The sequence below is a fragment of the Myiozetetes cayanensis genome, unplaced genomic scaffold (assembly GCF_022539395.1).
Source record: "Myiozetetes cayanensis isolate MyiCay16 unplaced genomic scaffold, myiCay2020 scf2-11, whole genome shotgun sequence".
NCBI classification, from domain to species: Eukaryota; Metazoa; Chordata; class Aves; order Passeriformes; family Tyrannidae; genus Myiozetetes; species Myiozetetes cayanensis.
Window position 1 is genome coordinate 85,563,423 of NW_026087411.1, and position 136,022 is coordinate 85,699,444.

General features: G+C 39.4%; 2 protein-coding genes and 1 long non-coding RNA gene across 7 annotated transcripts; 1 reads left to right on the top strand and 2 right to left on the bottom strand.

Moving 5' to 3' along the window:
• Positions 1 to 4,383: 4,383 nt before the first annotated feature.
• On the bottom strand, positions 4,384 to 11,604 carry LOC126640779 (uncharacterized). Of its 3 annotated transcripts, none has more exons than XR_007629137.1 (4): positions 11,395 to 11,604; positions 7,097 to 9,176; positions 6,046 to 6,249; positions 4,384 to 5,445 (listed from the first exon to the last, which is right to left on the bottom strand). It is a non-coding gene; the product is annotated as an uncharacterized LOC126640779 (long non-coding RNA). The 3 variants fall into 3 exon arrangements; XR_007629136.1 differs by having other exon boundaries at positions 7,097 to 9,866; XR_007629135.1 differs by having other exon boundaries at positions 7,097 to 11,604.
• Positions 11,605 to 12,383: 779 nt separating this feature from the next.
• B3GAT2 (beta-1,3-glucuronyltransferase 2) lies at positions 12,384 to 32,130 on the top strand. 2 transcript variants are annotated; one of them, XM_050316912.1, is made up of 4 exons: positions 12,384 to 12,957; positions 24,201 to 24,345; positions 31,077 to 31,225; positions 31,305 to 32,130. In XM_050316912.1, exons 1-4 carry the CDS (start codon positions 12,418 to 12,420, stop codon positions 31,389 to 31,391), a joined length of 921 nt encoding a protein of 306 aa, XP_050172869.1. In that variant the 5' UTR covers positions 12,384 to 12,417; the 3' UTR covers positions 31,392 to 32,130. The 2 variants fall into 2 exon arrangements, with proteins under 2 accessions (XP_050172869.1, XP_050172870.1); XM_050316913.1 differs by lacking the exon at positions 12,384 to 12,957 and adding an exon at positions 19,588 to 19,606.
• On the bottom strand, positions 31,853 to 120,444 carry SMAP1 (small ArfGAP 1). 2 transcript variants are annotated; one of them, XM_050316910.1, is made up of 11 exons: positions 120,237 to 120,444; positions 94,176 to 94,309; positions 93,401 to 93,486; positions 89,284 to 89,359; positions 80,171 to 80,248; positions 76,034 to 76,114; positions 54,001 to 54,085; positions 45,430 to 45,557; positions 34,813 to 34,981; positions 33,841 to 34,172; positions 31,853 to 32,837 (listed from the first exon to the last, which is right to left on the bottom strand). In XM_050316910.1, the coding sequence occupies exons 1-11, from the start codon at positions 120,352 to 120,354 to the stop codon at positions 32,703 to 32,705; spliced, it is 1,422 nt and encodes a 473-aa protein (XP_050172867.1). In that variant the 5' UTR covers positions 120,355 to 120,444; the 3' UTR covers positions 31,853 to 32,702. The 2 variants fall into 2 exon arrangements, with proteins under 2 accessions (XP_050172867.1, XP_050172868.1); XM_050316911.1 differs by lacking the exon at positions 80,171 to 80,248.
• Positions 120,445 to 136,022: the final 15,578 nt, after the last annotated feature.

Sequence of the window (136,022 nt, forward strand, 5' to 3'; positions counted from 1 at the left end):
TCTCATAGAATGATTTTGTGACTGTGACTCCATCTCTACTTCATAATCTAGCCAGAAACTGATGTAGTATTGAAGTTAACTTATTGATCGTACAATTCCATGCCACTTGGGGTGGAACTGGAAATCACTGAGGTGAGGTTTTCTGAAAAATCTACCCAAAGAGATATGAATGATGGACATTCCATTAAGTTCTTTTTTTTACATTATTAATGACCAAAAAAAGTTAATTTTGACCAGATAGATATTGCAATTAATTTCAAGAACAGCAAAGGACAGATTATCTAGATAGTCTAGCTCTATTCATATGGCCTGGTTCTAAGAAAATTCCTCCAAGAATATTTCAGAATTTATCCTGAGCAACCTCTGAATTGTTAATGATCATTTCTAAAAATTGTAGGTGGACAGGGAGTCCCAGAGAACTGAATAAAGGAAAACAAAATCTATCTTTAGAGCAAGGCTAGAAAGAAATGTATGGGATACACAGTGAAGGATTAGTTTAACTTCATCACCTGGAAATGCTCTCACTGAACAGTCACTTAACAACCAATAAAACAGACAATACATAGTTTTGGTAAGAGCAAATCACATGATACCATTCTAAAAAAAAAAAAAATCCAAAGCTTGGATAAAAACCTAGCAAGAACATGAGGGATCACAGATAGAATTTATATTGACTGAACCACAGCTTTTGACAATTCCACACAATGTTCCCAGAAGCCAGCTGAATAAAAACGATCTAGATAAAATTATGAGGTGGATGTACAACTGATTGAAAATTACTATTTGAATTTATCATTCAATGCAGTCCTTAAATGTGACAAAACAAGAAGTAGGGCCCTGTAGAAGTTTATCCTGATCTGTTCAGTTTTTTTCCTCTGCAGAAAAGGATTCAGAAGATGACAATGGATTGTAATTGGAAGTGAAAAATACTGCTACAAGACATTCAAATGACCTTCTGGGATGCATTAACAGGTATAAAATACAGGAAACAATTCTTTTACTCAGCTTGGCATTAGACCTCAGCTGGAAAACTGTGTCCATTTTTGGGCTAGGTATTTTTAGAAGAATGTAGCTCTATGAATCACACAGCTCAGAGGTGAGCAACAGGGATGGTAAGACGTGACTTCTTCAGAATGGCTGAAAGAATTGAAGCTGTCTTCTAGGAAGAAGACAAGGATGAAGTGAATCTTCACATGCACAAAGTATATCTTTCTTCAAAATCAGCAGGAAAACAAGTAATTTCATTTGCTGAGAGAAAAGGTAATTTAGATTAGGCACTATCCTTTTAATTGAAAGGGCAATTGAGCATTGGTTACCGCAGAGGCTGCTGGCATTTTTAAGAGCAGCTGAGGATGGTGTGAATCTGCTCAGTTTTATCTCAAGGATGGGGATAGACTAAATCAAGGCTATTGTTCTGACGGCCATCCATAGATTGCTTGGATAATTTGCCCACTCTGTTGCCAGCCAGCAGCCAACGAGACTTGGCTGAGCTGTTTGGGAGTGGCAGCCTCTGACCAGCTCACGGTTTCATAGAAAGATCTCTCCTATAGTGGGTGATTGTTATCTTCCCTGACCAGAGAAGGACTAGGGATGTCTGGGGAGGGTGGTGGTTGAGAGCAGGCTGTTGCCAGTGCAGTTTGTCTGTTTGGAGTTCATTCTGTCCTCAAGCCTGCGGATTATCTTGAAAATGAGAGAACCAAGTACAGGTTATATGAAATACAAGGGTGGCAGCAGTATACTCCCAAATCTGCAACAGGAGATGACTAAGCAGCTGTTCCTGGTCTCAAAATATCTATATTGAGGTCCTGGGATACCTGGTGGTCCATGAGTCTGGAGCTCAGTGGTCCATAACTGGCTACAGAATCGTGATGAAGTTATCTGCCACTGCTTGAAAACATGTAGAAATCATTAGATGAAATGACATCTTGAAGTCATTTTCAACCTTACACTGCAGAAATTTCTGTGAATTAGTGGAATAGTTTCACTCCTCTTTTTAATAACAGCAGGACTAAAAATGGAAGAACAAATAATAGATTAAAAAATGGTACAGTTTCAGTATCCACTACTGATAGTGCAAGTTTATGAGACTTTTCTCTTTATATGATACATATAGAATAGAACATCTGTGCAGATTTGGAAGAGCTGGTATGTCAAACTGTGACATATGAGAATTGAAATGTATCTCATCTTTAGTGAAAACTTTGGGCAAATAGCTGAACTATATTAAATTAGATTACTTGAGAATTACAAAAAGTGTAATTTGAGAGGAAGGTCGTGACAGATAGAACTTTGCCTTGTATTTACATAATGGATTAAATGCTTTTTTCTTTTCAAATGCCAAAATTGGTCAAGGATTTCTGAAAGAATAATACTCCTTAAAACAATATAATTATCCCAGATCCTTAAAGTTCCACCAGGAAGAAAAAGTTCTTGCCAGAGAAGAAAAAAAATAAATTTCTACATATGGTATCTGACTGATATGTACTGAATTTTAAGCTTCAGGGCAAGAAATGTGTGTGGAAATACCTAATTTTCATGCTTTGGGACTTCACATCTGTGAAAGCCTTGGTATCATTACACTGGCACATCAGGTTGGATGAGGGTATATTTTTACTTGGAACCTGTTTCTTGTGCTTATCAGAGAAGTCGCTTAGCATACTAACATCTGGCACAGACCTGCTCTCTGAAGGAGAGGGCTGATCTGCCTGACAATAAGCCCCAAGTGCCATCTGAAGGCACAGCCCTATGTGCAAGCCCCAGCAGAGCACGGCAGAGGTGGCCCATCCCTACTGCAGGATGGTGCTTTCATCCAGCCCTAAAAAACTGTGGTAAGTGCTTCCACACTTCTGTACACAGTCCTCACCCTTAAAAAGATAAGAAATCAAAGTGTTTGAACATGGTGAAGAGCAGTGTAAGCTGCTTACATAATCACTGTTTACATTCTGTATAGAGGTGACAAAATCATCTCGAAAAAAATTGTCAGTGTTGATAAAGACCATATCAGTAAACAGCAGATTAAGCGGGACACAGAGAGCCTTGCAGCCCAATTATACATAATTTGCCACGGACATGGTTTGAGAAAGAAATGCACACAATGACTTAGAGAAAATTGCTTAGCTTGGCCACATCCTTATTAACAAAACAAAAGTGCCTGAGGGCAAATTGTCCTTGAAAAATAACTCCTGGAAATAACAGCGTGTCCTCATCCTTTACCTTATGATGAAGAAGAGCCTTTTTCTCCCACTCCCCATCCCCTGAAGCTATCCTGAGCCTCTTCAACATCTACCTGACTTGCATGTTTCCTCACAGCTGCTTAGACCTGGCCCCTCACCCTTGAAGAGCCAGGATCTGCATCACTAATCTGTTACACGCCTTCAGCAGCTCTTTTTTTGGGATCTATGTGGTGATTTCATCCTACCTTAAATCCAAGATACCACAGATCTTGGAGGTTGCTCTGCCATGCCTAGTCTGCTGTTTTATCCGATGAGCATTCCTGCATCCTTCCCAAAGTCTTGTTCCCAACTTTTCCTGCACTCATGCATCAACTGCAAGCACAAAGACAAATCAAATCACCAGGGAAGTGAGTGTATGAGCCTACCAGCAGCCTAAGGAAAGTGTCTCTGCCACTGTGTTTTAACTCAGCTGTTCATGAAAAATGTTCCACCACACCTTCAGCAATGAACCTGTGGGGATTTGTTGATCATATTTCAGAGTGACAGTCTGTTTATAACAAGTTTTCAAAATCAGAACTTTTAAGGAAAAGAAAGGTGGTGACTTGTTGTTCATTGTTTTCAGGTACTGAAAAGGAAAATTTAGAAAACTTTTATAATTCCACTGAACTAATACAAACATTAAGGACAGACTGTCAAAAATAACAGCTTTAAAAGGACTGAATTAATCTTTCCTAAAGAGTTGAACAATGATCTACTGGCTAACAATCTTTAAAACTAATAACAAGAGAACAGGCTAGAATAGAAAAAGAATCTTTCAAGGAATATTTGGATGAGTTGAAATTTCTCAAATTACTTTTACTGTGCTGAAATTCCAGAAATCACTGAAGACTTTGTGAGGTTGTGGGGAAAGGGGAAAATCATGAGGAAAAAGACCATGAACAAGAACAATGCTGAGAAGGATAGCCATATTATCACCTTAAAAAGAGGGAGTAGGATTATGTACAGAATACCTAGCTAGGGAACGGCACCATAGAAACGGACCTATAACACATGACAAAAGGAATCTAATTGTTCCAAGTATCATATGGAAGGCATGGATGGTAAACAATATCCTTCACATAGCACTGATGAGATCTTGATCAGAGCAATATTTCTTGTATTGGAGTTCATACTTTAAGAAATACACAGAAGTAGTGAAAAGACCTTTATTTATTGTGCATTAAAAAATTTCTAGGAAAAAAATTGCTCTTTGTAGGAAAGCAGATACGCAGGGGAGGTATTAGTCATAGTTGTCTATGCTGCTATGAATGTGAAAGTGGTCAGTTATTTTCCATTTACAAGGAGACAGTAACCTGTGAATATATAGTAACATTAACACTTGTGTTAAATATCAGGTGAACTTTCTTGCCATCAGCACAGTCAGGCACTACATCAGGAGATGGCTGTATTATTGTCATAGGAAGTTTAAACAATTGTTCCTGGCTTGAGGCCAGTAGTTGGTCTACGCCACCTTTTGTGTCCATCATTTCTACGATTTTTTCTTCTAAGCAAATACCTTGATTTTTTAAGCAATTCAAAGCCACATTCAAATTCCAGCTGCAAACTCTTGTTTTGTTGCCCATATGCTCTCCAGCACAGAGCAGTGTGCTGTGTTTGACAAGCTAGCAGGCTCTAGGGACATCCTGTTGGGACAATGCAGAGAAGAAATACTGGGAAGGTAAGTGAAGAGGGAAGGAGGAATATATTAGCTCTGTGGCTCAGTGGCAAGTATCACCAGTGTTACAAATACCATCAAAGGAGAGCCAGTTCCTCAGTGCCATTGAACCCAGGTAATCTGGAGCTGGGTTTTGCAAGCTCAGCACAAGGATACTGTGTAACTTGTCTATTTACAGTATCATGGCCATTCCAAGGTTCAATGAGAATTTCAGTGTGGGAGAAGATGCCATGAACAGATGGAAAGGCAGCAGTAATCTGCAGACATATTGACAAAGCGTGCAGGCCAACTGGGTGCTGACCAAGACCAGCTGTCCCTTCTTTTTCGTCTAGAGTATTTGAGAGAAAAAAAGAGGCAGAGTTTCAAGTAACACTCCCGCCCATGAGTTACTGCTTGGTGTTGATACGGTGTGACCCTTTTTCCACGGCTGTTTTATCCACTACAAGGATGCCATCTTCGCTGCCTTAGAAGCACCCCCATTCACATCCTGCACCAGAAGGCAGCAAACTCCTCTTTCTTTTTGGTAGTACAGGCAAAATTGGACCTGTACAGGCAAGCCTATCAAAAGAAGAAAAATGTGAGCTTAGGGGGGAAGTGGTTTGACAAGGTGCCTGCTCTCACCTAGCCATAATAAATCCTTAGCTGTTCTTGGACTGTAAGGACAGAGATCACACCTTCATATGTGCCTTCTTATGTTGCCTGCCTAATGTCTCCTAGGATCCAGTACAATACTTACACAAAACATATAAGAGGATACAGCAAGGAAATATCCCCAGTTTTGCCAGCTATCTCCCCAAACTCCCAAGAGGTTTGGAAAGGCAGATGTATGCTCTAGGTCTTTGAAATGATCTGGCATCTCCAACAGCTCAAACACTACAGTGCCATAAAACACTCATTCTGTCAGAAATGCCATAAACGACTTACCGCCTGAAAGATGCATCCTAAAAACCCATTTTCAAAGTACATCTTTATAAAAAACAGAGCAGTTCAAACAATTATTTCCATATGAAAAGGGCCAACCAGAATTAAATATTATGTTATGAAACAAAGTCCCTGGCCAAGACAAAGGCAATTTTCTATCTGCAGGTTAACAATATGAGGTGTCACCCAGCTGCCTTCAAGAGAGTTTGCAAGCCTTGTCATATAATACCCGCTTACCATGGTGATTGCAAGCTGTCTCAGTGTTACTGCAATCAGCCCAGATCCAGTTTTGAGAAGTAAGATAGAAGATAACAGATTCACACAGCACTGATTTAGTCTTCAGGCTTGCCGAGAAGTTTGCTTGCACCTGGCAGTGCTGATTGAAGTCCACACCTGATTACGCCAAAACTATTTATTCTGTCAACAAGGCATTTTGCAGTTCTGAAACATAAAGGTGCAGGAGGTTCCTTTATAATTTCAAGAGAAACTGGAGCAGAATCTTTGACTTCTCAAGGACAAAACACAGTGCAAAACAAAACAAAGCACAAATCATCGACTTGATATTCTTACCAAAAAAAATCACAACACAGTGAAAGAAAACAGTTTCTTCCTAAGAAGTAATTCCTAGAGTAACCTGAAATTGTTCCTCCTTTGAGGGCATTTTAGTAAGTTACTGTTTGAGACCCAAAGAAGAGCTTGTATGCCTGAACACTCATCTGCTTGGGTTCTTTTTTACTGCATCATGTAGTCTACTAGAAGATATGTCTCCCTATGAGCTTGCCTGACATTTACTAGGACACTGGTGCTAGAACAACATTACCTCACTAATATAACATTACATTCCAAACAAAACATGGAATAAAGCATTCAACCCTCCTCATATCAGGACCAAGGGTCAAGTAGTCCTTTTCAACCTTCAAGGCTTTTAGCTTTCATCTTTTCCTACCCAGGGTCTGCTCAAAATATAAGCAAACTGACCAGGTACCAGGACACACGGAGAGCTCAGGGGCTTCTGATGTGAGTTATAGGAATGCAGGGGAGCGGTAGGCAAACAGCATAAGGATGATCCTCTTCATATTACCCAAAAAAGTAGATTTAAAAGAAGAATAAGAGTTTGCATTTCTGTTAATATTCTTGTAAGATGGGAGGGTGTGTGTGAGGGGTGGGGGTGTGTGTGTGCTTTCAGCTTTCTAGGTTGAAAAGCAAATAAACACTTTCATTTATGTGTAACTATGTTGCCTGTGAAGGTTATCTCTGGAGATCCCAATTTTTATTCTCTCTCACCAACCTTTGCCACTTGAACAAATGCTGTGGTTGTGAGATGTCACCTGGAACATGGCTCAGCACCAGTGGGAGGCTCAGAGGTGTTTGCTGGCAGCAGATGTTTGGTGAGAGCATTGATACCCATCTATACCGCACCTGGAGGATCTCCACTGAGCAGGGTATTTGCACATCCATTTCCCACCTCTTCCAGTCTTCATCACCAAAGCCTGTGGCACAGAAGGATAATTGAATCCCCCTCAAACTATGTCACACCAGGTCACACCTGCCTCACCCTGCTCTGTCCCTGTGTGGCATTTCGGAGCTCCGGGAGGCAGGTGTGACACCTTGCTCTTACCAGAAGCCCATGACCACAGAGGTCCAAATGAGCATTTGCAGCTCTTCTTTCCAGGAATCTGTCACTGGTTGCTATAGTGATAAACAAGTTGGCTTATTAGGAAAAGGAACAAAACACTAGAGAAAATTATTTCAAAATGGCCTATGTGCATACATAAGCATGCAGTCTCTCTCCTCATTGTCAGCTTGGGCAGCTAGTTTCTTTTTTCTGGAACAGCATGGACACCATATACATTATTTTAGAAAGTCCAGTCCCATCTCCACTGTGTTTTCTGACACACAGTATCCTTTGTGAGGGAGTGGAGCTTTCACATCTGAGCTGGATGATTAAATTTCTTGGAGGTTTCCAAAACTGGATGGTGTAAGAAAATGTGCTCTCTTAGAAAAACTGCTAGGTGATCTAATGAGGCTGAAATAAGTCTAAAGGAGCAGGAGAGGACAGAAGAAATTATGCTTTTGCTTTTGCTGCATCCTCTACTGGGGTTTCATTTTTTTTAACCTTTCTTTGCCCCTTGCTGATGCCAAGGTACCTCTGTGCAGACACTTAGGGTGGCGATCTGTGCCTGTCAGATGGCAGAACATTACTTTCTCTGTAGGATGCCTGGCTTACACTTTAGTCTTCTGGGCCTTCGCTAACATGTAATAAGCCTGTTTTCATTTGAATCTCTAGATACACAGTGACTCACTGAGATCAGGCTTGTGCCCTTGAGTGTGTAGTAGACAGTGGATGTTCTTTGACACTCCTGTGAGATGCAGCCACAATGCTCCTTTTTTTTGGCTAATTACACATTCTGATTGACTGAGTGATGCCAGAAGGTGTAAATTCAAACACTAGAAACTACAATGCCTATATTTCATTCAGACAAGCAGGGCTAGTCTTTTGTCTGCTATGATTTGAGTCACCTGGCATCTGGATTTACCATCACAGAAACCAGGCTGATAAGCTCCCTTTGCCAGAGCTAATTACTCACCTCCAGTTACCACCAGTAACTGATGTTGAAAGGAAAATATGAAACAGCACAAAGAAATAAACCATCCTTGAGTTTAAGCTATTCATTTACAGTCATGTGAAACAAAAACTATTTCTCTGCAGCGTTTTATCCACTAGTTAAAAATAATTGCACATTTTTATATGTTTATCCAACTGATTTTGCTTCTGCTTCCCATGGGACTGTAATAGTTCTATCAACTGCAGAACCTACAAAACAATATATTTTAATAGCTTTATTTCAAATGCTATCTTATAACTCAGACCATCTTTCCAATAACTGAAAAAAACCCCTGCAAAACCCCAGTTTGTAATGTTGTGCCTAGCTTGAGGAAATCCTGGTGTTCAGAAACTGAGGGGAAATTCAAAAGGAGCAAGAAAAGGCTTGGCCAGCTTGTTCCCCAACCAGGCATGTCTAGCTGAGAGGCTGGGTGGGAATGCTGGGTCACAGGGGAAGCCTCTAGACGGAGCTGCCTGATGGGCGAGTGACCCTGAGTCGGGAAGGGGTGAAAGGCAGAAAGAACCGAATTGTTTTAAGAATGTGGAGAAGTACATCCATGGCAAGCTATAGCAACTCTCCTGCCATGTCTGTCTACCCTTTTCTACAGATACTGGAATGACTGAAAGCAGCGAAGAAGAAAGGAACTTCTGACTTATGACTACATCCAGCAGTGTGTTCCAGTTTGAAAAAAACTTCTGTGGGCCTGTAGAGGATGCTTTCTAGCACTGTGTCAAGCGCTCTCCCGCTGGAGCCAGGCATCATCTGATGGTAAGAAGCACAAGAAACTGAAGCAGAGATAGTTTTTTTAAAAACAAATGAAAAATTGGGTGGCAAGTCCTGACATATCTCTGAAAAAAATCTTTGGAGGCCGGGGGCAGCAATCACAACACCATAATAGATGAGCCAAGCCATAAACTACTGCAAACAAACAATTCTGGACCAGATCCTGAAGAGAAATGCCTGCCCACACACTCTGATACAACCCAGAATATGCACTGTGCTGCATACTGTGTGTGAAACCATAGGAACAGCCTGAGTCACACAGTGATTGGTACCATCCATCACAAGTTAGAAACTCGTCCTTTGTTTTGAAGTTGCACCTGAGGCCTCAAATCAAATGTGACAATTTTTATAATAACCTGTGCTAAGGTGTTTGGCAGAAAAAACTATCTCTGTAGACAGTTTGTCTCTGCAAATGGAGTGGTTATTTGACTGGGTTCCTCCAATTTCCAGAGGATGAACATTCTGCTTTGCTTATCAAGAAACAACAGTTTAATAAATAGCAGCTGCCTTGTATGTAGCGCCTTCATTATGTTTTACCTTTCCATCTAAAATAATCTACACCTAAAGCTAAGAGACGGTGCTGCTGCGTTATTTGATATCCCATCTGATGTATCCGGCTCATGACCTCCCAGTCGGTTCCATGGCACGTGAAGACACGTTACAACGGTTCTGAGGGAAAAATATATTTGTTGAGATTTGTCATCAAGTGACCACGTGCCTCATATTGTTATGTTACAGCAAATGCTAGATGAGCAAATGCAGTAAATATTTGTTAGCAAGTGTAGAGAAACACATAGTTACCAGCTTTCAGGAACACAATTAAAGAGGCGGAAGGTCACCACACAGTTCATCGGGACACCTCCCTGGTGCTGAGTTACTGTTTGTGCTCCTTCCTAAACTGCTGCAATTACATTCAGCTATTCTTACTGCTGCTTTTACTAAGGCATAAACCATTAAGTATCCTCTATAGGCTGAGCTCTGAATACAAAACACAAGTTCACTAAAGATAATATTTTGGAGGAAAAAGTAATACAGTACTTTTAAAATATTATATATTTGACTATAAAGAATGCCAATTAAACACTTCCATTTGTAACCCTTAGTTTCTATGTTCCGTCCCAATAGCTTTTTAAGAATCCTGACATGGTATCATATAGTATCTAGGAGTGATTAGCTTTGAATTAACTTCTCCAAATGACCGCTGGTTTTCAAATGAGAACAAGCAGTAGCTTCTTGGTATGTTGCTTTGGTACACATGTTTGCATTATTCGAACAAATTATCTCTGTAAATAGGATTGTACTGGAAATGAGAAAACAATGGTATGCTCAGTCACTGGAGAGAGGTGGAGTTCAGGTGATTGTCCTTTGGATAAAATGCATCAGCATAAAACCACCAACTGTAATTTCACGTCCAAGGCATTTTTCATTTGGATATATAGAACTATTTATGCTCACTGCATTCCTCCATATTATTTCATTAATCACATAACAACCCTTCCACTTCACCACTAACTCTAATTAGCTCTTTGCCACACAGATGTTTCCTCATTTAGATGTCCAGTGCCTGGTCATGTGTCACCCTCACTTTCAGATGAATTTCAGCTTACATTACATCGCTTCAGTGTCCTATCTGTGTGTGAGCCTGCTGGGTTAATATGTCCTTTTAAATAACAGATTGATTGCAGATAGATATGAATGATAGATAGACATGGTGTCCACATTATCTGCATTTGTTATACACATGCAAATGTGAAGGATGCATGTGAAACTGGAACCAAAGCAGTAGTTTAAGCCCAGGAGGCTGGCGTGAAGGCATGACTGATTTCTCTAAGCCACGCTATTCCTACTAATAAGTCAATGTATCAGTGACAAATCACTCGATTTCTGATCTCAAATAGTTCATGAGCCAGTGAGACCATCATTCGATCTATATGTTTTAATCAGAGAATCATGGAGAATTCTGTAATTTGCAAACTCTACTGCTGTGCTTCTGTGCTCTTATCCAGCTTGAAGTTTTAAAAGCATAATTCAAGCTGTAAGGAAGTGTTTAGTTATGACAGCAGGGAGTGTTGAAAAATGCATCGGAAACTTCCCTGGGAGGAAATGATTCGTGAAAGGTTTTAGATTGTGCATGTCATGTGTGTTGCAGCACCTAATGAATGTCTTTTTCTCAAAATAAAGAGAGACGGATTATTACGAAATTCTGATATACGTATCCTTTTCAAAAAGGAGCTACGATCTCTGGGGACGCAGCTAGGCAGAACAACGGGGAGATGCGTTCCGGGCTCGCACGGGCTCGCAGGGCGGTGCGGGCGATGTGAGGAAGGCAACACCGACTGACGGGCACCGACGGGAGCTGCGGAAAACCTCCGCCTTATTTACAACTTCTTACTTCGGCCGGGCTCGAAAATATTCCTCCCTTAAAAAAAAAAAAAAAAAAATCCAACCAAGCCAGAAATAAGCGAGCGAGTGCCCTTCGCTCCGAGGGGTAAGTACTCGGGCACGGACCCTCTCCCTACCCCAGCCCAGCCCAGCCCAGCCCAGCCCAGCCCAGCCCTGCCCTGCCTGCCCAGCCCGTCGGGCGGCTGCCGCTGTGCCGGGAAAGGCGTCCCGCTCGCGGAGAGGAGGAGCCCCCCGAGCTCCCCGTCCCCTCCAGCCGGTCCCCGGCGCCGCCCCCGGAGGGCAGCGAGTGCGGAGCTCCCCGGGCCGCCGCCGCCCCCTCCCCGCGGCTCCCGGGGCGGCAGCCGGAGCGGGGCGGGGCAGGAGCCCCCGGCCCCCGCCCGCGGGGACCCTCGCTCCCGCCTCTCCGCCCGCCCTCCCCTCCCCGCCCCCGCGCACCGCCAGAGCCGCCCGGGGAAGCGCAGGAGAAGGAGCGTCTCCCCAGAGTCCCCGCCGAGCCCCGGTCCGGCGATGCTGAGGGCGAAGCGGGAGGAGGACGAAGGGCGGCCGCGGGCGGAATAAGAGGCGCTGCAGGAGCGGGACCGGGCACTGCCCCGCCGGGCTGCGGGAGGGCACCGCGGGGAGCCCCGACCCGCCCCGCCGGCGGCCCCGCGCCCGCGGGAGGGAGAGAGAGAGGGAGGGAGGGAGCGCCCGGTGCCCGCCCCGGCCGCCGCCGCCGCCGCCCGGGCGCCCCGCGGAGCAGCGCGGAGGGGCCGCCCCGCCGCGCCCGTCCATGGGGCGGCGCTGAGCGGAGGCGCGGCCGGAGGGCGCCGGGGGCAGCATGAAGTCCCTGCTCTTCAGCCGCTTCCTCCTGCTGCTGCCCTGGGTGCTCATCGTCATCATCGTGCTGGACATCGATAGTAGCCGGGCGCCGCTGCCCGCGCTGTACCCCCGCGGCGGGGGCGAGGGCGGTAGCGGCGGGGCGCGGCCTCCCGCCCCGCGGCGGCGGCCCGAGGCGGCGCTGCCCACCATCTATGCCATCACGCCCACCTACAGCCGCCCGGTGCAGAAGGCCGAGCTCACCCGCCTGGCCAACACCTTCCGGCAGGTGTCGCGGCTCCACTGGATCCTGGTGGAGGACGCGGCGGCGCGCAGCGAGCTGGTGACCCGGTTCGTGGCGGGCGCGGGGCTGCCCTGCACGCACCTGCACGTCCCCACCCCGCGCCGCTACAAGCGCCCCGGGCTGCCCCGCGCCACCGAGCAGCGCAACGCCGGCCTGGCCTGGCTGCGGCAGCGCCACCAGCACCTGCCGCCCCCGCAGCCCGGCGTGCTCTTCTTCGCCGACGACGACAACACCTACAGCCTGGAGCTGTTCCAGGAGGTGCGTGCGGGATAGGGAGGGGGGAAGGGAACGCGCGCGGCCGCGACGCTCCACCGCTTCCCGCCTCTTCGCGGGCTCCCACCGCATCCAGCATCCCTGCTTCCCGCCGCGCTCGCCCCTCTCCAGGCTCCCGCGCGGGGCTCTGCTCCAGCCCGCTCTCCGGCGGCTCGGTGCCCCTTACTCAGAAATTCCGGGCATGGGGAAGTCAAGCCGGGTCCCCGGCGCGGACACCTCGCCGCGCCTTTCCCTCAGCCCGGCTCCCCAGCGCTGCCTTCGTGCGACACTCCTCTCTTGATTTTTAAGTTTCTTGTCCCTGTGCTCCACGCTCCCCCCAACTTTTTACTGTTGTTTCTCTCTTTCCTGCCGAGTGAGGCAAGTTTAAGGTTTATATAAGGGCTCTTGTATTTTTGTTAAAACTGGCATGAAAAGCGCTCTTCGATAGTTTGTTATGGGGTGGGTTTTTTTGTTTCTTTTTCTTTCCGAGCTGCATCCCTCTCCTAGGGCAAACTTGCATCAGGAGTCGCCATCCTTCACAGTTTTTTCTTGGCAAATGAATTTACCCGGAGCCAGCTCCTTCAAGTGGACTTGCCTTTTTGAAGCCTTTTCGCTCTTGAAAGCAGCAAATCGTTTGTGTAACGACTAAACACCCTTTCAGGAGCCTCTTTTGTGAGGGGACCTGGTTTTGTCTTTATTGCCTTCCCTTGGTGAAGGGCTTTGTTTCGTTTCGGTGGGAATTGGCAAGCACTTGGGGCAGAGGGTATCCAGCTTTCTTTCTGGGTTCTCTCTGGCAGGAAGGAGGGACTTTAATAAGTGGACATAAAACAGCAGAAGACAGATCATGTACATCTATCTGCGACAACTAGGAGAGTACCCTTGGCAGGGAAATAAGGGAGGGAAAGGGAAAAGTAGGTTGGCAGCGGATAGGGAACGCACACGGCTTCAGACAGACTGTGGTCCGTATCTTCCTGCTGGTGAACAGAACTGTATTTAGAGGTGTACACCCATATTCTACAGCTTGCTTCCAAGCAATGTGCCTCCTTGTGTGCTTTACAGTCAGTAGGCTAAAATGAACACAATACACAGAAATGTGAAGCACATACAATTCCCTAGAGCAAGCTGGTTTAGAAATGTTTAGGTTTGTAATGCATCCCTTTCAATTTCCAGTGAGTGGGCAGGTGCATGGTCCCCATTCAGCAGAGATGTCCTACTTCTTTTGCCCATTTGGCATTCAGCATTAAAGCTGCTAGTTTAAGGATCTTTGCCTGGAGGCTAAACCTTTGTTGTAATTGATTTTTTTCTTTTAAATTCTCGTGGCTGTTCTTAGCACATTATAATGCAGAGTAATTCCACCGTACCCATCTTTGATGTGATGGGAGTGCCCATATGTATATTCACAGATATAAGGCTAATCTGATTGAATTTTAGGAAGTCTGTTAATTGAAACAGAAAGTACACTTCAACACAATTACTAGTGTGGGACAACAGATATTTGGAGACAAATATTTACTGGTTTTTTTGATAGCTTTTTGGTTTTGGGTTTTTTCTTTTAGTACCAACATTACACACAAGCTAAAGAGAACAGTATTGACAGGCATTTCACTTCAGCGACCCAGAGCTACTGAAAAGGGGTTCGGTCACATTTATTATTTTATAATTTCTATCATTATTCTTCTAATCACTGTGAAGGATGCAACAGAAAGGTACAAATTACCTCTTTGATCAGCTAGGAAATGCAGGAAAGCAAGGGGATAAAGCTGTCTGAAGGGTTAACCTTGAAAATTACAGACACAACAGGCAACCTGTGTTTTCTCTTGCTAACAAGAATTGCAACCTCCAGCATGAACCTCTGCAGTCCTAAGACTTCCTTTTCACCGAGGTTCAGCTGCTGGGGAAGAGGTGTTTATTCTGAGCCGTGTGTTCACAGACAGACACATATGAATGAGTTTTCCCTGTGAAATGTGGTGGTTGGAAAACTTAGTTATGGGAGTGGAGAAGGAGCTTTTACTTCAGTTACCTCTGCAAGTTCCCATGACTGTTTTCTGGGGTCACTAACGAGCTGTATGCAAGGTCTCAGGGACACCACTGGTAGTAACACAGGGACTGCCTTGTGGACCTGGCAAAGTTAATGGAAGTCCCTTGGCAAGCTTTGCCAACAAGATGTGCCTTTATGTGTGGGAGGTTACATTTGGAGAGAGCCAGGAGTCTGATTTTCAGTTGAGGCACTGCTTGAGGGCTGGTTGCCTTTTTTTTTTTCTTTCTTGATAAAAGAAATTCTATGTCTTCATGGATTCTGGCTTGACAGCTCTGGAGTAAATCCTGATCTCTCCTTCAGGAATTGATAGACATATGAGTGTAAGCTATACTTGCCTTTTCCAAGCATGAAGAGAACAGCTTCAGAACACACTGTGTGCAGATGAAATCTGGTAGTAATTCCTGTCATGAAAGTGGTGGTGACTCTGCTTGAGAGGGAGTTTTTTCACTTCGTTGCCCTGCCGGGAACAATTCTCTAGACCTGCAGTTGCTTAATCCTAAAAGAGGTCTGATAAACTGAAGTTTGCTCACTGGGAGGGGGCAGTTTAAATGTAAGAGGACAAGACAGGAGCTCCAAATTCTCATCCTACCATACCCACCATCCTGTGCTGGCGGTGTGACTTCCAGCATGTCACTGACACAGGCACAGAGATGTGTAGGTCCCAAATTGCCAGCAGCAATGTGAGATACAGTCTGCCCACAAGCAGTTATGTACATTTGCTGTCTTATGAAATAGTAGGTCTGTCTTCTTTGTAATAGCTTGTTTCTGAGTCAAAGCTAGTTTCAGTAACAGCAGTGATGGGTTGGGGAGATGGGAACCAAGGCTGGTTAGCATTGTAAAGCCAGCATGAGAGAAACATTGGTGTTAGGGATGTGTTTTGCTCAGAGGTTAAAAAAGCACAACTGTGGAGCAAAAGGTGAGCCACGGACCTGCATGTCAGTGAGGGATTATGTTTAAGGCAGCTCTTTTGCTGTGGCTTTCCCTAGTGCCCTGCAGAAGACAGAGCCTTTTTAACAAAGCAAAATCAGCAAAAGCTTTACTGGGAGTTGTAGTGTAGTTGTGAGGGTCATGATCAAAAAGGAGCATGCTTTGACATGAAATGCCATGGGATACTTCTGAGAGCTTTTGATGAGGAAATTCTAATCTCTGTCCAAAGTCCTTCTGCCTGGTATGTATAGGAATGAATACTTCATATTTGATATGGAGTGAGCTGGGCCCAGTAGAACTAGGCCTAGTGTGTTTCATGGAAATCAGGAAAAAAAACCCAAGAACCCAGTTTACAGTAGAATTTTTCTGGAAAATGTCACCGTCTGTAGTAAATCTGGAAGCCTTTAGTGCTGTTTATAATTATCTTTATTCCTATGAGCTATGATGGAATGTGGATGTATAGGTTAGTTTTCTGATTGGCAAAACTACGTCCTCAAAGTCCAAACTGGGCAGGGTATGAGCAGGTTTAATCGTCCTTTCTAGAATAAGGTGGAGATCCTGGTTTGTCTTTCTGCTGCTACGCTATGTTCAGCATTGGCTCTCTTGAGGATTTCATTAGGAAAGGCTTACTCTCCCTGGAAAGGCTGCAGGAAAAGAACCAGTTTGTTCAGCAATTGTGAAATTCTTGAGAGTACTAAGCAGGGCTGCAGCAGTGATGAAGAAAATATCTCCAGGAGTGGAGAAATGACCTTTAAGTTATTCCCAAATCTTTCTGCTTGAGCATACAGTGGTGGTCAGGTAAAAAATCATGCTTTTATTTTAATGCCTGTGGTTCTGGCATGTTATATTTTGTTATAAATATTTTGGGATCCAGACCTCAAAAGTAATTATGTATTTTCTGCTCCAATATGAGTTGTTCACCTGAAGGTGTACATCTGCATCTTGCCATCAAAAACAACAGTCTGCTTTCTCAAAATATCTGTTTTCTGTTGAAAGTCAGCCTACATTCATAAAAAAAAACAATGAAAAGCCTGAAATCCCAACTACTACATTTAAGATGTTTTACAGATGTTTCTACATGAATCATCATAACTTCCATTTTTTTACTATAGGCTGTTCTTTTTGTAATGGCTATCTTATAGTTTCTGGTGCATTTGTGTTTCATCTTATTCCTGAGTGCAAGTTATTGGAATATTGTGACTGATGCCTAGCAACTGCCGATTGCACATTTTTAAACTTCCAGAAAGAAAACCTTAGATAAAGCTGCCATTCCACCTTCATAGAGAGTTTTTAAAAACAGGATTTACCTAAGCACTAGAAACTGAAGATAGAGAGCCAAGTTCCACTTCCCTTAACTCTTCACATAATTCATGTGTTTCTACGTCTCAGGCATTTTCTCTGCTCTTTCTGTGTTTTGTGTAGTTGGCCAAAAGCCACCACTTCCTTAATCCATGCCTGGATATGTGTGCAACTTGGAAAAATAAGTGTTAGAGATCCACTCTGCTCTTGATTCTACAGACTGCCCTGAAACCTTGAGGGTGAGGGGTGAGCAGCTTAAGAAGTATGAAGAAGAGGAGTAAAGGTCTTCAACATCTGTGAGAAAGTGAGCTTGCTGCATTCAGAAATGCATTGAGTTTTAGAGATTCCTTTTGCTTGTATTTTGTATAGACACCTAAACCGAGATATGTGTGAAATTAAAATGCCCATATCTAAAACTATGCTCTCCCTCCCTACCACCCGTAGGCCTCTGGTCACTGATGTCCAAAATTTCATAGCGAGGTTTGCTAGGTATCCAGAGTATGCACGTGTGTCATGCTCCACTGTCTGTCTGAGTGCTAGGAGAGGATTTGCAGACTGGGCCTCCTTAGAGAAATCCATGCTCTAAGGTGTGATCTGAATACAGCCTTGCAGCATGGAGTTTAAAGTAAATCACAGCCCTAATTGTCATTTCTGAAGGGTAGAAAAAAAACAATCCAAACTTTAGTAGCTTAGCAGTTAGCCCTGTTCCACTGAGTTGTGGACCAGAATTCAACTTGCTGTAGCTGTTGTCTGCACAAGAATACCCTGAATGTGATGGTAGAGTTGAAGCTGCAAAGGAGGTAGGAGGAGAGAGAGCTCAACCTGTTCTCCTGAAGTTGAGGCAGTCTTTACAGGTAGCCCAAGATTCAGACTGAAAGCATTTTCTTGCATCCCTGCTCCCCCCTTTCCCAAAAGGTATGTTTGAAGGTGGCAGATATTCTAATGACTTTTAACAGCCATTTCAGTAGCCTAAAAAATATAATTCCTTGTTATTAAAAATGGAACAGAAATACTTGCAGGCATTGCATGTCACACAGGCTTCAGTTTTCCTGTGATCACCTTTGTAAAATATTTTGAGCAACTCAAAAGCACATCACAAAAGAGGTGAATATTTGCTATTTTTTCCAGCTTTGACTAGGGAGGGTTAGTGTTCCTTCAATAACGTTTACATAACTGTCCTAATCTTTGGACACTGTACTGGTGTAAAGCTAACTTCTGTGTATTTTTGAATGGATATATTTATGCAAAAAGATTTAAAACTAGTATAAGTGAATATCTTTACCTTTGAAAACATGAAAATATTTTGTTGTATCTCTTGCAGCTGGTTGGAGAAATCAATTATATACTCTTAAAAATAACATTCAGTAGTCTAGACAGAATTAAATATTAGCTGGCAGTCATTAGTTATATTCTTCAGAATAAAAAGATGATCCAAATATGAGTTAGCAGTGCATTAAATACCTTTCTAGGGTATAAATGATTTAGGAGTACATGACAGATTTTAAATGCACACTGACATTCTTCTTCCACACAGACATGTAATGCCTGTGCTAAAGAGACTGGACTAGAAAAGCCTGGCAGAGAATGAAATATCTTAAAAATGAGAGGAAACAGTGACCAAAAAAAAAAAAAAAAACAAAACACAAGCTATTTGAAACATGTTATCCAAGTGAGGGACTCTGGGTTGCTAAGTACTGTCTGTTTCTGCCCTGACAGCAGTGGTCTTATATGTGAAACTGATACTGTTACTCTGAAACTAATTAAACAGGGTCAGCAGCTCTGCCGAGGTGCAGTCAACACAGCCTTGTAGGATGACAGAGAGTAGGATGAGAAAAAGAACCAGTAAGTAGAAGGGCCCAGAAGTACCACGAGTAGCAAATGTTTTGGAAGTCATCCCAGTCCAGAGAAATTGGCTCCTAACTGCTTTAGTTAAATTTGGTACAGTTTTCTTCTGTAGGGAAGCAATATTGACATTTGTGCCCAAGGATGCTGGTATAATTTAAAAGCATTAATCATTGTACCCTATATATAAAATGTTGCTGGAAAGAAGGGGGGAATTAATGTGTCCTCCCTTTGCAGTGTAAATGGTGTACAAATCAGAAGAGGAGGTTTAAAATAAAGGCTTGGAGAAGCTTTCTAATAGTGAGGATGGTGAAGCACTAAATCAGGTCACCTGTGAGGGTTGTGGAGCAGGCTAGTTCAATGACTGAAAATTTTTTTGACTTGTAGACCCTTCCTACAAGTTTTCCCATGGAGAATACCTTTTACAGTCAAGTTTGCCAACAGCAACCTTGCTTTTTGAAGTTCCTATCCCTGAAGTGTCGCTGTCCCTGAACCACAAAACTCACTGAAACAGCTTTTCTGTGCCTCAGTACCTCCTTTGAAGTGATGGTAAGTAGGGGCAGAAGCTCCATCCAGTGCCTCAGTAAAGTGGCACAGCATCAGTGCTGCTGAGCTCTCCGTCTGACTCACAGTACTCTCACGTGAGAGCACTATGGCTTTAGATGGCCTGTGAGTAATGCAGAGAACTGTGTGAGAACTGACAGGGAAACCCGCCTGTGCTTATGTTCTTTTAACCCATACAATTTTCTGCTGTGGAAGGGTGTAGTGAAGGAGCTCTAGGTCCTCTCTTTCGTAATAATAAATAGGAATTTTTTATAGAAATCTGCCCAAGTGTCGCTGGAATGGCCAGTAGGGTGGAGTGGGATGGAATGGTGCTAACCTGTAGCCTGACCAGTATAGATCACAAATCACAGAGAGGCTAAAATGATAGGGGGAGGAAAAAAGCTTACTATGTGTAGCAGCAGGTTTGCATTTGCAAAGAGCTTTAAATCCTAAGTAAAAAACATCAACATCATGCTGCAAAAACACTAGGATGGTTGTGCCAGTCTGGAAGCCTTTTCACTATGTGAAGTACCTCCATGTTTTCTTCTCCCTGTCTGTCATTTGCCTTCATTCCCCCTGGGCATTTATATTTTGTTACTGGTTTGGTATCTTCCCTATCCATCAGTCCAGCACATCCCATTAAGCAGCTTTTCTTGATTGACTAATGAGATGCTATATTTGGCAATGCTTTTATCACTGCCTTTTATTACTCAGTCACATTTTCTGCATTTTCACTTGCTATTCTTTAGTGGTTACTCTGTTGTAACTGTACTTACTGTTGTATGCCCATCACCTCACTGGGATTTCTTAGGTCAATTGTTACTCACCTATCCTGTCATTTCCTTGCCCAATCCTTCCCATTTGTGTCCCTCCTACTACTTCATTCAGGTTTTTTCTACCATCTTCCCCATCCAATACATCACTCTCCTCCTATGTCCAAGACCCCCTTTCAAATAATCAAAAAGTAAATAGAGGATAAAAGCATTTTCAGAGGGATATTCATCCTACCTTAAGATAGCTGTCTAAGCCAGGCAGGATGAATCATGTCAGTGGGATCCTATCTCTGTGCATTAACTACAGAAGTCTAACTAGGACAGACCAGATCCTTAACTTACAGAGACTTAAGTGTAAGTAAGATGAATACTATTCATGTAGGACTTAAAATACTGAGTATTAAGACAGCATGTGTTACTGCTGTCATTACAGATGACAGAAGGGTAATTTAGGAAGCTGTTTGTAAATCATAAGATTTTGGTAGTTGTTTAGCCCACAGCACTAAGACTATTTGGAATCAACACATTTTTGAATCACCTTTTTGTGTCTCGGTGATTAGCAGCATAAAATTCCAGGTGCAAGCTGGCCTTTTAATCCAAATAATAGCTTTTTCCCCATCATATATAAATACAGCCTTCACATAGCAGTATGTTAACTGCAGTAATGCTATTCTCAGAAGATTAAAAGAAATATTCCTGCTTTCATCTGCCTAGCATATTCTGAGGCTGTGAGGTATTTCAGAATTAGCATAAATACTGGTCTAGATGTGCTCTTTCAGCTTTTACTTAAAGAGATTGCTGTATTCTTGACACCTGCTTATTTCATTCTCCAAAAATGTAACCTGTGAGAATAAAGAAAATAACTCAAGAACAAAATGTAGAGCTCCTTCCTTCTGTTGTGTGGTGGCTTTACTGACATAACTCTTAGACATCAAGACAGAACCAAGGCTGTACCAATTCAAAACTTCTTGGGTTTTATCAGGACAATGATATACTTTTCACTGACGAGATTTTTGCACACACTGTGTATGGTAGAGTATTAATGTAAATCCGTCTGGTTCTGCCAGCATAGATGCTGAGGCTGCCGTTTACCCAGTTCAGAAGTCCTGTGTAAGCTGGCCCATTGTGCAGTACAGCTGCCCAAACTTCTGCTGTGTGCTTAGGCAGGGCATGGGTGCACCATGCATCAGCTACCATCTCGTAGTTAAGAGTGTGTCTGCCCTTGTTTCGTGGCATTTCACTGCATTCACTGTGGGTGCAATTGGCACAGGGTGGCTAAAGTGCTGCGATTCTGTACATTAATAACTTGTGGCTTGTTGGTGCCCTTGGAAACCTATTGGGAACTTACCTGTGTAGACATGCCCAACAGGATGATGCCCTGTGTCCATGTCTGATATGTTTGGATGTTGCTTTAAATATGCTGTTAGCAAAATATGCAAAAGGGATGTATCATTAAAACCAGAGTTAAAAGATCTTCAAGAGAAGGTTTGGCTGATGTCCACACCCAAATAGGTAACTGCTAACTCTGGTTTTCCTGCATGGACAAGTGTGAGAGATTGGAAAATTAAACATAAGCAGGGAGAGCAGTTACAGATAAACATGATCAGCAATAACCTGTAGAGAGATTCATGGTAGTGTCTCACTGGCAATAGTCAGTGGCTTGGAGAGAATCCTTATCACAAGAAATCCCTTTATTGCCAACTATACACATGCCCTGCTCTTACACACTGTGGGCTGCTGCTGCTGAGAGATGGTCTGGCTCTGACTTGCTGCAACAGCTGTTAGGGTGGAGGTGAGGAAATTCTGCTAAACAAATTTGAAGATACATGAGTAACTGGAGGGAGAGAAGGTACATATCTCTCTTCTGTGTGTCCATATTTGTGGATTTTCAAATATATATATTTTATGCCTTCCCTGTGTGGAAGTTTTAAGAATCTGCTAATGTATCTAGCTTGGAAATGTGAACCACACTGACGTGATGTCTTTGTTTTTTCTGGTGCAACTCCTATGAGCCTAGATGATATGCATGATAAATCTTTCACCTTGGCAGAGAGAGAGAGAATTGTTTAATATTTAACCAAGGTTGTCTTTTACTTCAGCATCCATCAATAGGGGACTGCAGTAACAAATATGTAAAACTGTATTTGTTTTGCTAAGAGGAGTGCTTGGAAGGAGAAAGGGATAACCTTTCCCTAAGGAATAGGCTTCAATTAGAACAAAAGACAAGACTGTTTTTAGAATAGATCAAATTAAGCCCACATGACACTGAAATAGTTTAATACTTGTTTAAATAGCACCATATTCAAAACACAGTAGTTGAAACAGTGGCTTTTGAATCAATGTGGTTAAATTGTGCAAGTTGCCTTGTCTGTTGCACTCGTCTACTCAAGTTCTCACACCAGACTATCTGATTTTCCCATGGGGAGCAGTGAGTCAAAGTTCATGTCATATTATCTCCTGTTTACTGAAGAAAACGGTCCAGTGAACCAGTTATCTGAACTCACTGAATCACGGATTCTTTAAGGTTGGAAAAGACTTCCAAGATTGAGTCCAACCTTTGACCGAACAGCACTGTATCAATTAAATCATAGCACTAAGTGGCATATCCAGTTGTTTCTTGAGCACCTCCAGGGATGGTGACTCCACCACTTCCCTAGGCAGCCTGTTCCAATGTCTGACCACCTCTTCAGTGAAGAAATTCTTCCTGATGTCCAAACTGAACCTCCCCAGGCACAGCTTGAGGCCATTTCCTCTTATCCTGTCACTAGCTGCATGGGAGAAATGGCCAAGCCCTACCTGGCTACAACCTCCTTTCAGGTAGTTGTAGAGAGTGATAAGGTCTCTCCTGAGTCTCCTCCAGGCTAAGCACTCCCAGCTCCCTCAGCTGCTCCTCATAAGACTTACTCTCCAGATCCTTCCCCAGCTTCATTGCCCTTCTCTGCACATGCTCCAGCACCTCAGTGTCTTTCTTGAAGTGACTCCCAGTTGTTCACCCTTCTTGCTAAAGAAAGAATTATTTTTTAGTATCTGTAGATTCTTCAAGGTTAGATAAGGAGCTGCATTCTAGAGCTGCATTTAGTTACATTTACACCACTGGGAAAAATTCTTGTTACTGATTGTAAGCATCCTGCCTGGCCTGCTTTTTCATCCTTTTTGGAAATTTAGCAGAGCTTTTAAAGGGAAAGTGTAGAATTAAGAAAGGTTTAACCCAAGTAATTTTTTTTTTTCGTGACCGTTTAATAGATCCGAGCTGCATCTCAGCTCTGTACAAATCTGGTATGTTGCAGGTAGGAAAGAGCTGTGTGTCACAATTTCCTGTACTCAATGCATTTTTTACCAGTCTCAAACGAATTGTTTTTGTCCTAGTGGCGTGTGTCTTTGTTAATCATTATATTTTCTCTCACTGAGTTTGTAAAATATCTCAGCAACCTATAGAAATAACCTATAGAAATAAACCTACTGACAGAATGCTGTAGTCTTGCAGATAAAAAAGCTCTACTACACCTTTGAAAGCCCAAACAAGAAAAAAAAAACCCAAACCTGTTTTCTCACAGCTTTTAAAAATTTTGCTATGAAGGATGTTATGAATAGGGTGTTTAAAGTAGAACTGAGGTGCCTATGGGCTAAAGAGCTGGAGATTTCACAGAAAATGAGTGGGCACGTGCAGCTTTCCAATACTTACTCTGTTGGGCTGAAACCTGTCAGCTAGAATTGCCTTTGAATACCCAGTCTTGCTGATTAATGTGAAGGCTTTCTACCAACACATACAAAAGAATCCTGCCAGGAACAGGGGCAGGCAGTGAGTGATGCTGTGCTGCCTCTTGCAGATGCGCACAACGCGCAAGGTGTCCGTGTGGCCCGTGGGGCTGGTCGGGGGACGGCGGTACGAGCGCCCGGTCGTGGAGAACGGCAAAGTTGTTGGCTGGTACACGGGCTGGAGAGCTGACAGGCCCTTTGCTATTGACATGGCAGGTAAGGATCCATTTACATGATATATGAATGTTTCTCATAGTAACTGATTTTCTCAACGTAAGCAGCTTTTAAAACTTCCCAAGTGTCAGCACTGCGTGCAGCCCTTTGGCACTAAATATCCTGGAAGTCTTAGCTTGCACATCTTGTCTAATTAAGTTGCTGCTTGGTGATATCTGAACTTACTTTCATTTATTTTTAATTTTATGTGGCAACGTGGCTTTTATGTTGTATAAATTGTTCATCTGAAACAAGTTAATTGTAAGTTAATTCACCCAAGTAATTTTTGCAAGGAGCACCTGCCTGTCATTGTGTCAGCAATCTAAACCAGGCAGTATAAATGCAGACCTTTCTTAGACCTCATGTTGTAAAATGCTACTGTATCGTGAAATTATTCATTTTGTATCGGTTATTTGGGATGACAGTGATAACTACAGATGGATATAGTTTGAAACACTGGGCTTAGGTGAAAAATCACTGACAGCTATCGCCTAGTAGATGAAGGTAGAAAAGCTTCAAAATGGATGTAATCAATCTTCTGCAGTGAAGTTTGCACACTACACAGCTCTGTCTTGCTGTCAGTCCATGCTTAGACAATCTTTTGAATATGTTCACAACTGCCACATGAATCACCACTGTGCAGAAGTCCAATTTCTGATGTAGCAGCAGCTGATTTCCTAGCAAGTGATGTGATATTTGCACTTAGGCATCTTCTGCATTAAGGAGCGAAGGGGAAAAGTAGGAATACAAGGGCAAGAACAGGAGAGAAATAGCCACATTTTTTTCTTTTTTTTTTTTTTTATTCTGGTACACTTGTGTTTTGGGAGAGAGAAAAGAACAGTGCTTTCTCACTTTGGCAGAATGTATTAATTGAAATGTCAGATGATAAATATGTACAGTATATACAGTCGTATTGTTTAAAAAGAATAAAGTGCTAATCATTTTCAACACCACAAAGATAGAAACATCAGCCAGTGATTTTTTCTGCACTGTAGGGGCATTTCAAGACAATAATACCACGTGGCATAAAAATTAATATTTGTGTGTTCAGGCAGAGGTGTTCCTCAGGGGAGATGTAGGTATGTCAATGCCCAAACCCATGCAGCATGTCGAGGACTGCAGCTGGGCATTTTAACAGCCTCTGCCTGTGGATTCATAGATACTTACCGATACTGTGCTGTAGAAGGGATTACTGATGGGCATTATTTAGGTGAGAGCATGGTTCATAATTCATTAGCAGCAGGCAAAAAGCCATTACACTACAATGGCCAAGAGACTCTAACCCAGACATGAAGAGATACATGGAAAGTTCTTAAGTTGTGGTTTACTTTGCAGTTGCTGGCTGAATCACTGGCATGAGGGAAAAGCAGCTCCATTAGGAGCATTACCTGCTTGTACTTTTTCATAAAAGTCACAAAAGGCAGGGTTATAGAGACAAAGAAACATTGATAGTACAGGAAGTTACTGCAGATCCACAAACAAGGAGTTACTACTTTGTAAGACAACTCTTTATTAGTCTTCAAAAATAGTGAAGAAATTACATTTTTAATTTCAGCAAGGAGAGAAATGGATGCTGTGTAAAGTGCTAAAAAAATTATGTGAAAGTTGCATCTTCAATCCCCTCAGGAATACAGTGGAAGGGCACTAACGAACAGAACTGCAAATCCAGAACTGCATAGGTGCCTGAGCAGGTGCAGTCTACAGGACACATGTCAACACTCAGTTTCCTACCCGTGCCCTTTGCTCCCGACTTCCCAACACACCCCTGCAGACTTGGGAGACTTGCTGAAAAACCCAAGTCCATGCTGTGGTCCATCAGTGGCATTTCTCCATCGGCTGCACCAAACACACAAGCAATTTAGGTTATACTGCACATAAGGAAGTTCAAGGACCTCTTTTGAAAATATTGCCATGAAAAAAGTACAGGTGCATGTATTAAACTGCTCAGCTGTCTACAGTTAACGTTCTGATACACAGTGCACTGGTAAGGAGGCTCCCTTTGGTTTACTGAACTGTCTTTTCATAGTGATTTTCATAAGAATTTGATCATGAGTCAGGGTGTGAACACAGGACTGCTTAAAAGGTTTGGGATCACTGATTTATCGTGTGGATGTTCAGATGAAGCACATCCTTGCTTTTAAGTACATAAAGCTTCTTATTCTAGGCTTCAAAATACAAGGTCAAATTCAAATTACTGCAAGTGGAGAAAGGTCCTGATGATTTCACTGGGCTCAGCTCAAAGACCCCAGGTGGCCAACCTCCCCAGATTCTTTGAAACACACTCACACATTGCAGTCACATTAGATCAGTTCATTAAGCACTGGTTATTTATTTTGAGAAATTTGTGGCTGACACTCCTATTCTCCAATGATAAATTGCATTCAGAAAGCAGAGTAGCTGTTTCCTGTGCTGCTTCTTGACTTGCAACCAGCACATCATATGAATTAGTTCAGGTGTTTTCTAAGTTCTGCTTCAGTTTTAACTGCAGGTGAGTTCTAGAGTTTGACACAAACTTCCTTACCCTCAGGAAGAAAAGTGAGAATGCTGAAAGCAAAAAGGTGACACTGATTCTGAATTAGGCAGTGTGTTATTTAGTATGGACCTGATTTAAAGTCTTCTATATTAAATACTGCTGTTTTAAATTTGGCTTGTTCCCAGTGCCAGAGTTTTGGATGACCCATGAAAACATGTTACATCATGATTCTCCCAGTGTCAGGATTGTTCAAGAAGGCAGACACATACTTTACATTAGCATTCCAGGAGTTACTTCAGTCACATTTACATGCCTGTAAACGACTAGGCAAGCAAATTTTGGATGTGTGGCCCATAGCTCATCCACTGTGCCCAAAGAGCCTCTGCTAGGGCCTGAGGAAAACCTTTTTTTTTTTTTCATTTTCATTTTGCTATAGTTATGAGTTCTTCAGTACATCTCATCTTTCTTAGGGTTCCCTGAGCAAAAAGCTAGTCTAATCATGACAACACAAAACATGGCATATTTTGAGTGAATCTGAAAGAGCCACTGCTGGAAGACAGAAGTACAAACCAAAAAGTTTTGAGTGGTTATGGCAGACAGCATGCTTAAAAAACCAAACCCCTCTCCACGAAAAGGGTAAATACTATTTTAAACATTGAGTTTACAATCAAGAGCCTTTCATGGTGAATTAATTGTGAGCAGATGCCTTTGTTCTGAACTACAGAAACCCCTGGTTAGGCATCTCTGCCTTACTGCAACCCAAACAGTGTGTCACAGGGAAAATAGAACTTGAGAGCAGCAGAGCCCAAGCCATGGCACGTCCAACAAGCCAAAGGCGGTACCTCAAACCATGTGGACAGCAGTTGGTCTGTTTCTGCATTAGCACTGAGCATTAACATTTATACTCTCCAGAAATGATAAACACTCTGTTTCCAGGTTGCCTTCAGCCACTACCCTATCTAGAACATTTAGGAAGCAATGGCATTAATCACGGCAACAAAATCTTTAAACACTGGTTCAAGTTTAACTGAATGAAGAAAAATAGTTCTGCCTCTTAACAGAAGCCACTGATCTAACACAAGGCAAGGTGTGAATTAACAGAAACAGCTTACATTGAAAGAAGCACAGATATAAACTTTGCCGCATCTCCCAGGTACCTTGTCCTCCAGCAAATTAATTCTTGTCTGGGTGGTTCTTCAGCCAATTAGATTTAATTTACAACCTTGCATTAAACACCATAAAACCCCCAAAACACCTCTTCACACTCCAGCTATGAAATTGTCTTGTGGCATTTCGTGTGAGCTTAAGCCCAATATGACCTTGTAGGAATAATGATTAAGTAAAATAACTGTATGAACATTAGCACTGTTCAGTTATGCTACACTGGAGACAGTAATCCCAAATTAATCCCTGTTTGGTGATAGAATTCAAAATAACAGCACCTTTTCATCTATTAGCACAGGATCATTATCTACTGAGAGAAATTAGTAGAGAAATTAGTGCCAGTTTGGTCAAAACCTGAGCCTCATTCTGACATCAAAATGATACATCTGTGATAAAAAGTCAATAGAAAGGTGTCACTAGAAAGTGCTTTTCTTTCAAGTCCATCTTACAAATTGTCATACATGTGAAATTAAAGCAGTTATAAAGCAAAGCTGAAGAACTAAAAGAGCCAAGGGATAAATCTGCTTGCATTATTTTATCTCCTCAAGTTGTTGCTTTATTGGATTTTTTTAAGAAACAAAGACTGCATGACCACTGACCAAGGAAACAAACCTCAGGCCAGTCTGTGCACAGTAGTCTGTGTCCTTGCCACGCACAACACTGAGTTTATAATTTAAGTTTTATTTGATGCCTGATTTTTGATAGCACCCTATCATGGTAGTTTGCAATAGCATGGTAGCAAGGGCATGTGTTACATGCAGGGGGCACGGCCCATCTGTGCGTAGCAGACATCCACCCTCAGAACTCCATGCAATTTTCTCAACAGAGGAGCAAGCGTAAGAAATTAATCAATGCATGGATAAGTATGGGCTGTGAGAGCCAGGGAGCCACACTGATACACACTAAGATAAGCAGTGGAAAATCTGTGCCTCTTCTGCTTAGAATGGGATTCCTTCCCCACTCTAAAAACTAGGCCACTACATTAATTATTTTGGTGTTTACTTCATTTTTTCGTTTATGCATGGCCAGCTTGAATCTTAAATATTTTTGAAAAGAAACAGCAGCTCACACAGCTGATCAGGATTCCAACAATGCCTTCCCATGCAAAGCAACAATTTTTTTTATGTGCCCAAAACTATCAAAGCGCAGTTGCATCCAAAATTTACTGCTTGCTCTAATAGAGGAAGAAAACCCAACAAAACCTAACCAAAACCACTGAACTGAAGCAGGTCAATTTGTTCATCAGTATTAAGTCTAAGGTCCCTTTCAAGGTGCTGCAAGCTGGCTGTATGCACTGCTGCTGTCTCTTGCTGAGGGAGTTTAAACGCTCAACCTCAGCTCTTCCCAAATGATTACGCTTGTCTACCAACAAAACTGGGATGGGGCCCATCTTGTGCTCCCTCATGACCAGGCTACAAGTTGTAGGAAGCAGGAACGGCCTGCAGCCTGCTGCAGACAAGCCCCTGCTGGGGAAGAGAAGTCCAGAGCCATTATTCTGCCTGGGAGCACTGAGCTAAGCCCAGCAGCTGCAGCAGAGAACAGCTGGATCCCAGCAGTGCTGCTGCAGAGGTTAACTGAGTGAGGACAGGCTACAGCCAAGGTCTCACACCTCCTGGAAGTCTTTTGTTCACTAGACTGTTCTGTAAGGTGTGGGCAATGTGCCCTCTCCATCTAGACACCTATTTTTCTTTATCTCAGACAAGATATAATGTATAAAGTTACAAAAGAGGTATAACATGTCTTCTGCAACCTGTGTCCATCAGTGAACTGGACCTTAATTTATGTCCCAACCCATAGTCTTTATCAGGGTCCAAATCTTTATTTAAAACAAACTTTTTGGTGCCTTCCTGTGCTTTCCTGCAAGCAAGAGCATAATAAAGTGGTTGGTTTCAATAGGCCTTTCTTTACACGTGATGTAATAATTACTTCCTTATATTTTCCTCTTCAAAAGGCCCCCATAAAAGTCACAGATACTTTAAAGGAAAATACGGTAGCAAGACAATTGTAATAAAAAAGGGGTCAGTATTATATTGAGTTAGAGAAAGTTATGCTCAATTTTAAATCCATAACATTTTAATACTGGCTTTAGAATTAAATGTTCTTGCCATTTTCCAGAACTGATGTCAAGACTGTTACTACTTGTGTCATAAAGGGACAGCTGGAACCACTCTGAACTGACAAAGAAAGGATTTCTTTATTAGGCTTGGCAATCAGACATAATGAGTTAGTTCCAATTTTATTTTTTCTTTACAAGTCTATCAGTCGAGTTTTGAGTTCTACTGAAAGAACCATACATGTGACTGAGCACTGCTGAAGGAAAACTGGAGAGTTCTATAAATTATGGCAAATTGGAGATTCATGGGAGCTTCTTCAGAGAGGGCAAGTTTGTTCAAACCAGTGACTTCTCAGTGTGCAACCTCCCTTCAAGGGACCTAATGCACGTTGCAGGAGGAATGCATCACAGAGGGACGTGTGCACTGAAAAAGTCCTTTCAGCCATGCTGTGCCATGCACAGATCACCTACAGACTGCCTCGCAGACCACCAGTGATGAAAGTCATTCACAAGTCCACAATAACTACACAGTGTGCAAGGCAGAGCATTAATGTGGCTTGTCTTTCACCATCAGTAATGTTAAAAACTCTATACAGGCTGAAACTCTCTAAAGATCACAGTTGTAATGTATTTTAACCTTTTTTCTTTCATCTTTAAATGTAGAAGTATTTGTACAGTATAAATTTTATACATTTTATTTTACTTAAAATTGAGTTTTATTTCTTAATTAGAAGTAGAAATGATGAATAGTCCAGGATCTTAGCAATATCTGACTTTTCAGGACAAAAAGGTATATATTCCTTACATGATAGGAAATAGATTAAACATGTTGAAAATATGGTGCAAATAAACCATCTGATTGTATCTTGAGGGCAAACCACAGAAATGTAAGATGTACAAACCTACCGAATACTATCTATTCATATAATCAAATTTCCACAATTTTAAAAAGACATGGGAGATTTCTAGGTTTCAGTGTAACTGCACAAAAATGTAAAGCCTAAAGGTTTTTCTTAACATTTTCCCTGTCCCCCTCTATCCAAGGATTTGCTGTGAGTCTTCAAGTGATCCTGTCGCATCCCAAAGCCGTATTCAAGCGTCGTGGTTCTCAACCAGGAATGCAAGAATCTGATTTTCTGAAACAGATAACAACAGTGGAGGAACTGGAGCCAAAAGCAAACAACTGCACAAAGGTAGCAAGTTCCACACTTTCTAAAAAGCTTTTATGTCATCTCTGTAGATGACTGTACTGACACAAATGTTATTTTATAGGTTCTGGTATGGCACACGCGAACAGAGAAGGTGAATCTAGCTAACGAGCCAAAGTACCACCTGGATACAGTCAATATTGAGGTATGATGTGGGGAGACAGTCACACAGCAAGTGCAGGACAACGGACACGTCAGCACGTGTTTGAATTCAGCCAGTTAAAATCATCTGGTTCTGTGTGAGACCTGATGGACTTCTGTGGAAAAAAAAGGAAGCTGTCAGAGACTCTAGTAAGCAAATCATGTGGGTGTGCTTGTTCTAACTTGTCTGCATGCATTTCTGAACTCTCAGCTTAATAAACTGACACTTACCTTTGTTTTAACGCTGTTTCCACATAGAGAAACGTGGTGTAATGGAATTTTTTCAAAATCATTATTTATGTATATACTTTTTGTATTTATCCAGCTTAATGGTGTAATTATAAACTGATTTTAACTCACAAACTGTTGATCTAAATATCTGCATAAATGGATCCTCTAAACCGAACATGTTTTACTTCATTAGAAGTAGCGGTCAAATAGGTCATACAATAACAAAATAAAAACCCAAAATCATTTACGGATTTATCCTTTTAATATAGGGAAATAACATTTTATCATTACGAGGCACCATAAAATGTAAACACAATCACTGTCATAAACCTGGATCTCTGCAAGGAAAAATATATCCATTCATTTGGAGTTACCCTGTATGCATATTGTGCCGCCAGTTCTCAGCATTAATACTGTGCGTGTGCCTCGTGAGCCAGATCAGAGACTTTATCACAGGAAACTCAAATGCATCAAATGCTCGTTTTTAAAAGAATAAACTATTGATTTGTAGAACTACAGTAACATCCAGGTTTATCTTTCTTTCAATAACCACATTCCCTGTTATGCACACCATAATAACATCACAGTGAAATGTATGATGAAACAAAATTTGTCTGATACACTAGAAAACATTGCTCAGTGATACATTTACATTCTATTTATATATGATTAAACATTTGTTCATACAGTACCTTCTACAGGATTACTGGGTAATTTGGGGGGATTGGGGTTCATATTTTTGGATATTACTAACATGATAGCTACGTCCCTTATATGCAAACATTTGATCTAGAATTTTGAGGGAAAAAAATCAGTATGTGGTTAAGCAGCTTCTTAATATGGTCTATGAAATCATATGCATTGTATGAAAATGCTTCCAATGATGTATAAATATATTCTTGATCTGCTTTTCACTACATCAAATTTAAATCAATATAGACCACAACACGGTCAGTCAGTTATATTCTTAATCTGAACAGCTGGGGAAAAAAAAAAGAATATATATGTACATGGAAGGAACAGCAAAAGTAAATGCATTTGAACAAGGAATGTTAGGTGGCTGTTCTGGGTGAGACTTCTATTGCAACTTTCATTTCCACAGTTGTGTGCTGAGAGTCTGGCCAGAGGAGCTTCCAGTCCATCCTGCCGCTGTGCTGGGGGGCTGGCCAAAGCCCATCACGTTGCTGGAACTGCCGAGGTTCATTCCAGCCATTTGCTGATTCATCTGCAAAGCACAAACACACACATGAGCCTGGTTAGCGCTGGCACTGAACCACAGCATGCTGCTGGCCAAAAGCAGTCCTGCCTCCCATCAGCCACTCAGTGAATAGTACATTTCCCTAAAAATGTTTTTCATTAAATAAAAATACTGACTCAGTCTAAGTTTCTAAGCCTTTTTCCACGCTACCAGTTTTTCTGGAGCCCTTCAATCACCTTCAAATACACCAGCTGACAGGCTGCAGCACTTGGTGTATGTGTCACATCTGTATGAATGTTCCACTAAGGAACCAACACAGCACGTGAGGGAGATGGCCAATGTGGCTGGTTGGTAAGAGTTTGCTTTCACAGTGTCAAAGCTAACCAAGAGAACTGTGGTTAGAGAGATAAAGAGACACCAGAGCCAGTAATATAGCCTTGTCTGCACTTGCAACTCCAGGTATTTTTTTTTTTTTGTTTTGGAGACCTCATTTTTATTTGGAGACCTCATAATCTTAAATATACAAGTTTTTATACAAATTGTCTATTTAGGTGGCAATCAGCAAAGAAGGAGGTGGATTTATAAACTTGAGTATTATCTAAATCTAACCAGTCTTGCTAAAGAATCTACTCAAGATGCTGTAATTCCTTAAATGAATGAAATAATTCACATGAAATTAAATTCACATGAATTTAGCATCTGGTTAAAGGTGGGAAAGAGTTCAAAATTCAGCACATTCACTTCAGGTATGGTGCAAAACTATTCATACTCCCTAGAAATATTATCCAGTCACTGTAATTTTCAGTGCTCAATGTAAAAACAAGTTTGAGAGCAAAAATTATTCTCTGCTTATGTTACCTTTAATTGAATTATTCACTGATTTGTTAACACATGCCTATGCCTCTGAGCAGTTCATAGTCCAGCAGTCTGTAAGATGGCTACACTGTACCTTCCTCCTACAGCCACACATCTTGTATCTGAAAAGCAGCATTTTTTCTAAAGCACTCTTGTCTGGGAAGCCAGCCTTTACCTGAGAGAGGTTCCATTGAGCTTGTTGGTTTTGTTGCAATCCATACTTATTTTGTGGTGGTGTGACCATCTGTCCCACCATTCCACCTTGAGGTCCAACGACATTTTGAGGAAGTCCCATCACACCAGTTTGTGCAGTGCCAGTAAATCCATTAGGCATTCCCATTCCTAGCATCACGCCTGTGCTCTGTCCCATGACTGGCACCGATTGTCCCATCACGTTTCCCATCATCCCAGTTGCTGCTGGCACAGGAACTCCCATGGCTGGAAAGCCTTGAAAGTGAGTTGATGGTTGTGTGGTAAATGGCATAGAAGATGACCCCATGAACATACCTGTACCAGAGAAGGGAAGATTTCAGCAACAGCATTTTGTGATTTTCCTCCCCCATCCCAATAGGTCGGAAGTGCACCAAAATAATTTCAAAGGATAACTGTATCCAGTTGTATGTCAGAGCTGTCAATTTAGCTTCTGTTAAAACTGAAAAATTGCTTAAAACCCTGAAAGGAAAGGGTCTCGCCATGAAATTAACTGCCAAGAAGAGTCTGGAAAATCCCTGTGGTCAACCAGAATCTTTTAATTGCTGTATTGGAGGTCTTTGTTTTCACACAAACATAACTTAAACCTAAGTTCTGACAGCTCCATACAGATCTTGGCAGCTGCTGGTTGCACAGTGGAGACTCAGATCTTCAGCAATGAATTAGATCACAGAAGATGAGTTCACAAATCTTTCAGTAAACTGTACACTTGATAATTTGAACAGCTATAAATAAATTAAAATCACATACCGTGTTTTTCTTTACCTTCCGTATTACATTTCAGTAATTTTTCTCAGTTTTATAAAAGGTAAAATTAAAAATCTTCATTTGAATATAGTTAGCAGGTAGCCAACCTTAGCTTTATACTTGTAGGAGATAACTGTTCTAAGTAAAGCTTAAACTAGGACTGCACAAAAACCTTCACAAAATTATTTACCTGGAGCATTTTGCTGCTGCATGGTTCCTGTGCCATACAGTGATAAAATGGAGTCTTTGGAGAGTTGTTTCTTTGCTGACTCTTCGGATTTTGTTGTTTGCTCAGTAAATAGATCAAGATCCCCGGATGCCGCAGATAAGGTGGCAGCTGCGGGTTTAGTGGAAGTGCTCTGGGAAATAAAAGTCAAGACAGACTACTGAATGAAACTGGAAAAAGATGCTCTGTTAAATATTTACTGCACAGCCTTGCTCCTCAATCAAATAAAATCCTGCTCATTTACAGAAACTAAATTAAAGTAAATGAGGATTTAAAAAGATGTGGTATGACTAAAGACAAAAAAGCAGTGCATATGATAAGGAACCACCACCAGACCAGATGGAGGTTACAAAACAAAGAAAACTAAATCCTTGACCAGCTCCAGGGTGTACACATACAGATTATTCATTCCTTTTGCTTCTACATTTTTCATCAGTGAGAAGCATAAATCAAGAGCTGGAGTTAGATTACGAAAAATAATTAGGAAATCAATAAGGAGATTATGATTCACATCTCATTAATCCTCTCATAGGCAGAATAGATTAGAGAAGAGCTAAAACAAAAGATTAAGTGCTTTGAAATGTATCTTTGGAGAAAACGCAGAAGTAAAATTTTGGTTATCTACTTAAAGTAATAAAATTTCTAAAATACAATGTTTATAATTGGCTTAGACTTCTTTAAGCACGTTTCACTTATTGAGAAAACATAATTATCAAAAACTTACTGTAGTAAGACTGAAAAACTAAAATACAGGCAGGCTGGCAGGCTTTTTATTGCTCTTACACTAAAATATTTTGTAAACAAATTATATCCAGGTGTCTCTCAGTGCTGTTAATCTGTCGCTTGTACACGTTAAGTTCCATATGGGGGCTTGCTTAGGGAATGAGGCAATACATGGGTTCTTGTTATATTCCTTAAAATACACACAACTCATCGTGTTTCCTTAAAGCAAGTCAAGTGTATGCACATTGAAAAAGAGCCAGGATTGCAAAGCATCCTTGCATTATGGCCTTGTTTTAGTCCAGCTAAATGATTCCCAACTGCTTAGCACACACCTGCTGCATTCCACAGCATGTGAGTTTCAACTCTTTCCCATACGAAAGGAAAATCTTCCTTGGACTACCACTGTGAAAGAACTGGACACGTAACCAGGTCCATCTGTTTTCTGTCAACACATACCCAAGTTTATCAGACAGGCATGAGGACGCGACAAAATATTCAGATCTGGAACACTCACAAATCTTCCTTAAAGTAACAAGCCTCTACCTTCTGGTTTTGCTGACTATGCCCTAAAAGTACATTATGCTCACACCAACACCACAATACAAACATTCAATTTGCAGCTTCAGAAAACACATCTGACTCCTGAAGTGCCTACAACCTCTAGATTAAGGCAGTGCCATAGATCAGGGAAGAAATAACCACAGAACAATTCTGTTACCAGTTAAATTTGTCAAACCAAGAGAAAGGAGTGTAGATTCGCATAGCTGATGGTGAAAAACCTCCAAAACTGCTGCAGAAAGGGAAGAGAAAAAAAACCAAGAAATGAGAACTTCCTGGCAACTGAAAATCTTCATTTATACTACAGCCAATTTGGGCCAAAGTCACTAGGACTTAGTGAGCAACAAAGAGTGGGCTGATGGCACTACAAAGGGAAAACAGACAGAAAAAGATGAGTGAAACCTTCTCTCTGGCCAATGTACACTTAAACTATCAATTTTTTCCTACTAAAAAAAAGCTTCTGCCTCTTACTACTCACAAGAATTTCTGATTGCAAAGCAAAATCAACTTTTTTTGAATGGGTAGCAGGAAGCCCCCTCTATTTGAGCCAATTCTTTATCAGGGTGGCATAACCAATCTTTAAAAATACCAGAGTCAGATTTAACGATACATACAGGTAAAAGCCCGTCCTGAAGAGCAGTATTTGTTTTACTGTGCATACATCCAGGAAGTCCCATTATTGAATTGTTCCATACTGACACGGATCTCCTCCCATGGCATCTGCCTAAGACAGTGCCCTGTGTGACAGCTGTGCTCAGCAGACTGAAGGAAGGAGGACACATAAGCAGTGGGAGTGGGTGAACAGAGGTGGCTTCCCCTCCATTGCCTGCACTGCAGCAAGGAAGGGGTTTGCTTTTCTCTAGAAGGGAGAGCTGGAGACCTGGAGGACTGATCACGTTATGTTTACATCCTAAATGTTCATTTAATGTCTCTTCATTCAGTTTGGTTATAGAAGATCCGCACTGAACAATCACTCCCTGAAGTGTTCATCAGCTGAATAAACGGAAGGTAATGCAAAATACATGCAAGAAAACAACAGGTGGCATTCAAGTCAAAAACAACAACCAACAACACTGACATGATTTTTAGGTATCTAACATTGTCATGCTACCCAAGGCCTCTGTAAAAACACACCTGGCATACATATAATCATTTTCCTACACATAGTGCTCTCAGACAGTCATTATGCCATAAGTAAATGCTCATCAGGTGCTTAAGGAACATGCTGCTCAGTGGTTTCACGGTATTGGTGCAACAGAATTGTTCAGAACTACTGGAAGTCATCTCCAATATGCTTCAAGTTTAAACTTAAATAATTGTTCTAATTCATAGCTTATGTATTACCAGTAAAAGGCAATACCTATCCAAATGAAGTTTTCACTGTGAAATATTGATCACATGTGTCAGGACCACAAAATGTGGTAGCTGAATCTGACACTTCACACTTGCCATCTGACTGCACAAACAGCATGTGGCTGACAAGAAGTTTAGATTAATGCATGAGACTAAAAATAAGTATTTTCACTTTGTCTTTTAATTACCAAAAGACTGCAAAACAGAAGATAAGATCATTAGATCCTCAATATTTTATGTTGGTCTGACAGCAGTAACAGTCCACATGGCTTTTATCCATTGCTGGTGGTCCTGTCACTGGGCACCACTGGAAAGAGCCTGGCTCCATCCTCTGCATCATCCCATCAGGTATTTGTATATGTTGATGAGGTCCCCATGAGCCTCCAGGCTGACCAATCCCAGCTCTCTCGGCCTCTCCTCACAAGACAGATGCTCCAGTCCCTTTATTATCCTATAGGTCCTTTGTTGAACTCTATCCAGTATGTCCATGTCTTTCTCGTACTGTGGGAACCCAGAACTGGACACAGCACTTCAGGAATCAAGGTGAGACTGACTGGCCTATAGTTCCCTGTATCCTCCTTCTGGTCCTCCCTGAAGACAGGAAAGACATTTGCTTTCCTCCAATCCTCGGGTACTCTCCCAGTCACCACAATCATTCAAAGATTATCAAGAATGGCCTCACAAAGGCATTAGCCATCTGACCTACCTTTGTAATCATGGGTGTATCCCATCAGGACCACGAGGTATTCCCTGACCTGATCCTCTTCCACCAAGGGTGCATCTTCCTTGCCTCACTCTTTCCTTGCCTCACTCTTTCCCCCTAGTCTCTGGGGCCTGGGATTCCTGTATGCTGATCTTGCTAGTAAAGACTGAGGCGAAGGTGGAATTCGGTAACTCAGCCTTTACATTACCCTGTCCTGTACAACCAGGAAAACTGTCCCTTTCATCAACAGGCCTACATTTTCCCTACTTGTCCTTTTGTCACCTATGTACTTCTAAGTCCTTCTGCTGTCTTTGACAATCCCTCGTCAGTCCACTCTGACTGGGCTTTGGCTTTCCTAACCCCATCCCTGAATGCTTAGATAGTACCTCTGTATTCCTTCCAGGTTACTCTCTCCCTCTTTCCACCTTCTACAGGCTTCCTTTTTGTGTTTGAGTTTGGCAGGAGCTCCTTGTTCACCCATGCAGGCCTCCTGGCATCTTGAGCCTGACTTGCTGCTCATTGAGATGGACCGCTCTTGAGCTTAAAGGAGGTGACCCTTGAATATCAACCACCTTTCCTGTGTCCCTCTTCCCTCCAGGGCCTCAACCCATCAGACTCTGCAGTCAGGCTCTGCAGTCAACTCTTCACTCCCAATTATCTCTGGCAGTGCCCACATGGAAGAAGAGCAAGGAGTGACAGAGGGCTGAACAAACTTAAGCACTCCCGTCACAACATCCCAGATCCAAGACCGTGACAAGCAGGAAAACTGTTTAGACAACAGGTCAGGTCTGCAGATAGGGTGCCCCCCCGTTCCCCGCAGCAGGGAGCTGCCCACTACTATCACTCGCCTCTTCATCCTGGTGGCCTTGCGTAGCTCAGCATCAGTCACCTCAGGTGCTTCATTCGAAAGAAGCTCTTCAGCTTTGAGGGCTGTGAACCACTTCTGTGGTAGGAAATCTTTAGGTGGAGCTGGAGTCCACTTTCTCAGTATCAGAAGTCACCAGTTTCCATTCTTCATCTACCCCAGAGCTCACACTTACTGCCCTGCCAGGAGCAGACTGCCTGTCTCCAGTGCAGTCAAGCTCTGGGGCTCTTGAAGATGCTGAGTCACTGAGAGGATCCTGTCTGTCCCTCATCATTACTGATGCCTGCTCACTTCCTGCCATGAATCCTCCCCTGGTGGCACAGTTCTTGAAGAACAGCACACCTCCTGTGGGAAAGACCATCTCTCGTGGCCTCAGGGAGAGGCACCAGGCACCTCCCACAGCCTGCAACCTGCAGGGCTGCATCAATCATCCAAAACTCTGTCTGGGTCAACCTCTGCCCTGACAGGGACTGCGCTGCTCCAACACCTACAGATTGAAAGAGAGGTGGCAACAGAAATAAAAGAGGAAAGGGGACAGTAGGACATGTGGAGTTGAGCGAAGAACTGCAGGAGAGAAAAAAGAACATGTGCACTTTCCTGCTACCTGCAGGTCTCTGGCTGGAATGTACAAAACCAGGGATGGCCTGTAGAAAAGCCAGGCCTCCACTGCTTTTCATTTATATGGTGATAAATAATGGTCCCACACAACATTCTCAATTTCTCCCTGCTGACTGGAAGAGCTACCTGCATAGGGAAAATATAGCCTAGCACACCATTATTCTTATGTAAGCGAGTTAGGCACTAAGTACATTATTAAGCTCTTAAATTCTGTCTACAATTCTTATCCTTTTTATCTTTGCACTGTCAATGCACTTGCTGCTTATTTCAGCTCTTCCTGTTTTTGATTTTGCATATTTTGGTTTTAGACATCTAGACAGTTCCATTAAAAATAATCAACTGTTATTTCCTGGTAATAACTGATGAGGAAATGAGCACTCAACTATTTTCAGTTGACACAAAAAAAAATAAGAAAATCTCATCTCTTCTCCTTATTTTAGGAATTATTAGCAACACCTGAAAAAGTCAGATTAAGATTTCTATCACTGTCTAAGATCATATCCAAAACCATAATTAACCTTAAAATAAGATAAAAATTCAACTTCATTTCTTGTTGCATGTCCAGTACTCAGGAAAAACAATGCAGCATTTTCTTTGCAATAAACCTTTTCTAGGTTTGAAGACAGTTATGTCCCCTGCAGTTTCATTTCTAACTCTTTCTTCAGATTTTCCTTCTCTAGAACTTCAAATAATTTTCCTTTCCTCTAGACTGTCCAGCTGACCCCTTCTGGTTCTGGAGCATGATGGGTGCTCTTCCACTGTGTTCCACCTAAGGTTTTTCCAGAACCAAAGAGAGTATAATCATAGAATCATAAATGGTTTGAGTTGGAAAGGACCTTAAAAATCATCAAGTTCCAACCCTCCTGTCATGGGCAGGGACACCTTCCACTAGACCAGGTTGCTCAAAGTCCCATCCAACCTGCCCTTGAACACCTCCAAGCATCAGGTGGGACATCCTCACCTTCTCTGGGCAACCTGTTCCTGTGCCTCACCACCCTCACAGGAAAGAATTTCTTCCTAATATCTAATCTAAATCCACCCTCAATCAGTTGGAAGCCATTCTACCTTGTCCTGTCACTAGACTCTCTGATTAGGAGTCCCTCCCCATCCTTCCTGCAGCCCCCCTATAAGTATTGAAAGGTCACTATAAGGTGTCCCTGGAGCCTTCTCTCTTCTCCAGGCTGAACAACCCCAACTCTCTCAGCCTGTCCTCACAGGAGTGGTGCTCCATCCCTCTGATCATCTTCATGGCCCTCCTTTGGACCTGCTCCAAGGGATCCATGTCCTTCCTTTGCTGAGGACCCCAGAGCTGGACTCAGTACTGCAGGTGAGATCTCACAAGAGTGAAGTAGAGAGGCAGAATCACCTCCCTCAACCTGCTGGCCACTCTGCTTTTGAAGAAACCAAGGATACAGTTGGGTTTCTGGGCTACAAATGCACATTGCTGGCTCAGGTTCAGATTTTCATCCACCAGAACCCCCAAGTCCTTCCCTGCAGGGCTGTTCTCAAACCAACTCATTGCCCTACCTATACCCATATTTGGGATTGTCGTAACCCAATTTGAAGGAATGAAACTTTTGCTTTCGGATACCTGAAAATGAGCAGAAGCTACAAGCGTTTCAACTGATCATATTTGAATAGGACTAAACAGCTCTCAAGTAAGATCCTGCTTAAATAACACTCACAATAAAGCAAATTTCATTTTTACATAAGAACTGAGAGCTTTGACACATTATTAACAACACAATTTGTTAACAAGTTTAAGCTTGTCGGCTGATCAGTGGCTATCATGCCAGGTACATACACCTGACCTCAGCAGAAAATGAGTGTCTAAGAACATCTAGTTACCTAAAATATACCAGCACTTTACATGAAAATTTGTCAGGTACAAATCATGAAGAACATACACTATTTCTCTAAAAATATACTTTTGTAGCCACTGAACCAATTATGAGCTTCCAATGCAATACACTTCAAATCAGGCACACACAGAGAAATTAAAAAAAAGTTTGACTGAATTTTATCACCCTGCTTGGAGAAAGACTTACATTAAATGTTTCAGTGAATACTTCCAAACCTAATACCTCCCAGTCCTCCCTTCTTCCTCCTCCCTACAAGTTTCACTGATGAATGAAGATCACACTTTTGCTGGAAGACATACCCATTACAAAGTCTGAATTAAACTCTGGCTAAAACCATTTAGGAAATTAAGTATGGGTAAGAACAACAGACCTTTGCTTAGTTCCTATAGAATGTTATGCAACAAACCCTATTCTAATAGCCGTAATTTAGTTATGCTCACTTCACATGAAAAAGTATCACTTAACACACAAAATGTTCTTTTTTCCTTTTTCCTGCCTACAAGCACTGCACAATAGGTAAATTTGTAGCACATGCCTTTTATCTAGCTCCACTGTAGGAGCTGGTTAAGGTAACTCTTCTTAAACCCCCTTGAGCTTGCTTCTAGACAAGATTCTAGTGAAAAAGTTACTCGGTCACATGTTGTTCTTTACCAGTCCTTTACAAAACCTATAGTTTGCATCCAGCTATGCTGAACAGTAGGAAAATACTTTTTGTGTTTTTGAAAACTGTGATAAAGGTTAAACACTTATCTGAAAGCAGAATGAAAATGCATACGATCTTGAACACTGAAGTCACATTTAAAAAAGGAGAAACAAATGCTTTAGTTTTCACTTCAAAATCATGTCTTGGCTATGACAATAGACATAAATCCTAAGGTTTGCAGAGATCATAATAAAACATTCAAACAGACACTTCTGTGTCCCACAGTGCCATAAAACCAAGTGCATTTAGCACTAAATGCTGCCTTTCAGGTTAAGTTGGAAAACAAAAACAATCCTGTGAAAAGTCAAGTGTCATCCATTGCTTCTACAAATCAGTCTGAGGAGCACCATTACATTCCCTTCTTCTTCGATGCTTTCAGATCCTACTGTGGAATCTCATCATGGTAAATATCTCAGTGAGAAAGCAAGCCATGCTATTCCATACTTGATCCCTTCTTCTGCTTCATGGGTTTTTTTATTTCAATACATTCTGTTAATAGATATTCAGACAAGTTCAAATTAAGGACTGGCCATGGATTTCTACTTTAAATTTTCCAATTCCAAGCAGAGGAACTGAATGTTAGGGTTACTCAACTGCTAGTCTGAGTTCATGCCCACTTTCCCAACTGCAGCCTTGCACAAAATAATCACACATCATAATCACACCACTTTTTTTACTTCAGAAATTTAAACAGACCAAGTCTTTAAAACCTCTCATTATAAGGCAACCTTTCCAGTCTCCCGTATTCTCCTGACTCTTCTCTGAATCCCATACAACTTTTAGCCATGTTACAAGGAGAAAGATCTTACAAAATACTCATACTGCTGCCAAATGAGAGGTTCCTGCCCAGTCCCAGTTTAGACACCACCATTCCAAGATGCAACACATGCGAGGTCTTATTAATCATAAAGCAAAACAGAATATTTTCTTTGCCTTAGTTTACCAAGCAACCCATGTAATTACCTGTCTTCTGCTACCTACCCATGTCCCTGTCTCTTATGTGGGGAGATTATCTGATTATATTACATTTTCTTTGAGATTACTGATTAAAAATGAAAGATAACCAAGCTTTAAATCTTGCAATATGCCACACGGATCATGTGCTTGATAAAAAAATGCTTGATGAAAGTTCCATTTGTTGCTCCTGATTATAGAACTAAGAAAAAAGAAAAATGTCACTAAAAATCTGGACAGGTTTGTTTACGGCAAGTGCATATATTCAGATTTTCTAGTACACAAACAAGATGATACGTACCAGATACTGAGAATATTATCATCCTTTCTAGCATTTTTTAATCAATTTAGTAAATACAATCTTTAGCCTAGAAACTAGCACAAAGATAAACTACATTTCAAAATATTTCTCTCACAGAAGATCTAGTGACCAAATCTTTATCATAGAAATGCATTTTAAATTATCTATATACATGTAATTTATTATGCTTTAGCAGCCGCTCCATTACTTAACCCATCACTAGTTATCATTGTCATCCAGGTATCCCCCTTCACTTTTCCTCTTCTCAATCTTAAATATTTAGCCTTCCTTTGTATTTCCTGCATTCTACAGCTAAATCATTTGTTTAACCAGAAGGTCACTTCACATGTTCATGGAAGGGAAACAAAAAAAGGGTTTGCTCTTCTCTCCTGAGCAGACAGTAACTACATACAGAAGTCATCACTTCCAGCATCAGAAAGAGTGAAAGGGGGAAAACCAGAATTCAGTCCTGTCCATTCTGTGCACTACTACCATGGCCCACTGATTTCAGGGCCAAGCAGAAACTTCATAGATTTAAATGTACTCAATCTATGTACAAACTTGAAACATTACAAAACTCAGGGAAGCTGGAAATGGGCTACTGCTTTTCACATCTAGCTCTACAGGTAGGTTCCTCTAGATCCATTTTGACATAATGTGTTAGGATAGCAGACAACAAGCACCCAAATACTGTTCTTCCTGGTACTTTGAACACAGACTTCCAAAAGAGACAAGAAAATTAGACCAACAATTTCCTTCACAATTTTAGCAAACACATCCATAGCTAAATGCATGTATACAGCTCATTTCCCTCACTGTTTATGGGTGGCTTAAGGCACAGTGGGAAGTTTGCCCCATCTGTAGTATTACGTTTAAAAAGAAACGTGGTTTCAGTCTCTAAAACCCTATCTAGCATGTTGCACAGAGTCAGCCCTCAGAAACAAGCAGGGCAAGAGAAAGAAAAGGATAAAGAATGAACTCTGCTGAACAACATGCATATGTTTTGAGGTACTCCTTTTGAGAACTCCTTTTCATCATCATCCCTTCCATTTTACATATATTATGAAAACTATCTGGTAAAGAGAAATAAGTACAGATCACATGTCCCCAACTGTAAATTCAACAATATAAACAATTCTTTCTGGTTCAGCTGAGTGGGACAAAGCCCTACACAAAAATAAACTTCTAAATTACCTTAAGAGGACTCCCCAAATGGGGAGGTTAGCCCACTACTCCTCCAAAACCGCCCTCTCAGCAGCCAGTCTGGGGTAAGGAAGTCTGCACACGTGCATTCTGCACCAGCCATGTCCAACACCAATACCTGCAGGTTTAAGCAGGTTCTTTGTGTGGGATTATGCTACTCTTCCTCGAGGAAAGCAAGACATACAAGTTCCAAGATGAGGCAAAAGACAGATCAGCCCAGGTAGCAATATTAGATTTTCTTGATATCCATTCTGGATTTTGAGTATGAAGCTTCAGACCCAAAAACTTTAGGAGTTCTAAGAGAGAAGCATCTGCTGCAGCCTTTCCTAAATATTAGCATCACAAAGCAATAAGAGGTCTTAAAAAGGATGACTTAAAGCCCAACAACCTGAAAATGTTAACCAAAATTATATTCAGCAACTAAAAAAAGAACAAGACAAAAGACTATAATAAAAGGAAACATGACTACCATCATCAGGATAAGACAGAATCCAGTTTAGCTGGATAACCAAAAGGGAAGACCACACCATTTCCTAATTCTATATCTACATCCAAGCAGTGCAGAAGCTTGAAGAGGTGAGAAAAATATCACCATTACAGCTAAAGCATCTTCAGCCATGAGTGTAGAGAAGTGATCATTTCTTCTGTGTGAATGAACAATTCCCTGAAGGAAAATATACATGTGCATGCACACATTTACACACACACATAACTAAGAAACTAGTAAATAAATTTTACCTGAGCAGGAGGTACAGCAGCTGCGGGTAAAGGATTAGAGATCATTGGGCCAAAGATATCCAGGTCATCATTCAGTGCTGTGACAGCAGCAGTGCCTCCATTTGTAACAGATGCTTCAGCTGGACCATCTTAAAAAGACAACAGAATCATATGTAAAGGGAAAATTATTAATACCTTAACAGCATGAGAATAATGAAAGCTTCCTATTCCCTCCTATCCTGCCCCCATCAAAGATGTACTCAATTTCTGAGATATTTTTCAGACTGTAATATTGTTCAGATTTTGTAAAGACTTCTTTCCCTAAAAACATGGCATACTAATGTGCTTCATTAAAAAACAACCAACGACAAAACAAAACACTTAAGATTTCCCTAAGGACAGCCACACAAACTTATCAGTACACATTACTCATTTTTCAGGAGTCTTTTTCAAGCACACCAACATTTTTAGTAAGAATTTTAACAAATGTCTTACTGAGAAGGCCCAAATTTGGTAGCCGTGTATCAGACAAAATACATTCATCTGTGCTCTCGAGTTACAATTTGCATTTAGAATCTATAAAGTTATTCTTGACACGCTAATTTACTCAAGGGTACGTAAATGAACCTTTCATTAGGAAAAAAGTCCATTCTCCCCCCTTTCTCAAAAGTACTTTGCATGAACTTTATTCTTTAGCTCTACATGAATACCCCTGCCAGGCACACTGGGATAATTATCCATAAGAACCCATGGCTCTCATTCTGTACTGAGCTAACCTTCCACAGCCTTGGTGGAAGTGAATTAACACGTGAATACATTTACTGATCCAGGTGAAAGTGGATACTTGCAAGACAGTGAGAGGGATGGAGCATTACACTTTAAGGAAAATTTCAAGAAAATACTTGAAAATATATAGGGACAAAAATATCACAAGAGGTTTTTTTAGGGAACAGAAGAATCTTTTCTCATTTGATTTTAAGCTGTTCAAAATCAAGTGGTAAGAACTGGCTCATAAATTTACGCCTAAGCATATCACAAGCAGTTTGTCATTACACAGAGCTTGACAAATACAAAGATGACTGTAAATTCTACTGAAGACTATGGTGACTGCATAGTCTTAACAGCAAATTTGAGAAAGCTTTTTCAGGCAAAAGAATTTAAGTCTCAAAGTATCAAATCTCACTGCAGAACTTCTCTGGCAGAACAAACTAGTTGAATTAAGTCAAAACATTCTCTGCAACTGAAACCCTGCTGTGACTGGCATGGGTGATTATACGTCACAGAAGGATCACTATTCTAAAATCCCTAGATTACAGTACACTGAAAAAATTGCTACTAACATCATAGGATTGGCATGTTTTTTCACTGCTAACTCGTATGAGAAGGCACTGCATTCTGAAACAATCCACTCAGAAGATCATCACACCAGTTTTGGCTGGGGTAGAGTTAATGTTCTACTGCTCTGATTTGACTTTGCTGGGGGATTGCCATTCCAATGATTCTGAAAAGCAAAGTTACATACTCTTCTATGATCATGATAAAGTTACTTATATCTTAATGCAATGAATGGAAGTCAGTGGACAGCAAAATGACAATATGTATAATCTGCTCCACTGTTCCATCCACACTAGTGCTTTGAGATGTGTGTAAATAAACGTACTGACAAATTTAAGCAACAAGATTCATTTGAGGTCACTCTGCAGACTGGCAGTTCTAAAAACATCTCAAAGTTCACTGTTTCAGATAAATTTAGAACTGTGCATAATTTTCAAGCAAAAGGATTGTCAGGAGTTAATAATTTAATGTTCTCATTTTCTCAGCCAGGAACCTGTATTAAAAACATATCTCTCTTGTCATATTCGAAAGTGATTCAGTTTCCCTGAATGTAAGAGTTCAATGCAGAAGATGGAAAATTTAAATGCAATCATTTACTTAAACAAGCATTTCACATATTTAGAACATTCATGACACAATATATTTGCAAAAACACAGTATTTTTCAAGAACTTAACATGTTGCTTATAAATTAACACTACGAAAACCCAGATTTTTGCTAGATTGCTTCTGTAAGAGTGTTATTTGGTAATGTACCTTTCCTCTCTTACTGAATAAATAAAATATCTCGCTATCTCTATTGGTGTAGAAACCAGGCATTTTGAATTAGTGTTTATAACACAGTTTTAAGCCTGTAGGAATAGTATTGATAGATGATCTTGTCTTACTGATTTCAAAAAATAATTGGAATATTTCTATCTATTAAAAAGCAACTCCAAAAATATTCCCCTTTCCCTGCACAAAAACTAAAAGAACTAGGTTTCAGAATATAGAAGAAACCTACCAAAATTTTCACTCCAGTTTATTAATTGTAGCAATATTACTGTCTTCATTTAAATATATATGCATGCAGGCATACAGAGACTTGTATTTCAATACAATAATTCACAGTTCTTATACAGAGGTCACAGATTAAGAAGCATTTTCTCCTTTCCCTCCATATTTTAAAATAGTTCTCTAGTATAAGAAAGATAATCCAGCACAGTTTTGAGTTCTAACTATTCTAAGTATATCACTATTCATTCAACTTGTGCCCCCTACCATTTAAACCTGATTAGAAGAGGTGCAGTGTATATGACAGAATGAAACATGGCTGTAGCCTGTCCTGGGAACAGGTAAAAATCAGATTGAGTTAAATGGGCCTGTCTGAATATTTTGAGAGATTTATAGCTTCAACCATCACAGAATTACTTTGAAGCAATTAACTTTTAATAAACTGTACCTCCACCACTGTTCTGGAGAACGCATCTGTAGCTTGGGATGAAGTATTAGATGTGGCAGAAGCCATTGCACTAAGAGCACATGCAAGGCAGAGCTTTCATGCTCAGCTGTAGGAGGTAACATGAAGAGTCAATAGACACTGTTCTTCATCGTTGCTCCTAGCGGTGGTTCTAAAACCTGTCTTCTTACAATTTATGACAGTATGACAGATTGTATCTGTGCAACAGCAGATGCTGCTTTCAATTTCAGATAAGGAAATCTTGTTCAAGTTTGATAGCAGAAACAAAATCTATTTACAATACATTTAATAATACAGTGAAGGGTTCCAGTGAAGTTTACGTTCTTTTTCTCTATGTATTTTATTAATGCCTGACATGACAATTTCCAATTCACTGCTGCCTTTTGTTATTCATATACATCATAGTTTTTATATACATCATTAATCTCCTTGGTATATTTATCTGTATCAACAGTGAGAATGACCAGCAGAAAAGCTTCAAAGGGACAGCAAGAGACGAAACAGCAAGAAAGCAGATTTGATGCTAAACTTTGCATTATGTTTCTGAAACTCATTTTCTATGGGTCAAACTATTCATAAGAACTTTATTACTCAGCAGCCATGTATTTTTTTATATACAATAATTTATGACAACCATACCAAGCCTTGTAATAGAGGGAACATATGCATATGATTATTTTTTACACCAAATTACTAGACAGCCAGAACTGAGAGAAAGAGGTTAATACTTTAAACAAAAATCTGAGGCAAAAAAAGCAAACAAGGTCTGGACAAAATTACTGCAGAATTATTTAATGGATTAGTAAAATTTTATTTACTGCTAAAACCTTTGCAGAAGTGAAAAAGCACTCACAGGGAGGTAATTTCCATATAATACTTCTGAAACTGAAATGTGCAAAAAAACCTCAAGTGGTTGTAAATATTTTCATTTCGGGTAGATATATTGCTTATCTAAGCATAATCTTAACATTGCAGCAATACTACAAATGTTAACATGTTTACAAGCTCAAGAACTGAGGCCAAGCAAACCTCATGAGGTTCAACAAGGCCAAGTACAAGGTGCTGCACCGAATCAGGGCAATCCTTGCTATGAACACAGGCTGGGGGATGAAGAGACTGAGAACAGCCCTGCAGAGAAGAACCTGGGGATACTGGAGGATGAAAACCTGGACATGAGCTGGCAGTGTGCATTTGCAGCCCAGAAACCCAACTGTATCATGGGCTGCATCAAAATCAGTGTGCCCAGCAGGACGAGGGAGGGGATTCTATTCCACTCTTGTGAGACCCCCACCTGGACTACTGCATCCAGTTCTGAGGCCCCCAACACAAAATAGACATGGACCTGTTGTAGTGGGTCCAGAGGAGGGCCATGAAGGTGATCAGAGCACCTCTGCTATAAGGAAAGACTGAGAGAGCTGGGGTTGTTCAGCCTGGAGAAGAGAAAGCTCCAGAGAGACCTTACTGTGGCCTTCCAATACCTAAAGGAGACCTCTAAGAAAGATGGAGATAGACTTTTTATCAGGGCCTGTAGCAATACGACATGGGGCAATGGTTTTAGACTTAAACAGGATAGATTCAGACTAGATATAAGAAAGACATTTTTTCACAATGAGGGTTGCCCAGACAGGTGGTAGATGCCTCATCCCTGCAAACATTCAAGGCCAGGTTGGACAGGGCTCTGAGCAACCTCATCTAGTTCGTTGCAGGGAGGTAGGACTAGATGACCTTTAAAGGGCCCTTTCAATCTGAACTACTCTATGATTCTAGGAATCTGTGATCTATATATGCATACTTACGTACTTATGTATCTTTACTACTTCTTAAATGCAATTTTCCAACTTAGGACCAATCATGCTCTTTGGTACTTACAAAAGTATCAACAAAAGTACACTTCTCAGTTATGCAACATTAAGCTACATTTCATACCATGATTAAGCTCTCTGAGCTTCACAGAATTCTTTCAGAGAATATTTCCCATGCAGAAGGAGATACTTTACCTCCAACCATGCCGGATGAATGCCCCACACATCAAATCCAGTAAATAATAACAATAAAATTAATCTCTTTTCTTTTAGTCATTCATTGTAACTTAATACAATGACTTTTCCAGAAAGTGCAATTGTCCATTTTATGAAGGGCACATCTAAACATGGTAAATGATGCAGAACCTGGAAAATGCACTTCTCTCCGATAATTCTGTATTTAAAAAAATCCTAATTTTTCCCTTTTTCTGTATGTTGAAATAATTTCTAAGTGACATTCCTTGACAAACACAATGATCCAAAACTACCTGTGTAACATTCCAATATTCCACATTTGTACATAGCTACTACACAGTTTTTTACAAGATTAAAAAAATTTGTTTACATCAACCTGGCAGACGTGGAGACACCTACCTTGTAAGACAAAAACCCCAAAAGGAGCACAGAGCACAAGGTTAACGCTGGAGAGATGAAAATACAGCACCACCGATCACTTAAGTGCTGAAAAACTGTGGTTTACACACCGTGACTTTCAAACTGAAAAATGTTTCCTATAATTATGATATTAAAAATTCATGTTATAAAATCCCCTATTATTGATTTTAGTACCAATTTTAAGCCTCCACATTTTCAGCAGGGCACCCTCCCAGCATGGATAAGATCCAAATAATTGCAGAGATGACTACAAAAGCAGTTTCAGGTTTAGCCTACAGAAACTGGCTGTGACTTCTCACTGCCTGGTAACAGAGGGAAGGAATTTGGAGTTGCACAGCAAGAACACAGCAAGCACACTACTGCTTGTGGAGAATATAACAATATTTAGCTTTTACATGTCCATTTCCCCACCTTTCTGTGTGTGGAGTACTAAACTAAAATCTCTTCTGAAACAAAAGGCCAAAAGCCACAAATGTTGTTGGATCAAACGGTAAATATCCAAACAGGATCTCAGTAATAAACCCCCGATCAGGAACTCGGTGGAGCCATAAGAATCTATTTAAAAAAGGTTCAGAAGAAACACAAACGTGATAGTATGATCACTGAGGATATTACAAAGATATTATCTCCTCGTATTATAAGATTTAAAGATACAATTTGCCTAGACATATTATCTTGAAAATTTTGCAATTTGTGAAGAAAAATGAAAGCATTTATTTTTAAGGCATTGTGTAGCTTCAATTTTCACAGGGTAAGTCGAGTCTCAGGAAGTTTACCTTCTTATGAGGTCATTATTACAAAACCAACTGAGACAATAAAAGAGCAACGACCTGAAGGTTAACCCCATACCCAAAGCCAGCACTGAGGGTTACTCAAGAAAATACCTGGCAAAGAAGCTGGGCTGTTCTGAAAGCCACAATTATTCTAGCATGAATTCTATTAAAATTACTTAGCCTGCTATCATAAGCAATTTTGATCTGCCCTACTAAAAGCTACTACTGTTCTTCATTTGAAATGAAGTCCTAAGAGAATGAATCCTCATTAGAAACATGTCTGCTCACTAAGAAGAATGAGCTAAGCAATCATGTACATTTTAATATCATTTGATAAGACATATCAAACATTTTAATCAGCAGTCCATCACTGCAGCACCAAAGGCAGGTGGGATTCTGGCCTGCATCCTCAGGGGTGTTACCAGCTGAGACAGAGATGCAATCACCCCACTCGACTCAGCACTTCCCAGGCTCCACCTGGAGTCTGTGCCCAGCTCTGCCCACTCCCCAGTTCAAGACAGACACAGACAGTCTGGAGAGGGTCCAAAGGAGGGTCATGAAGACGACCAAAGAGCTGCAGAACCTGCCCTGTAAGGGAAGACTGACAGAGTTCAGCCTTTTCTCCCTAGAGAAGGCTCAGGAGGAATCTCATCCCAGCATGCCAGTACTTAAAGAGCAGCTACAAAGAGGACAGAGGCTCTCTCCTCACAAGGAGCCACACAGAGAAGACAAGGGCAACAGGTACAAGTTGTACCCAGAGAGGTTTCACCTCAACATAAGACATAAATTTTTTACAGTGAGAACAGTTACTGGAACAACTTCTCACAGATATGGTAGAGTCCCCATCACTGGAGGTTCTCAGGATGTGATCAGACAGGATAATTTCCTCTAGGCTCTTCCTTCCCACAGGTTGGACCAGAGGGTTTTTGAGGTCCTTTCCAACCTGTGCTATTCTTGTATGATATACTGGGTTGATGTGATCTCTCTTTTAATACCATCTGAAGTAGTGTACTGCAAGTGTTAATTAAAACACAATTCTCCAAATGGAATATGCAGGTCTGCTCTCATTAACACATATCTCATTTGCAGCTCAGTGGATTCTAAGTGTTACTGGCTTATTACACTGCCTTTCAACTTGTTATTTAAAAGATCTTTAAGCATTCCCTCCTTTAAAATTAGGGGGTTTTAACATATATATTATAAACTTTGCCCTTTGTACATCTCACTGAAGAAGCACAGATGTTTTAACACCAATTATAATACTCTCTCCATTGCATACATTTCCAGTCAGCCTATGCAATCCAAGTTTATTATTATATCATGACACAGTGTTACCAAGATTCTTTCCAAAACATTACCAAAAGAATACAGAAGCCTAGTAATCTTAAAACCACATATTGACCGAATTTTATTTCTTAATTAGGTTACTGTTCTGCTAAAGGAAAATAAAGGAAAATCAGCTTTGTATCAAGTCTAAATTACTTTTTTTTTAATAGGTTCATCCTACATTCATTCCACTGCATAATTAAGATTTGCTTGCCTATAGTAGCAGATTACTTGGAATGAGATATGGACCACAACATAGACATAACCCATAAAAAAACGGTACTTGACAGTTAAGTCTACATCCAGAGGGAAAATAACATGCATTTTGGATAAGAGTGTGAATTCTAAACCAGAGAAGACATTTATTGGTTTTTTGTCACATCATTCATACCTTGACACAAAAAATTACAAAAACTCAAACCATTTTTCTACAAAGTCAAGTTTTTAGTCTAATGACATTTAAATGACTTCTCAGCCTCCTCCAATATCCTGTAGAAATTATGTAGAAAATTAAGAATAACCATTATATTGATATAAAGGCAATACTTTTAATATCCACTCACAACTTTTAGAAAATAACAAAAGGAAATAAAAATAGTTACTGCAATATTATATATTTCCATTTCCATGTTAAGATTCTATCAAATGGAAGAAGCACGGTTAGAGTAACCACAGATAAATGAAAGACATATTTTACCAATATGGACTATACATAATAGGGCAAATTAAATTACTGTACTTCAAACTAGTTTATTTACAAGACAAACAGAGTTACCTGCCAGTCAGAAAACAAAGAGGCATTTTAGATAAAAATGAATGATGGTCGCAGTCAGTACACAACACTGAAATGCCCAAGGTGTTAAGGTTTACAAGATACTAGTCAGCTACAGTCCAACAGTTTACTGTTCTTTTACCTGATACAGGAATTTTACGATACAAGGTATTTTACAGATACACAATACAGATAACCTCAGCATTTTCACTGAAAAGCACACTTGTACCATAAACATCGAAATACAACAGTTCACAAGCCCTTTGAAGATCACTTTGATAACTTCCCCTTCCCAGAGGAGCTCATTACTGTCCTTAGCAAAACATAAGTATTGATATACCCATATCCCTATGGCATTCTCCTTCATATTTTCAAATTCATAGACTCAGTCTTATGGTTTTCAAATTTATATAGCTATGAGTAAACAGAGCAAAAATAAAAGTATGTCTATTAAAATAAAAAATTATGTATCTGTGTTTGATTTAAAACCAGGTAATTAGGTACTGCTTACCAAGTCCTAAAAGGTCAATAGTGGGTTCTGATGACTTTTTTGGACTTGCTTTAGCTTCTGATTGCTGATCCTCTTTCTTCTGTGGCTTTTAAGGGAAAAAAAATAAACACAAGTAACCTTTCTGAAAAGATTCCATGCTTAAAAAATTCTCTTTAAAGATGCTGCTTCAGTATCGGAAGTAAAAGCCCTTTGCTATATTTGTTTATCATAATGAACTTGATTTGCAACGACCTATGTGGCAGTTATGGTCAAAGGAACATGTCATGTGATTGTCAAAATTATCCTTATATCTTCACTGGTATGTAATCACTTTTTAAATAAATCTATGTTCAAGGATAGCTTAAAAACAAGTCCTAAAGTCTTATACTCTTAAACTGAACCACTGCATATCATGCACTAGGCAAAGAGCTGTCTATAATTTATTAAGTCATTTCAGCAACCAAACTATACAGTTCTTCAACACTAAAGAGAAAAAAAAAGCAAGTTTTTAGAAGCTTAGATTTAAAAACTAGAAGCAGACTAGTGACATTATTTAGCCTTCTTGCAAAGAATATCTGCAAAACATGCAGCATTTAGAGATGCTAAGCACTGGTGCACACAGCCTGTGCTTATGTCTTTTCCTTTATAAACCTTAAGGCTAATAACAGCATTCTTCTTCTTTGGAAAAGGAAACTCTTGCCTAGAGACTTCAAAACACAAGATACTGCTGAAGTGAAATTTGATTATGAAAATTACTTCATAAGTCTGTTTATAATTCTTCTCATACCAATATCAGGCTGTTTACCTGAATCCATTGAAACATCAAGTTTTGAAATTAATACAAACTAGTTTTTAGTAGTGACATAGGAAGTGCATTTCCTCACATGGGTTTAATACACCTTTACTCATCACAAAAACACAAAGTAAAGTGGTTGATCAATGAGCACAGCCTTTAACTGGAACTGATTACCTAATAAGGGGTGGGAGAGCACCACCAGGCTGGCCCCTGGGCGGGCACCAACAGAACCTGCTTCACTCACACCTTTATCATACCCATAATGTGGTTTTGACAGTCACTAAGACTCCTGAGGTTGCTGAGGTCATTAAATCTTAGTATTTAGATTAGGAGAACTTTAAAGTTATACTAATGGACACAAAAGATCTCATTTTTAGGTAATCCTTTACTTTCCTCTCCTGCCAACTGGACCTCACGAGCTTGGTGTTTGTAAAAAGCAGTGAGGAAGCTTCAGAGTATTCAAACAGTGAATAGAAGCCTGTCACACTACTGACCTCCTCTTATGTGAGCAAGCCCCCACTGAAAACCTCCATCAAAGAGCTCCAATGAACTGAACTTCACTTCTGCAGCTACAGGGCACAGGTACCATCATACTCAAACTGACCCTAATCTCTCAGAGAAATACTTGGTTCCTTTTGCCAAAAATTCTTAGGTTGACTTCACATACTTTGCTCAAGATCAAACTGTTTGGGAAATCACCTACTGGAAAAATATTCCATGGATTCCCTGATTTTATACTGTATTATAACTTTCATGTCTGAGTTTATGATCTGAAGCACAGCACACTGGTTCCCAATGCTCCAAAAAAGTTTAGTTTTTGAAAGTAAACTTTTGCACATCAAGAATTTTGCAAAAGTGAGAATTCAAAATAAAGTTTTTTACAACTGACCAAACCTCACCATATATGCCATAAAACTTTACATTGTTATCCTAAACACCAATCAGAACTAACAGTGAATATTTCAGAACAGAATTTGTCACAGAACTTTGCACACTTGAGTCTTCTCCAACTCTGTAAGGAACACTATGGGTCACAGAAGCTGTAAAAAGGAGCATATCTGACATGTTGCTTAACTTCACAAAACTGGCTTTTTTTTCTTTTGTTTAAACATCTTTAAAATTCTGAATATAGAACTTCTTTCAACTGAAGAGAATAACTGTTAGAATTATATCATATGTGCAAATTTTCATTATTCCAGATTAGATTTCTGATAACAACTAAAAGCACAAGTTCGAAATAAATTAAAGCTTGACAGGGTTAGTTTTGAATGCAAACTTTTCACAGAAAGCAAGCACTTTTGCATATATTAGTAAGAATTAAACAGAGTTCAAATGGCACTCTTTTTTCTTTGGTAATTATTACTGTAGCAAATTAATCTCATTACCTAAACTAAAAATTTAAAAACATAGTAGGAATAATCCATTTAGGTCCTCTGCTTTGTCAAATGAACATTTTCAAGAATTATTAAATGCATATTTTTGTTTCATCACTCAGTAAACAAGAAAGGTAGTGAAGACACAAGGTGTAAAATTATTTTCTATAAAAATACAATCCTTTAAGACACCCATTTCCAATATTGTTACGATATTTCTTGATCAGCAGTTTCTGTGCCATTTTGCTTCCTTGCCAGTACCTAAAGTAATAAGTTTTAAGGTTACTTCATTGTTAGTTACTTTAAGGAAAACTGCAAAACCACTTTCAAGCTTGTTAGCACAGCAAATATTTCTAGACATAAATACTGCATTTGTTTCACTGATGGACTTTTTCTCCTCAAAGCACTGTCCAACACCTTTACAGCTACACAGTTTGCACCAACAAACTAACCTTCATTCTGAAAACTGAAAAAAGGTATCAGCCAACTAACATTTATCAATGCTATATCTGTACAATAGTGGTCATGCAAAGCAATATTCAGCAGTTATCTGAAAAAAACCCCAAAAACCCACAAAAACAAGCAAATAAACAAAAAACCAAAAAAAAACCCCAAACCAAAACCAAACAAAAAACCAACCAAACAAAAAAACACCCAACAACAACAAAAACCTTCGTCTTACCTTTAATTTTACCTGCAATATTATGTTGTCCCCCCATTCTCTCACCATAACAAAGACCATTTCCTATCCTCCTGAGATTTCTATTCTATAATTGGGTATGCCTGTATTTCTGCTTAAGATGCTTCAAGGCACATAGGAGGGCTTTTGTTCAAATTCAGAAGACATTTGTTCAGTGCTTAAGGTCTGCCATGATTCACAGATAGACAGGGACTTCTCTAAAGTCACCTACACTTAGGTATAAATTAAGTAAGGTTGGCACTAGTAGGATGAGTTGAAACAACAACCTTGCATGCACACAGTTATTCTTAGGAATACCCAAATACCCCCTATTGCCATACTGTTTCTTAGGACAGTCTTATTCTCCCTTTGATCTCATGGATCTTGGGCTACCTGACTGCACTGTGGTCCACTTGAAGAAGGTACAGTGAAAAGCAATGCCCTACTGAAGTGTTCTGTAGCAGGGATCATGCCCTACTTCTGGGTTTGGAGCATAGGACCTAAAGAGGTCCCTTCCAGCCCATATAATGCTGGCATAAACAAGGTGTCAAAATTTTTGGAAAAGAACAAACAGGGAAGTCACACTGGTGTCAGCGGAAAATTTTATTCCAAATCATAAAGATAAATGTGATTTTTAGTAGTTTTCCTCCAACAGGACTCATACATGACTAAGCTTTATGGAGAGAGTGGCCTTTTGAGATATTAATGCTAAGTACTGCACACAGTGAGCACAGAAGTGTGCAACAGGCAAAACACTGCATAACAAGGCAGTGACATTTCTTAAACTTACTGTTTAATTTAGTGTTGTGCTTTATCTAAAAATTACCACTTTTTGTAGAGGTGCAATACAGCATGACAAATGCTTGGAATCTCGCTGCACTAAGATTCATCTCATTTTCTCTTACTAGTCTGCTTGACTCCCACAGCAATTATTTTTAAGTATTGACACCAGTACCAGACAATCTATTCCTTGTTGTATGCTTTGGAATAAGACCTCATGAAAAATAGGAGACTAAGCAGCACTAAATAAACTAAAAATAGCATTAAAAATCTGACATGAAAAAGGCAAGTAGAAGGGAACAGGTACACAATTTTGCTCATTTATTTTCAGGTGGAGCCTTCAGGGTTACTGAGGCTACTATTTTTTTTACAACATTCAAGACTGTCTTATGTGGTTTTATTGAACAAAGTAGACAGTTATAGCAATTCCTAGATATATTTACTTCAGGTTCTGTATTAACAATTTCTCATTCAAAATAATTTTCATACTACATTTTTCTGAAACACTGTCCTTGCAAACAGCAGAGCATCAAGAATCTTTGATATGCAGGCCTTACACTGCAGTTTTTCACAGTTGTGACTAATGGCCACTACGTTACTCTTCAAGGTGGTTCTCATGTTGGAGTACCTATTGAAAGCAAGCAATGCCCGCTGCCTTAAATTATTTTGAAAATAGTTTATTTGCAAATATCATCTGAAAAAAACTGAAGCCAGAACAAGCTTTATGCATCCTCCACACGATCAGCTTAGTATCTAGCATGACTCACAAGTTTCTGCCTTAAGGAAAACTGAGCCATTGTTTTGAAAAGAGCCACAGTAATCAATTTAAGTTATCCCCTATTCAGCAGGTATTAGATACTTCTGCCAAATTATGGAAGCAAATAAACCTTGCAATCTTTTACGTGTATTTTCATCTATAAAGCACATATTTTCAGTAGAGGACAAGGGACACACTCATTACTCAGATCCAGTATAGGCACTATACATTTTTGCAATCATGTAGATGACAAGTAACTGGTATACAGTAATCCTTTATTGGTTTATTTTCCAATGCTGTCCTTTTAACCTTTTACTTAAATACACTCTTCTGTCATTCCTATCTTCGGGGCAAAAAGGAAGACCAAGGAAACAACTGGTTGCTCAACTTCACCTCAGTACCTAGGAAGGTGATGGACCAACTAACCTGGAAACCATTTCCAGGCACATAAAAGACAAGAACATGACTGGGGGAATCAGCATGGCTTCACCAAGAGGAAGTCATGCTTGACCAACCCAACAACTTTCTACAATGTCATGACTGTCTTGGCAAACAAGGGGAGAGCACTGTGTAGCATCTTCCTTTACTTCAATAAGGCTTTTGATGCTGTTGATAACTGCTGGAAGTGTTATTATGGAAACAATTCCTTTCTAAACTTCCTGCTCTCATTCAATTCTCTGTGTAGTATCCAGTGATGACTGACTCCCAATTTTATACCCAAATCAAGCTACATCTAAATCTTTCCTGCTGTACATCTACAGTACAATAATGTGACAGTATGGTACTAATAACTACATCTGTGAGTAGTCCTTAGGTAACAAGATAAATCACCTTTCAGTATCTAAAGAGCAAATATTGTAAAATATTTAGGAAGTTTAGGTAGTTTATCTCTACCAAAATGAACAATTGAGAATTATGTTTACAGATAAGAAGCAGCATCTCTTTCCTATTAAAAGAAAACAAAAGAAGAAAATACAGAGATGAATATTTGGACCTTCACTTAATTTCCCACACATTGTCACTGGTTTGAAATTACAGGAGAGAAATACATATGCTGGCAATCTCCGTATACCTCCACATTACACCTTGGTCAACTTCAATGTTTTATGCTAAGAAACCATCACAAATAAAATCCAAAAGCAGACAACAGTATAGAAGATCAGGTCACCTGTAATTTATTTTGATTTTAAAGCAACTAAGTGCACAAGACTACTTTAATCTCACATTGAGATGATGCCTTCATTAGAGGGAGCTGTACCAGTCTTCTTGCAATTCACAGAGATACCAGCAAGGATTTAATTCAGCTCATTTTCCTGCCATTAGAAAGTGTTAGGGTTAATCACTTACCAATCTTGTTCATTTACATCCAATTTCAGCTCCAAGATTTTAAAGTAATTTCCATCAGGATTTGGTGGCAAAAGTTACAAAAATCTGTACCAAAGTTTTGAGGTTTATTTTGCTCCAATTCTGACTATATCCTCAAAGATGAAAAGAACTCTTAATAACTTGCCAATTTACACAGAATGAGAAAGTTTCCATTCCATCATGAAAGGGTATCTTTTAATTCAGCAAACTGCATTTAATGTTGCAATGTTGTTGTTCTTTCTTTACAAATTTTGTGCAACAATAGAGGTTATCTGAAGTTTAATTTTTAAAAATTGGTAAGAAAATAGGTCTCAAAAAACAAAGCTGTGTTTTATAGAAACCAATATTTACCTTTATTGAACACTCACAATGCATTGCCCTCAATATACCACTACTTACACCATTCTAGTTCAATCTAATTTATGTGAAATACTTTGCTTGAGTTAAATAAAACCAAATAAATCAGCAAGTAACACTGTAATTATTCTATTCACACATTAAGTTCTGGAGCTGACTTACAGACTTGTTTCTCTCTCTTATATGTTACTCTAAAGCAAATTATCCAGTAAATGAGGATGGTTCTTTGACAAGGACAAGAGAACTGACAGCTACTTTATACCATGTATTTTGCAAACTAATTGCCTCTATGGGTCTGGTGGGACAGAGTTCACATTCCTCATAGCAGCTGATATGGTGCTATGCTTTGGGTGTGTGGCTACAACACTATTGGTAACACACCATTGTTTTGGCTATTGCTGAGCGGTGCTCTCACAGCACTCAAGGATTTTTCTTTTTGCCCAGGTTACCCCCAGCAATAGGCTGAGGTTGAGCAAAAAAGTTGGAAGGAGACATAGCTGGGACAGCTGACCTCAGCTGAGCGAAGGGATGCTCCTACATATGGAACTCCTCCTACAAACCACAGTGAATTCCCAAATTCAGTCTTCCTATTGAAGCTTAGCATACACAAGCCTTGAACTTCTGAATCGGAGCGTTACAGTTTTGCAACAGACTCATCCAAAGGCAAACTCCCAATCCCTGGTATGGGCAGCAATGCTTTCTCACAGAAACTGAGGCAGCAAGTCTGCAGGAGATGAGATCATGAAGAACACTAAGTAACACCTAAGTCATATACTGTAGGAAGTCCAGGGTGTCTGTGGGGTATTCCACCCAATTTTCCTCAGCCAGCTATTTTTGGAGATAACCATTATATAACTGATTCATTCTGCCTCAGAAAAAAAAGATTAAAAAATGAAAGCATTACCAAGTCAGTCTTCCTCCTTCCGCCTGTACAAAGATTATAGTACAGCACATATGATGCTGCCTATAGGGGACCCGGTCATCTCACAGGCAAGACTGACTGTCACACATCTATTAAGTTCAGGATGCTGTGAGGTCTGCAGCTGGTGTTACCAAATGCTCCCTTTCTGAGAAACAACAAGCTTGTCCTTTCCCAACTCTCAGCACCATGTATAGCTCTAGGTGCACAAGATGGGCAGGGGAAGACAAGTGCGAAGTGGAAAGCTTTATAGCAGCACGCTTGGTTGACAGAACAGACAACATACATGAGGTCTTCTGGTGTTAGACTTTCAATGAGAAAATGGTAAGAGTATTCAGATCTAGCAGCAACTATGTTGCTCTGCAGCCTACCCCACTGACCTTTTTTAATTACTATCATAGTAAAACAGAAAAATAATTCAAGTTTGTGAAATGATTAAGGACACTGCTATCCTTTCAGAATATGTTTTTTAATATGATCATACATTCCAGAGCCTATGGTCAGTCTAAATTTCTGGACTACTCTTCTGCATGTTCCTGTTCATCAGAACACTCTCCTCTGACAGAGCAACTGACATTTTGCATTGGAATTGACAGGGCTGAAACAAACTTCTTTGGTAAGGCCTGGTTCAAATGTGCCAGCACAGAGTGAAAATACTCTGGTTATTTTTCATTATAAATGGGTGATTCAGGTTTCCATTTTCTGCTTTTGTGACCTTATGTGAATTATCTTCATAGGTACAGATTGTAAGGGTTTAACAGTTCTAGAAGACATGACACCCAGTAGAAATGTAACCCCCCAACAAATATTTCAAAAACCAGCGGAACTTTTGCTAAATTCACTACTAAAAGATACTAATGTAAATAATTTAGCAGGTTTCAACACCAGCTTTTAGGATTATCATTGAACTTATTTACATTGTGTGAGAGAATTAATAGGGGTAGTATACATGGTGCAAGACATAAGCCACATGACTAACAGCCTTGATGTAGAAAAACTCTGCAGTCAGAGCAATAGTAAGTTACTAATGTAAAAAGTCTATCCTACTCTGAAGCAAGGTATCAGTCACTGTCAAAAATCTGGTTCATCAGCTGTCCAGTCCACTTACCTGCTCCTATTTTCTTTCATATTTTAATATTAAACACAAAAAATACTTCTCTGCACATTTTCCTCAATTTTCTACTTCAATGAAAAATTCATATGAATCCAGAACTCAGCCTGTTTAAAACAGATCTGACTACCAATGCATTTCTAACTTACATACCCTTCCTTAACTATAAGCAGCTTTATGAAAGCTGAAGATCCATCAAATAATTTTGTGAAAAGCACTTAAAAGCAATTTCCAGTTTACTCACTAGAGCTCATATACGCCTCTATGGTTACTGAACAAAAGTGTTCCTTTCCTCTTATTAGGTGGGAATAGCTTGCCATGTGCATAAAGCAACTGGATTCCTTCCCTTTTCATTACCTGCTTGCAATAAAACTTGCAAGAGAGCATAAACATTTGAGAATTGCCATATGAGAAAATAATGTTAGTAATTGACTAGAAGCTTGCAATAGGTTTGTAGATATGTTTTTCTGACAGCTCATATATTTAAGCTATCCAAAGTTTAGTCCATATCTATTTACAGCATTACTTACATAGGCATCCTAGCATTTTTAAAGAATGTTTTTACAGCTTTTGTACCTGACATGCATACAAGTAAAAATTAATCTTTTCATTATATTTAAATTATATTAAAGATGAAATGTGTTATTCTGTTTACCATCCCATAAGATACCATATCATATCATAAGATTTTTTTCTTCAGACTTGAAATGGATGAAGAAGAAACTTAGAAATCAGACTAACTCTTCAAAACTCAGGATACTTTTAGCAAGTGATGAACTCCTATTTTGCTGAACTAGCAAAAAAGCCAGAAAACAGGCATACTATATTGAAATACGAGTTATGTTACAGTGTTATCATTATGCACAGACTGCAGTGACCCTGCAAACAAACTCTGTTCGTTTCCAACCAACAGAAAAACCTGCAGGTCAACAACAGCAACAAAAACTGCCATTCTCATTTATAAAACTAGGATTACCACAAAGCAAACAAACAGCCAACCCAAGGGGAAAATGTAAGTTTATTATTTAGGTTTATTAATAATTTATTATTAATTTGGTTAGTTTTAATTAATCAGCTTATTATTAACTTATTATTAATAAGTTTATTAAGTTTATTATTAATTGCTATTATTCCAGTCACTCACAGACACTGAACTACTCACACTGACCTGCATAAGCCAATTTAAGGCATTTATACCAAACAAATCAACAAAACCAAATTGCCATTTTTTGTTGTAAATCTGATTCTGTACACATGAAGGTCCTTCAGACAAAACACACTCTCAAAGGCAAACTTTTTTAAGTGGTCCTGGATCCACATCTTCACTTTGAAACTCTGGGTATATGGATTTCATTAGATTTTCAAAGTTAAAGCAAGGTACTTGAACAAGATTATGTAAAATGTGTTATATCTTCAGTAATTTGAATTAAGAACTTCACGGCAGAGCTAACAGACCCTACTCCATAATCTTATTCCATTAATATGATTTTATCTTGGTCTAGGCTAATATGCTAATCATCTCTATGAAAATGGATTAAGACTATTCCTTTGTTATTACTTATTGACCGTGCAGTACTAACATTGTATTTTAACTGAATTTAAAACACTGGCTCAGATCTCATTTACTTTAGGTAATGTATTCCGAGAAGGATTAAAACCTTTCATGTCTTATACTTAGCTGGATAGGTTTAGTTCCTTTCTAATGCATCAGACAACCTCAAAGGCCCTTTTACCTTGCTCAAAACCAAGTATGAACCACAGAGAAGCATAATTTCCTCAAATGAAGTTGGCTGTCTTTTCATAGTTACTGCTGAGACTACAGCAAAATATCAAAGATAAATCCTTTAAATTCTTATATTCATGTATTAAATCTATACAATAACCACCATATTTGAAATACTAGTTCTGTGCATTCAGTTTTCAGTATATTAAGTTCTTGAAGCTGATAAGTTCAGAGCAGGGTCTAAAAAAAAAGAGAGAAAGCTCTTTTTCCTGCTTGATACTTCAAAAAAAGCAAATGATTGCAAGATGACTGCTAGGTAATGGTCACAATAAGAAATAGGAACCTGAAGCCAATCTAGGGATGGCAAGACTGCAGAGCAGGAGAGGCACACAGTTTGAGTGCAGAGGTATCCAAGTTTTCCAGGGATTCTGGGGGCAAGGACTTGAGCAGAGTTTGCTGCAGCTCTAAATCTTTGAAATTACTGCATTTGAGCCCAGAAGCAAGGACCTGTTTACAAGGACACAAAAGGTAGAGAAAAAGCTGTTTATCAACCCTTTTCCTGCTTTGTATTATCTTGTCACAGAACTTGATTTAGATAAAATGCAAGAATTCTACTTTTAATCCAATAAAACCTGGGGCTTTAATCTTTTAGAAGAAATTATTATGAAGCAGAAAATCTAAACAGATCCATCTTAAGGCAAATCCAGTGTCCCATTATGAGATCTATAAATCGGATTAGGGTCAAAGTGTTTTAATGCATCTCAGTCTGCAAGCTGTGAAATGCAATAAACAGAGTTTGTATTTTTACAAACTATGTTAAATACACCTTCAGTTTTTGAATCACATTATTATGGTTATATGAACTTAGCTTACATATTTCTCCTTGACTTCTATCACACTCATTAGCCAAGGCAAGATTACAATAATGCAGCTGTATTAGTTCCAGTTCCTCATTTAATGTTTTCTTTTATAACTTCCCTTCTAAAAACCTGTCAAGTCGTACATAATACATCAGTGAACCCAATCAGAACTAAAGGGCACGTATTTGTAATTCCTTCTTCATGTATTTCCAGGTAAGAATGAGCTGATTCATGCATGGCAACTGACTGAACTCATAGTAAAAAAACAATCCAACGCAAGAAATCCTTTCCATCCCTATTCATGAAGGTGTGCTTTGCAATCTGTTCCTTAACTATAACAAAAGTGCTTTTTTTTGCTGAAAAATATTTTTTGAGTGAGACATAGAATCACAGAATCATCAAGGTTGGAAGAGACCTTTAAGATCATCAAGTCCAACTGTCTACCCAGCACTACAACTGTTAACCCTAAACCACTAATCCACATCACCCAGAGCCAGATTCAGATGCTTCTTGAACACCTCCAGGGATGGTGACTCCACCACCTCCCTGGGCAACCTATTCCAATGCCTGACCACACCAACAGTGAAAACCTTTTTTTCTAATACCTAATCTGAATCTCTCCTCTTAGTTTCAGGTCATTTCTTCTTGTCCTCTCACTGCAGGCATGGCAGAAGAGTCTGGTCCCCACCTCACTGAAACCTCCTTTCAGGGAGTTGTAGAGAGTGATAAGGTCCCCTCTGAGCCTCCTATAGAAGCTCAGGATATATATATATAGGATCCAATATATCATCCATACTGGATGAATAAAGGATATAGAATATAGAATATATTATATTCTATATTAACCCAGTATCAAGACTCTCCACGCTTAGCCAGCAACCAGCTCACACCTTGGATCTTTCCTGGTGCTTATATCTCACTCACTGGCTACTCCAGCATGAAATTTGCTACCTGTTACACAATATGCATGATCACAGAATGTTTGTTTCCAGCAGCTGGTGTTGGACATGCTGCCTTTGCAACAGTTAGCTTCTAGATGCTGGTCTCTACAGCTGCTGACCCTCAGATTCCCTCAGACTTGCAGTCCCTTTCCAGTGGTCAACATCAGCTTCTTATCCTATTAGTCTGGTAGTTCAACTTGAAGTTTGCTAATGTTTACACACAGACACAGAAGAGACAATGCAGTCACTCACAACATGGTTGCAAACAGAATGTGGGACGTATACAGAATAACCTGTGGTGATCAAGCGCAGGACTCAGACAAGCACACTGCCCAGCAACCTGCATGTATGTGACTGCCCCTTTGTATTCCCTTCCCCCCTGCTTCCTCATGCTTCTTACACCCCAATCCACCTCGATTCCTCTATTTCCTTGCTTTTGGTCTGTGTCACCTAAACATCCCATTGTAAGATTCATGCAGTATTATCTGCCCTACCCCCAAATTCTTTTCTCTCTGCATTCCACAAGAAGTCCTATAGCCTAGTATGCTATCAACCCTTACTTGCCTAGGGTTCCTGGGAGAGAATCTCTTTCCTTGACCCACCTCACCACTTTCCTTCAATAGACTAGGAGAAGCTCTGTTCTGTTTCCACTCATTAGTTTACTCTTTTGCTCCTCCCTATTGCTTTTCCTCTTATTCTTACAGTCTTTATGTTTTAGTCACAGTCTTACAGCATCATACTGAATACTGTTTCATATAAACAGCCTCTGAGTTAGGACTTTTCTTAACAGAGTTCTGTTTCACACAGTTGGACTAATACCTTGTACTAGCATCTTTTCTACTACTATGGCAAGCAGTACAATACAAACACTTTATGAAGTCTAAGCATACTAGAGGTATTTATTACTAGAGGTCCACTTAAAGAAGGCTCTTAATTAGCTCCATGGAAATTCAATCCTGTCACCAACAACTAATCAGACTGAAATAGTCCCCTAGGTTAATTTTTCTTACTTCTGTATCAGCTTGTTGCTTTCTGTAATTGCTATGAAAGTTAGAAAAGAGCTGACAAGTACTTTATCATCCTCACATAGAAATACATAATTGTGTTTCACAAATTCAGAATTTAGTGAGAGGAAGAAGTGTTTATTAAATACTTATGCATCATTAGCTGTATGTGTTGCTTCTGCCAGTCAGGGGGAATTTTTCCTTAATTTTGTTCTCATTTCAAAGTTAATCACTTTGAAACAATTGCTTTGAAAGCCAAGTAACTTTAACCTATCATATACAATACCAAAATGGATTTCTCTTTACTCAGGTAAGCTCCATTTTCTTTGTCTTCACCCTACGTATCATAACTTTAAACATCAACTATCAAGAATCACTGTAGCCACAATCCAGTCTAGCAGCCTACATCTCCAATGGAGATTAGTCAAGTTTCTTTTTGTTTTCAATCCTCCAGTTAAAGTAATATGAATCTATATGAAATTGCTAAATATTCTGAGAGTTAATATTTAAATAATCCTTAAAAAAATTAGGGACTGCTAAAATTTTTTAGATTCACAGCTTCAAAGATTTTGAAGTTTTACAACTGGCCCTTCAAAGTGATATTACAAGGCCTCTGATTAGTTTGTTCAGTCATCCATTTCAACATTTATGCTAAAAATCACCCCAACCTGTTTTGTTTACCACTAAAATAATCTGTGTTTAAACCAAAGAAAAAGACATGATGATACCTTCTTACAGTGTAAACTGAGGCTTAGGTACATAAGACAAAAAATCTGTGTATTACCTTGATCAGAAGTTATCCATGTTACTACACAGTGTAAAATGCACCCTCTGCCCTAACAGACAAGCCTGCAGCATCCTCCTCTGACATGAAATAAAATATCCTCAAGTTGAGAGAGACAGCAGTTGCTGAGTAGAGAGGCAGGATGGATTTATTTTTCAGTAGTACACTGACATGCCCGGGGACGAATATCAGAACTGCCCCCATTTTCTTCTAGCTGCAGGTGCCAATTTTATAAAGGAAAAATTTCAAGTGAAACTGAAAGACAAGCTCATCCAATTGCAATTCTTTTTTCCACAGGGCCAAGAGGCAATTGATTGCAGATGGGTTAACAGTTCTGACAGATATATGAAAGGAATTTAGCAATAGAGATGCTAGTTACTTGAGCAATTAGGTAACTGATAACTTAATTCTGCATCATACTTATGATCCTACAGAATTATCTAGAGTAAGAAACTAGTCCACTTCCCTGGAACTGTATTAAGAGATCCTCCTTCTATCTTCTTTTGCTTTTATCTCTACCACAGATACAGTGCTGTCTTCCAAATACCTTTGAGTTAATTTTGTGAAGAAATAATCATGCAACAGGAAGAATACCAGAGTCAAAACCTTGTCTCTGCAACTGTTTTAGTGCCATGAACAATGTTGAAACTTCCTAGGGCATTATTTTTTTAAACAATTTAAAGCTTAAGTTAATGATGGAGATTTAATGTTATCAGTAACATCTAAAATAATTTTTTATGAAAAATAAGTCAATATCTTTACTCTTCAGTAGGACTGCACATCTGACAGGGCCTCCCACAACCCCACTGCCCTACCTTGATGGTCCCACACTGTTGAGATTAAGCACTTTCTAGCTTAAGCATGATAAAATGAAACAGAACACACAAAGACACTTGATTGCTTTGCTCATGCTCCAATACTTGCATTATTTTAGGAAAACAAAGGAACCCTATTATTCAAAACAAGATAGGATTATTATTTTGAGTGACATTTAAATTATTTTTCCTCTTATCAACTTCATCTCATCCAATCCTTATCCTTCTTTACATTCAGTTCCATGTATCAGTACCACTTCAGTAGAAGTGTCATGCATTTTGTTCCTGCACGTTTGATTGATTGTACACAATCTCCTAACTAGTACTATAATTTTTATAAAACCTTTTAGATGAGATTGTATATCTGCAGTTTCAATCATGAATGCTCCTATGGTTTCAAATGTCTTAGAATGAGTAAGTCTTGGTCATACAGATGTTTTTTTTTTTCAAAAGACAGCATCCAGCCACGAAATAAGGCTGATTTAGTTCATGCTTGCTTAAATGTGCACACTTTATTTTGTGCAAGATACAAATAAGTATATGTAACATTGCTTACCTAATTTTCTCAAAGTCACCAGGAAAAAAGGTGAAGCTTAGCAGGAGCTGAAAATGCTATCTGTTAATAAGTACTATCAACTGGAAAGCCAAGGCAGTATTATATTTTGAACATACATGGAGCAAAAATGTAACTGAAGATCAATTAAAACTAAGCACACTTGACAACAGTTTTTTGTTAAAAACAGTTTAGCAAGTTAAACAAAGGAAAACTTAACCAAAGCAACACACGCTCAAGCTTGTTCTCATAGTTTTTAGATTATACTTGTATAGAATTAAAAAAACACCCACATTAAAAGACTGTTCTGCTGTAGACCAGAGTTGAGAGAATTTAACACTAACAGCAAAGATGCACTGGGTTGAGGAAAAAAATGTGATACCCTTCCTGAACATTGACTCCTTTTCCAATACTAAATAGATAAAACCTTTTCCTTTTTTTCCTGACAAAAAAGGGTTCTCTTTCGTTGCTTCTACCTGCAATATCTATTTCTTAATTTCTTTGTCTACAACTTCCAATACGTAATAAGAGCCATGACAGATTAATTTCATTAAGTAAGACTATTTTTCAAAGCAATCCTCAAGTATAAGGAGTTCTTTGTTACCTACAAAAGAATGAATAGCACAGTTTCGGGAAGAATCTAATTTAATTTGCCTTTCTCCAGATTAGCATTAAAAACAACCAAAGAACCAAAAATAATCTGATCTCCTGCAAGACTGAAAAGGTATGATTAGAAATGTAAAACCAGGTTGAGACAGGTCCATAGTCTGTAAAATGCAGACTGAGAGAACAAGAAGCCTTAAAATCCTTCACCCTTTGTAGGAACAGGGGGAAGTGAAACAGGTTGTCCTATTTTTTATCACATACTCCTAAATCCTGAGCTTTAACTCATATCTACTTAGTCTGAATTTGTGAAAATAAGGACTAAGAGTATAAATAAGACTATGTATTCAACCAAGAGGCCAAAACACGTTTCTATTTTTCTGTTCCTGTGATAAATATGATTGCTTATATATTATAATTTAAAATTATATTACATTTCATATAAAAATCAAAAGGAAAAAACTTTAAAATTAAATTCATCTGAAAGGTAAATAAGGCTTAGAAGTCTAGGGAAATGTTTTCAACATTTCAAGTTGTTCACGTGATTTAGTAAATGTATCATCAATACAGTATCAAAATAAAGAAAACATTTAGAATATTTATAATGCAATTCCACACTTAAATTATCATTCAGGGCAGTATTTGTGAGTAAACTTATTCCTACAACTTTAAAATAAATACCTAAACACATCACTTCCACCAAACTGGTGGACACCAAAAACTCTGAGGGCTTTCATTCTTCCACCGATTCTCACCATGCTACTCAGTCTTAAAGAAGAGGAGAATGTTAGTGCATTATTTGTTCCAATTAATTTATCCTTGTACAAAATTATTAGGATGATAATTTGGAATACTTTGGGTAAATAAAAACATCACAGAGAACTAATGGAGATGGATAGTTCCTCTTGCCTCACTTGTCCAGGCAGGTTAATTTCTGTGGGAGGTTTAGCTGGTCTTTAGGGAAAAACACACACACCATCCTAATAAGTTACATTAAGTTCTTCTATTTGGTTAAATGAGTATTTGACACATTGTTTTTCCTACATGAAGGGGAAAAGGTCCTAATATGATTGGCTCTCACTTTTATTTGGGGTGTTCTCCAGTACTTTTTACATGCAAATAAACTGCTGTCTGTACCTCTGTAATGCAGGTCATCTGGTGCTGGCTGGTACCAGCCAACTGAGAAACAGCAGCTCACTGTTACTGCTGAGTTTAAGCTGCCATTTTGGGGAAGAAAAACAGCATTTGATATAACACCATTGAAAGATAACCTCCAACTGACCTATTCCTGTCATTTGAAATAACTCTACATAAAAACAAGAGCCAGTTTCAAACTCAAAATGTAATATAATAAAACAAACTAAACTCACAGTGTCATATTGTACTTCAGTTAATCAAGTGTAACTTCTGCAATCCTTCAGAAACATTTATCATCCTGGTATGTTCAGCAGAATGAAAAAAGTCTTACCTTTAAATGTCAACATGCACAAGTAGTTTGTGGGGAAAAAATAGTTTGTTCTTTACACCCTAGCCATTTAACTTTTCTGTTCCAGTACAACACAATCTTATCTTAAAAGGGTTTACTTCAATAAATTAGATGTGGTTTCACAGTAACTATGGTCCTCAACAATGCAGTATTTTACAGTGAAAACATTACAATATTTTCACAAAAGTATTCAGCTCATGTGAAACCTCTAAAATAAGCACCAGAGAAAGCTACACAGTGCTGAACCCAAACATTTCCAAAGCATTCAGTGTCATGGACTTAGCTGAACTTTCTGATTTTGGTTATCAGAAATACCACATTTTTCATGGACAGTTTTCCAAATAACTTCTGGCTTAATTCTGGATTGCTAGTGCTGTTGTACACCAGATTTTCTTAATTTAAAAGTTAGGCTACATAAAGAGTTCAGTACTACAAAAATCTGAACATTTAAGCATACGAATGTTCTCCTTCGTTACCCTGGGAACACACCAGAGCCTCAAGACATTATACCCAGTTAGGCCTTTTCTGTTTGCATTTGTATTGCAAGAGGACATAAACAGTGTCTTGAAAAAACCTAGAACGGTCCTAGTTGCTCTGAAACTCAAGTCATTCATACAGCTCAATCCAAGTTCTCTGTTCTAAACAGAAATGCAAGTGCCTTTACTAAATGAAGTGTTATTCCTTATACCATTGGATCACTTGTGAACAGTCATCCTCAGTTCACTTTTTGCAGCTCTTGTTTATCCTTGTGGTACACAATCTTCCCAGTTCACGCACTGGCCATGTCCCAGCTATGTCCCTCATAGTCCTGATCACTCAGTCTGAAGACCTAAATGGACCCCATGTCCTTTCCTTCCGTGCTTCCTTTCAGTGGAAAACAGGTACAAGGTGCATGGGGTGCGCACAGAGCCTGCTCCAACGTGCTGCACAAAGAAGTAGAATGAAGCTTACCTAAAGTGCTCCTACGTGCTGTGAAAAGAAGCTTTACCTGAACTACCTGCACGGTTTAAATCTTTATTTAAAAAAACTACTATGAGGCTTTGGTAGCTCCCTCACATAGTAAAATATTTAGGCTACGTATTTCTTTTTGAAGTCACCAAATGATTCTAAACTGAGTACATTCAATTGCCTAAATATGAACAAAAATTCTACTCAGTAGACACACTAGAAATAAAAAGGTTGTTTACTCTGCTCCTGAATTGAGAACTTGCTCAGTCAGCATAAGCAGGAAAGAAAAGAAAATAAAAAAAAAAAAGAAGAAAAGAAAAAAGAAGATCATCCCTGATTTGGGAAATGTCATTAACTTCAGCTGTGCAAAAGGGTAATTAATAAGAAGGAAAAGCTCCTCAGCAGCTGATGACAGGGTGGGCAGGAGGATGAAGTTTAAAAACTGGCTAGCAAAAATCCAGCAAAAGTCCAGCTGTTCTTGCCCATCTACAAATTAAAGATTTTCTTGTGTAACCACCAATGAAACACAGAAGCTGGTGGTCAAATCACAGACTTTCTTCCCCTCCCCACTACTAAAATGGGGTCTTAAAGCATGAGATTTACTTTTTTAGTCAATTTAAAATCTCTTACTCTTAATTATCTGTATGGAATACCTAAAATTTGCTTTCACTACATGACAGTCTACCTTATGCTTTTATTCTTGCTCTTGGCCCACAGGAGTCATTGAGAAGCACACAATTAGCTCAGTGTGATTATTTATTCTTGCAATTTAACACATTTTTATACTGCTAAAATTGGCATTTGTGCTGCTTGCAAACACACTGGGCTTTGATTGGACACCTCAGCTCCACTGGCCCCACTTTTCCTGTCATGATGAATTGCATAATAATTGTTTCCGCAGTTTTCTTGCAATTTTTTTTTCCCATTTCTCCCAAGTAACTGTAAAGATAGAGTTATTTTAATTACAAGCACTGAGGAAACTTGAGGTCTGCAATTGCGGAAATGGTATAGGGAGAGGGGGAGGGAGGACCCTGGGTAACTTATGCAAGTTTCACAACTTTCTTCAATTAGACCAAAAAAAAAAACATTACAGCTTCCAGTAACTTGGCAACATCACGTATTTTATTAGGAGTTCTGTAGATCTGATGTGGAAGATCATGTTGTTGGCGGCTTCCAATAAAATGCTAATCACTGGACTAGACTCAGTTGGTAGCTGACACAGTAAGATCTTGTTCAGTAATTTTGTCACAGAGAGCGCACAGCCCAGAAAAAAGTCAAATAAGTATCCTACTCACTGTTCTGCAGTAGATCTCTCTGATCTTGAGGAAATTCTACTCTCCATATGAAATCCCTGTCTCAAGTTCAAACGTTCATAAAAAAATACTTCCCACAAAACTCACTTTAAGCACGAGGTTTCTTTACTGAAAAGCCATTTCATAAGAAAACTCACAATTGTTAAATCAGCTAAAAGATGATTTTCTGTCCTTTTACTTATCATAGCATGATAATCAATATAGTATCTTTTACATCATAATTACCTGACACCTTAATGCAATATTGGGATCAAAAGTTTATTAAATCAATGCTACAAGCTTTCAGCAATATTTGAAAACACAACAGAAATCACACTGGACATGCAGCTTGCTAAAGGCTAAAGATCAGTTAGTCACGGCAGAAAGACTCTTACACAGATGCAGGAGCAGATTAGTGAGTTCTATGAAGCAAAGATCAAAACACGCAAATTGAATGTGAACATCTTAAATGCTTAGGATGCATATTCCTGTTTAAAGAGCTAAGAAATTTAAACTCAGATGATGAAACTGAAGTCACTACAAACTTAAGACTTGTACAAGTACATAGCATCTTGTAAAGAGATCTGAAGTTTTCCCTGGATTCAACTTTTTACAGGTTTAAGAACTGTAATTTTTTCCATCTTTATTGATTCTTCCACAGGACAATTAAAACACTGATTCAACTAACTTAACGTAAAAGAAGTCTCAAAATTGTGGTAGAACTGCCAGCTCCTTGTTCATGTATTTTTAATTCATTGACTTTCCAAGCCTGGAATGTCTAGACTGGAGATAAACCATGCCTACAGTAAAGGTGAGCAGTGACTTTATATATGAAGTGTCCAAAGAATTCTCATATTGTGTTTCCTCCTCCAGGAAGGTGAAAAGTGGGAAAAATAACCATCTACTGCTTGATGTGGTTGCTGAAAACATGACACTATGGCCAAGATGCCTGCACTTCCCTCCTGATTCAACACACAATATTTAAAAAATCCTATAGGCAGTCTCTACCTGGATGAGAAGTATATAATTATTACTGAAATACTAATGTTTATCATCTCCCTAAAGCAGAATCACACCACAAAAGCAGTAATTTATTATTTCGTATATAAAAATAAAACCTTCTGGTTCTCTATTTCACCAGTACTTTCCAGCAGAAACAAGTATTTGATACAAGTCTCTTTCCTTTAGATTTAAGAAAGCAACTGCAACTTTAAAATATGTCAGGTTTATAGGCTGTGTCTAAAAGCAGTTTATTTTGAATGAGTGATCTTTAAAAGCCCTGAAAATCCCAAGCTTGAAGAATCTCTTAAATTAAAAAGATGACACACAGATGAGTTCCATTTGAGCAATCAATGTTGACACATTAATAATGAAATAAAATACGGTGAAATATTTCAAACATTTTGCAGCTGCTACAACAGCACTATTACCTAATACAGAGATATTTACAAAATTCCACATTTTCTAGTACAAGCAGTTAAAATCAAAATACTTCTTTTTATTTGCTTGATCATTAACTGATAATCTAATGAGCTTTCAAATATAAATCTAACCAGTGGCATTTGAATATGGTTTTATTTCAAGTATTAGGAAAACTCCTCAGCTGTAACTATGCTCTGTTATCCTTTCTCCTCACCTAACCAGTCACATAACAAGGTTCAGGCATCCCTGCAAAGGGAAAGTGTCCCTCTCTCCCAGACCGAAAGTAGACCTCTAGGCTCTAGGAAGTTCAGATTTCCAAAACACAGAAATGTTTTTAGCCTTTATAACTAAAGTATATTGTTATAAGGGCCAGAATAAAACATTTAACTTGGCTGGATGCCCTTGTAAAACTTCAATAATCAACAACTCTAATGTTTTTATTGTCACCCATAAACTTGCTTTAACCTCTTGCCATATGAATAAGGATATCCTTTTCCACTTCCTCAGTGAAGCTACACACATGATCATAACCAAGTTGGCTTCTGCATTAACTTATTCCAAAACTGCTTTCTCATTTCAGAAAAACGATGTTTGTATTGCATAGGGGCTTCCCCCCTAAGTGTGAATATATTTTTATATCTTGTTTTGTTATGTAAAATGAAAAAAACTCTATTTGAAAACTGAATTAGAAACACAACTGCAATCATAGTCTATGAATACACAACATTTTTCATAGTTGCAACACTGCACTGTTGGGGAATAAACTGACAGATGGAGACTCCAATGCATTCTGCAGACCAGAACATACTAATGGATTCACATAATCTGAGAGAGGACACCTGTAGTAAAATAAATTATTCTATCTAATACTTAAATTACCCATTTCATTTTTATTTAATATTAACTCTATACAGACGTGTACCTGAAATCTTAATTGTACCTACGTTGCTAAGGCTGCTCGTTATGTTTGAGCATAGCCGTATGAAGAAGCACCTTAAATGGTTTGCCTGTCATGTTTTGTGACATGATCTAGTTACATATTTTCAAGTTATCTAGAGTTTTAACTTAAATTCTATAAATTATACAATTATGTTTAAAATGTATTCACTCATGAAAGACAGTATTAGATGGTAATACAGGACTCAATAAAAATGAAAATTTTCTGTGCAAGAATAGCAATGGTACAAGTTAAAATCTTAATTAGGTTCTTGGTCTGATCTTAAATCTTAACAAAGCTTAACTTTTAATTCCCATCTTAACCTAGACGCATCCTCTTCATATGGTCAACCAACCTCTGCATGCAAGCAACAGCCCAAGCAAATGATTCATGTGGATTAACCAGATTATTATTCATATACACATTCACACACAAGTGTGTTTGTCTGTGTATATATATACACAGACATTATTTTTTCCCCAAATCTCTCTATATGTCTAATACTATGTGCAATCTTTAAAATAACTGTAGAAAATAAATTCTTCTTACCTTTTCAGCTGTTAACTGTTTTGATGGTTTTTCTGATTCTCTCTCTCTCTTTTTCTCTTCTTTCTTTTTCTCTTTTTCCTTCTGCAAAAAGAAAAAGCATTTTGCTAGTACCCAATTTGCAAACATATTGAATGTCTACAGCCATATAGAATATAAACAGATATCTTCAGTTATTCCCTTTTAAATCAGAGCTTATGCCTGTATCTGCTCTGCTTCCAGAAGTGAAGCTCATTTTGCTCAGACAGTACTACTAAAAATACTGTAACTTTCAGAATTCAAGAAATTTACTATTTCACCTGTTCATCTGCATTTCTGCCTCTAAGCAGAAGGAAAAAAAAACAACCAGTGCTGCTTCTCCTGAACTGTGCAGAGCTGAAGAGAAAACCCATCTCTTCAAGTACTTCCATTAACTGTTGATAACCTCTCTTATCATGGCAGACATCGGTCACCTTGATCAAAGAACTACAGTAAGGCAATTTGCACACAGGTTTCTGCAGAGAGTTACTAATTTTTAAAAGATAATCTAGGTGTCTTAGAAAACAGTCCTGAATATAAAAAGTTGCCTTAGAACCTATGACAGACTAGCTGAGTCATAAGACTTAGTTGTTTCAGAAAGCAAAAACGTAAAAGATCCCTTTACTTTGAACGCATCATAATGACATTACAGAAGTTTCTTCATTTTGATTTTAAATTAATAAATGTGCCAATATTACAGACTTAGTCTGACTGAATCAAAGCATAAAATATTCATTAAGGAATAACATGCAGAAGACATGCACTTTTTAGGCCAGCAATTGCTTTGAAAAAGTGTTAGTAGTTTAGACCAGTAACCTGTCTGCATTTACCTTGTTCAACTACAGTGTAGTACTACTGAGTATATTTTAACATTAAAATGGATTAAGACAAGGGCTTACCTTGTACTAACTCCTAAATGTTTTTTAGTTATTAGACTTGTATCCCTTTGTTCAAAGCTTGAAACAGCTTTGTTTCACAAAACACTATTGTTTAGCAAGTTTCCCAAAACTAGGAGGAAGGTTGAGAGGTTAGATAACTGTCTATGCAGCTCCAATATTAAAAATCAAATAGCTTACTAGGTTACAGTTTGTGTCAATATGGACTGCTTGGGTTTTTTTTCTTTTTAACATCCAGTATATATATATTGGGAGACCTGGGGGACCAGGCACAGAGTGACCCAAGTAACATATTCTTCACAGCTTCTAATAATTGGTTTTCAAAACTTTCACCAAATTTACCAGATGGATTGAGGCTACTCAAGGCCCACTAAACCTTGTGAATTATTTCATTAGGCATTAACCTGAACACTCAGTTGTTGGAAAATGAGACTATCAGACCAAGCACCTGCTTACAAACAACAGAAAGCAATGACCACAGTCATGAAACTGCAGCAGAGGAATTTAGAATGTCTGTTTTGACAAAAAGAAACACAGAGCATCTTAGATTTCAGTGAACACTAGGAACACAAAAATGAACATAGTATTCCAAAACAGAGGCGCTGCCAAAACTGTATCTCACCTCAGGCAGTGCAAGGTGTTCAAGAGAAGTCCATGTGACTTGGACAAATACAGAGCAGTGCTTTATTTTATGGTCACGTAACAGCCTGTGACTTGTAGGCTTTTTGAACTAGGATTACAAATGCATAGCCATGCCTTTCAGTGAAGCTTAGCCATTCTTACATTACTGTTTCACTGACGCTAGGACCAACCTGCATTCAAATATACTGTCACAGCAGTAACTTTTTCCAAAGTCTTTCATTCTCTGTCCCCACTTCCCACTCCAACCTTCACAAGTTGAATAGTTTAAATAAACCTGATCTCTTCTCCTGAAGGAACCTTTCTACATTTTAGACAACTGCATCAAAAGGAAGTGCGACCAGCAGGTCAAGGGAGGCGATTCTATCCCTTGTATTCTGATTTCTTAAGACCCTTCCTCTGGTATCCAGCTCTGGGGCACCCAAAAATCAGAAGAACGTGGATCTGCTGAAGCAAGTAGTCAAGAGAAGTGTCACAAAGATGACTGTGGGCTGGAATACCTCTCCCATGAAGACAAGCTGAGAGTGTTGGGATTGTCCAGCCTGGAGAAGAAAGAAGACTCCAGAAACACCTTATAGTCTTTTGGTACATAAAGGATGGCTACAGGAAGGATGGGTAGGGACTCTCTACTGGGAAAGTACAAAGGGGAATGGCTTTAAACTGAATGACAGTAGGTTTAGTTTGGATATTAGGAAGAAATTCTTTGCTGTTAGGGTGGTGAGGCACTGGAACAAGCTGCCCAGAAAATAGTGGATGCCCCATCCCTGGAAGTGTTCAAGGCCAGGTTGGATGGGGCTGTGAGCAATCTGGTCTAGGGAAGGGTGTCCCTGCCCAAGGCAAGGGGGTTGGAACTAGATGGTCTTTAAGGTCTTATCTCAAACCATTCTATGATTTGTTTCCTTTCCTCCTGGGAAAGGGTGTTGGAAGTGCCATGACAGTATACTTAATTTTCAAACAGAGTACCTTAACTTTGCTTGAATATGTTTCAGTGAAAGCAGTACTTAAGTTTTGCATACAATCGTCTTCAGGATGTCCTGTCCAGCTTGACTCCAACATTTTTTTAAAATATGTTTTGTTAAAGAAACCTTGCTTCTGGAGGAAAAAGTATCTGGAAAATTTGATCTTCAGGACTTCATGATCCAACAGGGTTTGCATAAAGTTTCATATTGCAAACACTCCATAAAGGTGACCAAATACAAATATATGCCTCTCACTGCCCTTAACAAAACCCTGAAAGTTTCACAGTGAATACATGGTGACTTAAACTGTTCTCCAGTGTTTCTGCCTCCACACCTCACACAGCCCACAGGACCTCTCTTGATTCCCAATGAGTTTATTTTCATTCATTTAATTTTCATCGTGTACTTGGAAACCCAAAAGTCCTTCATCTTCACGCTTCCCAATTTCAATATGCAAGCTTTCTGCCTCAGCTCCATGAGATAAAAATGAATTCAGACAAAATAAAAACATTTCTCAGATGTTGTACTGATGCCAGAACTTCAACTCAAGTGTTTCATTACTTGCAAAAGCAGTCAAAAACCACTGTGAAGATAATAAAATGAAATTGGCTTCATATTGGTCTTAAATTCTAAGCAAAAATTATTCCGTTTTTTCCCAAGTTTTATTTCTAACAGCATGGCATCCTGTTACACAGAGGAACTTTCAAATGAGAATGCATCAATAGAGGTGAGTAAGAAAGCGAAGGCAAATTTCATTCCAAGTGGCTGCTACTACTCCTGCTATAATGAAAAAACACGTCAAATTCAATGAGGCTTGTGGTCTAGTCCATGACACTGTCATTTAAATTTTAATTAATGTTTAAATACAGCCAAACTAAAATAATTCATAATGTTGGTCCATATTTTCTGTATTTAGAAGGAAAAAATGTGACATGATCAGATCATAAACTATTTAATATACTGTATAGAATCTCAACTTAGAGTGAAGTATCTGAAAGAGCATTCCCAGTCTAAAAAATGTATTTCATTATTGCTGCAAATTGTGGCAGTTACTGAAAGATGACACAAATGATGCCTCATCTACTCCTTGTTTGTGTGTTAAGTTTTTGAAAGGCCCTTCTAAACAGTTAATGGAACATGATCATATATCCATATCCCAGCTAGAAGGAATATTAAAACTAGTATGAGTCAAATTAATTCTACATTTATCTCCAAGGAGAATGAACTAAATAGCTGGAATAATACTGATAATTTAGATTCTGAAACAAGCAAGTAATACAAAAAAAAAGATATCAAGAATTATTCCTGAGGAGTCAGGACAGTGTCACTCATACCCATTAGCTGAGAATGAAATGGTTTTTCCACAGTTTTGTGACACTACACCAGAGCAGAACCAAAATTTTGACACAGAAACATCAAGAGGTAACAATCCCACATATGCTTTGTCTTGCTGTATCGGCTCTTTTCATTTAGCTAGTCCAAGAAAAAAGGAGAGAAATATTTTAAATGTGTAAAGTGTTACTAGCCATTCAAATTCTCAAGTTACCTCAGTGAAATTATCCTATAGAAATGTAAACATTTGTGCAAAGCGGTAACCTGATAAGAGTTACACCCAAGATCAATAATACCTCTGCTTTGCTCTTCTCAGCAGCAGCTTGCAGAGAAGGAGAGGATGCCAAAGGCTGAGCAGCATCAGAAGATGATATCTGTACAAAACAGAGGAAAGAAATGAGAAAGAAAATAAGCAAGAACAGCTGGGAAGTGAGGGAGCAGAGGCGGCTAAGAGACATGATTTTCATTCCTTTTCTTTTGGTGATGGTGGTTACACAACATAGAAGAAACATAAAGAAGAGACAAAATATTTGATTTTTTTTTTTTTCTGAGTATAAGTTTCAAAGGAAATCTTTCAGGCAGGAAAGTGTGACTTATAATGAAACTCACTAGAACAGAATATAACAAAATGAATCTGGATAAGATCATATCACAGGCCTAAAAAAAATAATTAGGTTTCATCCATTGTTCAATTTTTATCCAGTGTAACTACTGAAATATTAATGTCCTGAAGCACGAAGGCACACTGTCCCAGAGGAGAGGGAGAGAAGAGAGTGCCTTTGTTCTTGTTCACTGTAACAGAATACTTTTATTAAGAGGAATGCAAAATAACTCTGAGAGTTATACGTTAATTAAAGTTCTAATTAATTCTTCTCTAAGAGCACTCCAAGTCCTTAAAGAGCTTAGGGTAAATATAAAGCTGCATCTTAACAGTGGGTTGACAGACCTCCCAGACAAGTCACACTTCTTTTCTAGGAACTGGAATGTAAGATTGGTATTAATGCCACTAGACTTACAGAATTATCCAAATGGTGTAAGTTATATATGCTCAAGAAAATAGGATTTCTCAAAATGTATTTTCATACATCTTCCTACCCTATTTCTCTGTGCATAGTTGATCACTTTAATGGAAACATTATCTTTCTATTGCCTTATTATAAAAATGCAACTGAAATACATTTTCCAAACATGTAGAAGATCTTCAGAGCTATAAAGCTGACACTTCTAGATTGTCTTGTATCACCTCTACGATACAGAAGGAAAATTTAGAAATAAATAAAGCTGTAACAGAGCAGGTCATTATGTTGGGCCACAATAACCAATTTAGATGACATGCTTCTACTTAGCCTAGAAAAACTAGTTTGCACCAAAAGGAAACGGAAAGCTGTTAAAAATCCCCACACTATATTCATGCCTAAGCACCCTTTAATTCTTACAGAAAATCCTACCAGTACCTTTGCTTGTACAGATGGAATATTCACAGAATATATATATTTATTATTTTTACAAACTCAGAAACTATGGCTATGCTGGAAGGTGGTGTAGAACTTCAGATAAGATATTTCTAAGGTTTAAATTTAAAACAAATTTTACCTGCAGAAATATGAAACAGAATCCTCATTTCTAAATTTACTGCTTTAAAATCCTCAGGTTATTAGCAGAGTTATGGATGTATTTGCTGCAATGAAGCAGTTTCTCAAATGGTAGCATTCTGTTGCTATAGGAACATTGGGATCTTGTTTATTCAGACCGCACCACATTGTCACAAGATAATGTCAGAAAAATTATAAGGTAACTATATAAGATATTGAACTACGGGCTATAACATCACGTTCCTTACTAAGATCTCAATTAAATGCAAATGTGTGAAATTCTGATAATGGAACATCTTAAGTATACTTTCAAGTTGCTAAAGTGTGATTCTTGGTTTGGGTTTGAGGTTTCTTTCATTCTTTTGTATGCTTCAGATTTTAGAATTTAAGCTTGATAGCTCTCACAGGTGAACAGCAGGTAACAGCTATTCACCACACAGAACCAGGTAAGTAGAATTTCATTTGGGGGTTAGGGGAAAAATGAGCACTATAGATGTTTGCATCAACTTCCATATTCCCATAATAGTTCTTCTCAATCTGCATATCACCTTCATAAATTAAAGGATTATCTAATTTAGGAGAAGGTAATCCTATGAAAGCCTGAAAGCAATTATTATAGTTTTGGTAATCAAGTAAAGAATCATAGAAACAAGGAAAAGGTGTCATGCAAGCTATAAGCAGAAGACAGAGTGAAATGCAGTCACTATCTAGCATGGGATTTATAACAGGATGCACAAGTTGAGAAATGCCCAAGTGTAATGTTTAAAGACAACCAGTAGCACTACAACCACTTCAGGCAAAAAAAGAGAACTTGAAAGCACACTTCACATATGCAAATATTAAACTAAGCACGAGTACAAAAGGCATATGACTGAAGCTAATCTTTAAGAGAAGACACATTACAATGTATAAAGAACTGATTAAGTTTATATAATGAAAGCAACAGCACAAGGTTGGGCTGCTAAACAGCTTTATCACCACTGCATCATGTTAAATTTGTTATCTACCATACTGCACTAGATAAGGAAAGCTGAATGAAAAAATCCAATCAAACCGAGCAGCTGGACAAAGCTAAACCTGTGAACATTGTCTACCTATAATTTTGTAAAAACTTTTACACCATTTTCCTGGAGAAACCGGCTGCTCATGACTTGGATAGCTGCACCGTCTGCTGGATAAAAACTGGCTGGATGGCCAGGCAGAATGCTGCTACATCCAGCTGGTGGTTGGTCACTAGGGGGTTCCCCAGAACTCAGTATTGGAGCCAGTCCTGTTTAATATCTTTATCCATGATCTGGATGAGGAGATTGAGTGCAGCCTTGGTCAGTTTGCAGATGACACCACGTTGGGTGGGAGTGTTGCTCTGCTGGAGGGCAGGAAGGCCCTGCAGAGAGATCTGACAGGCTGGATCCATGGGCAAGGCCAATTGAGTAAGATTCAACAAGGTGAAGTGCCAGGTCCTGAACTTGGGTCTTTTGGGAAAGAGCAGCTTAAAATCCGCCTTGGGAAAAAGGATCTGGGTGTGATGGCTAACAGACATCTAAATATCTATATCAAAATCCAAAAGACAATTTCCAGTCATACTCCAGAATTCAAGTATAAAAGCACACGCTGATCTGCTCTGATAACACGTTTGCACTATGCTCTGGAAAGCTGTCAACTAAGACATCCTTGATCATTGGCACTTTAAAGTACCAGACAAAACCACTGGTGACCCCTGCAACCAATCATACATACTACTAGAAAAAGAATAATGGTGATGTGCTTGTGTGCATTATGAATGTACTGCAGAATGACAACTAGCATCCAAATATGTAATTTTCATTTTTAACTTAAGAGTAGTTGGGTTTTTGATTAAGAAGTTAATTTGGAATTGCCTAAAACGGAGAACGAAAGCAAGGAGCTATTTCTTAAGTTTCCATATTTCTTGTATGTCCACAAAATTTCTAACTCACTTCAGACCAGAAGACTTGCAGTCATTTAATTTTTAGCAATTCCTGAATCTCTTTCCGTTGTGTCTGTCTTGGGACTCCTTTTCAGAATGACAATACAGCAAAAATAGCCACTTTGCATAATAAAGCTCAGTACTGTCTTTAAAGCATCTGGTACCTTCAGTGCTAAGCAAGAAATTACATACACATGCAACAGAATTGTAAGACTTCATTTTCACCTATGCTCTGTGAGACACTCTGTGGTGCACAAAAGACGTAAGATCAGAAAAGAAGGAATCTGCAGATTTACAGTACTGGTCCAGTTACCTGCCCCTCTTACATGGCAATGTGTTATCTGTCCCCATTTTCCCCATAAAAAACTTCTATAATATTTATTAAGTTATTACTTAGTAGTGGCACTATCCAAATACATGCTGAGTTAACAGTAAAAGCAACAATACAAACAGTAGTTGACCCAATGTCTTGTCTGTGTACCAGACTACTATTTCAAGTGAAAAAAGTAAATGAAAAAAAACCTTAAAACAAGCACAGCATTAAATCAAATTGTCAGAGAACAGAACATACAAAATCTCAGAATGACTTTACTTCGGTTTGTACTAACATGGTTCTGATTATACATAACAGTCATACAAACACTATCGATCATTAAGGTGTAGGTACTAAACAAAGTTTTCACTTTCATTTGTAGTTTTCCAAAATCCTGCTTTTGATGTAAAACACGTAATTATTTAGCCTATTATTAAAAAGGATTACAGTTAAAGCTTTAGAAACCTATACTAAGCTACCATTTAAATATGAAGTGTAGGGTGTTATCACGCAGAAGATTCAAGAGATTAAAAAATGAGTGTGTTATCAAATCACCCAGAAAGTTTGCAGCTGAAACAAATACAAAGGTGCCCTCGAGTGGCCAGTTTATACACACACAATATGCAGGGAAATAACCTAAAAGAAGAGGACTACTCTGCCTTCATTTGGCCGGCTTTAAGTTCAGCTGCTACATACATTTTTCAGAATTCTTTCAGAAGACTTCTGACTTTATTACATCTACAACGAATGTTGACAAACGCTATAATCAGCAATTTATCTTAAAGTAGTAGCAATTATAGACTGCTATTAGATGCACATAAACACACCATCAATTGCTTGACATTTTTAAAAGAGGCCTACTCTTGAAATACTGAAAGGAGTATAAGAACAGTAATGTACTATTAATGACACTTACCTACAAACTTTAGGCTTCTGGCAAGGTTCTTAAGTTCCTTAGGCTAACTGGCAAGGCTTTTTTAAAAATTACTAAAATGTCTCCCTGTGCTGGTTTTGCTTGGGGTAGAATTAATTTTAATTTAATTTACTGAAGTTCCTTCTGCTTCCCCTGTCCAGCTTAACCAATGTTTTCAGTGTAATAACTCCATGTACCAGTACAGGTTCAGTATCAAGTGGCTGGAAAGCAGATATCAGAAGAGGACCTCAAGGCCCTGGTGGACAACCTGGGCATGAGCCAGCATCACAGACTCACAAGTACAAAAGAGACATGGTCACACTGAGGCAAGTCTAGCAAAGGCACACTACGATGATTAAAGGACCAGAGCACCTTTCCGACAAGGAAAGGCATAGTGAGTTCAGACTGTTTAGCCTGGAGGAAAGAAAGCTGGAGGGGCAGAGAGTGGGCAAGGAGTAAAGACTAAGGCAGACAGACTGCTGCCTGTGGTATCCAGAAACAGGACCAAGAGGCACTGCACACAAACTGAAACACAGGAAACTCCACTGAAACATAAGAATAAATTGACTCTTTTTTTTTTTTTTTTTTTTTACTGCGGAGGTGTGGTTGAATACTGGAACAGGTTGTCCAGGGCGGTCATGGAGTCTCCAGCCCTGGAGATACTCAAAATTCAATTGTACATGGTTCTAAGCAACTTGTTCTAGCTGACCCTACTTTAAGCAGGGAGAACTGCATGATGTCCAAGGGTCCTTTCCAACCCAGGCTATTCTACAATTCTATCACACAACCCATTCTAACAGAATGATCTTGAAAATATTTTATCTCCCTTTCACTATTCCTGCTTCAAGTCATAATTCTTGTACAGTATTTCAGTGCTTCCTACTGATGCCTATCTCGATTAACATATTTTAAAAATACTTCATATCACTTGATTCACAGATTTTTCACAGACCACCAAATAAACCCATTCGGGTTGCTGCAATATTGGGAGGGGTAACTAGTAACCTCTCTCCGTGACAATGATGGAATGCTTCTGAATAATAGCTACTATAAACTCACTGTTCATGTACCCTGTCACATCCCAATTTACTCATCTTAAGGTGCCTACATAACATATTTAGTGCAGTAAAGGTGTTACAGATTTAATCTCCTTTAAGGTAAGTTTCCAGAAAGTGCACCATCGCAGTCTCTTAATGAACATCACAATTTAGCCAGTTGCCTAAGTTCATACTTGTTAAATTATGTCTTAGGAAAACATGAAAAATGTTCCTGCAATGAACTTAAGTCACATAGAACATCTGCTCCATACAAAATTCACACCCTTTCTTAAATATAGAAACTTTGTTTACTATTCTATAAACATTGTCAGGACGTGATAATATATTCCCACTTGATATAGTAGAATAGATTGTACCAGTTCATAATTTTTGAGACTGAAAGTATCTGAAATCTACTTAGTTGATTCACCATCCACCCTGAATAAGGCAATTTCTATATGCATTCCTCTATAAACTTATTTGTATTAAAAGCTGCAGAGATTGCATCTGATGATACCTGCATAGTTAACCTTTATATGCACTCAACACAGTGATTTGATCAGTGATACAGAACCTTCATCTCACATTTTTCCAAAAATGATGGACCAAAAAACTCCGAGACCTATGCATTTTAGTAGATTTTAAATATTTTTTAAAGTGAAACAACTTTTGGTCAGTATTATTCTAATGCATATTTGATTTCTATTTAAACACAGTTCTATTTAAAATGTAACTTGCCAATAAAACCACAGGTGCTTTTTTCCCCCCATAGCTTTATCCTGCAATGCTTTCCATTGAACCACAAGAAAAATAATTAAATGTTTCATATTTGCGTATTTTTCATCTGCATGTTTGATGGCACTACTGGTTTCTGCTCTAGCTAATTTTGTTATTGTAGTGTGCAATTCTAAAAACCAAATTTAGTAATACAACAGTCTTGTCAGAAAACAAAACATCTCATATAATTAAGAATAAGAAATAAAAAATTTGTAACAAAAGACACACGAATCCTGACAACCAAAAACTGAACCTTGACACAGACTGCTGGGCTCCAACAGATGGAGTACATTAACACAGATGTACTGTTAGACAAACTTGAAAAGCTTATGAACTCAACAAACTTAAGCTAAGAGAAATATTGTACTGCGTGCTTTAAGATAGTCTATTCAAAACAACTTTTATGCTACAGGAAGCTTTCACCACCATCAACTTCTAACAGTCGATGAGATCTGGGAAAGACGCTTAAATTTTTAAACACCACTTCGGTGAAATTACCACGTTAAGGAAAGTGATCCTTAGGGCACAGCGAGCCTGTTTCTGCACTTCTGTATTACCTGCTTATACCTAGAAGGGATTCATTTTACCAAATTACAACATACAGATGCATCTCCAACTTAAATTGGTCCTAATCCAAGCCGAAAGTGTTTCTGTTTCAAAGGTGACAATGAAAAGTGTCCTAAAAAGTTCATGTCACCCCAACAACGCTAATTTTGATTAATAATAGGGTACAAGGTGCTCTCTGCAAAAGTAAGTCAAGAAATCTTCCAGAAGGGCTTGCCCTGGTGTAGCACTGACACCTCATCAGAATAGCCTACAAGAACTGTTCTCGCTCACTGTTATTCATGAAAGTATTGTATGAGCGAGTGCTTTGATGCTACCTAAACACTTGATGGGGGGCTGAAGGTTACAAGGAGGAAAATCCCCTTTTCTCCACAGTTGCCCCTCAGTTCCCATGGAATCTTAGCCACCTTCTGGCAGGGTAGGAAGAGAGAAAGTGTCTCAGATGTCATCAGGACTGCAAAATAAAGTTTTAGAAACTGTCACAACACCCTGCAAAGGTGCATGGAAATGTACTCCATAGAACTCCCCTCCTCACTACATTCTTCTCAAACTTCACACAGACCTCCACGTTGTGGAAGCATAAGGTAACTCCCTGTCTTCCCTGACAACAGTATCCAGAGCAGAAGAGGTGAGTATGAGACAGGCAGAATGGAGGCCCAGCTTCACCTTTTCTTCCTCTTCCTTGTTAGGGAAAGATGATCACTGAATACCAGTCACAGCACTACACAAGCCTGTGAGCTGGGCCAGGGCCAAGGAATGTAACCCAGTAGAAGCACCAGACTACAACTGTAGGTGTTACTGTACTTTAAGGATCTTAGCATCTAACTGTGATTTCAGACTGCCCAGGTCAAACCTGATGTTTGGTGGCCTTGAAGAAATGCAGGTGACTGTGAATATGCGTGAGTCATCTATTGCTAAAATATTTCATAATCAGATTTTGTTCCTATCCCAAAGAGATTATGCCATTTACAATGGTCAAAGAAAGAAAAGCCCAAGTAGGAAGAAAATACTCAGCAGTAACATGCATCTCTTCAGCTTGTCTGGATTCTATCCTTGCTGCCATGACAGGGATTCATATTAGACTGCAACATGATAAAGCAAACTCTGATTACTCATTTGAGCATATTAATACAGCAGTGAACTACTAAATTAGACATCAAGATTCCCTGTTTAGAAATATCTTTGGAGTCTTTTTAACTTTGTAAAGAAGTACAATTTTAAACTATTCTTCCTATTTTCTACTTAGGAATAAAAGTAAAGAAGGGTAGCTGACAGTGTAATTCAAACCCCAACCATATTTTACTTTTCAAGTGAAGCAATTTTCCCTCATTTCAAGAACGCTTAATGAAATACACTTCTGTAGTTTCCAGGTTTGCTTTTTTTTTTCCCCTTCTAAAATGAAACCATCATTCAATGATCCATTTTCTCAGATGGGAAAGGCAGCATATACTCTCACTCTTTACGCCCACACCTGTACTTGCTTCACTGTTGCACCGCCTAGTAAGACGGAGAAGTAAGCTACATGTTAGGCCACACTTACATAATGTGGGTACAGCTGTATTATGTTCATGCATAATACTTAAGCATAAATACAACTATATAAATAAAAACATATTAACTAGATTGTATGTCACAGAAATAGATGTATCAAAAAACGAGCAACCAAAACCTAACAAGACTCTGAACTTCAGCCAAGGCTGACATTCTCAAAACTTCTTTGCCAGAAAAGCCTTCACCAACTTACTGCAATGAACACACGACTACCTGATTAAACAGCTGGTTCACCATACTGTCTGTGTGCTACTGCAGTGCACCTCACTGCAAGCAGCAGTCTGGAATTCACCAGAAGAAGGACTCAAAACACACTGGGATTTCTCATCAAGGTATTACAGAGAATGAGGAACAACAATGTCACCAGGAAGAGTCATCCTATTTCATCCCTGTAACATGGAAAAATATAAAGGACTCAAAGTATACTGCTAAAGAACTACTCATCACTGAAAGAGGAAAACAGAATATAAAGAGTTGTGAGCAAACTACTTATTGGATCATAACACTCCGCTGTTATAAATGTAATAGACAATGTTTATCAAACTTACAGAACCTAGGAATAACCTTCAAGAGATACAGAGGAAAGCAGTTAGCTCTGTGTCAAAAAGTTTTGACTCTGTAAGACATTTTAACACACATAATGTTTCCTACATTTCTCTTATGTAGCTTTCAGAAAAAAAAAAAGTGACAGAATTCTGGGTGAAACTGTTTACTTACATTGAAGGCATTGATTGCATTTTTATCATAATACTTCTTCTTTTCATACTTGTCCCTGATGAAAAACTCCACAGCTCTGGAAGTAGCTACTTTAAGGAAAATACACATTCAGATAAATAGTAACATTAACCTAAAAAGCTCACAGGTTATTCAAATTCAAAAACTGCACCAGATTCTTGCGTCTCATTTTTTAGTTTTAAAACAGCAGAACAAACCACTCTACACAGAACAATCACTACTGCAGTGTCCAAAATGAACTTCTTTTTACTACAGAGAATTAATCAGTTTAATCTTTTAAGAAACCAGTATGAAAAAGATGTAGTATAACCCAGCATTCTACAGTTAGGACATCATCACCCAGTATTTATAATCTACCTGGCTGTGGTACTGAAAATACTTGAACAGTGGTACTTATATATTGTAAATAATTGTAGTTTACCATCTTAGCTTGGGAAAAAATACTTTCTCTTCAGAAAAAAAAGATTAAATGTATCCACATGTTCTCTGATTTGAACAAGTTATACATGTATCAAAAGCTAATCATAAGATTCTCCAAAAGTCCTCCTTGAGAGTTTCCTGTTATAACAAACATCCCTGTGGAAGGGAAACAAAACTAAAACACTAGTGATAAAATGAAGCAAAGATGGCAATAGCAGCAAGCATGTTGATGTAGAAAACCAGAACTAGCAACGCAGTAGCTCAAACACAAAAAGGAAAACTAGTTTTTCCTGAATTACTCTCTCAGCTTCATAAAGCAGCTCATGCAAAGCAGTGTAAACACTTCAACTTTAGTAAAGCTGGTTCTCTGGTATCTGTAGAATAAATTTTAACTAATTTGTCCAGCAATGGGATTATCCATTCAAAAATTGAAATGGCAACTGTGGAAGGTCAGACTCATTGCCTCTTAAACTTCCAAAGCAATTTTGGAAAGGTACTTTACCTCCACATACTATGTCCTAAGATTAACGCTGAGCTCAGTCCCTTCACTCTGTACACCAAATTGTTTTGTCAAAAATCACATTTAGTTTCAAACAGTAAGTGTCACCTGAAGACACTGTTTCATAAAAGTTACAAAACCCCAAACATTCTTTTCTACCTCTTTCCAAATATATATAAATTCTAAAGATTATCTTTGCACTTTGAATGTACAACTATCTTAGTACTAATACTGCATTATCCTTTATATTGTCATTTTGCCAAAAGAATCAATGTATATTATCAAATCACAGATGAATGGAAGTTGTGTAATACGCGCCTCCCACAACTTTACAGATGTAGCTAAAACTTAACAGGGTTCCCTTGAAAAATTTGTTTCCAAATTGCAGTGTGAATTATTGGTTTATATTAACTCCGTGGGAGGAGAAGATAGAGAAAGGGAATTTAATGTTTTTTCCATGCTTTTGGGCTGCAACTGGATAACTGCACTAAAATACAACTAATATAGAAAAGACTTAAAACTTGATTGTTATAAAAGACTCTTGAACAAACTAATCTTTCTTCAAAGAAAATGTCTTAGCTATTTGCCACAATATTTTCAGACACCATATTAAGATTGCCAAGTGTTCTGAGTTTTGGTTGCACAGATTTGGCGGTTAGATATTTTAGGTCTTTTGCATAAGTGGGGGTCGGTCTCTTCTCCCAGGCAATTAGTAGTAGGACAAGAGGGCATGGGCTTAAGCTCTGTCAGGCGAGGTTCAGGTTGGATATTAGAAAGAAGTTCTTTACAGAGAGAGTGATCAGGCATTGGAATGGCCTGCCCAGAGAGGTGGTGGATTCACCGTCCCTGGAGGTTTTTAAGATGAGGCTGGATGGATGTGGCACTGAGTGCCCTGATCTGGTAATCACAGTGGGGTTGGATCAAGGGTTGGACTCGATGATCTCGGAGGTCTCTTCCAACCCAGTTAATTCTATGATTCTATGATTTCCCTATTTTTAGCAGTTGCCCAGAATGCACACTTGGTATTTCAGACAATTAGAAAGGTTTAATTTAAAAATTACTAACACTGAATCATAAGTATTTCAATTTCATGTGGCTTATTTTTGAAAAATATCCACCTTATTCAAGTTACCCCCTTCCATATGTATGAATTTTTGGATCATGTCTAAGTTTCTTTAGATGAATAACCTACTGTGTTCTTGCTAACAAAAGAATTTTAAGCAACCTCAACAGATGCCAAAACTGTTAAGAATTGAGTAAAATGAAGACACAAAAAAATTATTCACTCTATTTTTGGAAAAAACATTTTCCAACAGGAAGCTAAAACTACCATACAAAAAACGACCACAATGATCCTCAAAGTTAGCTTCTACAGTACAGCATCCCTGCCAAGTAGAATGGAAGAAAAAAAGTACTCAGAAAGGTCAGTCTTGTGATTAAGAAGCAGATGTGATCAGGGACCTTTAGTAAATGATTTTGGGCAGATCTCACATACACATTTCTCCAGTGTGTCCACTTTCCTACCTAAAAAAATATATTATAGTGCTACAGGAAGTTACAGACTAATACAGATGAATATATACAAAACTGATCATTACATGAAAAACGTTTTCATAGTTCATCCAAAAGAATATTCAGAACATGAGAATATTCATAATCAGAACACTGGTGATACACAAAGCTAATTTTGTCGTGATACAAAGAGCAAAGAGGAAGGACAAAAAACACCCATAACACAACAGCTGGTCATGAATGCCAAGTAGGTAAGTAGCTGCCAAGTTATGGGGAAATTGAGAAACAAACAAAAAAAAATGTTGGCATCACCTGTCCTGGTATTGCAGTTTTAATAAAGAAAACACAAGCAATGAAATATATTCAGTTGACTAAGTCCACCACTCAGAAGCTGACAACTGTTCAAAAGGGTATATGATTAATTCAACAAATACAGTATGAACAAAGAAATTATTTTGAAAGTCTAAAAATTAGACTCTGGGCTTGATTTGACAAGAAAAGTTTAGAGTAAAGCATTATTGCTTCTCATGCAATAGCACCAGTAAATTCAAGTTAGCTGCAGTAAGAATAAAATATACATCTTCGAGATCCATTTTTGAGTAAGTTTTAGTCAAAGTATTTCAGTCCTACGGCTGAAATAAAGTTCTCGAATATACAGCTGCAATACTACAGTGCTATCTGGTTCCAGTTACTTTTTTATTATGGGAATGTATGTTTAATTCAAAAGTTACTAGAATATGAAAAAATTTATCTGTTTTGCTCAAGAGCATTTAAAAAAAAAAAATCTTCCATCATAGTATCTAATAAACGGAAGAACCAAAATCATTTTTGAATGTAGGAGAATATTCAGATCCAGTTACAACTAAGTCTGTTTATGAGCACCTGTAGCCTGTATCATCATCAGGCAAAGAGAGCTGGGGAAAGATTCAGCTCACTTAACACTAGGTGTTTAGGATCTCATTATAGTTAAAAGAGTTCCAGTGAGATCAGGTGAAGCAAATCCTACCAACGGAGTAACTTCACTAAACCAAGAAAAATACAAATCTAAGTTAATGCCACTATATATTATCCTACTGATTCGGTAAATTAAAAAAGGTATTTTTTAAAAAAAGTTATTTATTGTTGGTAGACAGTTTTTCTTCCAACCCTTTCCTTCCAGGTACATAGTGACAACCACACACAAACACAAGTGGTGGCCATCAGGGAGGTTAGGCATTTTTTATGTACTCCCATGCTAATCACCTAGAGAAGGAAATCCATACTTCACTTGAGTAGGATCCAATGGCTTATTTTACTTCACCATTCAGCTCATTATTTCCTGATCAAATGCTTCTAACTTCAACTGACAGTTACTCAAGAAAGACAGAATATTAAAGAATTCTCTAATATCACTCTACCTTCCTACATACAGGGAATTTATGAAGTCACCTCTTCAGAAAGCAAAAATAAATGGGGCTTGCCAAATCTCATTACAAAGTAGATTTGCAATAACTGAAGTAATTTAAACCTTTTCTGAACTGTTCTCAACTTCCCCTGTCATTTCTTATACAACAATATCAATGAAATAAATAAGATGAGCTGCCAAATGTAGCAGTTCCTTGAAACAGTCATAACATCTAAATTGCATTGAAAGCCATTTCAGTGTGAAAGCTAAAACAAAAAGGATACTGATCTGTTTGAGGTCTTCGGAAGTTCTCTGGCAGATTAGCTTCATAGAGTAGTCTTGCTTTAGTATTTCCCATTTCCTGCATGCACTAAGGAAAAGTGGTAGAAAACAGTTAGTTCATGTCCATCAATACTTTAAATCCTGATACAGTCAGAATGCTAATGGTGTGCTTAAATGACACTACAAGCTTTTAACTTGAAGATCTCTCTGGTGCCATATGTCTTGGGAGATGCTACCACGGCACAGGAGGGCTGCTGGCCAAGACTTGCTGGACAAAAGCAAAAAACACTGATGCTCTTTACAGCATAAACTAACCCATCCTGGGAAAGAAAAGCTTTCATCTCTCAAGATGGCTCTTCAGACCATGAAGAAAAGGAGTAAGAAAATCTGTCTGATGGCAGAAAAAGGTTTCAGATTGGAGAATACCTAGAAAAGTCAGTGCTTGGTACATCAAAACAACATAACCAGATGTGTGAATGCTACCTTAGTGTTACCTACTGAAAAGGCTTACAACACACTTTCTACAGATACAACAAAGAAGTAGCTTTCCGGGTCCCTGTGGGAAGGTAGAATACATCTAAAATTATACAGAAAAGATAGCTAAACCCATTTCTGAAGTGAGTGTTTGGAACCTAAACTCATTACAGCAGAAATATAACACGTTAGGAACTACTAGGTTTACAAAACATTTAAGTTGGGCATCATGATAAATGCAAATCCCTTCAAAAGTACTCTTGGCAAGCCCGCCAAATGGAAAACATATTTAAGATATTTTACCTGTATTTGTTCTGGCGTCCATTGATCCAAGTTGACAGATTTGACCCTTGATATGTGCACCCCAAGATTTCGATGTATTCCTGCACATCTGATGCAAATAAAAACACCAGTGTTCCAAGAGGCCCATCTTGGACCTAAGAGGAATGGGGAAATAAATCAGTTATTTTCAAAATTCCAATATACTGTGAAGACTTTCTCTGGCATAATTCTATACTGACAATTTGAATGAACAAGTTTGAATAAAGGCTCATGGCAGTTTCTCTAAGGTATGTATTACTTTTAACAATTTCTGCTGTTAACAATTTTATTCACAGATTTCTACTTCTAAATAATGTCACAGAACATTAATTAGTCAGACTAAGCTAAAAAGTCATATATTGTGTCCATCTCCCCATGTCATAAAAAGCCCAATAAACAAACTTTAGAAAGTTGGTTTACTAGCAACAACAAGATTTTGCTTGCATCTTGAATAATCCTTATGGCTGTGCCTCAGGTGCACGCATCAGCAGAAATAAGTAGAAGTTGCTCATTTTAAGAATTAAAAGCTTCTTAAGACATGCACCTGTACTTAACTTGAAATTAAATGCAGGACAATCTTATATTAATGGAACAAATCCTTTAATACCTCATACAGCACTGACTCTACAACAATAGCATGCAAGCTCTTAGGGAATGATTGTACCGATTTGCAAAACCAACTGATAAAAATATCCGTGACTAAGAATGCTGGAAAAATGAGTATGTTCAGTACCCTTGCTTCCTAAACTATAGTATGAGCTGCCATTCACAGACTGATTTTTTCACAGAATCAGGTTGATTTATGAACCCTTCCATCATTTCTCAGCTGTCACGGCATGTTGAGACAGAGTTAAAGTATGCTGGCCTGAATGACTGCAGTGACACTTGGAATGCTTCACTGGAAGTTACTATGCAGTCTCTAATTAAACACATTTATATCATTTTATCCAGCCCCATACACCACCACTGTTAAAGGCACTGCTTTAAAGTCCGTCTAGTTCTGAGCTCAAAGGAGTTCAAAGATTAAATAATTAACTATCAAAAGCAAGAAAACACACTGAAGAGCATGAAAACATTTCAAGCACTTATCTTCTGCTTTTGTATAACAGATGTGAATCTATACCACTCATGCAACTTTCGCATTTCTCAACAATTCTCAACTCTGCTCCCTATGCAACTCTGGGGAGCAGAACAGAAACAAGAAAACCCCTGATACTGTGTGAGCACTGTTCAGCAACAGCCAAAATAAGGAAGCAGGAGAAATCCTTTCAGCTAGACTCCACTCTTTAGAATTGATATTTGAAATCCCAAGGTACATTCACAGATCCCCAGATTGGTTGCAAGAAGCATTCCTCCTACTAGTGGAAATACTGTCTGTATTCTGGGTAATCACTTTGCTTTTAATTTATCTTGTTCAAGATCTCAAAAAGTCAGACCATTTGATGTCCACTGCTTGACCTTTAAGACCAAAATGATTAAGATGACTGGCAGTTTTCAAAATCAGTGCTACTATCATTAAATTAGATTTCAGGGCTGAAGAGATCTAACAGTTACTCAACAAAACTAACACATCATTTCCTACGTGGTAATTATACATTAAAACTACTCCTCATCAGATAACTACTAAGATAACTACTATTGGTCAGACTATTTGTAATGTGTGTCTTAAACAGTTCAACAACTACCAACCTATTAATCTGCTCTTTATATTTTCCCCTATAAAACACTACAGATACAAAATACTCACATTGACCTTATGGTTGGTAGATTTATATTACAGGAATATTCCACTTAAAATTTATACTACTTTTAGATTTAGTGTTCCAGGATAGTTTTGCAGGTCACTTGCCTCAACCTACTAATCAAATTTCAGCTAAAGCAGTACACCAGAAGAAACTTAATAAAACTTAGAAATAAGAAATTTAGCCACTCCACTGCAGATCAAGTACCTCAGTTTATGCAATTGCTTAATGTAGCCATGATGGTTTAGAAACAGAAATGTAAGACAAAGTCTTGTGTGCCCAACAGCTTATCCATTTTTTTCCCCAAACAATAACCCATGGATGTGCCTGCTAAAAAGCAAAGCCTGTTTTGATGCAGTTACTACAGGGACAACAGGTGTTTACCTGCAGTTTCTGTATGCTGTCCATGTTTTTATCCCTATAGTTTCTTTACACAACCACTATGAACTTTTTACCACAAATGAGTTTCCTGTTCTTCAAGTTCTTTCTCAGCTATGAGATCCCAGATAGGCAAGTTCTACATTAATGAGACAAGATCGGAAGGAGGACTTGACATGACTGAAGTCTACCTTAATGAATTAAGAGAGAGGTCATTAACTTTGTAGTTAAAATATTACACTTGAAACTTTGTTAACAAAAAGAAAGATTATAACACAACTTGTGAATTAGCTGGTTTTCTCCTGGAAAGGAGCAGTTTTGTATTTTCCCAGAAGCTCAGATTTCATTAATTTGTACTTATTTATAAAATAAATTGGGGAAATCAAATATATTTAAGCAATAAAGGAACAAATTAAACAGCGGAATAACAGGCAAACCTGAGGCCAAACAAAAATATTCATGTGTAGCCTCTGAATTTAATTCTGACTAATATGTAATATTAATCATTTCAAATGAAAAATGTTTTAATTAATAAAAATCAATTACAGCCACAGTTAAGCACTAGGCAAAAGAAGTTAGAAAATGTTTTCTGTGTGGGCATCAAACCAACTGTGCCTGACTTAACCAAACAGTCAACTAAAGCTTAGTCTGCAAACCCTCCTGTGTGAGAAACATTAAAAGGTAATTTGGTCTGATTCAATAAAAAATTTACAGGGTTGCCAATTCTGTATGAAGTCATGATCTTTTTTTCTGTATACAGGAAATATTTTGCTCTAATCAAAATACTCACAGGCTTCTTCTTCTGGGTCCTTAAAGATACATTTGGTTTTCTTCAGAAAAATTGACAGGAGTAACCTGCTTTATCTGCTATATATATTTTGCTAGCCAATTCCAAAGATGGACATTTGGCTCCAGAAATGAAGACTGGACATTAAGAATCTTGATGACTGCTATTTTCACTCTATTTAAAACACCTCTATGTGTCAGTAGCAATGCTATCTTACCTATCACGAACTATGTTATTCAGTGCAACTTCAATCAGCAAATAATAAAATGAAATACTGATGTCATGTTTGACATAAGTTTTAATAGAATTGTAATTTTTTTATTTTGAAAGCCATTTGAATACACAATTTTTACTAGAAGAGCTGAGCTGCTCTTCCGCAGCTTGCTGCACCACTCCAATATAAAAATACACTTCAAGTAATTTCTTCAGTTGTTTAAAATGGAGGTATCTGGTTAAAAATACTTTCAGCCTCTTTCAATTTCTGCTGAAATTAATTTAAGGAAAAAAGCCATAGGACTGAGAACAACCAATATTTATATCAGACTATATACTAGAATCCTGTGAAGTCCCTGAAACACTGCCTGGCTGAACAAAGGAAAAAACTTCAGCAATCCTAAGCCAGATTGCTGCTTCCAAGATGAGAATTGAATTCTTTTTTTCTTCACTCTGAACTTTCTTTTCCATATTTCTATATACAGTCTACTGACTAGACTTAAATTTTCTTTTCAGTTCTTAACAGGTGGCTGTGAAGGTGTGTGCTATCTTCCAGAGAAATCAAGACAAGATTTTTAATGCGTAAGATCATTCACAATTTAAGTAACCCTTAAAATAACTAGGTTAGATTTTTAAGCCCACAAGGTTTATTGTGCATAGTTAGTCTTACTGGCAACTATAATTCAGTTGCCTTCATAAAAAGGAGTGATTAATTTTGATTTGAAATTTAAACACAGTACAAGTGTAAGTTTCTTGTAAGAACTAGACAGAAGGATGCATTTGAGCTGTCATATGGCTTTGCAAAAATTCATTTGGAGTCTTGGCTATTGCTTGTTAAATGGAAAATACCAAGTGACATTTCCCAGTGCTCTGGACCTGGCTGGGATGGACTTAACTTGCTCCATAGCAGCCCCTACGGAGATGCACTTTGGATTTGTGATCAAAAAAGTGCTGACAAGAGCAGTGCTTTGGCTGCAGCTGGACAATGCTAGCACAAATTAAAGGATTTCTCTCCCATCCCCATCTAGTAGGCAGGGAGTGGGCAAGAGGCCAGGAGGGGTCACAGTCAGACCCCAGCTGACCAAAGGGACATCCCAAACCCTATGGCATTATGCCATTTTGCAGAATAAAAGTTGGGTGAAAGACAGAGGAGGAAGGGGGGCAACAGTGGTTATGGCATCTGCTTTCCCAAACAACCATTACACAAGCTGAGACCCTGCTTTCCATGACGCAGCTGAAATTCACCTGCTGATGGGAACTACTGAATGAAATACTCTTTTCTTCATTTGCATGCACAGGTTTTGCCTTCCTTATTAAACTGCCATGGTCTCAAGCCACAAGACTTTCCCCCTTCCTTCAACTTTCTCCCCACTGGAGAGAGGGGTGGGGTGGGTGTTCAGCTGCTCACTGGGGTCAATCCATCACACCTGCTACTACATTACCTTACATTCAGGAACTGCGTATCAAGGGTTGAATACAGAACTATTCAATCAGGTTCAAGGAAACAACACTAACCGTGACAAATGGCCTCTTTATTATAGACCATTTGGACTCTAAGAATGAAAGAAATAGCCACCAACATAACCTGCCATTATCTTGAAGTATTCTGAATTTTTAGATAACTTGTGAATTTAAGAAAAAAACCTAGAGAGGTTTCTTCCAGTTACAATAGACTTCCATGCCAGTATAGTTATTGTATAGAACCAACATTCCCCCTACTTGTAGAAATATCTACTGCTACTTGGTAGCTGTAAAACTGAGAATAATTCAAAGAGTGACTTCAGCTGTTTAAAACTTAAGCAATAAAGAGCTTGAAAATAATTTACATAATTTTAGATAAAACCCTTCACATAAGTTGATTTTGAGCCAACTTTTAAATTGACAAAAAACTTATCCAACTTCACATGCCATTCTTTCATTCCAAAATGAACATCAAAGTGTGAATTTTGTGAAAAAGGCGTAATTTTTTACATATTCTCTGGTGAGGGAAAGCTTTTTTTCTCAACATATTTTAAAAATTTTTCCACTTTTCCTCCACACTTTGCCTCTTTCAGGATATAATTTTTGATGACAGATTTCTCCTTCATATTATTTAAACTGGACTAGTACCTTGCACGTGTTTAATGCTAGTGCACATACTCCTGTATATCACTTTCTTCCCCAATCCCATTAACTCTCTCCATAAGGACCATGTGTTATACTCCACTATATTAGGAAGCAGCTGACTGAAGAAGCCACAACAATTCACAGCATTGCTGACACATCCTGCTAATACAGTTTTAGACGATACAGCCAAGTTTTTGTGGGTACAGCTGACACAGATCTTCGGTCAAGAATAATGACAGGAATGGTAATGCTGAAGCTGGTATAGCACATTTCCAAAGAAAACACAAGACAAAGCAAACTAGTGCTTTTAAGGCCAAGATTTAAGTTTTATTACATCTGCTCAAGTTTTATTTTGCATCACCACATGCACAGTACTGTATGAGGTACAAAACATGGCTTACACAATACTGCTCCTTCAAAATACTGAGGAAAAGGTACTTTTTCACATTACAAACCATGTGAAACTGTATATGAATTCAAGCAGTCAATACAGTGTGAAACATTGCCTTAGCTCTTCATTTGATTAGTCTGTAAAAAAATCCTTCAACTGTTTTAAACATCTCAGTCCACACTCCAGCCTCTACTCAGCTTCCACTTCCAGTAGGAAATTAGTGAGAAAGGCGAGACTGGGCACAAGTAGGAGAACCTGTCACACAAACATGTTAGAAAAAAGAAAAAGACAATGGAGATCAGAAAAAACTAAAAAGAGACAAAAGAAATAAGACATAACTGGGAGACACCCACAATGGAACAAAATCACTGCAGATTTGACTATGAAGTAGAATGATGATGGTTGCTTCCCTTTTTACAATAATTCAGAGTTTCCTTCCCTCCATCAGTCCACTACAATCTGTTCAGCTTACTATAACTGCAGTTAATACTGAAATGCTCCTTTTGCTCAACACAGGTGCTGCCCACTCTTACTAAACCTCTTAACTTACAAAGAGAGCAAACAAAGGTCTGAATTGGGGTACAAAAAGGAAAGATGCAGCCTTTCAGTTTTATATTTGCTGTCAGTGGGAAGGGCAACTATTTTACATCTCAGTAAACAATTCTGAATCCTTTATACTGTGTGCATAAAACCAGTTTGCCAGGCAACTAATAAATTGGAGAGAAAGTTTTAAATGGAAAAAAGTTTGTCAAGACTAACTTTAAATGAAGTTTGTATGATGGAGGTACATAGACATTAAATTAATTTTCACTTTACATTCTTGCAATTAGTTACCAATTAGAAATTCTACAAGGAAGGAAGCCAATTATTACACAGAGTATTAATTGCTTGGCATGTCTAATATAGTCTGCAGCAAACTTACTTTGGGCCAACATCTTCAAAGACTTCTCAGAAACTATAGTTCTTCCTTTCACTCAACTGCACCTAGCCTGTTCTTTAACCACAATGCATGGTCAAGTTACTTTAATTCTCTTTTGTTTCCTCAAATTCTGCTGCTTGTTGACAGAGCTGATTTGCCAAAGAACTGGCTCCATCTTGTGGAACAGAAAATTAACTGCAAGAAAATCTACACACCTGACTCATCCTGAGTGGTTCACAGACAGTTACTAAAAGCTACCACTTTTTGGCCAAAGACAATCCTCAGTGGTTGCATCAATCCAAGCATACCCATGCAGTGCTCTCTCTCTCTACATTACTCCCACACACATTTCATACTATTCAAGTGTTCTGTAACTCAGGATTTCAACCAAGTTAGCAAAGAATAGTCTCCAGAAATATCTATAATCTCTCCAAGATGATATACAGATAAAGATTGTGAACAGAAGACCCTTATACACCAGATACAGAGAAAAGAAGAAAAGCAAGTAAGCAGTGGTTGTATTTTATGTAATTCAACAAGAGAAATTAACACAAAACAGTCTCTTCTCCAATGGCTACTCAGGGAAGAGCAAAAAACCAAAGCAGAACTTACAGTGACTCCTCCAAGTTTCTCTCCTCAAAACATAACACACTAGAGGAGAGGGATTAAGTCAAGGTGATACTGAAATGCTCAAAACAAATCAATTACTGTCATCCATTTTCAGTCTAATATTTCTGGGGAGAGAGAAAAAAAACCTACCTGAAAACACCATCCACCCACCACCAATGCAAAAGGCTTAATTGTAATGTTAATCATGTCCACGGAACAGACTTTGTGAATTAGAGAACAAATCTCCAAAATAATAAAAGATTTTGCATAAAGACCTTGAAGTAAAGGAAATCATGCAAGAATCACAGTGCAAGAACTTTATTCTATGAAATAAAATGTTCTTCAAGGTCCTTGAACTTTAAGTCTTTTGAAACTACTGATATGGGAGTATTTATTCATCATTTGATCCACTGAATTAGTTTCTGATTAAACAGAGCAAACAGCCTGAAACACATTCTTGTGTCACATCTACTCCTCACATTAGGCTTCGTTTCTTTTCCTCTACAGTAGAAGAGGCTTCCTTGCTTTACCTCCACACCCAAGACTAGGAAAAACATGCAAGCACAGTCTTTATATGCTTTTCAGATGTCAAAGTTCTTTTATATATTGTTTTATATAAACAAAGGCAACAAAAGGCTGTGGATTAAACAGTAGTTTTTAGCAATCTCTTACAGGTGCCTTAGTAAATCTGTGTTTGGATAGTCGAGGCCAGAATATCAGAACTTAAAACTTCCCACATGTGACAGGAGTTCAAACAAGAAGTGTTTGAAATGGGCTGGTTTCGTAGTTTTAAATAAAATCAAACTCAGCAGCATAAAGCTGTACTGAAAGCAGACGACTCAAGCACACTGTTCCAGAGCCCAGCTTGATAACAGCTGAGATTCATATGGTTCAAGGTGTACTGCAAGAACAGTGTGAACAGAAGCCTTAGAAGCATCGCTCGGCTATTTTTAGTGGTCAGGAAAGTGGTAGAGAGTTTCAGGGACAGAATTTCTCCAAACTTGTCCTTCTGGATGACCGTTTTTCATCAGTCATCAACAAATACATTAAGCTCAGTCCTATCCTCGACTCCAAAGGGGCTGTGTAAAACCATCACAAATGAAACTCTTCCCCTGCACAATCTGTCCCACCTCTTGAAGTCAGAGGGTGAAATATGTATCAACCAGTTTCAATTATTCCTTCAGCTCATTGATCCACTCGATTCAGTACCATCAATAACTGCTAAAAGTATTTCAAATAAATTTCAAGGGCTGTATGAAGCCTCAACTACAAAGGAAGTACAGTGACATGAATGTTCCTTCAGTTCTCTGTTTAAGCCACAAAATCAAGTGGCTGGCTTCATAACTACTTTAATTCTGGAATGCATCCAAGTAATTTCAAACAGCAAAACCTTTTTACAGAGAATTAAGTTTAGAATATGAAAAAAGTGCAGTTTGTAAATCAGAGGACTAGTTAGTTACAGCTGTTGGACATACACAGGAAATGTCAGTTTATTCTTGAAATAAACAGCCTTTTTCTTGTCTAATAGCCCTTTGGCACAAGCAACGTTGTAATGTGACAAAGTGAAAGAATTAATTTTTTTTTGCCTTATTAACAGTCAGCTACTAAAAATCTTTTGACAAAGATTTCAGAAGTTTACTTTTCCAAAATAAAATGTTATGGGATCATATGATGCAAATGCCAAGTTGTAAAATAAAATACAATATTTAGAGTTCACCACGAAGTTCTATATATAAAGATGTAGTCGATCACTTTTGATGTAAATTAAGAGAAAAAGGAGAACATGAACAGCTTTTGGAGATATGTTCCCCAAAACATCACCAAGGCCTCCTATTCATCTTACTTCTAAGATGGTAGGATTTAAATAGAATACCTATCTCATTAAAGCACTTACTTTTGATGCAAATATCAGTTTAACTCAATGTTTTGTAAGGAAACTTCCTTTAAAACAATTTCACAAAGTTGGTATTCCTTAGTTGGAAGTACTTCACACCACAAATTTCACCCATCCTAACACTGCCCAGGTAAGCAGGATCATAACCAACTACAGAACTGTCAGAGAGCAGCTCCTGATCCTTGTCTGGTAACCACACCCGCCAGGCTCACCCTTGGTTACACAGAGTACACGTGTCAGTGACTGTACACGAAGAGCACATGCAGAGTCCACGGGACACGGTCACAGCACTTCTACCAGCCGTGTGGGATACCAGCCTGCTACAGCACACCCTTTGGAAAGTAAAGTCAGTGCCCTAAGTATGAGAAATGACAGAGGTGCCAACCTCGGCACGTTCAATAAGCTAACAGCTTCAGAAATGAAATTTCAATTTGGCTAAGGAGTAAGCGCTCCAATTTTATCCTGCCTGTTCCCTCGTAAAGAGAAAGACTGCCTGTGTCAGAATAAGGTGTGCAAGCTGTCATTTCCTGTTAGCAGCATTAGGTACTTCCCAGAAAAGACAAGGTTACACAGCGTGTTACAGTATTAGTAGGAAACTTCTGGAGCTAGTCTTGCTTGACTGCAATTTTTCCCTTGTCAGCAAGGAATTGCTGAAAGGCTTATGGTTCTAAGTGTACAATTTATATTCCTTTTATATGCAGAAATAAAAGGAAAATGGGGAACAGTGAGCTCTTACAAAATGTTTTCATAAGCTGATAGCTAAGTATAAAGTAAAAGCATCGCTGAAAAGAAAAAAATGTAAATCTGTGCTACTCTGTTAGGATGTAGCAATCCCTCTACATAGCCAGGCAAAGGATAAAGGTTATATAAGCATCTGTTGCAAAAAAACCTTTAGCTAGCAATTCAAGTTCTTCCTTTAACTATGACAAAAGTCTCAGAAATAAGATTTTTTTGCAAGACAGGTTTATAATATAGCCTGTTTGCCATAAACGAGAATAAAGGTTACCTTTTTCTACCAGAGAGAAATTATGTGGTAATTGTGCTAAGATCCTTAACCATTTTTTCTCAAATATAACTGATTTTTACTGATTTTTCAGTAAACACTCCACAAACTGTACAACCTCTGTGTAGTCCTCAGTGACTCCAGAGATGCACTCCCTTGTACATTATAAGGTAGGTGAAAGCAACTTCATAATCTCTCCAGCATAAACCTATCTTTGAAAAAGATGCAGAGATCCAAGTCTCTCTATACAAGGACTATAGAACCAGTCATTAAGATTGGAGAAGAGCTCTAAAATCATAAAGTTCAACCATTAACCTAGCATGGCCAAGGGCCACATCTATATGTTTTTGAACACTTCCAGGGATGATGATTCAACACTTCAGGCATTGGAACTGGGCAGCCTGTTTCAATGCCTGACCATCCCCTCAATAAAGAAATTTTTCCTAATATCTAATCTAAACCTCATTAGGTGCAGCTTGAGCCCATTTCCTCTTGCCCTGTCACTTGTGAGAAGAGATCAACCCCCAGTTGGCTACAAGCCTCCTTTCAGGTAGTTATAGAGAATGAAAAGGCCTCCCCTGTAAGGACCCCCCCTGAGCCTTTGCCCCAAGCTAAACAACCCCAGCTCCCCCTGCCAATTCTTGTAAGACTTCTGCTGCAGACCCTTCACCAGCTTCAGTGCCCTTCTCTGGACACGCTCCAGCACCCCCATGCCTTTTGACAGCCAGCTGTCAAGAGCACCCCCAAGTTTCTTTCCGCTGGGCTGCTCTCCAGCCACTCTGCCCCCAGCCCGTAGCGCTGCCTGGGGCTGTTGTGACCCAAGAGCAGGACCCAGCATTTCACCTGATTCAACCTCATACTGCTGGCCTCCCCCCATTAATCCAGCCTGCCCAGACCCCTCTGCAGAGCCTTCCTACCCTCCAGCAGACCAACACTCCCACCCAATTTGGTGTCATCTCCAACTGACAGAGTGTACTCTTTCCCTTCTTCAGATCATTGATAAGGATATCAAACAGGACTGGCCGCCACTGAGTTCTGGGGAACACCATTGGTTACCAGCTGCCAGCTGAATGTAACTCCACCACCCCGCTCTGGGCCCAGCCACACAGCCAGTTCATACCCAGCAAAGAGTGCACCTATCCAAGCCACGAGCAGCCAAAGCACAGTGCCAAATTGCAGGCTCTAGACTGTAGAAATACTATAGAAGTACACTGAAACCATCCATAAAGACTGGCCAGACAGTTTCTCATACCAATCTTCTCTACTATATGGGTTTGTGCTGAGAGGGAATTTATTTCTACATAGCAGTCTCTCTGATGCTGTGTTTTGGATCAGCAACCAAAACAGTGTTGATAACACACCAATGTTTTGGCTATTGCTGAGCAGCGCTTACACAACATGAAGGCCTTTTCTGCTCTTCAGACTGTCCTGCCAGTGAGGAGGCTGGGAACGGGTAGGAGGCAAGGAAGAGACACATCTGAGACAACTGACTCTTAACGGACCAAGGGGACATCCCATACAACACCATGCTCAGTAATAAGAGCTGGAGTAAGAAGGAGAAAGGGGGAACATTTGGCGTGATGGCATTTATCATCCTACATAACTGTTATATGTGATGGAGCCCTGCTCTCCGGGAGATGGCTGAACACCCACCAGCCGATGCTAAGTCGTGAATTAATTCCTTGTTTTGCTTTGCTTGTGGGTGCTTTTCCTTTACCTATTAAGCTGTCTTTATCTCAACCCATTAGTTTTCACTCTTACCCTTCTAATTCCTTCTGCCATCCCACTGGCAGTAGTTACAAAGCAACCCCACAACACCCACATTCACTGCAGGGACATATTCACCCACCTTGCTCCTCTACATACTACTGTCTTCCCTCACTTCCTCTGCAGGTTATGTACATCAGACAAAGATTTTTATGCTGCACTATTCACCTCTTACCTATAGAGCGCCTGTCTGCCCACCCTCAAACACTAACATATTTGTAGGAACAGCCTACCACACAAATGCAACTCTAGTCTTGGATGATCCCCTCGTTTTACTGTAACAATATCTATCTTCAGAGTAGAACTTTTTGTGGACTTCTGTGGAACTTAACAAGAAACCATAAGAAAGAACAGGCTGAAGAGGACAGACAGAATCAGGACTTTCCTTCACTTTAAGCTCCAGTGGTTTAGACACAAATCCTTCCCACAAATGCCCAGGACATGCATGCCAGGCTAGCTGCTCCCCACTACTCTCCCACAGCCTCAGCAAACAGCTCACACCTCGGCATTCTTCAATACCCATCCTTGAAGCTGGATTTGGACCAATACACTGAAGAGAAGGTATCTGTGCTCTGTGAAACGTTTAACATCTTCTCTTTAAAAGACATAACTACTGTATTTCCTCCATCAGTGAATTAAAATTATAAAATAATTTAGCTGTGAATGGAATTTATGAGGTCATTTAGACTAACCTGATATTTCAATCAGATCTGATTAGACCAGGCTGCTCAAGGCTTTGTTCAGGTGCTTTGAGCATCTCTAAGGTATATTCCACCATCTCTCTGAGGAAACACTTGGTCCAGTCTTTCAAAGTTTTCTTATTTTAAACCAAAAAGTAATTTATTTATATCCAATCCAAATGTATCATGCCACACATTTGAGGCTTAAACATGTTTTGCATCTTTCTAAAGGCATCTCCTTTCTTCCTAAAACTATGGCAGTCTCCTATGAGATAATACTAAATTAATTATAATTCAAAATTCCAGCATGACAGACAATAATCAACATTCAGACATCATTTTATCAGCGACATGTGACTGGGAAAGGAAAAAAAAAATTAAATAGTGTTATTCACAGCTAATTTAACTAGATTTGTGTTTAAAAACAAACGGAGAGCAAGTTTTGTGGTTTTTTTTTTCCCAAAGTGATCTTCTGTAGTTTCTGTAGAAAATAAGTTGTTGCTGTAAAATATTTTTCCTCAGAACATCATTTTCTTCAAAAGCCAGAAGACAAATGGAATACAATACCAAAGTAGTTCACTGCATTTAGTCTGGAATATAGAATTGAGAATATGGGTTCAAAGTAGGATTAAGGGTGCTTGAGAAGTACCAGTTCTTGAAATTTACTCTCAAAGCTTTGCAGGAATCTCAAGCATGTGATCTCGTTGGTTTTTTTTAAAGTCTCATTTAAGACCAACCACTTGACAGAATCTTTTTGCTTCATAAATATATTTTTGGAGTAACCTTTTTTTAAGAAAAGACTCCATGAATACCCAAACTCCACGGAAATTGCAGTGAAAAAGGCAAGTGTGAAGGGCCTTCTTCCAAAGGCTGCTTTCTACATGCTACAGAACACCCAGAAAAGTGAACCAAGGCTTTGCAGTCTTTATTAATGGGAACAACAGTTACTTTCTACTCAGACACATAGGAAACTCTCAGCACTTGTGGTACATCAACCTTGGCTGGCCATCACACACCAACCAAGGAGAAAATAAGATGACAAAAACTCATGGGTCAAGATAAAGGCAGTTTAATACAGAAAAGCAAAGGCCATGTGCAGAAGGAAGAAGAAAAATATTTATTTGCCCATCAGCAAGTCATCTTCACTTCCTGGGAAGCAAGGCCTCAGTACACATAACAGTTGCTCTAGAAGACAAACACCTTAACAACAAATGCTCCCCATGCCCCACTTTCTTTTAGCTTTTATTGCATCACTTGTTATAGCCCCATCCCTTTGGTTGGTTTGGGTCAGCTGTCCTGGCTACATCCCCTCCCAAACTCTTGCAAACCCCCAGTCTAGTGGCCTTTGAGCTGAGGCTGTAGAAACAGCCTTGATGCTGTACTTGCACTGCTCAGCAACAGCTGAAACACCAGTGTTATCAACACCCTGGTAGCTGCAAAGCACAGCACCATAAGCAATGCTACATGGAAAGTTAACTCCATCCAGGCAAACCCAATAGAGCAGTTCAATATTTAAAGTTGAGAACAACCCAGCTATCATTTGGCAATGAGAACAAAGACCAAAAAGCCAACACCTGGTGTCTTATTGGCATCTCTTCTTTCATTTACCCCCTGCTTAGGAGGGGAGCTCAAATGCACAAGCGTACTTCTGTTGAAGATGTAAAGGGTGCACATTAAGTGTTTGCATTTGCCATGTTTAAAGGGATATTTTTGTTATTCTACAGGTAACGGGGCAAGTATCCCATAGGTACATACTTTAATGGGAAAAATCAGTCCCTATATATTTTAAAAGCATCATTACTTGTTGACTGTTTCTATAAATCGTTATGAATCACAAATTTAAACCCAAATGACTTGAGCACACATTACAAGGAACTTATTTAAAATGATCACTCGGTCCCAGTTGCCACTCTCTGCCATGTTTTGAATCCCCCTGCAAGTTCAGCTGCAATCAAGAACACCAAGTTACACAATGAATCACTTCCATCTTCTTTTGCAGAAATTCCTATAGGACTACTGCTGCCAGTGATGGCCTGTTCTTTGAAGCTTTATTCATTTTCGTTCAAACACTTCAGTAAAAATGCATTAGAATCCTTGTTCCCTTCTCCTTAGAAAGGAGGAGGGAACATAAGAATATAGCAATTGATAGCCAAATGTGGAATATCACATTCCTTATCCGTGCAACAGAGACAGTTCCCCACCCTTAATCAATATATTTTAACACAAAATCATAGCCAAGTACAGCTTTGAGAAACAGAACTGCTCCTTTACCAAACCACAACTGCAAAGTTAGTTGCTTGGCAACGTTGCCTCTAAGTATCATGCATGGCTGTCCACAGCTCCACTCTGAGAGGGACGAGATACAATTTCTACCTCTTTTTTCTCCGTGGTCTGCAAGATGCAAACACCTCTCCCCAAGAGAGGAAAAGGGCAATTGACAATTTAGAGTTCCTGAGATAGGCAGAACCCTGACCTGTGCAGTTTTCACTTCTCCCATAAAACTTGTCACCATCTCCATCAACTACAGAATCAATGCTCTCCATATCCACATCTTCCACAGACTTCCAGCATGAGGATGCCTTCTGAAACTCTGAGTTCTTCCTCCTCTTCAAATCTTTACCTCAGAGCAGAAAAGCATCTGGCTTCTCTGTTCAGAGGAACCCAAACCTACTCATCAGTATTTTGGACAAGCAGGAAACAAAGCAGGAACTCAGGTTCTCTTGACTGGATTGCTTCATAGCACCAAGCAGAAGCTCCTTGACAGTATGTACTCAGACATGTAAGTTTAGTACCTAATGGAAAGTAACAAGTGATCCAGACAAGACAGTGAAAGAAAAGCAGGAGTTAGCATTATATCATATAATCAGAGTCTACTGTAAACAAAGATGAATGCAAACAGGAATCCATTCAAATCTTAAATATGCCAAGTTATCACACAGAAAATAAAGCAGTTTTGTTTGAATGGCTCTTTGTGAAGCCATTCAAGAGAAAAATGTTAAGAATAATATTGCTCAAGTTCTCAAACATTAATCAGATAAGAGGCCAGAATGGAAGAAAAACAGGAATCTGTAGTAGTTTCTCTTCTCCTCCAGTCTTCCAGGGGACAAAATTTTTAGACATAATATAGAGTTCAAACCAGTAGCCTTAAGATCCAGGGAAACTTCTGGCACAAGGGACACAAGCTCTAAACAACTTTCTACCAGCTCTATGAGGCAGTTTAAGTAGTGAAGATATTCTCCTAGCTGGACTTGAACAGAATTTCAGTCAAACAAGACATCAGTAACCCTTCTACCATTCTACTCAGTTCTCACTTGCTTCAAATAACTAGATTTGGTCCTTTTTATCTCTGGATGAACAAATCACAGTGAGATTTCTATACTTCCTGAAGAGTTAAGGCTCTACTACAGCCTATATTTACTGCTGTTTAATCACCTTTCTTTCTCATAAGAGACTTCAACTTTAAACAAAAGAACCTACTTTTAAATCCACATAGGTTGATACTTGCACTAGGGAGAAAAAAAAAGAAAAAAATTACATGGTATCTGCAGTGGGACTCTCCAGCTTGTATGTGATGCAACAACTGAATTGGATCTGAATCAGCAGAGACTGAAAGGGACCCCAAGAGTTCAGCTAGTCCAAGCCCCTGTGCTCAGAGCACAGAAAATACAGCAGGTTGCTTAGGGCTGTTTCAAATCAGATTTTCAGTATCTCCAGGAACAGATACTCCACAGCCTCTCCAGGTAACCTGTTCCAATATTCAACATCTTCCATAACAAAGTTTATTCATATGTTTCAGTGCAATTTCCTGTGTTTCCACTTGTGTTCACTGCCTTTTGGTCCTATCACCAGATATCACACAAGTCTGCCTCCATCACCCTCACTTTGTCACCAGTATTTATACACTGTGACAAGATCTCCCCAGCAGCCTTCTCTCCTCCAGGCTAAACAATCCCAGCTCTCTCAGCCTCCCCCTGACTGTTAGGCACACAGCCTCTTGAACTTTGTGCCCTTCTGTCCCTGTCTTTGTACTGTGGAGCCCAGAACTGGACACAGCACTACATATGCAGTCACACCAGTGCTGAGGAAAAAGGATCGCCTCCCTCTGGACCCTGTGAACACACCCTTCCTGAAATTCAGTCCAAGATGTTGTTTGCCTTCTTTGTGGCAAAGGTGCACTGCTGGTTCATGACCAATTTTTGACCCACAGCATCTCCTCTGCACCCCCAGCACCCTCTTCTCTAGGGGCAGGGCTTTGCATTTCTCTTTGTTGAACCTCATAAGGTTCCCATTGGCCCATTTCTTCCACCTGTCTACTTTTCTGCTCTGAGTAGCCATGCATCCCCCTGGGTCATGCTTCCTGTCTCTGCTTCCACCTCTTATATGCTTCTTTTTTATGCCTGAGCTTTCTCAGAAGTTGCTTGTTCATTTAAGCAGGATCTCTGCTGCCTTTGCAAAATTTCCTCTTCACTCGGATATACCACACTAGAGCTTAGAGCAGTTAACCAGCTCTCCTGGATCTCTCTATTCAGAACCATCTTCCAAATGATTCTTCCAAGAAGATCCCTGAACAGAACAAAATCTTCTTCCTGAAGATCACAGTTGCAATCCTACTCTTTGCTTTGCTGTTTCCTCTCCAGATCCTGAACTTTTCCATTTCACAACCACTGCAGCCAAGACTATTCCTAACCTTTACATCCTCAGCCTGTCCTTCCTTGTTTGTAACAGGTCCTCAGTTACTGAGATGTGGTCATCAATGCATTGAGATGTGGTCATCAATGCATTGAGATGTGGTCATCAATGCATTGAGATGTGGTCATCAATGCATTGAGATGTGGTCATCAATGCATTGAGATGTGGTCATCAATGCATTGAGATGTGGTCATCAATGCATTGAGATGTGGTCATCAATGCATTGAGATGTGGTCATCAATGCATTGAGATGTGGTCATCAATGCATTGAGATGTGGTCATCAATGCATTGAGATGTGGTCATCAATGTATTGAGATGTGGTCATCAATGCACTCCAGAAGTCTCCTTCATTATTTATTCCATGCTATGTTGTTCCTCCAGAAAATAACCAGGGTGGTTTGAGACTCCCATGGGCATCAAGGCCTGTGAAGGTTAGGCTTGAGTTATTCAATGAAATTCCTTGTTACTACGTCTTTCCAGATCCAGTGTGAAGCAGATACACACACCACCACCCGTGACGGTTTGGCCTCTAATCCTGGCCCATAAGCTCTCAACTGGCTCAATCATCTCTGGGCAAAGCAACAGGCAATCCCACTGCTCTCACAGCAAATGGTAATCTCCCTTCATCACCATCCCAGCTTGCCCTTCCTAAGGACCTGCACTTATCCACTGCAGTCCTCCAGCTGCATGAGCTATCCCACTCTGCAATGCCAGTAAAAAACACGACTCAGTCTTAAACAATTTTTACTTTTCCATAATATCTAACAACAACTTATTGACAGGACATTGAAGGTAGATTCAACTAGTCATGGGTTTCATAGGATAACTCTTTAAGAACCTCAACATGAGAATAAGATAATCACCAAAAAACTTTACCTGTTCACAAGGCAAAGTCATTATGCCTTTGAGAATTCAGTTGTGTCTACAAGAGAACAAAATGAAGCACTTAAGTTCCTAATGTAGAGCTGAATCATACTCAAATGAACCTTACTGATCTAGTCTAGGACAATGTGACACCTGAGCTAAATCAACTGCTGACTACTCCCTGAGTAATGTCCATAATTGACTCTTAAATCCTATAGGGCACATGCATTAAAGAGGGAGTCACCTCTCCAGGAAAAGGTACCTCCCTAAAAGTCTGCATATCACATAGATATACGTAATTGCTTCCTCTGTATCATGTACAAAGACCTCTTAAAGCTGCAGCACAGTTGCTCTTTCTTGACAGCATTCAGATCAAAAAGGGCAGATTCAGAAGATAGCATCATTCCATTACACAAAAGGATATTTAGGAAGAAAGGAAAGACCAGTTGGTGTAAACAGTATCCTGAAGTGGCAGCTTTTTCATGTCACTAGAGAGTGGCAGAACCACAGCTCAGGTACCATTAGGAGACACACCTGCAGCCCTGACCAAAAGGACTGAGGTGTTTTGCACTCCAAAAGGCAAGAACATGGTCTTATCAATACTAATGGTCACTTTTCAGGAACTGTCCCACCTTTACGGTTCACTCAATGGAAACAGCTTAGACTGCCAATAACTTCTCAATGTAAGGCAGCAAACTAAGCATGTAAGGAATTCTGCATCTGTATGATACACCTCAGAGAAGCTAAAATTTGCAGCACAATAAAGAACCAAATCCCACAAATATTTTTATTAGTAGTCGCAGAAGTAATTCTGTTGAAAGGGACCTCCACAGGTCACCTAATCCAGCCTCATGTCAAAGCAAGGCTAAGTTCAAAGCTAAATCATGCTACTTTGGGTCTCATCCGATCAAGTTCAGTTAAGTCCTAAAGAATGGAGACTGCACCCAAAAATACCATTTTAAGAACTTGGGTAAAAAGCCTTCAGACTTTGCAAAAAACTCTGTTCTATTACAAATTAAGAAGATTTCCTGTGACTTTTTGAAAGTATTTTTCTGCTCTGTAGGATTCAAGAGATGGAAACAAATCCCTTCCTTACAAGCACCACTGGAGTCACCCAACACAGTGATATCCAACTCACTTACAGTGGTTCCATAAGTTCCAAGCTAAAACTGCCACACTATTCTCCCAGCAAGTGAGGTGTGTAAGAGCTCTTTGTTTGGGGAAGACTGTTACCACTCTCAGGGCTGCAACAGCAGCCCTGATTCAGTTTCAATCTCATACATCCAGTCTCAGCAACAGGTAAGAGCATATAGAACAAAAACAGAACACTGAGGTAGTTTAGTAGCAGGGAATGAGGAAAAAAAAAACCTATCTGGTTATACAGTATAAGGACAGACTGAAGGGAGTTTCTGGTCCCTTAAGGTCTCTGAAGGCATTATCTTCACAAAGAGGTCAGAAAAACAAGAGTGTAAGTACCAGAAGATCACTAATTATGGTAAGGAACCGTATCACTAGAAATTCTAGAGTTCGACATAGATCATTCCGGTTGCAAAGTTTAAGTAAGACTCACCCTGAATCAAAGTGGTTTACCTTCATAATTCCTTAAGGAAGGATATTGCAAAGCCTCACTGGACAGCTAGAGGCTTCCAATTGCATCTGTCAATTCATATTCCAGTCTGTTATGCTCATACAATCTTTATCAATCTGATCTCCCAGCAGCAATACCAACCTTGCAACAGAAACACACAGAGAAGTACTAGCAATTTCTTGATCCAAGTGACCTGCAGTAACATCTGATATTTGCAGCTATGGTCACTGGCACAGAATATCCACAGAGCAGTAAATCTCCTGGTCAGTTATTACTTCATGTTTGAACTTCAATACAGGGTTAGAGGCTGCACTGGAGATGTGTGGAACTGACCTCCAGCATAATCCAACTGCCTTCCATTGCCCATAGTGTCCTACTTCAAGGGTTCCTCCACCTTAGGAGGAAGACAGGGAAGACCTTCACCTGAGGAGGTACAGCAGCCAGGTCTTGTCCCACTGTGAGCTCTGTTGATGAGCTGTCCCAAAGCTTTCTTACACTGTAAGAAGCAAAAGCTGAAGCCCTGCACAAGCTGGGGGCAGTGGGTTATAAGCTATCCACCTGCTTTAGGTTAAATCTTGAGGAAGAAGCACACTAGCTATTAAAGTATACAGGCAAGATTAACACCATGGAAAGACCACACATCAAACAAGGAAAGAGCAAAAGCAGCTTCACAAAAAGCTATGATCACACACAAATATTTAAGCTGATCTCCCAGGCACAGAAGTAATCTCATACAAGACTTAAATTGTTAAAAAAAAAAATAATCATAACAGTTTTAAACATATCCAGAATAATCAGATTTCTTCTGATAGCAAGTTTACTCACTTAGTTTAAACTAAGTTTTTTGCTCCTCCACTGCTGAGAGACTTTCTGTTTGGGACTGGCCAGTTGCTAGGGAAGCTAAAATTAGGTTTACTTAAAGCCAAAACTGTAACAAGTGGTTCTAGCCACACAAATTTCAGTACTGCAGTCTTTCCTCTCCAGTCTCTCCCCAGACCCCTAAGAGCCTGTACCTGCCACTCTTCAAACAGAAAAGACCAAGTCTTCAGTTACACATAGATTCAATGACTGTATAGTACAACTCTAAATATTGAAAAGTATTTTCATTACTATTATAACCAAAATAAACCAATTTTAATCTCATTGAACGAGCAACAGCATCCATGTGCCTCTTTGTCCTAGGATTATGGTACCAGATCATTTAAACATGCTTCAAGCACTATCAGGTATGAAGTAAGTAAACACTAAAAAAAAAACAAACCCCAAAAAACCAGAACACTTCCTCCAATACAGAAGTTTATTCACCTTTTCTGAAGGCCCAAAACATCTACAATTGTTTATACTAAGGTCTGCAAGCTTCCAATTACATTGGTTACAGTTTTAAAAAACTGGAAAGCAGCTGACAACTCAGGTAACTGCCTCGTTGACAGGGAGATAAATTTACATGCAGACTTCAGTAGTCCATCCATTTGTACTAAAGACAAATGCATCCAAATACAATCATAACAAACAGAAGAGGTATGTCAGAGAACATTCACACTGGTTTCAAACATCCTTAGGGACAGTAATCAGTCTTATGTTCCACATTTGCAGAGACAATCAAGAACGCTTGACCAAGACTGATTGTCTTCAATTTACAGCCCTGCTTGCTTAGGTGCACAGACCTTCGATTCCAGCAAATACCTTGTCCCCTTCTAAGAAAAAAGCATCTCCTTTTGTGCTTCATCACACACTTCAACTCTAAGTACTTGATTCAGTACTGTTTAATATCAGCATCCAAATAACACCAGCCTTGCTGCCCAACAATAACAACACAGGAGACTTCTGGCATGTTATAAGTAGGTATTAACTACACAGAAATAGCAAATTATATCCCCTGTAGTCAAAGGGTCCCTGACTGAAGTTAACAGGTTTTTTATTTTAGCACCATCTGACAGGTCTCTAAGAGGTATTATTGCTTAAGGGACTCAAATACCAACATTGAAACAACAATAAAAAAATGCATTACCTTCCCTCTACAGTGAAAGGGAAGAAAAATTCACATGCTTTACAACAGCTTTCAGCAAAGTCTACACACCTGATATAGCTATAGATTTGTCCATCTATTTCTTCTCCCAGATCCTTCCAGTTCCTGCCAGCTTTACTTAGTTATACAAAGAAAAGGATCACAAAGGAATTTCAGCTGCCTCTCAAAACTTCACAGTGACTTAGACTGCTGCCAACACACCCTATTATTTCCCACAAATATCAGAAACAGAAGTGTAACTACTTTCCAGTAGTATAACACTGGGAAGACATTTACTGCCTTACATAAGTAAGTGTAACTGCTGTTCAGACAGGGATGTAAAGAACAGGCAGCACACAGACAAGCACTGCCTTGTCAAATGTCATCACAACCTCCCCACTCTTCCAGAAGTCTCAGTGATTGCAAAGACAGCTCCAGAACCTTTGATTTTTAGGTTTCTTCCCCACAGAGGTGTCATCTACTCTTTCTGACAGTTTTAAGATTTACAGTTTGAAGGTGACATATGGCAACTACCGTACGGCCCTACAACAGGTAGTTTCCACCATGTTTTAGCAGTGACAAACAGATTCACAGCAACTATTTTAAAAGGCAAAAGGCAAATACAGAATAAAAACCACTTCCAAAAATTGTTGCCAGAGTCAGCAATCCTAATTACTACTTAATGCTACTCTGGCAGATGAATCCTCAGCTGCATTCTAGACCTTCCAAAGCCATCTAACATGTCTGCATACCACATATTAGAAAAAGTAGTTCCAAAACCAAAGGACTGCATAGATATAAGGCCACTATTAATGACAGCAAGATTATTTTGAGGAAGACCAAGAAGTAACTTTTGGAATTCTTACACAGAGCAAGTAAATGATAATACAGGAAAGGGGCACACTTCAAATCTCCTCACAGGCAATACAGATGGTGATCCTATACCTGAGAGCAAGGAAAGCTAGCTCAGTAACTTAGGAGTGACAGGATGGTAGTAAGTTTTGATGACCATCTTTTTGATGCAAGAAGTACAAGCCAGTGGAGAAGTCTTAATGATATGAAGGAGGAGTTCAACACTGGCATTACTGTAGATACAATGAAAGTAACAAGTGATAAACACAGTAATAGGATCAGATTAAATTTTTTAGGGTCAAGAAGATATTTTAAAGATTTAAGATTATATCTAGCTACTTAAGAATTCCCAAAGCCTCAGAGAATAGCAGATAAAACAGATACACAAGCATAATCTGCAAAATTTCCACAACCCTTGGATGTAACTATCTGGACAGAAGCATTGGGTAAATGTAATACCTCAGGTTTAAGAAAGATTCTAACACCTAGGCCGAGAGAAAGGAATTAAGGATGACAGCCTGTTAGCTTTGGTTAAGAACCCATGCTGAACTGACAGCTATCTGAAAGACTGTACTGAAAATAATGTCTTTAAACAGTGCTACAATAAGACCCAAGACACAAATGCAACTCAGTTAACACAACCAGAGTTAATCCCAAAGATTGTGTTACCTCACAATTAGGTGAACAGGTAAAAAGCAAAAAATAGAACTCTAGGGATCCTACTGAGCAACAGAAAAGAGAATAACAGAAAATGGAGCAAAGTTCACACCAGAGAGGGAAGTAACAGAAACTAAAGCAGACAACATTTCAAAGAAAACAGAATAAATTACACTAACAAAAGGAAAAACATTGTTTTTACAAAACATGAACTAGGACTGGCAGAAATCCTAAATATTTTGTCATGAGTGGTTTCATGTTCATGTCTGCAGAATCCAGGATGAAGAGGCTCCCTAGTGGAAGTGGCAAAAGGGAACTCCAGACTAATGACAAATATGACCAGAGATGAAAGGGATGCTGTTAGTGTTGCGAGAGGTGAAGGAGACTGTCACAGTCTGAGGAAAGTCACACAAAGAGTTGACAGACTCTGGTTAGCTTAATAGAGCCATGTTAATAGCTACTGCCTCAGACAGCACTGCATTCCAGGACTAGCAAAACTACAGCTTTGCCAGACAGCAGCAAGTCATGAGCACTCAAACACCATGGATTAAATGTGTAACATGTTAGGAAAACACTGCTAGCTGGACGTAGATTTTCCACTTATTTTGTTAACAAGAAGTTTCAACACAGACTGATATAACAAGGAAGAGTTCACCAGTGGCATTACAGGTTCATGACAAGCTTGACTGTCAACTAAACAAGTGACCATGGTTTTTTTTCTGAGCTACCTCTTCTGGAAGTATACAGAAATCCAGACTTCAGGGCATAGTGAAAGCATCTCAACTTGTTCACACAACTCTCCTTCCCAGAAAGAAACTTATTAACTTATGGAAAGATATCTACAAAGACTGTGCATATATGACCATCTCTCAGTCAAGCACCTCTAGAAGAGCTGCAACTAAAGCAACTTCACCATTCCACACACTCCCTTCCATCTATAAAAAAACATACACTTAAATACAGTACAGGCAGAGTCAGATAGCACTACAAATGTAATATGATAAAAGACTTAAAATAAGAATTGCTAGAACAGGATCAAGAAAGTAAAAATTAAACCTAAAGAGAGAAAGAGAATAAATAAACAACCCGTAATTCCCTCAAATTGCATCACCCAGTATTTTCATGCCAGCTTTCCTGGAGGACAGGGTGAAATGAAGCCATGCCTCTGACATACAGAGAGACAGCAAAGGAGAAGCGGGGTTGAGCAAAAGGGAAAAGCAACAAGTCTTCAGAAGCGCCATCAGATTTGATTAAGTAAAATAGTTTACTAGAAAGATGAAAACTGAATTAACAAGTACTAGCAGAAGGCAGCCAAGTCAAGATTGGTAGGTCCTCCAGAACCAGAACAGAAAAGAACCAAATTCAAGATACACCGAAGCTTGATCTTACAAAACAAAACACCAAAGAAAACAATAGTGAATAAAAATACATTATTATACATTAATTAACACAAATATAAGGAAGAGGAAGCTGAAAGTGTCAGCACTGTTAATCTGAAAGGGCAAAAGATACCAAGCACCAAGGACTACAGAGACTTACAAACAATACTTTGACCAGGTGATGTTTAAAAAGCGGAAACTAGGAAGGTAGAGCAAAAAGTAATCAGACAATTCCAGACTTTCATCTTGAGCAACACAGCTAAGGCCTATGCTATGGAACAACATAATTATGGAATTCCATCAGCAAGCAACTCAGGGCAGCATTCAGCATAGAAATCTGAAGTGCCAATAACGTACAGAACATACAAACATGTTTTTTCCAGAAAGCCACCAGTTACAATGAGTCTTTTACATGGTAACCAGAAGTCATGAGGCAAGAAGAGCTGTACTAGAAAATGTTTAAGAAGATTTACTTACAAAACATAAAGATCTATTACGTTTGGTGTAATCCACATCATATAATGCTCAGGGTTATATCCTAGGAAAACACAGTCCTGTTTCTGATTGTTCAAGGTACTGCATATCTTATGTCAGTGGCAAAAAAAGTAGCACATGGAGATTGGAAAGAGAATTTACCATTTCTGGTTGCTCAAACAAAGCTCACTGTACTTCACCTCCACTCAACATGGAGAAGGACTGAACAAAGCAGCTCTGACTAATCATAGAGTGTAAACCCCTGGTCGTTATTCAGGAAGGATTACACTTAACAACTTACTGTGCAGTCACCTTATTTAGGGTGAGATCTTAATCAATTGACTCTAGATGAAAGAGGGATGTGCTATGTTCTTCTGTTTCAAAGCTATAGAATCCAAGGTAAATACAAGCACAAATATGTATCTACTTTTGAGCAGGGAAGAAAACCCACTAGACTAAAGCAATGTAAGATTTGACAGCGATATAATCTTTAAAATTTCATTCATGACCAAAGCTACATCTGTGACACATTTAATCAGACACAGACAGCCAGATTCACAGAGCCTGGCATGTCGACTGAGTCAGCATCGCAGAGTATATTGTTTTGGACTGTCGGCATTCAGCTCATCTAGCATCTAACCTGGCACCGGCCAGTCCCTTCCCGAAGGCCACAGCCCGCTCCGGATCGATACCTGGCAGCGCAGGAAGCGGACGCGGCCGTGAAACTTCAGGAAAGGGCTGGGCCAGTCATTGCATAAAGCCCCAGCTGGGGGTTCCTCGCTGGAGGACAAGCCCAGCCCGTGGAGGAGCGGGAGGCGGCTGGCACCGAAGGGACACGCTGTCTGCCCGCCCGCACCGCCGCTGCTGCCCCGGGCCCGCCCATCGCGGTCCCGATCCCGGCTGCCGCCCCCCGGGCCGGGGCCGGCAGGAGCCGCCCGCCATGCCCCGCCGCCCCTGCAGACGTGGCGCGGCCCCTCCCGGCCCCGCAGCCCCGAGCGGGACCCGCGCCGCGCCCGGGCGGCCCCTCGCCCCCCGCCCCGCGTACCCTTGGCCTCGCAGTCCGCGCAGTACTTGTTGTCCTCCTCCCGCAGCAGCTTGGCCAGGATGGCCTGGTGCTGCTCGTTCTGCTTCTGCGCCTTCTCCCGGCAGGAGCGGGTGGCCATGGCGCGGCTGGAGCGGGGCCGGCAGCGCTCCTGCCCTGGCGCGGCCGCGGAACCGCCGGCCGCCAGCGCCGACTTCCTCAACCGGAACTACTTGCGGACGCGGACGCATCCGCCTCCCTCTCTCTTCTCTGCCCTCCGCGCGAGCGCACACGCCCACCCCAGGCAGCCCCTTACGCCGCCAAGGAGGAAAAATAGTCCGCCGAGTGCCCAGTGCCGAGCCGGGATGTCGCCCCCTCCTCGCGGCGGTTCCCAAAGAACAAAAACCCCCGCCCCGGGTCTGGAAGGGCATGGAGGGGCGGTGCCCAGCCGGGAGGGATCATCTGAGTGCGGCAGGTGAAATATCCATCCGCCGGAGGGTGGCCCCTCCCTCCAGGTGCTGCCCGAGGGGAGGGCGGGGCCCCGCGCGAGCCGCCGCACCTGTGCGCGCGCCGCCCCGCCCCGCCCCGCCCCGCCCCGGCCGTGAGGGGGACGGGTCCGGGGAGGCCGCGCTGCTCAAGGTGACAACAACCCACGGGAGGGAAGTACCCCAGACGCACAGGCAAGGCATCTGCCAGTGTCCGTGGGATCGGGACACCCTGTGTCCGTGTATTTACCAACCCACGGGTGGTAAATACCAAAAACACACAGCCAAGGGATCTGCCAGTGTCCGTGGGATCGGGACACCCTGTGTCTTTGAGGCAGGTGTCCCTTTCTTCAGGCCAGTGCTGAGGGAGGAAAAAATAAGCTCTTACAGCCTCTTGACTGAACAGATGCTGCCATAGCCTTAATTTGCCCCCTGAACTTTCTCCAAGAGTACATTTTTCTGTCTGAAATAAAGCATTACAGGCAGCAGAGACCATACAATGAGGAGACTAGGGCTTTTCCACTCCCACCGAGATGGTGAGATGCTCTGAGGAAGGCAGAGCTGGATCCTGCAGCTGCTCTGTGAGTTGGACACAACGTACCTCCAGAAGGCACAGCCCATGCTGATCTTCTGGGACCAAGGCTGGACCTCCACACTTTGTACCATGTCTATATTGCCCCCTTTCATCATGTCCCTTCACCTCTCTTGACTACTCTGCTGAGTCTGTTCACCAGTAACATCCTTTTTATCAGATTGATTCTAGCTTGTTGTGTTTTTTTGCCTCTAATCCAACCCTTCTGGAAAGAACTGAAGCCTATATATAGCCTATAAAATACTTGAGGCAGATGGAAATTCAGGTCTTTTCTCTCTCAGCCATTAAATTACTGAGTCATTCTCTGTATCTTTCTTTTTCTTAGATCCAATGGTGAACTAAACATCCCCTAGGTTTGGGAGAGTTACAACAGAAAAAACTGAGAATAATGCGCATCAAGTTAATTAGTAGCTAACTAGCACCCAAAAAGGAGAACATGCTTAGATTTCCCTCAAATAGAGAGTTAAAATCTTCCCATAGAGTGTCCTGACCAGTGAGCTACTGGGTGTGAGGTTGCATAACAAGAATGTGGTATAAACACATAATTTCAACAGAGGGTTTACCATCCTATTTGGAGCAGGCATTAAGGGTTAAAACCAGAAATACAGAATGGCACAACAAAGCTGAGCTCCAGCTGCCTTACCGCAGTGTCTAAATCCAGACTTGCTACACCAGTTGCTACTATGCAACACAAATGTTGTATTCTGATATTTGCCATGAGTCCCTTGCCTAGAGACTTGATTATTGGGGCACAGTAGTCCTGGCTGCTTAAACATGACATTAAATAGGACTGACTTCTTCTAGCTGAATATTTATGTACAAGCATATAATTTTTTTCTAGCCCAAAGTGTTCTTAATTATTGGATTTTTTTGGTAGAGAAAACCAGTTTTAGCTAGAAGGGCAGCGTCTACTCCTTGCTGTTATTCCAGGACTCAGAGCAATACAAGTAGGTAGGAATTCTCTCAGAGAAAAGGAGATTAACTTGCCTCTCATACGCTAAGTAACCAGCAGCACTGCTATTTTACAAGAAAATAGTAGTTGCTTTTGTACATGACAGACCTGACCTGTAACTTATAAGTAGTTTTAAATTGTCTTCCATGCTGCCAGAAAAAACCTACACAAGTGCAGACAAAGTATATTGTTTGGTGTGCAGTTTTGCCCTTAGTGCCTTAAAACTAGATATCTTGATTTATGTGGAATACCCTCTTCTAACTGTCAAACATGCAGATGCACTTTTTGTGTTCAGGTCTGAAAATTATCCTTTCCTTTATCAGGTCTGGAAAGTATCCTAAATGCTTCTGTTTCTAGTAGAAAAATGAAATCACCTGCTTCACCAGGGGCTAAGATGAACAGGTTATTAATATTTTAATAGATAGCTCTTTGAAAACAGCATGCTGTAAATACATTATTAGGTGTTTCCCTCAGAGCTCAAGTCAATTGAAGGAGGACAAAAATGTATCCCTTTTATGCCTTTGCTGCTTTTTCTAAATCCTAAAGAGAAGCAGAGTGTTGTAGATGTGAAGTTACTGCCTGAAGCATTTTTCAGAAGGAAAAAAAAGGAAGAAAAGATGTCTTTCAGGATACAGTGTGATTTACAGAACGAGTTATGGTCTGCCCACACCATGCCATGACATGTTTTGCAGAGGCCAGAGATGTTGCTCCTTCAGAAGAAGATATGCAGTTGTCATGCTGAGCCTGTCAGCTCGGTGCCCTTTGCTTTACCTTTCATTAAGCCCTGAAGAACACGACCTATGCAATCCAGTTTTGGAATTGTGTAAGTACATACTCTGTTTCAAGACCTGTATCTTCAGAAGTGAGTGAGTTTCATGTGGCTAACTGAATTTTCCATAAAGTACCTTAAACACTGGACTTCTGCAGTTTCCAATGCTAGAGATTGGGTTGTGTTCAGTAAAAGCAAAGATATACCCAGCATGAGAAAGATCTCTCCCTAATTGTCACTACTTGTCATCCTGTAGGCTATTCCACTGTTTTGCAGGGATACCTATAGACAACTTCTGAAGTTCATGTTGTTTTATAAACTGATAGAAGAAATTCACTGAATCTAGACAACCACCTTATTCAGGAATCATCTCATAAAACAGCTTTAAATAGTATTTGCTAATCAGGACAGTATTAGCATAAATTTGACTTAATGGGGAAGAATATATCAGGTGCAAAGTTATTAACTGGATTGAAACCAGGTGTCAAAATAGCTGCATTTTTCTAATGCCTCCTCCTCAAATATCGAAGTCCAGAAATAAACTGGGTTCCAGTTAGTTAGAGTTGTTCAGTCGAGAATTTCTGATTCATAAGAAACCTTGGTGCTTCAGATAGTTTCATGCTCTTAAGTAAAAAGTAATATCTATCTATCTGTCTATCTATCTCAAACTTCCTGGGAACGGACTCTTCCATGCTGGCTCTTCAGGCTGTGGAGTCTGGGGTAATGTGGTACCTGAGTTCCTTGGCTGGCAGAGAATGGCAGAACCTGAAAAGTTGACACTGTGTTTTAGCAAACATTTTAGATGCAATTTCTATCACAGACTTAAGAGAATCTTGAGCTATGAGCCAGTCACTCTGTCTACCCTAGATGGCCAGTGGAGAGAAACAGACATTCCTGAAGGTGGTTTGTCATGTTCTCAGAGAGGTGTTTCACTGGAGTGAGCTCCATTACCATCTGGAAGGGCCTGTGTTAGAAGAAGATGAATGACTTTTTTGATCATTTGTGCCTCCTAATTGACTATAAAGGGTAGAGAGCGTGACTGTCTTGTACCTGAGTGGACAAAAGATAGACATTTAAGAAATGGATTCTCAGCATTGTCTTTAATTAATGAGAATTTTTAAGCAGTGTACTTTGTGTAGTAAAAGTCCTGCCCAGCTCTAGTTCTGATATTTTTAATTAAAGAAAAAAAAAGGAGAGGAAGTCCTAGTAACGTCACATTATGTGGAGTTACACCTCTATCAGGGAGTCTACAACTATACCAAGGGGCTCCCCATATTCTTCTTTGCTTAAAAAGAAAAATACAGTCCCACAAACAAATTCAACACAGTGTTTAAAAATGCAGTATTTTCTACGAAAAAAAAAACCAAACCACCAACCAAACCCTCAAAAAAAAAAAAAACAAAAACAACAACAACCCCAAAACAAACCAACCCCACCAAAATACAACAAGCCACAGCCTTTGAAAATCAGGAAGGTTTTTTTCAAAGCTCAATTTTAATTCTGTTTTGATAAACACTTTTAATGTTAATATACAAACTACACGTATATTTGATCATAAGACATTAATTTATGCTCTACAAAACTTAAGCTGCATTGTACAGAATGTACTGATGCTATGAAAAGAATCTTTATGTGATGCAAAAGTTGTTGGGGACAAGACTGTCCAAACCATAGTTGAATATACTGTGTACACAGGAGTAACAAGATTATCTCTCACCATCCCCAAAATGGGTATTCCATGTTTGACAGCCTTGTAGTGTCAGTTGGAATTGCAGCTGGAATTCTGGTTGGTAAGCATTGCAGGGTCCCCCAGAGGTGGCATGAGTCATGTGTTCCTACAGCTTCAGCACTTATTGCTTGGCCAATGAAGCAAACAGCTATACTGTCGCTCCTAATGGTTACAAAGTATTAAAGCACCAATATTTATAGGTGAGGCTTGTTTCTGTACAGCAACTTGACCGGAGAGGTGAGATATCGGAGGTAGTAAATTTTTCCTCCAGTTTCGAGGTTCTTCCTTTACTTCTATGCGGAGACCAAGCACTTGGTGTTAGATGAATTATTGGCATTACGACATCCCAGATAAGGCAGTCTAATTTCTACAGCTGCTGAGCATTTGAAATACATTGAAAGATTGTTATGTGATTTGCCCTTCTGAAAATTAAGACAGAAATTCTTTAAACTAAAAAGAGATCTCCATCTCTTATGAAAGTAGCATCCTAGAACATGATTATGCTTCACCAACAGTCTTTTTCTTGAGAGTTATTAGTAAATCTGCACTTTGATTGTAAATAGAAATTAATACCTGAGGGAGAAACTGTAAATTAAATAGATGGATGCAGATGACTAAATATATTTCAATGACCTTTGCTCTCAGTCATAATTGTGTAAGCTCAGGAAAAAAATACCATACTGTAGAGCTAATATGCATATATACAATTATGTTTTAAACTGGTGCATGTATTTGGCCATTATATTCTAGTGTGAATTATAGTGTAGGGTAGTGTAGGTGTAGAATATAAGGAAATGAAATCTCCATATGGTTCTGATGGAAGCATGGAAGAGATCTTAAAAATTAAATGCTTTGCACTTTCCAAACTTGCAGAGTGTTTTCAGCTATTTAAGGCTATTTGTATGTTTCAGTCTGAGGCTTTTCATTTCAATTCATCTCACTTTAAGATTAGGCTTTCTGAACAGAGAGACCGTTAGATGAAACTCTGTGAGTCATACATTTGGCTCAGTCAGGGTTTGAGGATTAGACTACCAGCCTTAGGTATCAGTAGTCCTTGATATCTAGCCAAGAAAAAGAGCAATAATCAGATGTAAAATCAGTTGCAAAATCATAAATTTGAAATATGAAGGAAAAATATGAAAATACATAGAGAGAGAGCTGAGATCCATTGTTATTACTGTTTCAATTGCTACTGTGCAAAAGGTAGTCTTTGAAGCTTAAAAATGTTTTGTTGATGGGTAAATGACAGGATAGACACTAAAGCTAGGACAGTTTTTGATCTTCACAAATCTTAATTTTAGCTCTTCAGCAATGGGAACTGTGATTCATATAGCCCAATTTTTCCCTCCAGCGAAGTCTTGAACTTGCAGAGAGTGCAGGCTAAGGACTAGCTGATGAATTGTAACATTCAGACTGTTGAACACAAAATAGAATCTACACATACACAGCTTTTGAGATGGCTTTTCATCTATAACGTTATGTTTTTCCTTCTCTTTTTTGTAGTACTTTTTAAATAATAGTGTAAATAAATCAGTGTATGTCTTTTCAACATCCCTTATGATGAGCAGTGATTAATAATTGTGTGCTATATCTTACCTGTTTGATATTCTGCAGTGGTCCTGCCAATGCTACCTATTTTTGTCTTAGTAGAATCTTTGTCAGAGAAGTGGAAAAATTGAAGACAAACACTTAAAATATTTTTGTTTTACTTTTGCTCCTTTGAGATAATTTCATACTGGGGGAGACTGAGCAGGTGGGGTTATAGCAAATCATACTAGCTTCTGAGTGTCTCTGAAGTCCAGAGATGCTGAAGAATAATAATTTCTACTTCAAAAGCTGGATATTTTTAGAGAGTAGTGAGTCTTTTATCAAGAAAAGAATGTCCACAGCACTCACAAACTGAGCTTATATCTGCAGGAAAATGTTTTTCTTCAGCCACTGGATACTCAAGAAATGAGAAAAGTGATTTGCTGAACAAAAGAAAAAAATAATCTCTTCCTTCAGCCCTTCTCTGATCTATCACTTGAGGAGAAACATAATTGGATGTGTTCCCAGGGCAGTGGCTACACATGGCAACTAAAAAATCTCCTGTGCGGCTGCCTCTCGAAACATGAAGCCAGCCATGGTTGCTGTGAGCTTTTTAACTTGGTTTTCTGTACAAAAACTTGCACAGGAAGTGTGATGTCAGGAGAGTATGAGCTCTGGCTCCAGGAATTTGCAGCTCTTGAAGAGCCTCATGGCCCTACACAGCGTGTGCAGGAGAACAGGAAATCTCTGCACAGGCAGCTGACTGGGATTCCCTCCAGCTCACTAGTTTGCTCCACCTTTTTGCTGCCTCCCTTTAGGCTGACTCTGGAATTCTCTCCAGATCAGACCACGTTTTCACAGAATAGGGAAGTTTTTGTGGAAACCACCTTGTAACTGCATTGCTTTTCAACAGTTCTTTCTCTGTACAGAATCTATGTTGGTCCTTTGCTCCTCAGCTCTTTCCTTTCCTTTTTCCTTTCCTTTTTCCTTTCCTTTTCCCTCCCCTCCTCTCCCCTGCCCTCCCCTCCCATCCCTTCTCCTCTCAATATGGAGCTGATTACTCCTCACCTGCCATGCTCGTCTTTATGACACGGGCCCAGACACATATATGTCATGTAAAAAAGAAAAATTACCATTGCAATGTCTGTGCTTCTACCACTACAGCATCTTTGACATCAAAGTCCTGTTCAAAATACTAGTATAGAAAAGCAACGGGGATTTTCTAAACGCAGGGTTATTTTGATTGTTTAAAAATAGGCTTCTATCTTTAGAAAGGATATTGAATTTTGTCTTATATAGCTTAATGATTCGTTGTTATGACAGACTTAATCAATCTGATGAGTCCATGTTCAGTGTTCTGGCAAATATAATCAGCCCTGGAGTGTTTTCTTACTCCCCAAAGGCACATTGTTTCTGTGTTTTTTCATTTTGATGTTTTATCTGGAAACCATATTTCTTTTTCTTGAAGAAAAATGTACTGACACATGCATTGAAAGCCATGTGTTTAATTTACTGAATATGAAATGATCTTTTTACTTAGGAAGTGAAAGGAGAAGGTTACAGAACTAAAAGCTAGCTAGGTAATGGGTGAAGAAGTTAGAGAGAAAAAAGGGAAAAGATTGATCTTATAAAATTCACAGGGCAGATTTAAAGACAGTTTCTAGTAATAAAAAAGACTGTTGGAGATTTCAAGACAAGCCAAATGTCTCACTTCTAAAAATGATCTACACAATGTGCATTTGTTTGAGCTCAAGATCAAGATCTAGCTTCCATAACTCATTTCTGTCTTGTGAATCTTCATTTTGTGTTCTTTAATGTCACTTGTCTGCCAGATTATTCTAGGACCTTTGAAGTGCAGAAAGATGGTTTATTTTCAGGCTTTACTCCCATGCAGAGTTCCAGCATGCGCTGGAAGTCTTTGGGGGAGGGATTTGTCTCCTAAAAATATGGAGATTTTACTGAGTACTATAAAATAATGAATTATAAAGAAAGCAGAGATATCCTAGGCTAAAAAAAAGTAATATAAGTGTATCTTATATGTGATGTTGAGTCTACTAAGGAGGATCATTATTTAACAAGCACTGCTTTTTTAAAAAAATGTCAGCATCTGATTCTGTGAAGACAGGAGTATGTGCATGGAGCAGCAGAACTGACCATTTCTGTTCCTCAAGGAGTGCAAGTCAGAGCCTGTGGAGCACAGTGGTGTGTACTTTTCCTACTGCTGGAAAGGCAAGGAAAACTTTACACCGTGTGGTAACAACTCCTTCTTCAAAGCAATAGCATTAGTACATTGCAAAACCCTGCTGACTTCTTGGACATTGTGCAGAAGGGGCCCTTCTTAATCAGATCAGTTGCAGAAATGACCTGGAATATGCAGATTATCAAAATAAGGTGTCCCACACAACACATGAATACTTAGTGTGTCAGGGTGATTTAGACTTGAAGCTCTATTTAAATGGTGTTAACACTACACATTTAATAATAGTCTAGTGCCGGGCAGGAAATAATTACTTGCTCTCTAAAGGATAATTTGTAATGAGCAATGTTGTCCTTACAACTCCTGTGATGTGAGGTTCATCTCTGAATCTTCAGTTTAAATGACACACTCAAGGTCAGCCATTATCTCTCTCTATTCTTACTATCATAGTCTGATAGGAATTGTCTTTATTATCCATGTCCATGACAGCTCTTTAATGCCAGATAAGACTTTTGGTACTCTCTTTGTTATGCAGTACAAGTGGTTGATAGTCTTAGCTGAAGGCTCTTAATAAGTGAATTAACAATAGTTAAGGTTAAAATAAAAATGTAGTACATTTTAAGTGATGTCAATTATTTTCAATTTATAGTTCTAAGAAATCTTAGATCTTACGAAACTATAGCAGTTCTTAAATTCTGATAATCATGCAGTTAAAATGTCATCCTTTCGGCACTCTACTCAGTAGAAATCCTAATTGAGTACTAAGATAGACTACTGAACCCTTTCAACTCACTCAGGGGAGACTTACAATGATAGTACGACTTTCAACCAATGGAAAAATGAAAAATAAAAATTTATTTAAATTGCATTTGATGGAAAGGTATTGTCAGACATCTGTCTTCGTCTGCTATTTCCATGGCTTTTAGTTTGATTACACTTGGATACTAATAAATATTTAGTTCCATTTCTAGTTTGTGGCTGTTTTCTGTGAAATCTCTCAAGATCAGCAGTGGCTTTTTCTGTCTCCCTGATGACTCTGAAGTCCTGTCAATCAAAACACTGCACGAAATTCACAGCTTCCTCTGGTTTCAGCTGAATCTCACTGCCTGCACCCCAGATAACCAAGCAGCAAATTTCCCTGGGTGTCACACCAGTACTAAAATTTATCTATGTCAGTGTTATACAACTTTCTTATATTCTCTGTGACTTACTCACTTTGCATTTCAATAGTTAAAGACAAGGCTTCATGTCCTTCGAGTCGCAGCATTCAGAGACATGACAGATTTAACTAAGCTCTTTAAGTGGCTCTCTAATTTCAGGGTAGGTTGCATGACATTGACAGTGTAATTTAAAACTACAATTCTGAGCTTTTTCATCTTTTTCTTTTCCTAGCACACATTTCCATAACCTACTTGTATCATATAAAAGGAAAGAAAAAATAATTTCCTATGGCTTTTTTTTGACTGAAGATTTACCTCACCAATTGCATGAACCTCCCTTCTGCACCACACAATAATGTAAATACGCAGATTTGTCAACACATGTAATGTGGGGGGTTTTGTAGTTTCCTGTGATATGTCTGGTGGCTGGAGTCAGGGAGAGCATTTCTGTCTGGATGAGATGAGTCTAATCCAATACAGGTAGATCCAGGCCTGGTTTTGGCCAAGTCATTCCACATCCAAGGGCTTAGTTTCCCCATCAATAAGATGAAGATAATGTACTGGTCTCCTTTCAATGTGATACCAGATTTATAGAGGTGAAGTGCTTCTAAAGAACATTTTCTTATGAAGTCCTACATCCCTGGAGCTTAGATTAAGGGGAAAGCATTTGCCTCATGCTCATTTGTTCTTTCCAAAGTATCTGCTTTGTATTTATTTTTAAAAGATAGCATGGATTTTGAGGTTCAAGGAAACACTTGCTTCCTGCATTTGAGAGCAGCTGCCTCACTTTGTTGACCCTTTACAGCCTCAAGCTGTCTCAGCTACAGGAGAGTTTCTGGCATGACTCATCCTGAAATTGCAGCTTCCAAGAATATGCATCAGGGGAGCAGAATTGGAAGGTAAACAGGTTTTCCTACTTCTGATTCCGTTTCTGGCTGAGATCAAATATCCCATGTGTCTTAGATTCTGTATCTCTTCAGCTGAAGAGTCTTCTGAAAAGTTTCTTGGCATCCAGAAAAGCAGGGTGAAGACTGTAGAGCCTGCAGAGCTGGTCTCCAGCTGAGTGGTGCCCAGTGGGTGGGTACCAGTTGGGGTTGAAGATTCAGGCACTGGGTGCCCTACATGCCTTGCTTTAGCTGTGGGACTTATACAGCTAGAGGTACAGCCTTCTGGTTTAGTCGTAAAACTGCCATTTTTCATTTGTGGTCAGAACCCAAAGGTCAAATTTTCTGCTATGGAAAAGCTCCTTTTTAGTAAACAAAAAAAAAGCAAATTTTTTTTAAAAGCATTTTTACTTTTGTTAATACAAATGTGGGTGAAGGAAAACATCTAAAAATGTATCAGATGTAATCTACATCGTTGGGAGGATTTGAAGCTTTGTTATTAGTGACAGATGGCTGTGAGGAGTCCTACTCTTTCATTTTAATTTTCAAAGATAGTCAGTGTCCACAGATGCAATTTGTTTAAGTTGTACTTGTAGCATAGACACTATGAAAAAATCATTATTACAAAAGCAAATAATTTGACAGTAAATTGAAATTAGGAAGAAATGGGATTTCTCCTCCTTCAAATAACCTGATTTTAATGTTAATGAATCCTTGACAAAAAAAAAAAAAAAAAAAAAAAGAAAAAAAATCTCCAGAAAGGGTAAAAACTGATAAAAACTATTGAGTTTAATGGAAAAGAACCGCTTTAAAGTGGTTAAAAGAACCTAAGGTGTTGCACAAGCACTGAGGAGATTGCTGTTTCCAAGAAGTTTTATTCTGGTCCCACACAGACATACTTTTTCTGAGGAAGGCACGCAAGAACTGGCAAAGTAGTCACACACTGTAGACAGTCTGCATGGTTTAGTGTGTTAAAATTAGGGTGGTTGGCTGATGCTTCCAATAGGTCACCTGCCTGAAGACAGCGTGTGTTTGTTTTCACTTCAGTCTTTCATTCAGAGATGCAGCTTATCGATCTTCTCCTGTGCTTGTCTCCTGTGTGGCCTTTAGTGGAGCCCAGTTATGTCTCTTTTTCACACGTGTCCCCACGCTGCATGAAATAGCCTACACGTTGACTGCCAGGGAGTCTGAGAAGCAGGCTCCTTTCACAAACAGGTTGACCTTCACCTGGCTGAACAGTGTTATCTCAAATTTTGTTCAGAGCCTCCAGTTGTGCAAATTGTTGTTGATGTTAGGTGTGCCAGGATGTTCATGTTCATCATTGACTCCCGTCAGATATTTCAGCTTGCATTGTCTTGTATGTGCAATGAAAATCCCAGAATCATAGAGTATGCTGAGTTGGAAGGGACCCACAAGGATCATCAAGTCCAATTTCTGGCTCTGCACAGGACCATCCCCTAGAGTCACACCATGTGCCTGAGAGTATCATCCAAACACGTCTTGAACTCTGTCAGGCTTGGTGCTGTGACCAATAACCCTTTCTTCTTACTATAAGGGTTTAAGTCAATAATTTCTTTAAAGTTCTCCTTATACCTATTTCTTCTTTGAGGGAGAGGACACACAGTGTCAGCAGTCTGGAGAGCAGAAGGGGACCTCGGGTCTTTGTCTTTGCTCTGCTGCTTTCTCAGGCTGCATACAGTATCCACATTTCTTTGCCTTCAAAAATATCTCAGATTGGTGTCCAAGAAACCCATAACTTCTTTGGAGAAGTAAACTATGTGAATATATCACACTTCAGCTGGTTCTTACTCGAGAAGTAAATAAGGGGTATGTGTACAAGAATATTTCCAAAGACATTTTTAATTACTATTGTCCTCTACAGACCCTAATTCCTTACTCTGTGCAGTAGCTGGCATTCCCCACCATCAGCCAACTATAATAAATTCCTTCACACACACAAACTTCATTGTTCTTGAAATCTTGTTTTTCTTGTTCTTAAACACACTTCAGCCACGACTGGTGTGGTTTAGTTCAAATGACACAGCCCTCTGAGCACTATTGACCACAAACAGAGGTAACACTGACTACCAAGTATCAGGCTCCATGTATTTTCCAAATTCTTCCCATTGTTTACTGATGATGCAAAGGAAGCATTCGGTCCCAGTTCTGTGATCACAGCAGAACAGCAATACAGACTACAAGGAGAAGAGCAAATGGCATGAGGTACAGAAGCTGCATGAGCCTCAGCTGGACAAGAAGAGTAAGAAATATGGCTATAGTTGGCAAGGAATTGTTTTCTAATGCCAGTGGTACAGCAAACTGTGCATACCTGGGGAGAAACCAAGAACCTCCATCCTCTTTTTTTGGCACATGCTATTAGAGGGCGGGATACCGATCACAGAAATTAGATATTGTTCATATTAGAATTTCAGGTGAAAATAAAAGTCATAAAAATAACATCTATAAATAGGATTGAACAACATACGAATAGGTAAAATCAAGGACTCACCTATGAGTGTAAATTTTGAAAACAGAACTAAGCAAAAGACTGATATATTCAGAGAGATTTCTCCACTGAGAAATATAACTGTATCTGCCAGCACTTCAGATTTTCTTCTCCCATCACTCTAAAAGTATAATGATGTTGTTATTACAAAAGAGAAATACCTGACATGCCTTCTTGTGGCTTCAGTTGAATACTTGCAATGAGGAAAAAACATACCTTTATCCACACTGGATTCTGTCTCACATACATCGAAGTCAGTAGAAATGTACAGTTGTTCAGGTATCTAGTATCTTAAATTTATTATCTATATTATTTTCTTGAATGATGTTTATCTTTTTGTTTATCTTTTTCCACTCAGGAAACACTACAAGTCCTCTCGACTAATCACAGCATTAAAAAAAATCAACTAAGAAACAGTTTCAAAGGAGTAGCTGATCAAATGCTCTTTAAACGATTTCCAAAGTTAATTTATACCTTTTGTCTAGTCTTGTCTCTAGACAATTTGTTTTGTGTACAAGATATAGGACTGCTTGAGGAAGACAGGGTGTGAAAGAGAATTGTACTGAAAACCTACCAAAGCCTAAAACCTAACCTATAAGATCATGGTAAGAGATAACGGAAGACTGAAACAGAAAACTGTCCCACTGTTGTTCCACAATGTCTACTACGAGGGGACTTCCACTAAAGCACTGGGTGATATCTCTGTCAGATGAAGGATGCTGGCCTAGCTGGATTTTGGGCATAGTTCTGGCAGACAGTATCAGTTCTTTTACAGTTTGGTGTGTCCCACCAGGATTCCTTTCGTGACCACAAAAATAGGCATTTACTAAACAACTTTTCAGTAGTGGAGACGAGACATTAGTATTTGCTTTTTACATCAGTCTTGATCTGCCTGTAACTTTTTCAGTTTTCAAAATGATATAAAAACTAAGCAAACTCCAGAAGAAACACTATTAGTTGTAGTTTTACTACATACAATATCTGATTATAATTGTTATCTATGAAGTTTTGATGCATTGTGAAATGATTTTATGAAATGCCAACCTCCCACACAGGGATGAAATCTGTGAATGATTCTGTATTAGGTGTTTATATATATATCTATCTATATATATCTCTCTATATATAGATATCTGTGAATAAGGATATGCAAATATATGTAGATATTCATGTGTTAGAAGCAGTTACAATTTTCAGTTTCAGCTCTGCGTGGGAAGCAGTCTTCTTCCATGGAGAGGAGCAGATACACATCTTGACCAGAGAGGAGAACCATATGATTAGTACTTGGCAGGAAATGCCAGGAGTCCACACTGCTACCTGCTCAGTGCCTGGAAGCAGCCGGGTGCTTCAGAGGACAACGTGGGCTTAGCAGCCTGCAGAGCCCATCTGCCCTGAGAGGACTAAGTTGGGATGCTGCTAAGGAAGCCTGTAGGTTATCTTGCATCTACATGGAATAGCAGGAAAGCACAGTGACTCATACACCCTGCAGCTGCTTGGGTTTGCCCAGTCTGTAGCCAAGGAATGGGGAAAGAGAGCTGACAGTACTGGGAGTGAGGTGATAGAAAAGGGATTGGATGCAGCACAGAGGATGTGTGAGAGGGGGCTGTGACAGTCACACGCTGGGCCGCACTGTACATTTCCTACTGTTCACAGAAAGCTCAGCTGACTGGCTTCCCACAGAACTTGCTTTTCATGTGTGCCACCACTGATGCACTGCAGCGTGTTCAGCCGCTCATGTACTACGTAGAACTCAACCCTGCTTATCAATCCGTGTCAAATTACCAAGGCATCAGTGGTCACACTCCAGCACACCAACCCCTTCCCAGAAACCATGGTAAATCCAGGCCTCTTGTCCTTGAGCCTGGAAAAGCAGCGTATTCAAGCTAAAATTGCTTCTGACAAGGTAATGACCTTGGAGACAGCCTAACTTCAAAAAATACAAGGAAAACAAACAAAACAAAAATTGGGCAAGAACACAGGCTTAGGGAAAAGTTCGTTGTGTGTTCAGGAACAGGATGATATCTAGAGCACTTCTGAAGTTTTATAAATATGTGTCTGGATGTTGAAGTACAGCAGATGGAAAGGGTTCTGCAGACTACAAAGTGAAATTTGGGCTGCTATTCCCAAATTAGGTTGTAGGAGAATTTCCTACAGACCAGGCAGCCCAAAATGTTGGATGGATTTCTTGCCAAATTTCCCTATTCCCACTCATTCCATACCTTACATTTTCTCTCCCAGCAATCAGCAGATGAGAAAGCAAGATCCACAATTCATTACTTTCTCTCAAAAGGCCTGGAGAAATCATTCTTTCCTCTGTTCAGGGTTAACAAACCAACATCATGTTTTCCAGTGCCACTGTGGACTAAAATAATGCCAGCATTATGACTGACGCTGCTTTGCCTACAGTTCCCTGTCGCAACACAATCTGAAAGGATATGACCATTTTTTGTTACCATAAATTGAAAGAGAAAACAAATGCATTGATGTGATGGGGGAAATCCTGGGATGATGTCAAAGCAGAGATGGAAGAGCAAAAAAGGAGATAAGAATTGAAACTTCTATTATGGTATAAAATAAATAAGTTTTCAATTTTCTTCTGACAACCAGACATGAAAGGGATGGAGCCCTGTAGGTCAGGGCCATTCTCTTACTGAGGGACAAGTGCTCACCTCCACATGCTGCCAGTTCATAGGTTCAGAACATTTCGTGCTGAATGAGGTGCATGAGGTGCTGCTGATGGACATTCTGAGGGGCTTCCTTGGTCAGCTGGGGTTTTCTGAACTGCAGGAATCCCTGCCAGATCAGCACTGCAGAACTTGCTGCAACAAGGAAAAGTCTAGAATAAAAGGTCAGTCAGATGTTACAGTGACCTTGCCATTCAGAAATGGAAGGAAAGACTCCAGAAACAGAGACTTGTCCAGCCCGCGCAGCAATTTAGCCCAGGCTTGGTGCAGTCCAGGTGGTGAAGCCTAGTCCTGCCTCCTCTCCCCTCTGTAACACCATATACTA

Coding starts and splice junctions, on each gene's coding strand:
- SMAP1 (XM_050316910.1), bottom strand. CDS start 120,354: ATGGCCACCCGCTCCTGCCGGGAGAAGGCGCAGAAGCAGAACGAGCAG. Junction 80,249..89,283: donor ATGCAATCAATGCCTTCAAT/GTAAGTAAACAG, acceptor TGTTTTGTACAG/ATATCATCTTCTGATGCTGC. Junction 54,086..76,033: donor AACAGTTAACAGCTGAAAAG/GTAAGAAGAATT, acceptor TTCCCTTAAAAG/CCACAGAAGAAAGAGGATCA.
- B3GAT2 (XM_050316912.1), top strand. CDS start 12,418: ATGAAGTCCCTGCTCTTCAGCCGCTTCCTCCTGCTGCTGCCCTGGGTG. Junction 12,958..24,200: donor GCCTGGAGCTGTTCCAGGAG/GTGCGTGCGGGA, acceptor TGCCTCTTGCAG/ATGCGCACAACGCGCAAGGT. Junction 24,346..31,076: donor CTTTGCTATTGACATGGCAG/GTAAGGATCCAT, acceptor CCTCTATCCAAG/GATTTGCTGTGAGTCTTCAA.